General features: G+C 48.3%; 2 protein-coding genes across 2 annotated transcripts; both read left to right on the plus strand.

Annotated features, from left to right (window-relative positions):
* The first annotated feature begins 20,622 nt into the window (after positions 1–20,622).
* On the plus strand, positions 20,623–75,204 carry Cmtm8 (CKLF like MARVEL transmembrane domain containing 8). The gene is made up of 4 exons (XM_075967688.1): positions 20,623–20,991; positions 66,632–66,805; positions 73,651–73,767; positions 74,850–75,204. The coding sequence occupies exons 1-4, from the start codon at positions 20,845–20,847 to the stop codon at positions 74,931–74,933; spliced, it is 522 nt and encodes a 173-aa protein (XP_075823803.1). The 5' UTR covers positions 20,623–20,844; the 3' UTR covers positions 74,934–75,204.
* A 6,917-nt stretch (positions 75,205–82,121) lies between these two features.
* Positions 82,122–110,957, plus strand: Cmtm7 (CKLF like MARVEL transmembrane domain containing 7). The gene is made up of 5 exons (XM_075964250.1): positions 82,122–82,385; positions 103,344–103,520; positions 105,615–105,713; positions 108,685–108,766; positions 110,451–110,957. The coding sequence occupies exons 1-5, from the start codon at positions 82,251–82,253 to the stop codon at positions 110,462–110,464; spliced, it is 507 nt and encodes a 168-aa protein (XP_075820365.1). The 5' UTR covers positions 82,122–82,250; the 3' UTR covers positions 110,465–110,957.
* Positions 110,958–117,411: the final 6,454 nt, after the last annotated feature.

Raw genomic sequence — 117,411 nt, forward strand, 5'->3', positions numbered from 1 at the left:
TTTGACCAGGGGAAACTTCCTGAAAATCTTGGCTGCAGACATGCAGGAAGAAATCAAGAAAAACTACATGATAATTGATGTATATGCTGACCCCTCTACATGGGAGCAGCTCAAAGACTGGATGAGATGGTTAGATCTTGTTGGTTACAGAGTCCTTGTGACAGTTTCATGATGCAGTCCAAATGGACTTACAAAGTTAACAGATGTCTGTTGAAATAGGAGTGGCGGTGCTGCATCCCCGGCACCCCCGCCGCCTGCATGGCTAGCTTTAGCTTATGCCCTGAAATAATTACACAGAAACTGTATTCTTTTAAACACTGCTTGGCCCCTTAGTTTCAGCCTCTTAACCCATTTCTATTAATCTATGTAGCACCACGAGGTGCGCTTACCAGGGAGATTCTAGCCTACGTCTGTTTGGAGTGCGAGAATCATGGCGACTCCTGACTCAGCTTCTTTCTCTCAGCCTTCTGTTCTGTTTACTCCACCCACTTAAGGGTGGGCCTATCAAATGGGCCTAGCAGTTTCTTTATTGCTTAACCAATGAAATCAACAGATTGATATATGACACTCCCACATCAGATGTCTTTCACCTGACCAAACATAGAACAGAAAAATCACCTTTAGCTGACTGTACACACTGCACACTCCATATTTGTGTTAATACACATACATATGTTACCTTTAAAAGTTTGTTTTCAGAACAAGCGGACCAGACACTAACGAAGACAAGACAAGTAGCCCAGGTGACCTAGTCTCTCAGAATGCCTCAGTTACACTTTCCTCAAAAATCTGCATCCAGGACAACCTCAAAGCTAGCTAAGGTGGTTTGGCCTCCCAGACTACTCCAGCCAGGACTTCAGTTAAGCCCTGCACTTTTCCATCACATACACAATGGACAACAAAGGATACAGCCAGCTCTCCCAGGACTTGATCAGGGTCCTCTAAAAATGCTGTCACCCCCAGAAACTAGGAAGCAATTGTAAGATCAAGACGCCCACATTCCCAAGAGATGGGTGAGTGATTTTTGGTCATTGGGTGGGTTATGGATGTTTGTTGTCATTTGGGGGGAGGTTGATTGTAAGTTATTATTGGTCATTGAAGGGGAAAAACTAAGCAAAGGAGGTTAGATTCAGAGATCTCTTTCTTCTTTCCTCTGTCATTCTTTCTCTCTTATCTATGTGGAAAAAAAGAGGGGAATAGGGATGAAAAAAGGGAATATATAGGAATGATAGGATAAAAGGGTAGATTATTAAATCTACTTTTAAACTAAAAAGCAACTACTCATCTCAAATATTTTACATTGGTATGGACTTTTGTATATGATACAAATTTAAGGTTTTTTTTATAATGTGCTGTACATTGGTATAGATTTTTATATATTGACACAAATTTAAGGTCATTTTTGTTACAACATACTGTATATATGCTTCTACCTTTGTTTAAGGTATTGTACCTATGCCACTTATTTTGAAATGTAATATAAAGTTCTAGTCCTTGAAAGCTACTATAAACTGTTTAGGATAATGAAAAAAATGCAAGTTAGTAGTTAGACACCTATAACAAACTTATAGTCATGTTAGGTATGTTTTCAAAGTTAGATAGATAAGTGGTCTTCAAACACTTCAGAGAGCTACAGAATGAATATGACATTTAAAATGCTTCAATAATATAAGGCTTTCCATAACAGTGAGACAAGTCTGTTCCTGGAAGCACCAATATACTTCAAAGAAGATGATGGGCATCTAAGAACCTCCATATGGAATTTGCTTTCATTGTGACAAGTTTAGCCACTGGGCAAGAAACTGCCCTTGCCTCAACTGCTGACAGTATGTTGTCCAAATTGAACAGGCAGGACACAAAGGAAGTTGACTGCTAAACTTTGCCGAGACAGGGTAGGCAAGTCCTTCAAAATTTCTGTTTCACAGAAAGGTCTGTCAGATATTCTGGGCTACTAGGCCAAAGATGGATGTCCCAACATTGCAGAGGAACCTTGGGTGACTGTCCAGGCAGCCAGTTGTTTCTGTCATGTCTATAGTTTTGAAATTTGTTTGCTCTGAACTTTCTGTTTACTCAGGTAATTTTATCCTTCTCAGGTCTCTGATGGGGTTGAAGACTAGATAATTATAATGTTACAGTTTTCCTTGTTACCAATTCAGAAAAGACATTCACAAAAGAGATATAAAGTTTATAAAGGTTGAGAGACATAAAAGCTTAAGTTGTTTATATAAGAAAATGTTTTAATGCTTTAACCTAAAATGATAGTTTTAAGTTGGTAATACAAGTTATGACAGAAAGTGATTTAGATACAAAACTTTGGTTTGTTTTTTTGTTTTTTTTTTTTTTTTTTTGGTTTTTTGAGACAGGGTTTCTCTGTGGCTTTGGAGCCTGTCCTAGAACTAGCTCTGTAGACCAGGCTGGTCTCGAACTCATAGAGATCCACCTGCCTCTGCCTCCCGAGTGCTGGGATTAAAGGCGTGCGCCACCATTGCCCGGCCGATACAAAACTTTGGATTCACCAAGATAGGATAGATAATAGTGTAGTTTCTCCAAAATTGCCATATACAAATGGACTGGATATTGTGAATGTAATTCTTTTTTTTTCTTTTCTTTTTCTTTTTTTTTTCTTTTTTTTTTTTTTTTTTTTTTTGGTTTTTCGAGACAGGGTTTCTCTGTGGTTTTGGAGCCTGTCCTGGAACTAGCTCTTGTAGACCAGGCTGGTCTCGAACTCACAGAGATTCGCCTGCCTCTGCATCCCGAGTGCTGGGATTAAAGGCGTGCGCCACCACCACCTGGCCGTGAATGTAATTCTTATCTAATAATTGTTCTTATTGTATTGATGTTAGAGAAAAAGCCTTTTATTGGACTAAAAGGGGGAGACATTAGGATAATCTTTTTGTACACTTGTGAGTGAAGATTTCTTTTTTACCTCAACTGCCTAAAACACCTTCTGATTGGTTTAATAAAGAACTGAACAGTCAATAGCTAAGCAGGAAAGGATAGGTGGGACTTCTGAGCAGAGATAGGAATGTTGGGGAAAAAATCTGAGGTGAGAGGTTCATCAGCCAGATGTAGAGAAAGTTGGACTATGGTACAGAGGAGAGGTAATGAGCCATGTGGCAAATATAGATTAATATAAACAAGTTAATTTAAATTTCAACAGCTAGTTGGGAACTAACTTACTAACTAACTTAACTGACCAAGCTTTCATACTTAATAAGAAATCTCTGTCTCATAATTTGAGAACTGGTGGTCCAAAGAAAGACCCGTTACATGAGACCCTGTCTCAACAAAACAAAATTCAGGAAGATTTAGTGAACTGAATTAAATATCATAGCACATCTCTACCTCGTGGATAGCTGCTAGTGTGAACAGAAAATTCCTATAAAGAAGCTGTGTGTGCTGAGGCTGATGGCCTGATAAAACGTCAAGGAATGGAGAGAGCTTGGAATGTTGCAGGGTCTGGGAACCTAGTCACTTCTGCCACGCTATCATTGGCCTCCTCCCCCAGCCAAAGAGCCAGCCCTTGCCTATCTATGTGACAGACCCAACATCTTGGTAAACAGATTAAAAGCCTTTGGAATGTATTACCAAAACCCTTTTCTTCGCCATTAAAGGAGCCAAGAATGGAATCTTACAGCATCTGAAGCCATCTGCCTGGATGTACCCTGCTTCTCTGATGTACCCACCAATGGATTTTTTCTCTCTTTTTTTTTCTGGTTTTTTGAGACAGAGTTTCTTTGTGTAGCCTTGGCTGTCCTGAAACTTGCCCTGTAGACCAAACTGGCCTTGAACTCACAGAGATTCACCTGCCTCTGCCTCCCAAGTGTTGGGATTAAAGGTGTGTGCCACCACTGCCTGCCTACCTATCTATTTTCAAATGATTTATGATTTTCTTTGTTCTACTACTAAAACTCCATGAAACTCCTTTGGGGGAACCACACACAAACACACACGCAGAGTTGGTACCCTTTAAACCATCATCATACCATGTACAACACTCTACTTTTGAAGTGATCTCAGTAGAATTGGGCTTTGGTGATCTTTCTTATACACCAAATGCTTGAGGACAGAGACCTCCATTCCCTCAGGGACTAGGGAAGGGCTTCATACACACACAGCTGGGCTCCAGTACGTGGGCATGAGTGGGCGTGTTCCCCAGTAGCAGTGGGTGAGAGGGTGTGTGAATGTTTTAACCAGTGTCCAGGAAAAAAACAACACAGTTCTCATCTCAAAGGGGATAAAGGATGGTTTATCCTGGAAACAAATCTGAGTGACCAAGGCCCAGGATCACAAAGCTGAGGTTACAGATGCCCAGGCTATGCCTGCTTTCTCCTGGGTGATGGGGATCTGAACTCGGGTCCCAATGCTTGCACGGTAAGCACTCATACATACCCAGGTAAGTTTTATTAGATAGGGGGCTGGAGAGATGGCTCAGAGGTTAAGAGCATTGCCTGCTCTTCCAAAGATCCTGAGTTCAATTCCCAGCAACCACATAGTGGCTCACAACCATCTGTAATGGGGTCAGGTGCCCTCTTCTGGCCTGCAGGCATGCACAGAGACAGAATATTATATACATAATAAATAAATAAATATTTTAAAAAGTTTTATTAGGTAGGACTCACAGAGAATCAGGCTTAATTGGGCCCAACAGCATGAATAAGAGGTTTTGCAAAGACCAAGGAGGAAGGGTGGTCCAGGTGACAAGCACCAAGGCATCAACGAAGGGAAATGTACATATTTGGCCTAAACATTTTTCTTTGGCTAAAATGTATATCATTTATGTTGAGATGGATTTCCATTCCTATCCATCGGGATGGCAATGAGAGGCAAGCTTCCAAACACTGCCCTGAACCTATCTGGACCCAGAAGTGGAATAAGAGATAGGCTCAAACTTATCCTCCCATGATGGCCCTCTGTGGTGAAAATGGCACCCTCGGTGTCCACCAAACCATTCCTCTACACGTTCATTCTTCCCTCAGCTTCAGGCCACAGTCCAGCAGGAGCTGAGGAGCTGTGGATGAGTGTTGCTGTTCAGGGAGGGGGAAAGGATGGCAAGTCCTGTTCCGTTCTGTCTTGTCTCATTGGCACAACCACAGCTTCCCAGTCCCTGGTGGCTGGAAACCGCCTGACTCCTACAAAAGAAATGCTCCACTTTTTTCCCTTTCAACATCTGTGAGAAGTCATGCTTGGGAGATGGGATTCTTTCTCTAGAAAAGAAAAGGGAGGGGTGGGAGGAGTGGGTGACTGAAAAGCCAGACCTCTTATGATAACAGACGGGGGAGAGCACTGAACCCTTTCCTAGAAAACTAATTTTGAGGGGTCTCCTCCCCCCAGCAAGGGCTGCCTGCCCCCCCTCCAAAGGACAACTGTTCACAGTATCTGTCTATCATTGCCTCAGATGCTGTCCAGGAAGACAACGGGAGTGCAGTCTGGATGGCTACAAAACAGAGAGCTCCTGTCAACTTAGCAACTCACAAGGCAGGGCAGAGAAAAGCTGAGCAGCCTAGAGGCTGAGACTTAAGTAAAATCGAAAAACCTCTATGGGCTGAGACATCAAATCAATAACAAATGGACACTAGGCCAGCATCACAACCCCTGGTAATTTCTTCTTTCATCTGCTTGGAAGAGTGGCTGGGGAGAGAGAAAGTGCAATCCCACATCTAGAAGTAGGGCTCTGGAGGGGTAGAGAAAGAGGCATATTCATGCTGGTAAAGATGCAAGGAGGTTCTTTTGGTTGATTTTTGCCTGGAGCTATTTACCTTCCTTAAGCTTAAATCAAATTGTGCAGTAGTATAATTGCTTTCTTGGAATTCACTAGCCGAACAGAATTGGGATTTTTCAGTATTGACTCTTCTGGTTTAGGAGAAAGGGCGGGAGGTGGGAAATAGAGGCACTGGGGGGAATTGACAGGAGCGGTAGACCCTCCACGCCAGGGCTGGCACTGGGGGGAATTGGTGGGAGCGGTAGACCCTCCACGCCAGGGCTGGCACTGGGGGGAATTGACAGGAGTGGCAGAGCCCCCATGCCTGGGCTGGCACTGGGGGGAATTGGCAGGAGCGGTAGACCCTCCACGCCAGGGCTGGCACTGGGGGGAATTGACAGGAGTGGCAGAGCCCCCATGCCTGGGCTGGCACTGGGGGGAATTGGCAGGAGCGGTAGACCCTCCACGCCAGGGCTGGCACTGGGGGGAATTGACAGGAGTGGCAGAGCCCCCATGCCTGGGCTGGCACTGGGGGGAATTGACAGGAGCGGTAGACCCTCCACGCCAGGGCTGGCACTGGGGGGAATTGACATGAGCGGCAGAGCCCCCATGCCTGGGCTGGCACTGGGGGGAATTGGCAGGAGCGGTAGACCCTCCACGCCAGGGCTCTCAAATACTTCTGTTACATTCCTCTATTACAGTCACCGTGGGAGCGGCTCCAAAGCGCCTCCCAATATACTCCACCCCAGCTAAGAGAGCAAGAGAGCAGTGCTGCCTGCATACTAGAGAAAAGTCTCCTGGGGCTGGAGAGATGGCACAGAGCATGAAGGGCTTGCCATGCAAGCCCAGTGACCCAAGTTTGATCCCTGAAACCAACAGACGGTGGAAATAGAGAACACTATTCCCCAAAGTTGTCCTCCGACCTCCACATGCCTGCTGTGGCATCTCCCAGATACCTCGCTGTCTGTCTGTCTGTCTTTCTCTTCCTTACACACACACACACACACACACGTACACACACACACACACACACACGTACACACACACACATACACACACACAAACAAACAATACTTGTTCGAGATATGGCTTCTCTGTGTAACAGCCCTGGCTGTCCTGGAACTCACTTTGTAAACCAGGCTGGCCTTGAACTCACAGAGAATCACCTACTTCTTCCTCCTGAGTTCTGGGATTAAAGGTGTGCACCACCACAGCCTAGCACAACACATTTAGAAAGAAAGAAAGAAAGAAAGAAAGAAAGAAAGAAAGAAAGAAAGAAAGAAAGGAAGGAAGGAAGAAAGAAAGGTTGCTTCCTGATGCTCGTTTGGTAAAGTGCTTGCCTTGCAAGCATGAGATGCAAGCATGAAGACTCAAGTTTGATTCCTAGAGCCCACATGAAAAGACAGGCATGGTGTCGGGAGCCTGGAATCCCTGTGCTAGGGAGGTCCTAGGGGCTCACTGGCCAACCACCCTAGCACACTTGGTGAGCTCTGGGCCCATGAGAGAAGACAAGGCAGAGGGTGCCTAATGAAAAACAGCCAAAATTATTCTCTGGCCTCCACATGCACACACATGCATGCACACCAAACGTACAAGTATACTGGAACACACACACACACACACACTTCTAGGTATCTCTAGTGTATAATCTATGTTGAGAATAAAGATTTTATAATCAAACTCTTTTTTCATTATTTTTTAAAATTTTGGGGTGGATGAGTGTTTTGCCTGCATGTGTGTATGTTTTCTGGCTGCTGCAGAACTCACTATGTAGACCAGGTTAACCTTGAACTCACAAACATCTGCCTGCCTCTGCCTCCTGAGTGCTGGGATTAAAGGCTTGTGCTACCCCACTGAGATACAATAAATAAAAGTTTAAAAGAAACAAGTCCCTGGGGCTGGAGAGATGGCTCAGTGGTTAAGAGCATTGCCTGCTCTTGCAAAGGTCCTGAGTTCAATTCCCAGCAACCACATGGTGGCTCGCAACCATCTGTGATGAGGTCTGGTGCCCTCTTCTGGCCTGCAGACATACACACAGACAGAACACTGTATACATAATAAGTAAATAAATAAATATTTAAAAAAAAAAGAAACAAGTCCCTGGAGTTGACTTGGACTTGGATAGTTTGGGGGGGGGGGTTTGAGACAGGGTTTCTCTGTAGCTTTTGGTGCCTGTCCCGGAACTAGCTCATGTAGACCAGGCTGGCCTCGAACTCACAGAGATCCGCCCACCTCTGCCTCCCGAGTGCTGGGATTAAAGACGTGCGCCACCACCACCCAGCTGACTTGGATAGTTTTGAAGCTCCTCAGGTGATGCTCGCTCGCAGCGAGGGGTGAGGAGCCCAGTCCTGAGATGTCTGTTCTTGCTGTTCTCTCACTGACAGGGTTACAGAACACCAGCCATTGACAGGCAAGGGACAGGCGCAAGACCGAAACCTTCTCTCAGAAAAAAGGGGCCTAATTCGATGTAAATTCTAGCTCAGTCTAGCTATCTTCATCAACCCGGGAAAAGAGCTGACCATCTTCCTGTGAGACCAGAAGCAGAGAAAGCTGGTCTCCTGTGGAAAGCAGGTAAAGAGAGGACTTCTGACTGGGAGCACTCCAGTCTCCCCCTTGAGTGACAGACTGAAGAGAACTTGGTCTTTTTTTTTTTTTTATTTATTATGTATACAATATTCTGTGTGTATGCCTGCAGGCCAGAAGAGGGCACCAGACCTCATTACAGATGGTTGTGAGCCACCATGTGGTTGCTGGGAATTGAACTCAGGACCTTTGGAAGAACAAGCAGTGCTCTTAACCTCTGAGCCATCTCTCCAGCCCGAGAACTTGGTCTTTGTTTCTACAAGAAGGCCAGAAATTTACAGGCTGGGGCCCTCATGTGACTGTCACCTGCAACCTGGAATGTCTGCTTACCTTTAAAAAGTCAACCCAGGAGCTAGAGACGTAGCTCACTTGGCAGAGTATTTGCCTGGCACAGACAAGGCCCTGGGTTTGTTCCTCCGCCCGGCACAAACCAAGCATTGTGGCACACACTGTGATCCCAGGACTTGTGAGGTGGGGAGAGGAGGATCAGGAGTTCAAGGTCATCATGAGCTATATCATCTGAGCTACAGAAAAGACTTTAGAGTCAAGCTGCTGGGGGAGAAAAAAAACCTCTAAAAGTCAGGTCCCACAAAGCATTCTGTGTCCCCAGCAACACACAGCCCCCCCTCCCCATTCTCCTCTACAATTCATGGAGAGAGGTCTTTTTTTTTTTTTTAAGAATGTGGCTGACCCATTCTTTTTGCACTGAAATCAGCAGCCTCGAGTTTCTGCAACTCCTAGGTCTAGGCTGGGTGCTGACTTTGGGAGCCCAATTGCTTGTTTTCTTGTCTATGAAACGGAACAAGGAGTACCAAGTCTCCAGACTGTCAGGAGAGTAATTAAAAGGCTATGAATCATGACACAGATGTTGTAGAAATTCCTCTCGTGAATGAGTCACCCTCTACGGGAGGTGTCGCTGAAAAAGAAACCTCCTGAGAAGTGCTGAAATCCAGTCCGTCCACCACATTGCCGGTGACGCAATCCCAGGACTACCACTCCGAGCCTCAGATTCCTCACTGCAGACGTGGGTTGACCACACCTACTTTGCAGAATGTCTCTGAGGGTTAGATAAAAGTATGTGTAAAGATCTGTTTCCTTTCGCTCCGGTCCTGTCTCAGCACTCAAGAGACCGTGCAGCAGGATTAAAAGTTCAAGGTCATCCTCTCAAAAATGTCCATTCTTGAAGGAAGGAGAGGTGGACCAGGAGGAAACTAGATCTTTGCTGCACACAGGGAATGCAGTAACCCAAAAGATCCCCTGTGCTGTGCCTCACACAGTGTACCCATGCTCCTGTGTTCTGGAGCAAACCATTTCTAGATAAATAAAACAGTTGAGAGTGAAGCTCTGTCTCAGTCATTTAGCGAACCGTTCAGAGCCTCCACCGCCCTCTGGTTTTGTAAAAGGCACTGTTTCTCTCCATCCTGGCCTCTCCTCAGGTCTTGCTGAACAATTACCATCTGCCAATCACAGTGGGCACAGTCTCACTAGCTCTTCTCTCTGCCAGTCCCACCATTCGCCCCAGGAATGGGATACTAGTATACCACTTTGAAAAGCACTGCCATCAAGGGGTGCCCCTCATCTCTGTCTGCACCCTGACTGCCAGGATCTAACTGGTTCCTCTGGTTACACATACTCCAGGTAAAAGAAAGGGATGACCTCAAGCTGCCTGTCACCCAGTAATTAGCCTAATGCTATCATTTCAGCCCAGGCAGTCAGAGCAGGACCTTAGGAGTCAGACCCAGAGCCTCTCCCACCTCCCAAAACAGCCATATGGATGGAGACCAGGAACTAAAGGAAAAGTTAGTTGCCTCTAAGCAAAAGGGTTTGTTTTTTGTTTTTGTTTTTGGTGAGGGGCTGGGGAGATGGTTCAGTCAGTACAGTGTTTGTCAGGCAAATGTGAAGTCCTGAGTTCAGAGCCTCAGAACTCAGGTAAAAAGCCAGATGTGGCAGCATGCACCTGTCATCTCAAGATGGGAAGCAGATTCCTGAAGCTCACTGGCTAGCTGACCAGCTTAGCTTAACCAGCTTGGCAAAGTTCCAATAAGAAGACTATCTCAAACAGAAGGCATCTGAGACAAAGGACCCAAGGTAGTCCTTTACCCTTCCCACGCATGTACATAACAAGCACACACACACACACGGAGGAGGGGAGTGATTCTTAGTTTTACAAACACACAGAAGACAGAAATTCTGAAACAATCCCATAATGCAGTTCACCTCCTGTTGGGACTTCTTCAAGAATGCGCAAATGTACCTTCACACACCTCTGGTGTTTTGTTTGTTTCTTGCTGGTGGTGAGTCTGGAAAAGGCCCCTAACGGACTTTAAATCCCTGGGGTCCATCACCTCTTTGCAAACAGTTCATTGTCTATAAACAAACATCTAAATAATGTTTTGTGCCCAGGGCACAAAAGAACCCTCCAATTAATTCTTCCCAAAGCAGAAGTCCTTGGTAAGAAAAACCACTCTGGAAATTGCTTGTTTTGAAAATTCCTTTGGCTAGAGCATTCAGGTTAGGTTCGTGACGGGTATAATTGTTGCTTCTAATTCTCCTGTCCAACGAATGGTGAGCTTCTGATTGCAGTGTAGATGCAGCTCGGCTCTTCCTTGGGTGTGGTCAGCATTGGGAGGGCGGCACTATTCACCCAGCACCTCAGACAGGAATTCAAACGTGGGCGCATAATGAACACTAATGAGTGAAAGGTGTTGACATCAGGGCTGCCAGGTGAGCTCGGTTTCAAGTCCTCCCTTCTGGCAGAACTGGGAATTATCACCGCCACTAACCGAACTTTCAAGACTGGTCCACAGACGTTCAGCAAGCCGCTAGCAAACAGCGCATAGTGTTTTAAGTAGCTACAGCCTTTCAACTTAATTCAATAGGGATTCCGGTTTTGTTCTGAGACTTCCGGTTTTGTTGTGCGAGACTTCCGGCTGCATGCTGAGGCATTGGGGTGGGGGGGGGGGAGGAGGGGGGAATCAGGGATGTTCTGTGGAACTCCCGGCTGCATTCTGGACGCTCTTACTTGGTTCCATAGTGCTTCCTTCACATTCAGTTCTTTGAACTTTCGGCTGTGTTCTCTTAGCATTCTGAGAAACTTCCGGTTGCGATCTGGCGAACTTCCGACTGCGCGCTATGTGCTTCTACCGTGGCAGTTGCCAAGTTAACGTGGCCTCTTTCTGGAAACCAGGGTCTTTCTCACTTGTACCTCATTGGGAAACACGGTTGACCCATGGGTCACCCTCTGCTTGTTGCTTTCCTGCTTCCTTGTTAGATTGGTAGGCCCTTGCAAGACGTGTGCCAGCAAAACTGGCCTTCCTTCAATACACCTCCATTATTATTTGCTCTGCAACCTGGCATGAGGGTGTTCTAAGCCTCCAGGTGGGGAAAAGCAGCCAGTACCCTCCCTTCACTTGCTGGAAATGCATATATCATATATGTGCATATCTAGTTCAATTTTCTGCTAGCCTGTGTAAATAACGGCTGAACAAATGGAGCACGTGTGCAGAACAAGAGAAACTTAAGCATTTTACTCCCTAAAAACATTGTACTCTGCGACTATCCTGTGTGGTGCATACAGAGTCTTTTTTTGTATAGCTAAGGATGGCTCCTCTGTCCTGCCTCTGCCGCCTCCTAAGGGATGGGATTGCAATACTATGACACTATGCCCAGGGCTAGGAATTGAACCTAGAATTTCCACCTGCTAGGCAGGTGCTCTGCCATTGAATCTCATTCCAAATCCCCTCTCTTCTCCATATGAAACAGTAGAGTGTTCACCAATGGGATGTGGCCAAACCCTCCTCTTAGCTAAAGAGTTCAATTAGTGTTTATTGAAGAGGAGGAACAGGGAGGAAGGACTCACGATTTCCACATGGAAGAAATTTCCCTTGAGCTGTGTGAGCAGAAATGCTTTGTCTAGAGCTTTCTGCATGAAGGGCTGTGTTCCTTCTGTAATTTCCTCCTCCATCCTGTCATTCTTTGCTTAGCTGAATCTGAACAACTCTTGAAAACCAGTGTAAATATTTGCTCCCTGAAGAATTTGTGCCCTAACCCAGGCTGATCTTGCCACCCTCCTCCTGGGCAAAGTTGGTCCTGGCTCATTTGTAGCCTAGTGGGGTACCTACCACTCATCCCTGCTGAATCTCATTCTCTTGATGTTGTATTCCTTCAGGGAAGAGACTGGGTCTTCCTTCGCAAACTGTGTATTCTAATAGTGAACAGCACACAAGAGATAAATAAAATTTGAGCCTCTGAATGCAGATAAGAACTTTAAGGAAAACTGGGCATGGTTGTCACATTTTTAGTCTTTGCCATCCAGAGGTAGAAGCAGCCAGATCTCTATGAGTTCAAGATCAGTCTGGTTTTCATAATGAGTTCTGGACTAGCCAGGGCTACTTAGTGAGACCCTGTTTTTTAAAAACAAAACAAAGCCCTGCGATGGTGGCACATGCCTTTAATCCCAGCACTCAGGAAGCAGAGGTCAGCCTGGTCTACAGAGCGAGTTCCAGGAGAGCCACAGCTACACATTAATACCCATAATGAAAAACAAAAATGAAACAAACAAACAAAAAATGCACAAATTTTGGGGAATCCATCTTCTTGAGATCAAGACTTTAAAGAGATTAATTTTTTTATTTGTTGGTTTGTTTGTTTTTGAGGTGCTGAGGACTGAACCCCAGGCCTTAAGCCATATTTACAAGCTCAGGAAAATCTTTAAACTATATTTTTATTTTAACCAACACATAGTCATAGTAAATATTTATGGATTGCAGTATAACATTTCAATATATATATGATGTTTGATGACCACATCAGGGTGACTACCTTTTATTACCTTGGACGTTTGTTACTTCTTTGTCGGGAAAACCAAAACATCTTCTCCCATAGATCCTTGAATATATTCAATTAATTGTTGTCAATCACAATTCCTGTGCTACAGAACCAGATGTTATTCCTCCTAGCCAGCTGTGCTACACAGCCATCTCTCCGCCCCTCTCCGACACCCTTCGCCAGCTTTAGTAACAACTGTGACTTTCTCTGCTTCCCTGAGATCCGCTGTTTAGCTTCCACACCGAGTGAGAAGATGAAGTATTTGTCTTTCTGTGTCTGATTTATTTCTCTTATTGCACTCCTAGTGCCACCTATGCTACTGCAAATGATAGAATTTCACTCCTTTCTGGCAAAGAATATCCCATTGTGCATCTATGACACACTTCCCATCTATCTGTTGATAGGCACTTAGGTTGTTTTTAGCTCTTAACTGCTGTGAATGGTGCTGCAATAAACGTACAAGGACAGGTGTTTCTCTGATAGACTAACCTCATTTCTTTTGCAGATATATGCATAGTGTGTGATATGCATGTGGAGGCCAAAAGTCAACCTTGGATGATGTTCCTTATGTGTCACACACACACACACACACACACCTTTTAAAAGTTTTATTTATTTTGGGGACTGGAGAGATGGGTCAGCATTTAAAGCTCTGGTTGCTGCTCTTCCAGAGGACCCAGGTTCAGTTCCCGGCACCCACACAGCAGCACACAACTGTCTGTAAATCCAATTCCAGAGGATCCAACACCCTCATACAGATATACATGCAGGCAAAACACCAATGCACATAAGATTTAAAAAAGCATTTTAAAAAGACTCATTTGTTTCATTTATGTATTTTTCCAGAATGAGTTTACATGCACACCATATGCACGACAGTCTCTGAAGGCCATAAGAGGGAGTTGGATCCCCTGGGACTAGATTTCCAGGTGGATGTGAGCCTTCATGTGAATGCTGAGAATCAAACCTGTGTCCTCTGCAAGAGCAAAAGAGCAGTGTGTTCTCTTACCCGCTGAGCCACCTCTCCAGCCCCAATCCATCCCACCTGCCATCACCATGCATAAAACAGTGTGAGACTCTCTCTATCCTGGAATTCACCAAGTAGGTGAGACTGGCTGACCAGCAAGCTCTAGGGCCTGCCTCTACCTGTCACTCCTGGGACTACAAGCACGTGTGCCCGCACTTCCAGCTTTGCTCTGATCTTTCCTCGTGATTAAATCCAGTACACACTTAGATGGGAATACCACAGGTGTGAGTGACAGTCTGCTCAGTCCATGACATCAAGAGGTACACGATGCCCACCGACTTCATGGGCGTTCCTCCTGCAAAGTTATGGAATTCCAGTGGAGCACGGCATTTCCTGGAAAGTCTCTGAAATGACGTAAATGATCTTTTTCTTATCCTACTTGCACCCACTGATCCTAAATCCATTGATGATTCTTTCCTAAAATAGCCATACTTAATTTAAAAGTAATAGAATAATTAAAAGAAATAAATGATAGGTAAACCTATGAAGATAATCTTATTAAAAAAAAAAGATGGGGCTGGAGAGATGGTTCAGTGGTTAAGAGCATTGCCTGCTCTTCCGAAGGTCCTGAGTTCAATTCCCAGCGACCACATGGTGGCTCACAACCATCTGAAATGAGATCTGATGCCCTCTTCTGTCCTGCAAGCAGACACACAGATAGAATATTATACACATAATAAATAAATATTTTAAAAAAAAGACGGTGTCATGGCCTTTTCTTAAGTAGCAGGAGAAAGCCACAAAATGTCCACTAAATTATTTAAATTTCTGTTGACTTCTAGGCACTCTGCACCCACGAGAGGCTGCGACTTATTTGCTTATCAGATAATATGGCCTTGTGGCCACTCCATTGCTCTATGTTCCATGTGAACAAACCCTCTGGGATCCCTTGGCACGTTGCTGCTCTTGACCAGTTCACCCTGGCCCTTGTGCCAATAAGGATGTACCTATCTGGAGGCTGGTGTGAAAGCTCATCTTTGTTTCAAAAGTTTTTATTTATAATTTTAAATTTCTAAAATCTGTTTTAGCCGGGTGGTAGTGGCGCACGCCTTTAATCCCAGCACTAGGGAGGCAGAGGCAGGCGGATCTCTGTGAGTTCGAGACCAGCCTGGTCTACAAGAGCTAGTTCCAGGTCAGGCTCCAAAACCACAGAGAAACCCTGTCTCGAAAAACAAAAAACAAACAAAAAAAAAATAAAATAAGATAAAATCTTTTTTAATTTTTAGTCATGTATGTGTGTGTTGGGGGTGTGAGTGTTGGAGCCTTGGAGGCCCGAGGCATCAGATCCCTGGGATCTGAAGTTACTGGCCATTGTGAGTCATCTGATATGGATGCTGTGAGCCAAACTTGAGAGTTCTTTGTAAGAGAAGCAAGCATTTTTGACTACTGAGCTATCTCTCCAGCCGCAGATGAAGGTAGAATTGTTTCGTTTTGAGGCAGGCACTTACTGTGTAGTTCTGGCTGGCCTGGAATTCACTTCGTCGCTATGTAAACCACGGTAGCCTGGAAGGTTTGTCAATCTGCCTGCCTGTTTCCTGAGTGGGATTAAAGATGTAAACCATCACACTTGGCTGTTTTAATTTTTTTTGTTTTGTTTTTCGAGACAGGATTTCGCTGTGGCTTTGGAGCCTGTCCTGGAACTAGCTCTGTAGACCAGGCTGATCTCGAACTCACAGAGATCCGCCTGCCTCTGCCTCCCGAGTGCTGGGATTAAAGGCGTGCACCACCATCGCCCAGTTTGCTGTTTTAATTTTGTATTCATATTTGGGGTAGGGCTGTCCCACAGCATCTGTTTAAACGTCAGAGGAAAACCCACAGGGGCCAGTTCTCTACTTCTACTATATGGGTTCCAGGCTTGGTGACAAATGCCTTAACCTAGCAACCACCTAGACGGCTCCATGATGTCCCTCCCATCTTTCTGATTTCTTCAGTTTTCTATCCCTTCGGATCTCAACTCTAAGTTCTGTTTGACACAAGGTCCTCAGGGAAGAGTTTCTTATATTTGTAGAAAATGTAGTTGGCAGGAAATCTAATTGAAATTGATTGAAACTATTTATCACCTTCATTATCTCATTAGTAGATTAGGAGATGACCATAACTCTGAGGCGCCTTCCATGCAAAGATGACCTTTGTTTTTTCCTGTGGGAAGCTGGGCTGGCCTTTGCCAGTAGAACATGTTGTCTGTGTTGATGTGGGATTCCCCTCTGTATGCTGTGAATATGTTTTATTACCATTGGCTAATAAAGATGCTGATTTGGCTTATGGCAGGGCAGAATATAGCTAGGCAGGAAATCCAAAGAGACAGGGGGGAAAAATGCAGAGTCTGGAAGTTGCAAGCAGTCACTAGAGAAGCAAGATGTGAGATAACAAGCCATGAGCCGGTGGTAAAATATAAACTAGTAGAAATGGGTTAAGTTGTAAGAGCTAGTTAATAATAAGCCCGAGCTAATAGGCCAAACAGCATGTAATTAATATTAAACCTCTGAATGATTAAAGTGCCTTCAGGACGAGGGGGGACAAGAAATCTCCAGTTACACTGTGTGTTTGGTTTTGTTTTGAAGATGGTATGTATCCTGATGTTCTGGGCCTGAAGGTCCTGCTTGTGATTGTTCATCTTCAGGTTTTTTTTTTTTACTGGATTTAGAATCACCTAGGAGACACACCTCTGGGTGTATCTGCAGAAAGAGTCTGCAGGAAGGTTTAACCAAGTGGAGAAGACTCACCCTGGACGTAGGTGGCATAAGAATAAAAAGGAGAAAAATCAACTGCATACAACCACTTCTCTCTGCTCCCTGCCTGTGGACAGCATGTGGCCAGCCGCCTCATATTCCTGCCACCGTACCTCCCCTGTCATGGCGACTGTATCCCTTCTCAAACTCTGTGCCAGTGAGCCCTCCCCTTGTCACGTTCTTTTGAAGCAACAAGAAAAATAACTAACACACAGCTTTTGCCCCTCTTGGTAGCCAGAGCCCACCATGCTGTGAGAGAGTCCAGCTTCATGGAAATGCAGGCCAAGTGTGAATGCTGTAATGTGTATAGGAGGGGCACCTTCTGTACCACCTATGTCAGGCAGTTCCCAGCTGAACATGCTTCCAAACCCACACAGAACTGAAGCTCCTCCATGCCTAGCCTTGCTGCAATTCATGGCTGACTGTTTCCTGAGCAAATAAAATGGTGATTTTTAAGCTACTGATGTTTGGAATATCTGCGACACTGTAATAGATAGCCCAAACATGTATATATCTCCACTATAGAAAATCAGTACAATTGATTGGGACCTAGGTCAGGGTATTTGTGTCATAGGCTGTATGTGTGCATTCACTGGGCCTGGGAAGATGGTTGGTAGAGAAGAAAACTTGCTGCATAAGCCTAAGGACCTGAGTTCAAATCCCCAGCACTCATATACAAAGCTGGATCCGGCCACAAACTCATCTCTAACTCTAGTGCTGCCAGAGGTGGCACAGGGGGTCACTGTGGTTTGCTGGATGCCAGCCTAGCTCCAGGATCAGGGGAGACACTGTCTCAGGGAAATAATGCAGACAATGACAGTACAACACTGAACATCTCTTCTGGCTTCATACACATGCACACCCCCACACACCACGTAACATTCATATATGCCAGACACATTTACACACCCATGTATATGCACACACACCAAGAAAATGGCATATATTTTTATTTTACTTTTTTTGATTTTTTTCAAGACAGGGTTTCTCTGTGTAACAGTCCTAGCTGACCTGGAACTAGCTCTTATAGACCAGGCTGGCCTCAAACTCACAAGGATCCATCCGCCTGCCTCTGCCTCCTGAATGCTGGGATTAAAGGCATGCACCTGCACCACCACCACCCAGCTTATTTTACTTTTTATAAGGTTTATTTTTGGGTTTTGTTTTGTTTTTCGAGACAGGCTTTCTCTGTGTAACCTTGACTGTCCTGGAACTCACACTTATAGACCAGGCTGGCCTTGATCTTAGAGATCCACCTACCTCTGTTTCCTGAGTGCTGGGATTAAAGGTGTGCACCACCACTGCCTGGTTTAAGATTATTTTTATGGTGCTGGGTGGTGGTGGCAGCACACACCTTTATTACCAACCCTCAGGAGGCAGAGACAGGGCAGATCTCTGAGTTCAAGGCCAGCATGGTCTACAAAAACAAGTTCCAGGACAGCCAAGGCTACACAGAGAAACCTTGTCTAAGGAAAAAAAAAACAATAAAGATTTATTTATGTGTGACTGTGTCTATGTGAGTGCAACCACAGAGATGCAGGTGCCCAAGGAATCCAGATGAGGACATTGGATCCCCTGGAGCTGGAGTTACAGACAGTTATGGGCTGCTTGACATCAGTGCTGGGAACGCAGCTCTGGTTCTCTCTAAGAAAAGTACTTGGTCTTGGTGGCTGAACCATCTCTTCAGCCACTTATTTCACTTTCCTAAAGAAAAGCCAGGATTCTGAGCCATCTGGCCCACGTGTCTCTGAAAGGGAGTCTCTTTGGTATTATAGAAATGAAACTGTTGCCGGGCGGTGGTGGCTCACGCCTTTAATCCCAGCACTTGGGAGGCAGAGGCAGGTGGATCTCTGTGAGTTCGAGACCAGCCTGGTCTACAAGAGCTAGTTCCAGGACAGGCTCCAAAACCACATAGAAACCCTGCCTCGAAAAACCAAAAAAAAAAAAAAAAAAAGAAAGAAATGAAACTGTCAAGACTTCCTGTATCGGCTATATTGCACACATTACCTTAGACTCCTCCAGGTACTCACGTCTCTCAATCCCCAGCAGCAATAGCAGTTGTTGCTGCACGCCTTTAATCCCAGCACTCAGGAAGCAGAGGCAGGTGGATCTGAGTTCGAGGCCAGCCTGGTCTACAGAGTGAGTTCTAGGACAGCTTGGGCTACACAGTGAAACCTTGGAGAGAGAGAGAGAGACAGAGACAGAGACAGAGACAGAGAGACAGAGAGAGTGAGAGAGAGGTGGAAGGGGCTGGGAGGGGAGACTGGATCTCACTCTGTAGCCCAGCCTGGCCTGAACTGTTTCTGGAGGGGCTCAGATGACCTCCGACTATTTTTTAAAGCTATTATGCCTTCACTTTGTTTGTTTGTTTTTTCGAGATAGGGTTTCTTGGGCTGGAAAGATGGCTCAGTGGTTAAGAGCACTGGCTGCTCTTCCAGAGGTCCTGAGTTCAATTCCCAGCAACCACATGGTGGCTCACACCATCTTTCGTTGAATCTGATGCCCTCTTCTGGCCTGCCAGCATACACGTAGAGCATTCATACATAAAATAGAAAGAAAGAAAGAAAGAAAGAAAGAAAGAAAGAAAGAAAGAAAGAAAGAAAGAAAGAAAGAAAGAAAGAAAGAAAAGAGACAGGGTTTCTCTGTAGCTTTGGGGCCTATCCTGGAACTCACTTGGTAGACCAGGCTGGTCTTGAACTCATGGAGACCCGCTTGTCTCTGCCTCCTGAGTACTGGGATTAAAGGTGTGCACCACCACTGGGTGCCTTCGCTTTGAATACCAAACTGTATTTTGATCAGATTATTTCCTTCCCACTTGGTGGGTTCAGAAAAAATGTCTGTTGTTACTCTTTTGGGCCAGTGGTCCATTATCCATCAAAGCTCTTACCTTGTTTTGTTTTGAAACACAGGTGGCACCACTGAGGCCCTGCAAAGTAGAGCCAAAACTTCTTGGTAATTACACAAGCACCCAGGCTTCAGTTCAGCTTTCACCTGACGGTCACAGCGCTGCCACACAGTGCGATGCCCACCTCCTCCTCCGTTACCCCAGGCAAGCACTGTTAGCTTGTCATAAACAGACGGTCCCTTTGTAACTTGTTTGAAACATTTTTTTCCCTCTCCAAGGCTAATGAAGACGGTCACAATGACACATACATCTTGACCAGGGATCCTGACCGTCTCCCCACCTTCCATCTTGCGCTCTATGCTCCAGCTAGTCCCGGACAGAGTTGTGAAGGGCGCCTGGAAGCGTTTGGTTCTCACAGCCCCGCAATTTAAGTTGGTTCCTCAAATTGTTCCCGACAGGAGGGACAGGAAACAGCACCCGGCTTTGGTGGCGGCTGCAGCGAAGCGGGTGATAACTGTCCACTGTCCAGGCGGCCTCGCATCGATCCCGGGTCTAAGGTCCGGCTGGATCACAATTACAATCTCCCTCCGCCATCCGCCTGGTTGTCTGAGTCCCAGAGTCGCCACGTCCCTGGAGGCCCGGGTTTCCTTAAGAGGCCCTGCTGCTAGTCCGGCCAGGTGGGAGGAAGCAGGTCCGAGTCTGGTGGCCCTAGGTGGGCGGAGTCTGGTTGCGGCTGGAGCTAGGAGGTGCCGCTTCCCTGGCGCGTCCCTGCACCCCTGCGAGCTCTCAGTCCCCGGGCGACAGGTGCAGTGGCCGCGCGGCGGCGCCCCCGAGGGGAGGTCCCCGAGTGCCCGCCCCCACCCGCCCCGTCTACGCCCCTCCTCTCTCTTCCCCTCCCCCGCCTCCCTCAGCCACCGGTTGCCAGCGATCCTGCTGCTGGGTCCCCGCAGAGCTCCGGAGCGCGCGCGCCGACAAGTGGGGACACTCGCGGGCCTGACCCCGGAGGCCACCCCCGGCGCGCCCGCCACCCACCAGTCTCGATTCCCTATCCCTGGCCGGCGACCCTGGGCCCAGGGAGCTCGCTGAGTGGGGGTAGGGTCCTCGGGGACCCGGACCAGCTCCGGGCGCGACGATGGAGGAATCGCAGCGCCCGCGCTCGCACACGGTCACCACCACTGCCAGCTCCTTCGCAGAGAACTTCTCCACCACCAGCAGCAGCTTCGCCTACGACCGAGAGTTCCTCCGCACCCTGCCGGGGCTCCTGATTGTAGCCGAGATCGTGAGTGTCGGGCCAGGCCGGGCGGTGGGAGGCAGGTGGACCCGGCTAGCTCACGCGTCTCCAGCTCCGCCCACCGAGCTGGCTCCGGTCTTCCCGCGGGCTCCGGGAACGCTCTTGAGCTCAGCCTCGACTTCTTTGTAAAGTGCAAAACTCACATCCAGGTTCTTTCGCCTTGGGCTCTCTTGGGGACTGACGGTCGTGACCCTCATGATGTCTGTTGCGGGCTGCTTCCTAGCTTGCTGTTTTCTTTCGAGGATGGTGGCCTATCCCGGGAGCCGGATACCCGGTGGGCGTTTATTGATCTTGAGTGTCTGGAACACCTAGGGCCTCCCTCACCTGATCTCCACGTGCATGGGTCCCTGAAAACAAAGCTTTTCTCAAACTGACTCCTCCACAGTGCTGGGCTGGAACGCAGAGCCTCACGTGCTAGGCAGATAGATGCACTACCACTGAGCCGCTCCCCCAGCTCTAAAAAAATTCCCTAATGTTAGTTATAAAGGGGAGAAAATTTTCATTTTCGCAGTTATCTTCCTGTTTGAGATAAATCAAGAACATTTGCCTCAATAAATCCTGGGAATCTCAGCCTCTTTGAGAACCTAAGTGATTCTGTACCGTTCTGGAGTACATCCTGGTGGGGGCTGGGCACGTGCCTGGGAGGGGGCAGGGCTTGCGCCTTCTCTCCCTTGGAAGCCAGGCCTTCCGCCTGGAGTTCTGTTGACAACTAGTGGCGGCCACTGTCTATTGTCTTAGCCCTCTGCCAGGGTGTCAAGTCCTGAAGAAGTTTCTGAGCTCGTGTAGTCCCTGCAACGCTCCCCTGTGAAGGTGGTTGCAAGTAAGCTCCTTCTACACTTGAGGAAACTGGGGTCCAGAGAACGGGAGGGGTAAAGCTTACTCGTGGTGGTGGAGCTGAGATTCAAACCCATGCCTGCCTGCTTTATTCTTGGTCTCTATTCTTATCTAAGGAGATTCGAGTTACACTGTCTAATGGGGGTTCACCTTCTGTTGCATCTCCGGACCCAAGAAAGCATTTGTAGAATTGAAAACTAGCCCATATAAAGGCAGGGGAGGGGGGGCGGGGGCGGGGCGATCGTGGTTTAGAGCGAGTCGGGACTTGGGTGGACTCTCTGAGAAACCTTTAGCAGCACCTGTATGGATCCTGAGAGCCTGCTGGCTTCACAGCCTCAGATCCCAAACCCACCGAGTCAGCTTCCAAGTGGTTCCCTTGCACAGAAAGCCAGGAAAGTGTTGGCTTAGTTCAGTTCCCAAGAAGTTGGCATAGCCAGCCCTGAGGGTATCTGCAGCCCCAATAAATGGCCGAAAGTATTGGAGTTACCGTGCAAGGCCTGGCGTTAAAGAGCTCCACAAATATTTGCTGTGTGAGTGAAGGAGTTGGCGAGCTCTCCTGCTTCAGCTAAGCAAACAGACGCGCAAGAGACGGAGCTGGGCTTCGGCGGGGCAGGCCTGGACCACCACCACTTCTTGTTTTCGGATTTATACCCACATGCTCTCTGTTGCATCCTTTTTAGAAAATATAAGAGCAAAAGAAGAACCGTAAGGACTGGTCATCCCAACGCTAGAAATAGCTACTGTTGACGGGTTGCCGTGGGTCTCTAGATTGCAGCAAACTTTTTGAGAGATGGGAAACCTTGCAGATAAAACCATCCTCAGTATGAGTGTGCTTGGGCGTGTGTGAGTATGTTCGCTCACCCAGGCACTTGTGGAGGCCGCGGAGCGACCTGGAGATGTCTTCCTCTATTCCCCTCCTTCTTTATTTGGGAGGGGGAAGTGGCATGTGGAGGTCAAAAGACAGCTTAGGGCAGCCAATTCTCTCTACCATGTGGGTCCTTGGGACTGAAAGGAAGTTGTCAGGCTTGATGGCAGACACCTTTGTCCACTGAGCCATCTTACCAGCCCTCCACCTTATTAATGTCACTGAACCTGGACATTTGGTGAGCCTTTGGGATCTACCTGTCTCAAACCCTGAACACTGGCATTATAGGTGGGTACCACCGCACCCAGATTTTTCATGGGTGCTGGGTATCCAAACTCAGGTCCTTATGTTTGTGCAGCAAGCTCTTTATACACTGAGCCATCTCCCCAGTCTGTACCCACCTTTGCTGGACAGAGCTAACTGTGCCTGTTTTAAAAAGTCAAATAACCCCTGAGTAGGGTGATGGTGGTGCACGCCTTTGATCCCAGCACTCAGTGTGCAGAAACAGGTGGATCTCCGAGTTTGAGGCCAGCCTGGTCTACAGAAGGAGGTCCAGGACAGCTGGGACTACACAGAGAAACCCTGTCTTGAAAAACCAAATAAAGTGAAATAATAGAGAACAAACCCCATTTCACAGTATCTGTCATTCAAGTTGCTTGCCTGGTCTTCTGTTGGGGTGGGGAGAGGAGTGGCTGCCACTCAACGCAATGCTGTGCCACAGCAACTCTTATGTTGAAACCAAATTATAGGGGCTCCTTTTCTTTTACAGTTTTATTACAAGCTAGTAACAGCCCCATACTTGACCTGTGAATTGTAGGATGCTGCAATCTTTGTAATGATTACAAGCACTTGAAACAGAATCAAAGGGATTGCAACAATCTCAGTTAATTGAACCCTTCCTGTTATTGGTGACTTTCAAATGAATTGTGGCATCCATGTAATAACGTTTGGTCCCCTTTTTATTTACTTAACTGTCACAAGCAAACATGCCTGAGGAAGCACAGATTGGGTGAAGGGGGGGGGGGGGCGAGGTCTAAATCAGCACCTTGTCAGCTCCTTCTCAAAAGAGTGAGCGGTTTTCACTTCGCTGAAGTCTTTGCAGGAAACTCAGAAAAGGCCAGTGAGGAAGAAGAAACTTTAAAAGGATGAACTATTGCCCCCCCCCCACCAGGTGGTTCTTCCAAGACATGGTGCCCTGCCACATCGAGAAGTGGAGAGCGTCTTGAAGTCGTGATTGTCATAGTGCAGGAGATTGTACTGCTTGGTTAGTGCCCCACGCAGGCTAGGGATGCGAAACGTCTTGAAATGTGTGGGATGGTTCCAGGACAGAGGTATGCCGTGTGCCTACTCGTCGTGGGTGGGCTCTGTTGGTGTACCATTATCGTTCTTTACCCCTCGGGGTCCGTCGTTCTGGAATGTCTTAAGAGTTATATGCTACTATGCATACTTTTTAGAAAACACAGCCCCATCAACGGCTTTGCTTGTTTCTTGCTGTGGCTCTGGTGGTTCATGGCTTGTGCACTTGACAGGATGTCATGACCTGGGAGACAGGCCTCTGCTCGTCTGCGAGGGAGTTTCTAGATTGGGTGGATGGTGATGACCGAACTCAGCCTGAGTGTAGCAGCAGCATCCCAGGGCTGGGATCATAAGCTGAGTGAGATGGAGCCCGAGAGCTGAGCACCCGTGTTTGTTCTCTCACCCCCTTCCTGGCTGTGGGTGCAGTGAGGCCGGCTGCACCATGCTTCCCTCCCCACGATGCTCTGTACCCTAGAACTGTGAGCCGAGCCAAACTCTTCCTCCCTTGGTTGTGCTTCTCTCTGTCTCAGCAATGAAAAAGGCAATCGATACAATGACCATCCAGACTCGTACTGTTACTGTCTCCCAGATTCAGCCCCTTCTGCTCTGACCCAATAGGCTGACCACTGTGCACGATCTCATCTGCTGTTGTTTTATCCAGTGAGGCAGAGGGAGAAGAGACTGGGCCCAGGCTTCCTGTCTGTCCAGCGGAATGGCTGGCGGCTCTGTTCATCTGCTCCTTCATCTGGCTTTCATACTGTCCATTGCCCCTGATTCTCACCAATGGTCCCTTCCCCGTCTCCGCGGGTTTCTCGCACCCAGCTCCTTTCAATTACTTAATCCAAGCAGGCCCCTCCCTCCCAGTGTGGAGCGCTTCACAGATTTGCCTCTGCATCTGTGCACTGGAGCCATGCTGTCCTCTCTGTATCATTCCAGTTTTAGATTCCAGTTTTAGTGTACGAGCTGCCGACGTGAGCACCTGGCGTTTCTTGCTCTCACTGGATACCTTTTCTCATTAGCCCCATTCTCTTTTGTTTTCTGAGGATTATTTTATTTTCAATCATGTGTGTTCACCTGTGTTTGTGAATGGGTTGGTGCACATGAGTGTAGGTGCTCTCAGAAGCCAGAGGCATCAGATCTTCTGGAGCTGAAGTTTACTGGCAGTTATGAGGTAGCCAGTGTGGGTGCTGGGACCTGAGCTATGGTCTGCAAGAACAGCAAGTGCTCTTAACCACTGAGCCATCTTCCCAACCTGCTGTCATGTACTTTAATCTGTCAATTACTTTAATCATATTTGCTCCCCTTTATCCCTTCTTTCTTTTTTTCTTCATTCACTTATTCCCCTCCCCCCCTTTTCTTTCCTTGTTTTGTGAGACAGGGTCTCACCATGTGGCCCTGGCTACGCTGAAACTCACTTGTGCCTCTTGAGGTTGGAGATTGGGTTTAAAGGCGTTGTTCGCCATTACTCTATTCCTTTTTTTTGTTTGTTTGTTTTTTGTTTGTTTGTTTTAAGACGTAGTTTCTCTCTGTAACAGCCCTGGCTGTCCTGGAACTCACTTTGTAGGTCAAGACCTGCTTCTGCCCCTACCCCAGTGCTGGGTTTAAGGTGAGAGCCACTACTACCGGGCTCTTTATTCCACTTTTTTTGTTTTGAAGCATCCTTTATTACATAATTTCTACCTCCCTGACCAACTTGTTTTTGTCTTTTTTAAGAAGTATTTATTTATTTTTTTGTGCAAGAGTATCCTGCCTGCATGGGTATTTGTGCCTGGTGTCTAAGGAAGCCAAAAGAGGGAGTTAGATCCCCTGGAACTGGAGTTATAGATAGTTGTGAGTGGCCACGTGCATGCAAGAAGAGCAGCCATTTCTTAACCCCTTAAACATCTCTCTAGCCCCGCCCCTTTACTCCATTCTTTATGATCACGTGTATCCCAGAAACATCCAGACTCCTGCTGTTGTTTCCTTCTTTGAACAATATTTTTATAAAGATTTATTTTTTGTGTATACAGTATTCTGTCTACATGCATGCCTGAAGGCCAGAAGAGGACACAGATCTCATTACAGATGGTTGTGAGCCACCATGTGGTTGCTGGGAATTGAACTCAGGATCTTTAGACGATCAGGTGGTGCTCTTAACCACTGATCCATCTCTGTAGCCCTTGAACATTTTTGTTTGTTTTTCGAGACAACGCTTCTCCTAGCCTCCCTGGCTGTCCTTGAACTCACAGAGATCCTCCTGCCTCTTCCTCCCAAGTGCTGGGATCAAAGGTGTTTCCCACCACCTGGCTTCGAGCAACATTTAGCAAACATCTTTGAAACATCCTTAAGGCTAAATGAGTTGGGCTTGCCTTTGACCCAGCACTTGAGGCTGCAGGAGGATCTTTGAGAGTTCAAGGGCAGCCTGATCTACAGAGTGAGATTCAGGAAGCTCTGGCTCATTTTACTCTTAGAATACTTAGAATCACTTCTAAAGGATGAGGGCACAGTGGTACACGCACTTTGCAAAGGATGCCTGTGTGAGTGTGGGTAAGGGGTTATTTACTTGAGTAAGGACAACTTACCAGGGACCACACCACTAAGGAATAGGACTCCCCTCCCCAGTTAAATATTAGTTACCTATGGCTCTTTAGGGAGGGATGGGGTTTTGGGAAGGTCTCAAGCAAGTAGCCACAGCGGCTGTAAGTCTGGGAGTCCAGCAGTCATGTCCTCCAGGAGACAGACAGCATTTCATCCCTCTCCACCCATCCTCCAGCTCTTCCTTCCTGCCCCTACTCCTGCTGTCCCCTGAGCCTGAGCAGGGGAGATACAGATGTCCCATGTAGTGCAAAACATTCGTTTAACTGGTCATTTAGTGACAACACCTCGACCAGTTACTAGTCTCTGCATTCACCGTCACAAGCTGCAATAGAAGGCTCCAGACCCAGGCTGAGGGCAGCGCCAGTCTATGGGTATAAACAGAAGTATTTAGAAAGTTTGATACAGGATTGAGAATTTAGCTCAGTGGTAGAGCACTTGCCTAGCAAGCGCAAGACCCTGAGTTTAGTTCTCAGTTCCAAAAACAGTAAAAATAGAAAGCATGATACCATGTCCATCTATCAAAGAAACATTAGTGCCCCCCTGGGGTGGAGGCCGTGTCCTCCCTGGCCATGATTTCATGACCAGGGTTGGTTTTACTGAGATCTGACTCATTTGTAAAGTTGACCTTTTATAAGGTGTACAGTTCCAGGGATCATAGATGATTATAAGTTTGGACAAATTGTCCCCATTAGCTAATTAGAACGTCACCTCATTAAAGAGCATGGTACCTGCTAGCAGGCACTCGCCCTTCTTCCCGTTTGTCTGCCTGGGGGAAATCATTAACCTCCTTTCTGTCTTTGTGCATTTGCCTGCTTTGCACATTACATGTAAATGGAGTTCTGCACCACACGGTCCTTACGCTTCGAAGGCTGTCATCGTGTTTCCAATAATTATCCGTGCAGTCCATTAAATGCTTGCTGCACGGGCATGAGGACCTGAGTTTGGATCCCTGGCACCCATGTAAAAAGCTGAGTGAGGTGTCAGGCACCTGTAACCCCAGTGCAAGGGAATAGAGACAAATGGATTGACAAGCTTACCGGCCCGTGATGACCCCCAGGTCTAATGAGAGACCCTGTCTCAAAAAAAAAAAAAAGTGTGTAGAGCAATGGAGGAAGACATCTGAAATCAACCTCTGGCTGCTACATGTGTACTCATGGGCAAGTGTATGTGCACATACATGCATACTACACACACACAAGCATATATATACACACACACACGAACAGACGTCAAAACACCCGTTCTGTAGAGTGTGTGAGTGTTTTATTATTTCTGTAGTCAAATGCTACCCCATCCCATTAATGAGTGCATGACTTGGTTTTTGCATTCACTAGGGGGAAAACATTTGAGTTGTTTCCATATTTGACTATTATGAGCACTACTACCATGCACCTTAATGGACAGACTTCTGCAAAAGATGTGGATTTTGTTTGTTTGTTTGTTTTGCTTATTCTTTGGGGCATTTAGCTAAAGAAATGGAATCACATAAGGTTGTTAGGAATAATCTTAAGATGAGCCTCTCTGCCGACGGAAATGATTCCAATCAGACCAAATTAGACTGAAGAAAAGATGCCCACGTGTGATGCAGCGCTCCTGGGTGGGGGGACGGACAGCAAGCAAAACCCGAAGACCGCGTGTTTCTTCTCTGGGTGTGTGGGAGTGGTCCTGACCCTCCCTGGGGAGGGGCCAATGCTTAGCAGGCTTTTTGGAGGTGGAGTCTGCACCAAGGCAACTCCCAGGGAGAGGGGGCTTCCAAAGATGGATACCGGGCGACTCAGGTTGATGTCTTGAGGCTTCAGTAGACTGTTTCCAAGGCAACTGGATTGCTTGCTATCCCATCAAGGATACGAGGCCTTCATTTCTCACCAGGATGGACTTGTCATACTGTCGGGTGTGAAGCGATTCACCATTCTGGGTTTGCTTTGGTTTTCCATGCTGACCAAAATCCCTGAGCAATCTTCCTGTGTCTTTTTGCTTTGTGTGTGAGTGTGTGTGTGTATGTGTGTATACATATCTATATATGTATATCTATTTTTTGAGAAATGTTTATTTAAATCCTTTGCCAATTTGAAGATTAATTTGCATGTGGACGTGCATGTTGTTGGGGTGAACATGCCCTGAGTATGTGTGCAACTTCTAATGTCCACCTTATTTTGAGACAGGGTCTCTCTTTGGCCTGGAGTGTACAGCTAGCCTGGTGGCCAGTGATCCCCTGGAATCCTCCGATCTCTGCCTCCCCAGCTTTGGGATTTACAAACAAGCATTACCACAGTAGGCTTTTACCCCCCTAAATATAAATCCTTGTAGCCAGGAGTGGTGGCACAAGCCTTTAATCCCAGCAGTGGCAGGCAGATCTCTATGAGTTCGAGGCTAGCTTGGTCTACAAAGCGAGTTCTGGGACAGCCAGGGCTACAAAGAAAAACCGTGTCTGAGTGTCTGTAAAGCAAGCATTTTACTGACTGAGCTATTTCCCCAGACCTGGTTTGCTTTTTGTCCAGAGTTCTCTGTAGAACCAGCTATAAAGTCTTCAGCAGATCCACCCATGCCTTGAAAACTTTTCTCCCATGCTAGGAGTTGATTTTTTTCCCACTTTTCTTGATAGTTTTCTTTGACTTGCATTATGATAAAGTCCAGTTTTTCATTTTTTCTTCTTACAGGTTTATTTCTTCTTGTTTTATGTGTGTGGGTGTTTTGCCTGCATGCATGTATGTGTACCATGTGTATGCATGGTGCCTGCAGAGGTCAGAAGAAGGTGCCCCTGGAACTGGAGTTACAGATGGTTTGAACCACCATGTGGGTGCTGGGAACTGAACCTGGGTCCTCAGATAACCACTGAGTCTTATCTCTAGCCCCCAGTTTTTTCCTTTTGTATGTGCATCTTGTCATTTCCGGGAAATCTTTGTCTAATTAGGTCATAGACATTCGCTCCTGTGCTTACTCTCCTTCAGTTTTATATAGTACGTGGTAAAGATTCCACTTCGGTCTTCTGCACACGGTTTCCAGTTGTCCCAGCACTGTTGACAAGCCGCCTGCCTCAGCACAGATCAGCGGCTCTCATAGGAGCTGTGCTTAGTGGCGGGACAAATATTTGTTTGTTCCCTTGTTTATTGGTGATAGTGCCTCTTGTACTGCAGGCCTCAGCTCACTATGTAGCCAACAGTGATCCGCCTCCTGATTGCTGGGATTACAGGCCTGTTCCACAACACCTGTTCACATGACGCTGTAGACTGAACCTCAGCATGCTGGGCAAGCTCTACCAACAGAGCAACACCTCTGGTTTTGGAGATGAGGTCTCCTTGTGTAGCCCAGGCCTCAACCTCTGAGGGCCAGGATTCAACACCATGGGATCGTAACATTAAAGAATCTTTTTTTTTTCCTGAGATAGGGTTTCTCTATCTAACAACTCTAAGTCTCCTAGAACTCATTCTGTAGACCAGGCTGGCCTCGAACTCACAGAGATCCGCCTGCCTCTGCCTCCCGAGTGCAGGGCTTAAAGGCGTGCACCACCGCTCCCGCTAAGAATCTTAAAGGTTAAAAACCACTGTAGGAAACTGAGAGATCTGCTTATTTTACGGAGCTGAGTTTATTTAGACTTTGTAAAAGATTAATAGAATGATCTAGCTACGGTTGTGAATGGTTTGGCTTTGCAGCTGCAGTGGAAAGATTACATCAACTTCAGTCCTGTCAGGTTTGAGCCAAAGAAACCCTGAAAAACCTCGGGGGAATTGATTTTCCAGAGGTCCGAGTTTAATGACCTGAAACTCCAACCTTGTTTCTTATCTCACCTGCCCTTTCCTTCCCATATCCCAAATCTAATTATAAGAGGTTCCGTCTTGGGGGGAAAGAATTCAGAGGAAAGATAGTTGTATGTATTTAAAATCTGCCTTGTTTCTAGAGACAGCTGGAGGCAGCACAGAATTTTTGAAATGAAAGCTTTAGAGGCTGCGACATGAAATCTCTATCAGCATCTGAGATCATGAGGAGAATATTCACCTTGAGCAGGCTCACAGGGGCTTCTAGAAGCAGATGCTTCAGAGCTGCTCCTGGGTGGCCGTCACTGTGACTGTAGTCAAGATGGGGAGATGCTGTACAGCTCTCGACTCCAGGTTACCTTCACAAAAGAGGGGGAGAGCCTGTGTGCTGTGTTTTCAGTATCACAGGCAAGGCGTTTCCTTAGAGTTGGAGATGTTTGAAGATGTCTACCATAGCTATATCTGCATTGATAGCTATATAGTCTATGTTGAATCGTCTGCTGGGGTATGGGGGCATGGGTCACTAGCTCAGAGAGTTTGCCCTGCAAGCATGAGGATCAGAGTTCAAATCCCCAGAACTGTCACCTGTAATCCCAGGCTGTAGGGCTGTTGTGGGGCAGAGACAGGACACCTGTTCTCCGGCCTCAGTTCCCATCCCTGGATGCATATGCACATTTGCACCCCCCAAACTTATGTCAAAGGGCCTTTAGCTCTGATAGAACTTTCCAGGGGTTTCCTTTTCTTTCATATTCCACGTCATGACTTAATGTTTATACGGCCTGGGAAGCTAATGCCGGGCTTTGTTTTGTGTTTTGGTTTTTCAAGAAAGGGTTTCTCTGTAGCTTTGGAGCCAGTCCTGGAACTCCCTCTGTAGACCAGGCTGGCTTCAAACTCAAGGAGATCCGTCTGTCTCTGCCTCCCGAGTGCTGGGATTAAAGACGTCTGTCGCCACCACCCTGTGGATTTTTGTTTTTTAACTTTCTATTATGTAATTACGTTGACCTAACAAAAGGTGGGAGGCCAGGGCTAGGTTAAATGGTCACGGTAAGACTGATTGACACAACTGGGAGTCTCGGTAACAGCTCAGGTGAGAGTTGCGACTTGAGTTCTCTGTTCCCTGTCTTCCACAGCACTTGGAAACGGGCTGCTGTGGTTAATTTGCTGACTCGGGCAAGTGAGAAGCAGAGTGGTGTCTTTTCCCCGGCTCTCAGAACAAGGTTCCTCCCACCTTTCTGCTTTTTGAGACAGATCTCAGGTAGCATACATAGGCTGGCCTTGAACACATGATCTTTCTTCCTTCACCTCCCAAGTTCCGGGATTATACCACATCTGGCTCCATGTTTCCTCTGTTGACTGAGGTTTCTGTCCCGTCCTGTCCTGCAGCCTTTCAGTCCCAAAGAAACACACAGAGGTCTACATAATTATAACTGGTTGGCCTATTAGCTCAGGCTTCTTATTAACTCTTATATCTTAACCCATAATTTTTGTCTGTGTTAGCCATGTGGTTTGGTACCTTTTATCATCAAGGCATTCTCATCTTGCTTCCTCTGTGTCTGGACTGAAAACTGTGTCTTTCCTCTTCCCAGAATTCTCCTGTTTTGCCTTGTTGCCCCGCCTATACTTCCTGTCTGACTCCTAGCCAATCAGCGTTTTATTAAAATAATACAAATGGCGGGATTAAAGACCATTGTCCCATGGTATTTCTCCTTTTATCTGTTTAATAACTGGAATATTGTTAAGCATCAAAACGTGTGTATGTGTACCCGTGGGATGGCTCATCAGGGAAAGGTACTTGCTGTCTGTCTTAAGGTTACTGTTGCTGTGATAGCAATTTGGGGAGGAAAGGGTTTATTTGGCTTACACTTCCACATCATAGTTCATCACTGAAGGAAGTCAGGATAGGAACTCACGCAGGGCAGGAACCTGGATGGGCCAACGCAGAGGCCATGGCGGGGTGCTGCTTACTGGTTTGCTCCACATGGCTTGCTCAGCCTGTTTTCTTGTAAAACCCAGGACAGCCAGCCCAGGGATGACAGCCACAATGGGCCGTTCCCTTCCTCATCAATTACTATTAAGAAAATGTCTTACAGGTGTGCCTATCTTATGGAGGCATTTTCTTAATTGAGGCTCTGTCCTCTCCAGTGACTGTAGCATGTGTCAAGTTGATATTAAACTAGCCAGCACATTGCCCAAGTCTGTTGACCTTGTTCAGCCTCATGAAGCCACTAACAAGTGGAAGGAGGGTTGTGGAGAGATGGAGAGAGATGGAGGTGGCTGTCAGTTAAAAGAGTTCAGTGTTCTTCTAGAGGACTCATTCCCAGCACCCACATCTGGTGGTTCACGACCATCTGTAACCTCAACTCCCGAGAATCAGATCTCGTTTCTGGACTCCACAGGCATCCTCACGCAGAGGATACATACTTATAAATAAACAAACAAATCTTAAATGTTTTTAAGTTGAAGAGAAGTGACCACAAAATTGCCCTCTGACGTCTGTAAGTGCTGAGGCATATGTGTGCACACACGTTATACAAACCACATACATAAACATAACCCTTTTAAAATTATTTAATTATTTTGGCCTTGTCCAGATGGCCCTGAGCTAACTGTAGTCAAGGATGACTTTGAACTCCTGACTTTCCTGCCCCAGTCTCCAGGTGCGGGGCCCAGTTCAGCCAGCTTCACCTGGCATGTTGGTCATGCTGTCCTTCCTGTTTGTTTGCTCACTGCACACCAGGTCTTCCATGCCATCATCCGGCCTTGATCCTCCTCTCCTGAGAATTTTCCCCCCTGTCCTGCTCCTTTTTTTCCCTTTTTTTTTAAAAGATTTATTTATTTATTATGTATACAGTGTTCTGTCTGTATATATGCTTGCTGGCCATATGAGGGCGCCAGATCTCATTACAGATGGCTCTGAGCCACCATGTGGTTGCTGGGAATTGAACTCAGGACCTCTGGAAGAGCAGCAAGTGCTCTTAACCTCTGAGCCATCTCTCCAGAGCCTTTTGTTTGGGCAGGTGATGCTATCTAAGTGGCATGTATCTTGCTGCCCCTCAATGGCTAGAAATCTGTGTCCCAGGAGCATCCTGCACACCTGTGAACTTGAAAGAGCCCATGCTTTCTTCACCAATCTCTGCCCTCTTGTGGCTATTGTCTAGTCCTAACATTTACAAGAAGCTACTGTATTTCATGATTTATGTTTTATGTATGTATGCCACATGTGTTTCATGCCCATGAAGGCCAAAAGATAGTGTCAGGTCTTTGGAGTTGAAGTGACAGGCAGTTGTGAGCCATCTGATTTGGGTGCCTTTCTCCTCAAAGAGCCCTCTCTCTGCCCCTGCGGGCTGGATTCCAGTGCTCGCCTCACCATTCCCACATAGTGAGCCCTAGAGGTTGGCTCTTCCTGTGTCTTCTCCTCTTCCCTACCATCCCTCTTCAGAGGAGATACTGGTCAGGGTGAACTCATTTTGTGCGGCTCCCAGGAAAACTTCCTTAAGAAACCGAGGGTAACCTTTTCACCTGCTGGCATTATTTATTTATTTACTCATGAGCTGAATAAGTAGCTGGCGTTTCCATGGTGCCGTTTTCCAGTCCCGTGGTTAGAGAGAATTGTTCAGTCTTGAAAAGAAGGCAGCTCGGTTGGCAGAGCGCTTACCTGGCGAGCACATAGCGCTGGGCTCCTCAGCCTGGCATAAACCTAGCAGAGTGGGACACAGCAGTAGTTCGGAGCTGGAGGCGGAGGGACTCAGAGTCCCTTGTGATCTGTTGTTACGTAAAGATATTCCTTTAGTAATAATAATTTCTTAAGAACTGGGCAAGGGGGTAGAAAGGAACAGAATTCACCTGCTGAGTCTGTTCTCTGGGATATGGACTGGACTCTGGGGGCTGGTTGGCCTTTGGGAAGCTGCCTCGTGTCTACTAGAGTGGACAGAAGCTGTGTTCTTTGTCCCAAACACATGACTCTGACCCTATTGAATTCATTGCCACTCAAGAAAAGCCAGCTATCAGAAGACTTAGATTTCCTGTAGGAAACTGAACAAATCTACCATGCCGAGCCTGTACCATGCTGAGCCTGTGGTAATTATTTTGGATCCAGGAAGGACCTGCCCCCTGCACTTTTAACAGGGAGTTAGGCAAGCCTCTTGCCTGAGTGTCGAAGGGAGGCTGGGCAAGTAGCCTAGACCAGTTTGAAACCTGTTTTTCTCTTTTGACAGTCAAATGGCTTGGGGCCTGGGGCAGGTGGATGGCTACTGTGTAGGGTGCTGGGGATCAAACTCAGGGCTTTGCACACGTGCACACTGCCAGCAACTGCTTGTCAAACTTGTCCTTTCTCCCCGTCGCAGGCACTGTGTCTGGCACAGCACTTTGTACCTGGTGCACTAAGGATCAGTTTGCTGAGAGACACACTTCCTGAAACTGTTGCCAACATTCTTTTTAATTCTCCACAGTGATAGTTGGAGATGATGGAAATTTGACCAAACTGGCTTAAATAAAATCAAAAAGGAGGCTGACATCGTACAAGTTGCATGGGGCTGGGTTCACCATGGTAGGGCCTGCTTCCCTGTGGATTTCTCAGGAAGTTCTCTTTGCGGTCCAGATACTGCACACTGTCTCAATTATCCCTATAGTTAGATCTTGGGTTGCGGGGCGGAGGGTTGTTTGTTTGAGATAGAATCTCGTTGTATATTCCTGATTGGCCTGAGACTCACTATGTAGACCGGACTGGCTTTGAACTCACAGAGATCCACCTGCCTCTGCCTCCCAAGTGCTGGGATTAAAGTTGTGTGCCCCCATACCTGGCAGATGAATTTATTTCTTCTTGGTGGTAACCAAGTACAGAAGGGGGTCCCTGACTGACCTGGTTTGGTCACACGGCTGTTTCCTCTGCTGTGGAAGACTCCCCGTGCCTAGGTCATCTCTTAATGGACGTGGGTAAACTCCCCATGGTCGTTGAAGGGGAGGTGAAACAGGCAAAGATACGTGGGCAGTTCCTGTTGGAGATAGCCTAGTCCCATCTCCCAGAGACTCTGTGAGGCTTAAAGGGAGGGGCTTCTGGTGAGGAAGAGGCAGGAAAGGTTCAAACCAGGCCTGTATCGCCGCAGGTGGAGTCTTAATTCTTGATTCACTGCTCTCAGCTGTTTCTGGGGTGTGCGGGGGGAGGGGGGAGGCAGGGGGAATACATCATACACACACACACACACACACACACACACACACACACACACACACACACACACGAGGACAAGAGGAAACCCCTTGCTTTTGTGCTTGGCCGTCAGAGCACAGAGATTTCCTGTAACCCTATCGTGGCAGGGTGTGGAGTTCAAGTTGAACCTTGGCTCTAAGCTCTGTTCCCCTGAATCTCCCCCGGTGACTGCCCTTGAAAAGAGCTCCCTTAGTGGCTGGAGGAGGGCTCAGCTGCTCTTGTGGAGGACCCAGGTTAAGTCCTAGAACCCATACAGTAGCTGACAACCAGCTGTAATTCCAGTTCCAAAGGATCTAATGCCCTCTTCTGGCCTTCAAGGGTGCTCAGCACACACGTGATGCACAAATATATGTGCAGGCAAAACAGTCATACATGTTAACTCGTGTGTGTGTGTGTGTGTGTGTGTGTGTGTGTGTGTGTGTTTCCTTTAAGCTGGGTGGGTAGGGTTGTAGAGTCCTGTAATCCCAACACTTGGCAGGTAGAGGGTCAAGACTTTGTTGTCATCCTTGGGTACATAGAGGCCATCCTGGGCTACATGAAACCCTGGTTTGAATTGTTTTTTTTTTTTTTTTGTTTTGTTTTAAAGAAAAGAGAGTAAGAAAGGGGCATTGAGTAGAGTTGTCATAACATGGGTGAGAGAGGGGAGAGGCAGACAGATTGGCATAGAAACCTAGGATGGTCAAATGAAATCAAATGACGGAAGGGTTTCCCTGTCTGTCTGTCTGTCTGTCTGTCTGTCTGTCTGTCTGTCTGTCTATCTATCTATCTATCCATCCATCCTCTCTCTCCTTCCTTTCCCTCTTTCTGTCTCTCTGTCTCTGCCCCTTCCCTGCCCCCCCCCCCACATACCCACACACCAGTTTGAGCATCGCGGTATCAGGGAGACTGTACTGGAGTAAAAAAGACATAAAGGCAGGAAGCTGCTGGATTTTAACTGTTCCGTTTGGCTGTCTCTGCTCATTGGTTTTTTTGAGGCAGGGTCTCCTTGTATAGCCCAAGCTGCCCTCAATCTTGCAGGCTTCCTGCCTCATCAGGAGTAAGCACGCACACCATACATGGCTCTCCTATTTTTTCCTGGCCAGAAAGTACTAGTTAGAGTGAGGTGGTCCTTGTGTCTTCTCTGTGAAACTTCATTTGTTTCATGTGTGGACTGGGAGCACAGTCCCAGAGGACATAACTATTCGTGTTTATTTGTCTTCATTCTACAGGACCTGGAAGTAAAAATATTTGGCTGAATGAATTCTCCATGCCAGAAAGGAAAAGGCCTGTCAATTGTTTGAGGGGAAAGTTTTGTTTTTTCCTGTAACTATTCTGGGAGCTCTCCGGTGTCTGGGCAGTTAGAGCAGGGAGATTCAGTCTTGCCTTGTGCCTTGTTCTCAAGAAAGCAGGGATGGATGTGGCCTTAGAGTTTTTGTTTGCTTGGTTTTCAGACACGGTCACACTGTGTAGCCCTGGCTGTCCTGAAACTATATAGACCAGGCTGACCTCATATTCACAGAGATCTGCCTGCCTCTACCTCCCAAGCACTGGGATCAAAGGCCTAGGCCACCATGCCTGAACCAGGTGCAGATTTAATGTGGCTTCTTCTTGTGAGAGAACTGTTGAAACTGATCCAGGCTAGTGTGGGCTGACCCTTTGCCCTCTGACCCAACGGAAGAACAAACACAGGTCTGGTGAGGAGTGAGAACAGTCCTTGAATCTTGCTCCCAGTGAAGCATTGGTTAACACCGGAGATGGCTTAGTTGGCCATATACTAAAGGCAACATGCAAGGACCTGACATACATGAAGATCTGGCACACACAGAAATAATAAGTATACAGATGAGGCCATGCTCTCAGCAGTAGGTAGGCTGAGGCAGAAGGACTGAGAGATTGAGGCCAGCCTGTGATATATTAATTAATAATAATAATAGGCAATAATAAGTATGTGCAAAAATAGTGAGATCTACTTAAGCTTAAGAATGTCCTGCCCAGGCCGGGCGGTGATGGCACACACCTTTTATCCCAGCATTCGGGAGGCAGAGGCTATAAGTCTCTAATTTTTAAACAGGGAGGTTTGGGACTGGAGAGATGGCTCAGTGGTTAGTAGCATCTACTGCTCTTGCAAAGGATCTGAGTTTAGCTCCCAACACCCATTCGAGGTGGTTCGGAACTGTCAGTGACTCCAGAAGATCTGACGCCTCTGTCCTCCTCAGACACCTGCCCTCATGTGTACCTAAACCCCGCCCCCCCCAACTAAAACTGAATTAAAAGGGCCAGGTATAAGGATGGGTTCCGAGCTAGAGTCGATCCCAGTCATTGTGCTGAATGGTGATTGTTTTTTTTCACCTCAATACTTAACCATGATTGCAGCTATGTGCAGATACACATCACCTCCGGTCAGGGATGCTGTGTTTTGAGAAATGCATCATTAAACAGGTTTTGTCTTGTCAATAGATGTTGCTACAGAAACCTAGAGAACTCAGGCCGCTAGGATTGTCAAGTCCAGTGAAACCGGTCCAATCAAGAGATGTGATGGACGTAAGGTATTTGATGCTACCGCCAGCATAACACAGAATACTCTTTACTTTTGGGGGGTATTATATGTGTGTGTATCTGAGTGTGAACATGTGTGTGCTCCTGCACACATAAAACTCCAGTCCTGAGTGACTTATTGCATAGCAGTGGCTCTTAACTGATAAGCTGTCCCTCTAGCCCCAACATACTGTCTTACAGTAAACTTTATAAGTAGAAGTATTGTATAATATGATACTGATGAAAAAGACAGCATAGAGAATGCATAAACCACCTAGTTTATATACCAAGGACATACGCTGCGCCATCCTGTGTACAGTGACAGGCAGGGCGGTAGGTTGATTTACATAATCGTTACCATGCATTTCACTTAGACATCACGCCGGCCACGATGTCCTAGGCAAGCAGAATCTCTTTGCTGCAGTGTGACCCGGACCCCGTCACACATGCCCTTTGTAGGCTGAGCTTGTCACTAGCACATGATTGGATTTCCACTTTGCCTCACTCCCTGTGAGCACATGGATTCCTTGAAAGTAGAAGCCGTGTCTGTTTTTATTCCTCATTAATTCCCCACCGCTGGCATGGTGTCTGACGCCCATGTTTTATAGTCACGTGTTTGAGCGCTGCAGTAATGGGGTCATAGGTGATGTAACCCCTCTGGGGCCGTCCTGTCTTGCTGCGGTGGGAACAATGACATTTCCTTGACACATGAGTATATTCATCTGAGTCAGTAACATTCAAGGCCTGCTAGAGAACAAGAGCCCCAGCTCAGAAGTTGACAGACTTTTCCTGAAAAGCGAGGGCCAGGCGACACCATTTCTGACTTTGCAAGCCATGTGGTCTCTATCAGCTCATGACCCACGTCTGCTGCTGTGGCTTAAAAACTTTGGTTACAATGTGGGCCACTTAATTATGAGAATTTTAAATACATAAAATTAAAACCGAGCCAGGCATGGTGACACACATATCTTTAACCCCAGCGTGTGAGAGGTAGAGGCAGGGGGATCAGCAATTCAGGGTCCTCTGCAGCAACACGTTGAGTTTGAAGCCAGCTAGTGCTCCATAGTGAGACCCCGTGCCAAAAACAAACAAATCAATAAAATTTCATTTAACAGCAACAACAAAGACAAATGATGAAATGGCAGCCAGAAGTGGCCTTAAGGGCCACCAGTGGTTCATTGCAACAGGCAGTACTGTTTGGGACATGCGTGTTGGGACTGCTGGCCATGGGTACACACAGCCACTTTGGAAGCCGGACACAGTGGTCCCCTCCCCCTTTGTCCTCAGTTTCCCTTCGTTTCTTTCAGCTACTTGAAGTCCACTATGGTCAGCACAGTGCAATGACATTTTGAGAGGCGCTTGAATACCTTTATTGGACTCCGACATTGTAGATGTTCAGTTCTGTAACTGATTATTGTTACTGTTTCAATGTCGTGTTCCCTCACAGGCTCTGTAAGCACTTGGTCCCCAGTAGGGGGCAGTGTTTTGGAGGTTGTAGACCTTGAAGAGGTGAGTCGGAAGTAGGCCACTGTACCTGGAGTTTTTCTGTCCTGACTACCTGCTCCCAAATAACCAACACAAAGGCTTAATATTACTTATAAATGCACGGCCAATAGCTCAGGCTTGTTACTAGCTAACTCTTACATTTAAATTAACCCATATTCCTTATCCATGCTTTGCCACGTGGCTCATGGCTTGTTGCCTCCTTTTCTATTGTTCTTCCTTTGCGACTGGCTGGCATCTCCTTGGCATCTCCCTGACTCTGCCCTTCTTCATCCCAGTGCTCAGTTTAATTATCCTGGCTTGCTATAGGCCAATCCACTTCTTCTTTATTAACCAATGTGAGTCATACATATTCACAGTATACAGACGGATTAGTCCACAACAGGCCACTGTGAGGCTTGAGACATAGAGCCCAGCCTACTTCCTTTCTACTTTCTGCTTCTCATCCATCTCAGTGATGCGCCAAGCTGCAGTCTCCCACACCCAGGTCAGAGCCGCAGCAACAGCCCCACTCCATCGCGAAGCTGTGAGCTACAATAAGGCCTTCCCTCTCACCATGAGTTGGTTTAGTCCAGAGATGAACACATAACTAGCACAGTGTTAATCTCTAACTGACCTAGTCTATATATTGCGTTGCCCACTGACCCATGGTTCCAGCAGATCACTGGGGGGCTCTGGAACACATCATAAATAAAGGGGGTCCCTGGTGGACATGTCAGTTCTTAACACACATGGCTCTGCACACCTCACTGGGCTGGGTAGCCACCCCTTAGGGCTAATTTTCTTGATTTTTCTTTTAAAGCCAAAATTTTAATTACTTTTATTATCCGTGTGTGTGCACACGAGCATGTGAGGAACAGAGGACAACTTAAAGGAGTTAGTTTATGGATCTCAGGGATCAAACTCGGGTGCCTTTACCTGTTGGGTCATCTCAGTGGCCACCGTGTCTGTATTTACTGTCAAGCCTTGTGATTCAGACACTATTTCCAGCAGGGATTGTCACTGTTGGTCCTATCTGCCAACTTGATTGAATGGAGAAGCTGCTAGGAGAGAGAGCACCTGTGAGGGTGTCTCCAGAGAGGGTTAGCCAAGGGGAAGGGGCTTCCCTGAGTGTGCACAGCAATATCCCTAGGCCTGGGCCTAGCTGGAAAAAGGGGGAAAGGAGGAAGTTGGTGAGTGTGGGTGCTCTCTTGACTCCCAGGCCACCATGATACAAACACCACCTCTCACATCCTCCCCATCGTGGTGGATGGAAACCTTAGGAAGGCTGAGCCCAGCTGATCTTCCTTCTACATCCCTTCAGTTATCACAGCATGAACTGCCTGACGAACAAGGGATATGACAAAATATTCTCAGCCGGACTCCTTGCTAGAGACTGTTCTCCAGGTGAACATGTCTAGATCTAGGCTCAAAACCTCTGAGCCCGGCAGGGTCTTGGGCCCTGAAACGCCTCTCTTCCAGCTAGAAGTGGAGTACTGTGCAGCAGGATCGCGTTAAGATGTCATTTGCCTATTGTGGGGTAGCAGGTGTACTGTACACTCCATTTCTGAGTCATCAGTACCAACCCCGCTCTGTAGGAGGATGCTTTCGGGACCAAAATGAAGTCAAGATATAAGTGTATGTGACACCAGCTAGCGTGTGTGCGTGTGTGTGTGTGTGTGTGTGTGTGTGTGTGTGTGTGTGTTGTAGTATGAGCAGCAGGGCTGAGTCCCCGGCATCTGGCTGCCCCCACGGCTAGCTTTACTTGAAATAATTACATGGAAACTGTATTCTTTTAAACACCGCTTGGCCCATTTCTGTCTAGCCTCTTCTAGGCTAGCTCTCGCACCTGGACTAGCCCATTTCTAATAATCTGCTGTAGCCCACGAGCTGGCTTACCAGGAATGATCTTAACCTGCATCTGCCTGGAGTGGGAGAACCATGGCGACTCTCTGACTCAGCTTCTTTCTCCCAGCCTTCTGTTCTGTTTACTCCACCCACCTAAGGGTGGGCCTATCAAATGGGCCTAGCAGTTTCTTTATTGCTTAACCAATGAAATCAACAGATTGATATATGACACTCCCACATCATGTGTGTGTGCATGCACACGTGCGTGCTTGCAGGTCTGCATTGCATGTATGTGTGCGGGTTTGCATGTGTGTGCGTGTGCGTATACCTACAGGTCTGCATGCGTGTATGTGTGCACATGTGCAGGTCTGCATGCGTGTATGTGTGCACATGTGCAGGTCTGCATGAACATGCGTGCACTTGGATACTAATTCAGAATATGGTGAAATTATAACATTGAGGTCCTAGAAATAACGATCTGGTAAATATAAAACATCTCAAAGTTGATAAGATGAAATGGAATTAAAATACGCATTTAGAAATCTATTCTTTCAATTAAAATGTGCACTGCTTGCGTATTCCCCAACCTATGGGCACAATCAGTCAAAACCGTGGTAAGGATGAGGCTAGAGAGATGATGCAAAGGTAAGAGAATTGGCTGTTCTTGCAGAGGATCCAGCTTTGGTTCCCAGCACCCATGAAGGGTTCACAGTCACTGGCAACTCCAGTTCCACAGCGAGCCAGGGCCTCTGGTCTCAACATGCATCTGCACGAACACACACACCCACAGAATTAGTAGGAGTCTTTTTTAGAAAGTGGTAGGAGAGACGTTGGTTCTGGCTCCGTTTGTTTGTGGAAAAGGTATGCTAATTGTCTGGAATGGTGGGGAGATGGTTCAGTCGACTAATGGCTTCCCGTGAGCATGAAGACCTGGGTTCAGTCCCCCAGAATTTACCTACACAAACCCAGAGCCGCATTGCCTGTGTGTGATCCCAGCAGTAAGATGGAGAAGAGACTACATTGGGATGCTTCAGATTCAGTGAGGGATCTTGTCTCAACAACCGGGCAGTAGTGGCGCACGTTTTTAATCCCAGCACTCAAGAAGCTGAGGGAGGCGGATCTCTGTGAGTTCGAGGACAGTCAGGGCTACACAGAGAAACTCTGTCTCTAAAAACAAAGCAAAACAGGGGAGGAGACCACCAGGAACCTGAGATCATGCATTTACCAGCTGACCTCTCTCCAAAATGGAATTTTGAGTTTAACTTTTAACACGGAATGAATGATTCATCTATGACTTTAAAACAAATAATAAAGTCTGAATTCATGTGATCTATACTATTTACTTGCAATATTATATTGTGGACCATAAAACTAAGGTTCCAGATTGTTGAATCAATTGACAGATGGTACATACCCATAGCTAGACTGGAGTCTAACCCCAGGTCACCTGACTGTGCATTCCACGGTGATTACAGCATCACTGTTTCTGTGTCCAGAACTCTGCGAACACACGACAGGCTTGCCCCTGAGCTTGCAATGTCGTGGAGGAACTGACAACATACATGAGGGGAACCAGATGCAAACACAGCTAGCATTTTCTTAAGACACTTTAGTTACCAGCGGTTTATTGATTTGAATCTGCGACACTACGAACTAGCCCAGATGCGTGCCCTTGGCTCATTTTCATAGTGAAAGAAGCAAGCCTCAGCTCAGGGACACTCCCAAGGCAAAGCCAGGAGTGAGAACAGCCAAAGTCTCTTAAAGTCTCTTTACAGCAGCAATCACGAGATCACCCAGGTAGCACAAAGTGAGTGGAGGTGTCCGTGAATGGTGACGCCACTGTCACTGATTGCGACAGTCGGGTAAGGATGGCCCGCGGGCAGTCGTTCTGATGTTTTTCAGGGAAACACTAAATCTAAATTTGATTTTTTAAAAAAAAAAAGTTAAGGCTGGGTGTTGGTGACATATGCCTTTAATCCCAGCACTTGGGAGGCAAAGGCAGGTGGGTCTCTGTGAGATCGAGGCTAGCCTAGTCTACAGAGAAAGTTCCAGGATAGGTGGCTCTAAAGCTACCCAGAGAAACCTTGTCTCAAAAAACAAATCAACAATAAAAAAGTTTTCTAAAGACTATGTGTGCTTAATGCTGTATGTACTAAACAGAACTGGCCATTGGACCGCAAGTTTGAGACTTAGCTGGTTCTTGTATTTGAAAGCCACAAAGAAAAACTGATAGCCTTTCCCCTGGGTGAGCAGCAAGCGGGAGGAGGTTTTAAAAACCTCCTCCTGAAAAGAGATGTAAGGTAGACAGAGGGCCTGAAGAGAGTCTGGGTGCTGTGTCAGGCAGCTGTCCAGCCGTTCCAACCACTGGATCCTCCAGCTCCAGGGGATCCAATGCCTTCTGACTTCCATGGGGTCTTGGTTACTTTTCTGTTGTTCTGAAGAGACACTAAGTTATAGAAGAAAGACAACTTATAGAAGATAGCATTGACTGGGGCTCACAGTTAGAGAGAACTGGAGGCCAGGGCCCTTATGGTAGGGAGCCTGACGGCAGACAGGCATGGCATTGGGGCAGCAGCTGAGAGTTTACATCTGACCACAACTGGGAGGCAGAGAGAGGAGACACTGGGAATGGCTTTGGCTCCTGAAACCTCAAATCCCATCCCCAGGGACACATGTGCCCCAGTAAGGCCACACCTCCCAGTCCTTCCCAAACAGTTCCACCAACTGCAGACCAAAGCACTCAAATATATAACCCTATGGGGGCTGTTCTTATTTAAGCTACCACACATGGGTATGTGCATGCACCGCACGCGCACACACATGCCCCTTCAAAAAACAAACCATTTCTGTACATAAGTAATAAACAATTTCAAAATATAAATTTTAGAAATCTGTACTATCCATGACCTTTATGGAACAAGATCACAAAACTTCACTGAAATCCAACAATCTAAGTGAGCAGAATCCTGAACTCTGGGCCTAGGTGGAGCATGATGAAGGAGAGGAGAGTCTAGCGAGTCGTCCCCTGGACTCCATAGGAGTAATGTGACTCGTGCATCCCTACCCCACACCGCTAACTGAGCAGATCATGTAATACCAGATGTCAATTCTCTGCCAAACACATTTAAATAATTAGAGTCCATGTTGTAATAGTTTTACATGGGGAAGCGTGATGTGGGGAGGGTGGCGATGGGTTGCTTTTGAGCATGTTAAAATGTGGAGCAGACTGTCTGAAACCAGGTGTGGAGGATGACTTCCAGGCGGCTGGAAGGTGGAGTTCAGAACAATCCACCTTGCTGGCGTCTCCCACTCTATGGCCCGTGTTTGCATTTTTTCAGGAGTTATTAACAACATTCTTGTGTTAGTTTAATGTTATAAGCCGATTTTGGAATTGCGAATTTGCCCGAAGCCTGCCATTATTTCAGAACAGACACCTGTGTTTGTGTTTACGGTCACCTTGGTGGTAAACTGTGGTGCCTTGCCACGGCTCATGACATTGAACAAAGGCTGCTTGTGTAAGCACCCAGCGAGGCCCACGGTAGGTCAGTAATGCCACAGCCCAGAGAGGGCTGGCAGCAGCTGTGGTTGCCGCTGGAGAACGATTGGAGCCACATCATTGTCCAGCGGATATATTAGCTGGCATGGGAACTATTTGGATAAACCCAGAAGAATCTGCCCTGCTGTTGTCTGTACCGTATTTGAGTTGTAAATAACGGTTAAGCTTCATAAAAATAAGTAGATGTTGATTTGAATTTTATCGGCTTGAGGGTTTTATGTCTAATTTGAAAATTTAATGAGATTTTTCTGTCCCATGCAATGTACTTTTAGGTGTGTGTGTGAGGGGGGTGTATTTGTGGGGGTCAAAAATTGACGTTGGGAAATCTTCCTCAACTGCTTTTCTGCCTTGTGTTTTTCCCATTTTTAAAAATTGTGAGTTTCATACATTTGCTTAGTAGATGTTAGCCCTTTTCACCCTATTCTTTCCCTCACTGCTCCCTTCTTCTTAACAAGCCCCCCTACTGTTTTTTATGTCTTCCTTTTGTTTGTGACCTGCTGACCCACCTTATTTTTTGAGACAGGGTCTCCTCACTGAACCTGAAGCTCGACATTTTGTTTCAGTTGACTGGTCAGGGAGCTCTGCCCCCAGGGTCCCCATCTCTGCACCCTGATGCTGGGGTTGCTGACACCTGCACCCTGATTTTTTTCCCATGGGTGCTAGGGGTCCCACCAGGCCTTCCTCTGCTTACACAATGAGCGTTTGACTCTCTGAGTCCCCTCCGTGTCCCCTGCTATAGACTCTTTTTCTTCCTGATGTTCCAAGACTCAGCCAAACTGTGTGTTGCTGTAAGAACTGTTTTGAACCAAGTGTGGTGGCACACACCTTTAATCCCAGTACTTCAGAGGCAGAGGCAGGAGGACCTCTGAGTTTGAGGCTAACCTGGGCTACAGAGTAAGTTCCAGGCTAGCCAAGGCTACGTAAATAAAAATGAAACAAAATTGTTTTGACTTTAACTGTTCGTAAAGTAATCGTGACTGAGCAGTACTGAACTATACTGTCAAGGTGTGTCCTCATCCTTGCCTCAGGCTCTTCCTGTCTAGAGATGTCAAGGGGGAGGGTGTTGGTGGGGAAGAAGCCCAGAGAGGCACAGGATGAGTATCTGACCTGGTTAGATTCTAAACCCAGGTTTCCGAACCCTAAAGAGACCGCCCCCGCCCGTTTCCCACAGCACGGATGTACATTTTTCTTCTCCAAATTAAACTCAGTCTTCAAATAGGCATTGGCTAGGTGATGTCATGTGATTCAAGCAACCAAAGTGTGACAAGAACTCTTGATGTCCGCCTGCCGCTTCCTTTGACCCTGCATTGACAGAAGACGTAAGACTGCTTTTTGATCCTTCTACACGCGGGGCTGGGCATGCTCCGGGGAGGCCTTCATGTGCATTGTGGGGTACTCAACAGTGTTCCTGGACTCTGCCTACCAGATGTCAGTAGCCCATCACCAGTTTGAGTCATGACAATAAGAAGTTTGTCCAGGCATTGCCAAAGGCCCCAAAGGGGGCAAAGTCACCTCTGGTTGAGAAATTGCTTTATGCAAACAGAAGCAAATGTGACCTTCTGTTTTCATTTTCAGCCCTTTCTATATTTGAAAGGCAGCTGTCTATACACACGTTGTCACCTATGTAATATGCAGAGTATGTATATTGTTCACAAAATATATTAATGCATGAAAATCGTATGTCAGGGCTGGAGAAATGGCTCAGTGGTTAAGAGCATTGCCTGCTCTTCCAAAGGTCCTGAGTTCAATTCCCAGCAACCACATGGTGGCTTACAACCATCTCTAATGAGGTCTGGTGTCCTCTTCTGGACTACAGGCATACATGCAGACATAATATTGTATACATAATAAATAAATATTGCCGGGCGATGGTGGTGCATGCCTTTAATCCCAGCACTCGGGAGGCAGACGCAGGCGGATCTCTGTGAGTTCGAGACCAGCCTGGTCTACAGAGCTAGTTCCAGGACAGGTTCCAAAGCCACAGAGAAACCCTGTCTCGAAAAACCAAAAAAAAAAAAAAATCGTATGTTGGGGCTTATGTTTTGCTTTTATGTGGGTGGGTATCCCGTTCTCTTTGGACCATAGATCCTTTCTTTGTGCTTCAGGTGACAGGTGGAGTCTCCTTCCCATCAGACTTCCCCAACAGTGCAATTCCCTTCCCTGAGTTTGCTGACTGCCCAGCCCTTCTGAGAGTAGAGTGGTCTCTCTGACCTGTCCTTCACCTGGGGCAGCACTGGCAAGACAGATGATGGATTGCATATAGGCAGTCAATGTATAGAACGAGCCACGGATATATGACACAGTAATTTAAAGCTTGGCTTTTTGTTTTTTCATGTTTTATTTATCTTGTTATCTTCTGTGTTTGGGTGTTTCCCCTGCATGTATGTCTGGTTCCCCAGAGAGTATTGGGTCTCCTGTGACTGGAAATACAGGTAGCTGTGAGCCGCCATGTGGGTGCTGGGAATCAAACCCAGGTCCTCTACAAAAACAACGTCTTTTTTTAACTTTTTAAAATTTTTTTTAATTTTAAGTACATTGCTGTTTTGCCTGCACATATGTCTGTGTGAGGGTGTCAATCCCCTGGAACTGGAGTTACAGGCAGTTGTGAGCTGCCATATAGATGCTTGGGATTGGACCCAGGTCCCCTGGAAGAGCAGCCCGGGCTTCTAATCACTGATCCATCTCTCCAGGCCCTGTCATTTAGATATTAAGTGTCCCCTATAGGTCCATGTAATAAAGGCATAGTCCCCAGATTGGCCTCATTGGGAGGAGGGGGTCAAGCTTTTAGGAGATAGGGCCTTGCAGGAAGACATTAAGTCACTGGACTGTGGAAGCTGCTCTCTCTTCTCTGTTTTTACTCCCATCTGTAAGGCAAATGAATGGTTTACTCCCCGTGTGTATATCTGTCCCGATGTCCTGCCTCACCACAGTCCCGTGGTCTCAGCGTGTTGTCACTGAAACAGAAAGCTGGCTGACCAGCATGTCTGATCTGGCTGTGTTCACAGGAGCAAAATAATCTGGGACCTGTTTCCGTATGTCGGGTTCCAGCTTCTCTTTTCCAGTCCCTTGAGATAGCCTCGGCTTCTGGCCCATGAACTAACCTGCCAGACCTCATATGCTGTATGATGCTGACCTCTGGGGTTCTCCTGGTGCCCCTTAGGGTTGTGTGATGTGCCTGGGTTGATGTAGGCATTCCTACCAGATCCAAGGCCAGGGGTGACCTGATAGAACCACAGAGGAAGCAAGAGCAAGGTCAGGAGTGTCAGAGGGTGACAATGCTCATTCTGGACAACAGAGGGCACCAGAGCCATCCTCCCCAATGTCCACTGAGTAATTTGTTTAATAAGTGGATCTAAACACACATTTCCTTCACAGCTCCCGCCTCCTGTGTTTTTTCTGGAAGATTTGTGATCAAAACACTGAACGAGGAGGACAAATCTCCCTAAGACATGAAAAGATGATTGGAGGAAAACTGCCCCCCCCCATTAGAAGGAAAATCATTCAGTTTCCTTAGTGTGTGTGTATATGTGTGTGTGTCCATGTCCATGGAGGCCAGAGAGGGTGACAGTGTCCTTGCTCTCCCACTGCCCTATTCATTCTTTTGAGCCGCTAAGCAAGGGTCTCACTGAAACTGGTAGCCAGGGCATCCCAGTGAGCCTCCCGTCTCTGTCCCCATTCCCCAGCCTCAGTGTTGGAGTTGCACATTGCCACAGCCACATTTTTGAATCAATTTTTGTGACCTTGTAGATACAGTGGGAGCCCCCCACTTCAGCCCCCTTCACCTCTGGTGTGAGCATCTTGGGTGCCTTGCCTGTTGGAATCACAGCCGTGACCTCATGGCACAAACTTTGAAGGGGGGGGGCTTCTTCTACTGTTCCCTCATCTTCCTGGAGGACTTCATTACTAGTTTATAGTAGTTGGGAGAGGCTTACAACTCAGGGGCACTGGGTAGTTTAAAAAATAAAAGCTTGTGTGTAGGAAAGAGTTGTAAAACACTTTGGGACGCCGGGCGGTGGTGACGCACGCCTTTAATCCCAGCACTCGGGAGGCAGAGGCAGGCGGATCTCTGGGAGTTTGAGGCCAGCCTGGTCTACAAGAGCTAGTTCCGGGACAGGCACCAAAGCTACAGAGAAACCCTGTCTCGAAAAACCAAAAAGAAAAAAAGAAAAAAGAAAACACTTTGGGGATTAATGTAAGGACCTAAAGTGTTCACGAGGGAGCCCAAAATTCGAGCTGTGTTTTAATGATCAAAGGTGACAACAGCCAGGTGTGATGGTGCTCGCGGCTGTAACTCCAGCACTGCAACCACAGAGATGTGAGTTCATTCGCATGAGCCTCGGCTCCCCTTGTAGGGTGACCTTACCTAAGCACCCCTTCCATTGGACTTCTGTTAGTTAAATTAAAGGTGTCTGAGCCAAGTGCTTGGGGAGTCCAGACAAGAGAAGCAAGAGCTGGGGTCAACCTGAGCCTCATATCAGCATGGTGGCTCACACCTTTAATCTCAGCACTAAGGAGACCAGGCTGACCTTGAACTCACAGACCTTCCCGCCTTGTTCTACCTGGCTGGTGTAGACAGCCTCTTGGGGAGTGGAGACCTCTCCTGGCAAGGTTTTTCAGTATGCTCCTAAGAGCCCTAGTGCTAATAAGTTGCAAAATTTACGTTAATGTGTGCTTAGGGTTCACTTGGTGTGTGTCTAACTCTTCAAGCTCATTGCATCAATGAGAATTTTCTAGAAAGTTTGAAATATCCAAATGCTGTCCGCATAGTATGACAAGAGCTTCTGCACGTGTTTGGGTGGGCTCGGGTGTTCCAGGTATATTCCCGTCTCGGGCCTCCACACACAGCATAGCTAAGGACATACCTTCAGAGTTGACAGAGAATGGTGTCCGGGTCTTATTCTTTCTTCCCCCTAAGTGAGACGTTTCTGAAACCTCCCAGTTTGATGAGATTTCCATGGCGGCACACCCATAGCTGACTTCTCTGCCTCCACTTCAGTTTTGGTTGATGGTATTTCTGCCTTGCGACACTGGGGCTAACCAGGGTCTGGCACCTGTGAGACAAGTCTTCTACCACTGAGCTGTGCCCCCAGATCGCCGATTTTAATTTTGAAAACCTAATCAACTTTTGAGAAAATACAATGCAAGACTGAGGAGCCTTGTATAGTCTGGGCTGGCATGGACCTTCCTATGACGGGGCAGGCCTGATCGCCTTCCTCCATTCCTGATTGTTAGGATCAAAGGCATCCTCCGTCACACCTGGCTGTCTTTTACAGTTACCGGTTTTAATATGCTCGTTATCCTTTTTCTGTGAAAATGGGTTATATTAAAATTTTACGGATCTTTATTATACTCTGTGTAATGTGTGAATTCTGTGTTTGTGTGTGTGTAGCCTAGGCATGACTGTAGAAGTGAGTAGACGACATGAGGAAGTGAATTCTCTCCTACCATGTAAATCCCAAGGGTCAAACTTAGGTCTTCAGGCATGACGACAAGCACTTTTGCCCGCCGAGCCATCTTACCGACCCTTGTTTCATTTTTCTCTTCAAGCAATGAGAGTTGCAGACCAGTCTGCATCTCCCAGAACAGTGATGCTCTGGTAAGCAATTGCAATGCCTTCAGCGCACTGAAGGAGGTACCATCAGTTCAGGTACCCACAATGCAGCTCAGGCTACACTCTACCTTTTTTAAAAATATATATAAACCTTCTTTTCTGAGGATCCAGTTAAGGATTGTCTGGGTCAATCCTGATGTCTTGTGTCTTGAATCGTCTCTATCATTACAAAGTACTTTTCCAGCTAGAGATGATTCAAGGTATTTCAAGCATCTATGTCACTTCTCTTCTAGAATCTTCTATAACTCGGTTTGTCTATGGTGAGGCTTATATTATCAATCTGAGGAAAAAATATAGCACATCCTACACTGTGTGTCTGGTGGAGTCACATTCTGTGGCATGTGATAATAGATTGTCCCAAATTGGTATTGCAAACTCAGTCACTTAGAGTATCTTCCAGGTCTTATGACAAGGACTTGTGACAGTCCATGGGTTTCTGTGAGATCATATGAAATGTGTTTGTGTTCAGATGCATGTATGTATGCATGTGTATGGAAGCCAGAGGACAATCAAAAGCTGTTCCTCTGCAGCCATTGCCTCACCAGACCGGGTGGCCAGTGAGCACCGCCTCTCTCCACCACCCAGCGAGCCCGACCACATCCCACATTCTTCTGTGGGTGCTGGGGATCAAACTCAGGTCTTTGTGCTTTTGAGGGAACGCTCTTCCCATGGATGACATTTTCTTTACAGCGTTTCCCCCACGGACAGTGCATCCATTGGTGGCCTCCGGGCTTCCTGTTGCTGTCTTGGTGGAGGGCGGCTTGGGGAGAGAGGAAGCATGAAGGAAACGGTCGGGTCAGATCTTTGTGGGACTGTCACCGTTGCTTCTTTACACATTTGCAAGAAATGAATGATGGGCGTGTTCTGTGTCTTCTATGTGGTTGTTATCTGTCTATAGGAACAAAGGGAGCCAGTATGCTTCTGTCTCTTCATACCAAAGCCTCCAAGGCAAATATTTGTCTGGAACCAGTAGCCCGAAACAATTGCTGAAGGGCTGTGTGGGGTTATTAAGGTGCCTGGTGTTTGCCCCTGTGACACACGTGGGCTGAAGAGGAAGGATTCCTTTGGCCTGGTTATGGGTTGGCTTCCATGCCGCAGCTGACAGCACAGAGCGGGAGTCGGCTTCCGCAGTCCGCTAGATAAAAGTCTGCAGAATAGCAGAGAAAAATCAGCAGCTCACACCATTGACTCCAGGAGACAGATTGAAACTTGGTAAATAACAGGCTTCAAGGAAGCTTAGGAGAAAAAAATCGTTCTGCTTGCCTACAAAAACTGAAGTGAATCTTGTTTAATCTTTGCCTACAAAGCAAAGAATCAACACGTTGGTTTTGGACTAGTGGGGAAGAACCGTCACCCTGAGGAGGATAAATGTTGACACTCTAAACCCCCTGACAGAAGTGAGGAGGGAAGATGGTATTTCGTAATCTCAGATGTTATTTATTTATAACATTTATTTATTATTATTAAATGTTTCCACAAAGCTGTCTTTGGAAGGTAGCTTTGTGTAGTACCAGTTTTTTTTTATTTTCTATCTGTCTGTCTATCTATCTATCTACCTACCTACCTACCTACCTACCTACCTACCTACCTACCTACCTATCTATCTATCTATCTATCTATCTATCTATCTATCTATCTATCTATCTATCTATCTATCTATCTATCTGAGACAGGGTCTCCCTGTGTAGCCTAGGCTGACTTGAAACTCACACAAATGTGACCGCTGCCACCTCCCGAGTCCTGGGATTAAAGACACGCACTACCATGTTTTGTTTTAAAGATTTGCTTGTTTTTATTTTATGTATGAGTGCGTGCGTGTGTCCTAGAGGAGCATATTGGATCCCCTAGGAACTGGAGTTACAGACAGTTGTGAACAGCCCAAAGTGGGTACTGGGAACTGACTTAGTTATGGCTTCTATTGCTGTGAAGAGACACCATGAGCTTAGCAACTCTTACAAAGGAAAACATTTTTCTGGCTTGCTGGTCGTCTCTTCAGCTAGCATTCTTTACAGTTCAGGGTGCAGACTATAAAATGCCATCCAGTCTGGGTGGGTCTTCCTGGACCTCAACAATCAAGACAGTTCCCCACAGACATGCCCACAGGCCAACCTGATCTGAAAATTTCCTCATTAGGACTCTTTTTCCTGAGTTCAGCAGTTAAGAGCACTGGCTGCGCTTCCTGAGGACCCGGGTTCAATTCCCAGCACCCACATGGCAGTTCACACCTGTCTGTAACTCCAGCTCCAGCTGTTCTGACACACTCACATAGATATACATGCAGTCAAAACACCAATGCACATAAAATTATAAATAATAAATTAATTTTTTAAAAAATGACTCTCTACGCAGGTGATTTTAGGTTGCATCAAGTTGATATTCAGAACCAAGAGGCAGAGGCCACTTTCTTCCCAGGTTATTTCCCTGCCGCTCTAGGGTGGAAATAACCTGGCCCGTGGCTGTGCAGCCTCCCAGCTGCGGACACTACTTCCTCCCAGGAGCTCCGCCCGACTCTGGAGCATCCTTTCTGTCAGAGTTGGCAAGCCTTCCCTGGCTGGTGCCAGGCTGACCTCTGAACACAACTGGAAAAGTACTCGGGACACACGGACACTGCTTTTATGGTATCGTAGCGTTAACAAATTGTAGGTGGGACAGGGATTGCAGCTGTAGTGACGTAGTGACGTGTGCCTGCAGGCCCTGCCATCAGGAAGCTGAGGCAAGAGGATAAAGGGTTTCAAGAGCAGCCTGGGCTATAAAGACCCTGTCTGACAGAAAAAGACAAACAACAAAGGGAGTTCAAGGGGACCTAGGAGTTGGTCGAGGAGGTTCCCATAATTAGAATTACTTTTGCTGTTTGTGGTTGTTTTGAAAGAGGGTCTCGTGTAGCCCAGGCTGCCCTGAAATTTCGGTCCCATCCTCCTGCCTCCACCTCCTGAGCACTGAAATTTCAGGCTTCTACTACTATTCCTTGTGCTGGGGAATTGACCCCAGGGCTTCATGTGTGCCAGCAAGCACTCTGCCAACTGGCCTCCTAACCTGTTTACTTTTTCTTAAATTTATTTAATTTTATATGTATAACTGTTTTGCTTATGTGTGTGCAAGTCTTCTGGAAGAGTAGCCAGTGCTCTTAACCACTAAGCCATCTCTCTAGCCCACCCTCTCAATCTGGCCTTGAATCCATTTTGCAGCCCAGACAGGCTCCAGACTTGTGTTTCTCCTGTTTGCACCTCTGGAGTGACTTGGATTGCAGGCTGGCGCTACCAGACCCAGCTAGGCCTGTTTACTCTCATAGCAATCAAGATTAGGACGAAGAAATGTAACAGCCGGGCTTATCTAGGAATAAGCTGAGGAGTGAACAGAGGTGGCTCAGCTGTTGAATGGGCTGTTGCAGAGTCAGGAAAATGGCTGAGCCTGTGCCTCAGACTATACTACCAGCTGTCAGAAGAGCCAAATCCAAGAGCACGCCTACTAAGTCAGGCCTGCATCAGAGGCCCCTCAGGCCCCCTGCTGACACCAATGGCAGGCCTGCTGACCAGCCCGCTCGCCACACAATGGCTTTTGTGGGACTAGGGGTGCAGACCAGTTGGTAGGATACTTGCTTAGCATGCCCAAAGTCCTGGACTCAGTTACCCAGATGTGGTAGGACACCCCTGTATTCCCAGGACTTGGAAGATAGTGGAAGAGAATAAGAGCTCAAGGTCATGTTTGGCAAGATAGAAAACAGAAGACCAGCCTGGACTATGTCTTACAAGCGCATGTGTGCATAAACACACACGTCAAATCTCTCGCTTTTTAATGTTTTTAATGAATGAGCTCCATTTTAAAAGATTTAATTTACGCCGGGCGATGGTGGCGCACGCCTTTAATCCCAGCACTCGGGAGGCAGAGGTAGGCGGATCTCTGTGAGTTCGAGACCAGCCTGGTCTACAGAGCTAGTTCCAGGACAGGCTCCAAAACCACAGAGAAACCCTGTCTCGAAAAACCAAAAAAAAAAAAAAAAGATTTAATTTACCCTGCTGTAACCTGATAACCTCTGGGGAACTGCAGAAGAAACTGACTAGCCTCTAGCCTCGTTCACCGTTTCTGTGAGGCCACATTGCTTGGTCATCCACCGCCTCGGTCTTTCCCAAATGCCCTGTGTCTGACGGTGCCCCAACCTTGGCAGGTGGTCAGAGGCGCGCAAGAATTAGAACTCCAGGGCCACTCACTCTATGTCAAGCACTAGACTACCGGAATAGGAACCCAGAAAACTCAATAGGAAGCTTTCTCAGCAGCCTGAAGCAAGAGGATCGCTGAGAGTCTGAGGCTATGTAGTCAGACTGTCTAAAATAAATAGATAAGAGCAGTAATATGTGGTGGTGCAGAATCCAAAATAAATCCTTCCTCCCTTTCTTTTTAATTTTGTGTGTGTGTGTGTGTGTGTGTTTGTGTGTGTACTCCATGACACATTTGTGGGTGTTAAGACAGCCTCAGGTTGCCAGGCCTATGTTTCAGAATACTGGTCTTGGGCTCCCAACTTTTTTACACGGGTTCTGGGGATTCGAACTCAGTTCATCATCAGACTTGCATGACAGGGATTTTAGCAAAGGAACAATCTCCTGAAACTTTAAGTTGCTTCTTGTCAGGTAATTGGTCACAGCAACCAGAAACGTAAAATACCGTCATGATGATCTGCTGGTCATGTCTGTGTAAACTGATCCCAAGGGGAACCTGGATCCAGCCAAGAGGGCTTAGCCCTGCATGGTGGCACTTTGCATTGGAACCCGGTCACCAACAGGGAACCAGGAGAGACAGACGCTGGCCTAGCAGGAATGCTGCAGAGCTGTTAGAAGGAGGTGAGGGGGAGTTTCTGACATCCTTAGGAAAGGTTTCCACATTGGGCTGGTGAGATGGCTCTGTAAGGAAAGCTGCTTGCCACTAAGCCAGACAAGACCCCTCTCCTCGTTCCCCCAGGCCCTCAGAAGAAGTCACTACGCTTTCCCACTTGAACCTTGAACTTGAAAGGTTGCCACTTCCTCCCTTACTTTGCCCTGCTCTCTCTAGTGCCAACTCTGTTCTTAACTGAAAGTCAAGTGACTTCGTCCTGTGAATTTGTAGCTAACGATTTTATCTCTAGCTTCCAGGTCCATGTTATATTTGAAAGGCTAATGAGGTTTTTTTAAAAAGGCAATGAAACAGATCATTTTGCCAGCTCGTGCTACTGTGAAGGGGCTGTCAGCTGTCGCAACAGCTCTTGGTTGGTTGTCAGCGGATGGCGGGATACTTAGCATAAAAAGCACTGGGGGGTTATAACCAGTAAAAATTAACCTTGAAAACCAAGTCCTTGTGGGGTTCATCGGGAAGTGAGCACCAGAAGTCCCTCTACCCTCTGAGACTGGGGGCCAGCACTGGGGTGGAGACGGGTGGATCCTGGAAGCTTGCTGGTCTGCCAGCCAAGCTCAAAAGGTGGGCTTCAGATTCAGTGAGAGACCCTCTCTCCAAGGAATAAATCGGAGATTGGTCGAGGGACACACCAGAGTCCTCCTGGCCACTGCGCTGTGTGTACACCCAGTGAATCAAATATTAATGCATGCCACGACACGGCTAAACCTTGGTGACAAAGATCCAAACACAAAAGGTCACACGTTGCATGGTTCTGATTATATGGAATGATGTGATTACATTGTGCTGTTCAGCGGTCAGGTGTTGCTCGAGATCCCTGAAAAGCTGGCCTGCCACCCTGTTGCAGACTCCGGCACCTTTGTCTTAAAAGTATTCTCTGAGGTCTGGAGGCGACCTTCCCCCCAACTCTGCAAGAGGGAAAGAAGAACAGCAAAACAGTGGGAGAGTACAAACATCATGTCCTTGAGAACAGGTGGGAAGGAAGAAAGGAAGGCATTTCCAACAGACTGTTTATCCCATGATATAAAAGTATCTGGTTCTGTGATATAAAGTAGAAGCTGGAAAGCTCAGCTACAGCGAGAAGCCCAACTGGGAGCTCCAGCTGATGCCTCAACTCCCCCATGAGCCTCTAAATGGATACAGTGAGCACCTAATTTAATGATGGCATCTCTCTACTAATGTCTGTTCTCTCTCTCTCTCTCTCTCTCTCTCTCTCTCTCTCTTTCTCTCTGCCGTCTGTCCTCCATCTCTCTCTGCTGCTGGTTGTTCTTTTACTTGAATCTTAACCCAAAGGGACACTGCTCTGCCCAGGCTTCTTCTTTAAAAATAATAATAATCATAATTAATTTACTTTTATTTTATGTGCATTGATGTTTTGCCTGCATGGTGTGTGTCTGTGTGAGGGTGTCGGATCTTAGACTTACAGACAGTTGTGAGCTGCCATGTGGGTGCTGGGAATTGAACCCGGGTCCTCCGGAAGGACGGTCAGTGCTCCTACAGCTGAGCCATCTCCAGCCCCTGCCCAGGCTTCAAACAGGAACTTCAATTGGTTGTTTAGCCCAGAAACTTTTTTTTGGTTTCTGTGTTGGCCAGGCTGGCCTCGAATTCACAAAGATTCGCTTGCCTCTGCCTCCCAAGTGCTGGGATTAAAGGCCTACACCACCATGCCTGGCAGAAAAACCCTTTTAAAAGGAGTTTTTAAAAATTTTTTACCTTTATGAGTGTTTTGCCTGCATGTATATCTTGCACCATGTATGCAGTGTCCCCAGAGGCCAGAAGAGAGCATCAGATCCCTCAGAACCAGAAGTACAGATGGTTGTTAGCTACCAGGTAGGCACTGAGACTCAAGCCTAGGTCCTCTGTAACAGCAGCGAGCTTCTCCACAGCCAAGCCATCTCGCTAGCCCCCAGGAGAACTTTTAGGTAGGATTTGATTTATAGATGATGCCTCAAAATTCAGTCATATCTTCATTGGCATGTCCTTTTAGTTTTATTCCCGGTGGCCTAACATGAACGTTGTCTCTCCAATCCCCCCATGGCCTGGCTGGGACTATTGCTGACGCTGTAATCTGCTTCCAGTCCCTCATTTGGGGTGACAGCTGTACTGCAGTGGATAGTGGCTGCCCCACCCCACCCCTTGTTTGACATGTACTGTAAAGCAGCTGTGTACTTGGCCCAGTGCCAAGGGCTCTGCTTCCCTGGCGTTTTCCCACGTGGGTGATGGCTTCACTCTTTACAGACGGTACTGGACTCAGCTAATGACACCCTTTTATTGACATGACTCAACAAGGAGGGTTTAAAAATAACCCCGAGTCGTGGTTATTTCATGCCACTGAAACAGCTGGACTAGCATAGTTCCCAGGGAAACGGGAGGCAATGTTCAAACAACCTCAGGACCTGGAAGGGGGTCACTCGCCAGCTTATGCTGAATAGAGAAAACTATAGGAAGACTAGGAGAGGCAGGAACGCACAATCACAGAGAGTGAATGCACGGGCGCATGTGTGTATGTGTGTGCGTGTGTGTGTGTGTGCATGCATGTGAGTATATGGTGTATATACATGTGTTGGGAATTGATTCCAACTCCTTAGAGCCTTGTGTATGGGAAGGAGGAGAGCCCAGAGGCATGTTCTCCTAGAAGGAATGTTCCCTGTAGCAGGATTGCCATCTCTCGAATGATGACAGAGACTTCTTGTTCATTATGAAAGTTTGACTTTAGCTTAGGCTTGTCCCCAACTGGTTCTTATAACTTAAATTAACCCATTTCTATTCATCTATGTTCTGCCATAAGGTTTGTTTCCTCTCCTCAATACCACATGTCTGACTTCATCTGAGTCTCGCTGGCCAGCCTCCCACCTCAGATTCTTTCCCAGAGTTCCTTTCTCTTCCCCAGAAGTTCCGCCTATCCTCTCCTGGCTAGCTATTGGCCGTGCAGATCTTTATGAACTCAATCAGACGGTACCTCAGGCAGGTGAGGTCAAACAGAGACACATCTTTACATAGTGTGATCAAATACCCCGCAACAGCTTCCTCCCTGGTGGAGAGTCCCCCTCACGTGATGTCCCCAAATCCCATTTGATATGAAGGAAACCTGGCATGCTGCCTGCTGCCTGTTTGGGGAAATTTTGCTACACCCAGTGCTTTGTACTTGGGCTAATTTCAAGTCTCAGTGGCAGAGAAGAGCTCATGCCACTGACTCTTCTGTTTGCTGTGGATCTTGTCTGAGAAAGAACATACTGATTTCAGTGTTGTTGTAGGTTGGCTTGAGTTTCCCTTTGCCTGTTTGTCGAAGGCTTGGTCCCACAGTGGTGCTTGTGAGACTCTGTAGAAGTGGGTGGGGCCTGCTGCTACGTCCTTAGGCAACTGAAGGTTTAAATTCTTTTTCTTTTTACACTTGTTTGTTTATTGGGTGTGTCTGCACGTGTGTGTGTGTGTGTGTGTGTGTGTGTGTGTGTGTGTGTGTGTGTGTGTGTGTGTGGACACACATGGAGGTCAGGGGACAGGAATCGGATTCCTCCTTCCACCCCGAGAACTCGGGTCCCAATTCCAGAACCCACAGGGTAGGAGAGAACTGGTTCCCATAAGCTGTAGTCTGATCTTCACAAACACACGTGCACACACACACATGCACATGAAATAAATAAGCAGATGTCTTAAAAGTTAAGAAAGGACAGAGATACCAAGGGAGACCAAGGGAAGAAATCTTTTAACTAGTTTCACTTTTGCTAACTCTAGGCCTCAACTCCCCACCTCTCGCCATAAAAATGTTACTGTCCTTGCCACTCAGGGAAGGTATCTCCCCTAGACAGGGTTTTTGTACCCCATTTTCAGGACAAAAAGGCAGACGTAGGGTCGCCTTTCTTGTGTCTGCTACTGTTCAAGAGCCCTTGAGACTCAGAATAATCTATGGGCCAGAAAGGCATGTTGGGGGTTGCGGAGCCTGCCTGCTTCTGTGAACTGTGCACATATTTAGCTCAGTTAGCTGCAGTGTCTTCTCTCAGCCCTTGTGGGGACGCTGATGTGCGACTGTCCAGGTGGGCCATTACAGACCTGTTTAAATGGTGGAACAGGCCAAAGTGTACCTTGGGGATGTCAAACCTAAAGGAAAGAAATACAAAATTCTAAATGGTGCATGCATTGTTATTGGCTGGCTTTGAAATCCCCTACGATCCTCTGTTCTTCAGACAAAACCCACCTCACTTGTTCCTAGAATAGAGGAGAGGATTTCTTAAAAACCACTTAACGGAAGGCAAATGTCCCCGCAGATATCTGTATTAACAAGGCTGTGTCTGCACCTGGTTTCCAGCGCTTTTCATCTGAAATATCACAGACCTCCTAGAGAACTCATCGTCTCACTAGTCTGAGGAGGCCAGAAGCTGCCCGCGTTAAAATGGTTTTTTGAAGTTTATTTTTTACATCCCTATGAACTGTCGTCCCCCCTGTAGTATTTCTGGTTTGACTTTTTTCTTTTCTAGGCAGGGCGCACTGTGTACGGGTTTGATTTTCACTATAGAGGTACCTCGTCATTTCTCCACGTCAGCACTTAACTTCCTCCTCAGCTCATCACCGAATCTGTGAGTCAGGCTGTTCCATTGCCCGTTGTCACACGCTGTGCCCCAGAGATACTCCTTGTCACTGAGGGAGTCCTGAGGAGTCGTTGGCTGACTGAAATGCCCGGTTGTCTTTGTTAGAGTTACTCTTGCTGGGACCATGACCAAAAGCAGCTCAGAAGGGGTTTTGCTTCCTTCCTTCCTTCCTTCCTTCCTTCCTTCCTTCCTTCCTTTATTCCTGTTTTTTTTTTGTTTGTTTTGTTTTGGCTTACGTATCTTGAATCATGGTCCACTGAGGGACGCCAGGGCAGGAACTCAAACCAGGCAGGAACCTGGAGGCAGGAGCTGATGCGGAGGCCATGGAGGAGTGCTGCTTACTGGCTTACTCCTCATGGCTTACTCAGCCTGCTTTCTTCTCAGCTGGGGTGCTCTCCTCTGAGGTGGCTCCAGTTTGTGTAGAGTTGACATAGAGTTGACATAAAACAAACCGGCTCACCCAACAAGCAGGTGGATGTGGAAGCTCTCCTTGTAGCCAAGGCAGTCAGTGATTTCAGTCAGCACGAGTTACCTAATGAGGCTGTGGCGTGGCCAGCTCAGAATGACTGGCTTGGAGCCCTCCCTCAGGAGTGCAGGCAAGCGCAGCCAGGAACGGTGTGAAAGCCAGGTTAACAGGGCCCATCCTCTGGCCTCTGAGACCATGCCGTATGGAAACACATCCTTCCGTGGACCACCTCTGATCTCCTAAGTGGATGCTCCTCCCCAGATAAACAATTCCAAGGGGTGGTTTCTGTTGTTCTTATTTTATTGTTTTTTTTTGTGGAGATTTTTTAAAATTTGTTTGTTTGTTTGTTGTTTTGCTTGTTTGTCTTTGAGGCAAGGTCTGACTTCGTAGCCCTCGCTGTCCTGGAATTCATTGCATAGATCAGGCTAGCCTCAAACTCTGAGTTCTGTCTGCCATGGTCTCTTGAGACCTGGCCTAAAAAGGTGCACACCACAATGCCCGACTTGCCAAGGAGATTTTGAAGATGTGCCCATATGGCATGCAGCAACCACAATCCATTTCAAAAAAACCACCTCTAGCCCATCTCTGTCTGCTCGGTGCATAACCTGAATCTGCCACAGTCGTCCCAACCACTCTCTTCCATGGTTGTCTCAAACTGCCAGCCCGGCTGTTGCCAGCATCCTCAGCGTGGGTGCCTGGAATGCAGACACCCCTCACAGAATCACCCGAGGCTCCCTTGTGGGAATATCAGCCTGTCTTGCCGTGAATGCACTGCCTTGACCCTCGCAGGCTGCATGACTACATTAGTTTTCTATTTGCCTTATTTCCCAAGCGATGCTGCACACTGTCAAGGAAAGGAGACTATTGTATTCCATGTATGTCTTGGCCCGCTGCGAGGCTACTGGTTGTCTTGGTGTCCGCTAATCTTCCTGACCCTCACTCGGCAGCTAGAAAGAACCAATAGAGCTCTCCCCAGATGTGCTGAGGGTAGCCGGCACCCAGGAAAGGATGCTGAAGCTCACGTGGAGGGAATTCAGGCAGAATTCTGTGTATTCTCTTGTGAATATCTCCCTTCCCTCTGGTCTTGAAGTAAGTTTTGATTCGAAGAGGTCGATAAGGAGGGAGAAAGGGTTTCCTTCGAGTGCTAAGGCTCACCTGGAGTTAGAAGCCCCCATGGCTGATGTGCTTTCAAACATATTATACTAGAAGGACAGTATCCATACATTCAGTGCAGTTCAGCCCCTAGCACGGTCTCGATGGCACATCTTGCAAAAATAGACGAAAAAAATGCTGAAATTCCTATGTAGCCAAGAAAGACCCTGTATGTTGGAGATGTGGACCTGTGGATCCTTCCAGAAGGTTCTGGAGCAGAAAGAATCCTCAGACTTGTTCTTAGAGCCCCTCCTACTCTCATTCTTTCTTTTCCTTTATGAATCTACGATTATTCTGCTCACTTCCTGCCTGGCTTTCCTTGTTCTTCTTGGACATGAGACAGTGAACTTGGAAGCCACTGGCCCTGGGTGACTTTGGAGAGCACCGGTGGTCCAGCATTGTGTCTACTCTTGCCCCGCCCCTTCCCCAGTTAAGCTCCCCCAGAGTCAAGAAAGAGACCACATAATTGTGAGTGGAGCACCTCATGCATGGGTAATGGAGCAAGGGACTCTCCACACAGTGGCGGAGAGGCTAGTTTGCGGTATTTTACTAAGGTTTTTTTTCTCCTTAAAATTATGTGTATGTGACTATGTATGTAGGCATATGTGTATTAGTATGTGTCTATATGTATGAGCATATACATGTGTTTGTTTTTTTTTTTTTCGAGACAGGGTTTCTCTGTGGCTTTTTGGAGCCTGTCCTGGAACTCACTCTGTAGACCAGGCTGGTCTCGAACTCACAGAGATCTGCCTGCCTCTGCCTCCCGAGTGCTGGGATTAAAGGCGTGCGCCATCATCGCCCAGCCGAGCATATACATGTGTGTGTATGTGGTGGATATGTGTCTATGTGTGTGAGCATACGTATATGTGGATATGTGGGTATATGCATATGTGTGTCTGTGTGTGGGTATATGTATTGTGTGTATGTGTCTGTGTGTGTAGGCATATGTGTGTCTGTGGGGGGGTATATGTACACGAATATGTGTGTCTGTGTACTTGAAGTCAGAGGTACCAGATTCCCCTGGAGTTACAGGCTGTTGTGAGCCATTCAACGTGGGTGCTGGGAATTGAACCCAGGTCCTCTCTACAAGAGCAAAACACACTCTTAACCCATAAGCCATCTCTTCAGCCCCAAGCTCTTGAGGGTTTCTCATCCTCCTGCCTCTGCCATCTGTGTGCTATAATTACAGATGTCACCACTACATTGGTTTTGTGTGGCGTGAGCTCTCTGATGAAGGCTTCACACATTGGCTGGGGTTGCACTCCAGTCCTCAGCCCTCCCCATGTCCTTACAAGAGCCTGTAGCTCTCTTTTATTCCTTTAACCCTTTCCTCGTCTTCTCCTTTTACACTCTGCTTCACCAAAACAGAAGAAAACACCTGTGCCAACTAGAGCCAAGAGTCGGGTTGACGTCACAGCCCTCCATCCAGGTCTTACATTCGGACCACCCGAGAACATCAGGAAACACAGAGCCTTCGCTCAGCGATAGAGCCGTCACCACAGGGGCCTCTGCCCTGGCAGATTCATTGCCTTTCTGGCTTGCCTGATGTTTGCCCTTGGTGACTCATGTGGACAGAGCATTCTTGACTGATTGACAGGATTGTTGTGATGGTTTGTGTCCTTTGGGAGGTCTGAGAGCTTAGAACTGTGTGATTTGCTTCCATGTCCGCTTGACACAGGGTAGCGTCACCTGCGTCTCCGTTGAGAAAATGCCTCCAGAAGATCAGGCTGTAGGCAGGCCTGAAGAGTTTTTTTTTAAATTAGTGATTGGTGGGGGGAATGCCCAGCCCACGGTAGGTGATGCTACCCCTGGGCTGGTGGTACTGGGTGCTATGAGAAAGCAGACTGAGCAAGCCAGTGAGCGGCACCCCTCCCCGGCCTCTGCGTCAGGTTTCTGCCCTGTTTGAGCCCCTGTGCTGTCTTCCACTAGTGATGAGCTACAGTGTATCCCCAGCCAACCCTTTCCTCCCCAAGCTGCTTTTGGTGATGGTGCTTCACCGCAGTTGTCACCCTAAGACAGCATCCTAAGATCGCACTTCAACCCCTGGTTCAGGGAACACTCAGGGCGAGACGGGGAGGGTATACAGGGCTAGTCCCTGGACCTGCCTGAGGATGGGGACTGTGACCCCTTGCCCTGCCTCTTCCCAGCACTGCTGAGCCGCAGGTCTAGATGGAGCCTGCACGTCTGTTCGAGCTGGCCCTGGAGCTCGCTGTCTGGGACCACACACTTGGAGAGCCTGGCTAATTGCAGCCTGCTAGCCAGGTCCAGCCTGCCTTGTTTGTAAACAAAGTCCCCTTGAAACTGGCCACGCCCCCTCCTCCAGCTCATTCTACACTGCTTTGGGCTGGCTAAAGCCACACTATGGTGGCAAAATGAATGTCTGGGACAGAGACTGTATGGCACTCAAAGCCTGAGACGTTCACCATGCTGCCATGATGAAAAAAGAAGTGTGCCAACTTCGGCCGCGGTGCTTCATTCTCTTGAGCACTGCGGTTGTAATTACGGGCATGGGGCCTCCACTTTCACTGCCAAGGACTCCAAGAGCCCTCACTGCAAACTGCACAAAGCATTTGGTCCTGCTTGCCAGAGGGAATAGATGCGAGACCACTAGTCTCTGCGAGTTAGGTGGAACTCGGTGTCCTGGTGACATTGTTTTCTGCTGTGTCACTACTCACCCGAGACTGGGCAAAGACAACAGACCACATGCAAATCTGCTGTCGTGAGACCGCTGATTCCACTGGGGTTACTTTCAGGGCTTCAGATGACTCAAAGGCAACCGTGTCTGTGGGTGACATTTTAACACCCACCCTGCCTGCAGGTTCCCATTGCACTGCCGACCGGAAAGGAATAAATAACAGGGTCCTGTGACCTGGCCTCCATGTAGGTCGATCTTAAAATGTGAGATTAACCTGAGTCCCAAGCTCCTAACAGCACCCTGGCTGGAAGCTTCATTCTACTCCGATCACCCTAAGGACTCCACAGTGGTGGTGCTGAGGAAGGGCTGGAGGGTGTGAAGGGGGACACACCTTCAGAACGTCCTTCAGAATAGAAACAAGAGCTTGCGGTTTGAAATCTGCCTCATCAGGCACCTTGTATACTCTCCACCTGGGCGCAAGTCCTATACCTCTAGCCCCCCATTTCCAGGGGCAGGAAAGGAGAGGCCAGCTGCCCTGTCAGGGACCACCCCAAGGCCCGAGGTCTTGGGGTGCATTTTCTGGTGGGTATGTTGCAAGGTTCTGCAGCAGCTCATGAAGATACCTCAGCCAAATCTCTACATGAACATCACATAGAGGCCAAGGACACGGGGATTAAATCCGCCTTCCAGGTCTTCGCATTGATTCATCCTTATCTCCTGCCGGACGTGGTGATGTCTGGTACTAACAATGAGAGTCAAGCTCCTTCTAGCGTTTCTGCTCCCTACTCCTTCCTCAAGCCACAGTCTGCAGAGAGCCAACGCTGGGCTGGCCTGGCCACTCATCAGCAGTGTTTTGGTGCCCCCTAGTGGATAAATGAAGATGGTAGCCATGCTTGCTGGACAGACTTGGGAGGCCTTAGACGGGAGAGTGGGTCCCTGGCTCTGAAGCAAAAATCTCAGCAGATGTAGGACACTCACAGGCTGGAGTCAATGTGGTCCCAGGAGGGAGGTGCCCTTTTCTCTTACAGTCCCTAGCGCTATGTATTAATAACCTGATTTATTTGAAAAAAAATTGTAGGAGACAAAACCGTGTGCATGTACGCATGCACGCTCACATATTTCCTGTTGCATAGCATGTGGGGTGTCGAGCAGGGGCTGGCAGACTTGTGTGAAGGCAACCATTTTAGGCTTCAGGCAGGAGGCCACAGCCTCCTCCTGTTAGGCATGAAATTACAGGCAATAGAAAAGGGAAAACATGGCTGTGTTCGTTGGCTACATAGAACAGGTCATGTGAGCTGGGGCCATGGCTCGATGAGTAAAGTACTTGCCACGCAAGCATGAGGACCCGAGTTCAATCCCTGGTACCCACCTGAAAAGCCTGGTGCAGTGGTGCAGGCTTCCAGTCCTTGTGCTGAGAGGGCAGAAGCGCCAGGCAGAAGGGACAATCCCAGGTCCCGGCAAGAGACTCTGCCTCAACAAATAGGTGGATGGCGCCTGAGAAACAACACCTGGGATTGACCTGCCCACCCATCACACACACACATTATCATTATCATCACCACCGTCATCATCGATCCATACAGGCCATGAACTGCGCGTAGCCATGACCAATGTTTGTCAGCTGTGTTGAAACAGGCTAATGTGTCTAACACATGACACAGTAAATTCCTCTGGTTCGGTGGCACTGTGCCTCTCTCTCTCACACATTTGTGACTGAACAAGACCAGCACCGTGCCTGGCTAAGAGCAGGTGCTCGGGGAGCGTATTGCTAAACCCAGAAGGGCTAAACCTCTGTACCATAGCAACTTCATCCCAGAATTTCCCAGGATGCACTGAGTGACAAAAGGCGTGCTCTCCAAATTGGCCATTTAGACTATCAGAGCAGACGGGGATTCGCTGCCACCCGTGATTTCTTTCCTAATTTGTCTCTGTCTAAAATGAGCCAGGCTGTGATGTGAGAGGCCAATAGGCCAAACTGCTTTGTTTAGCACAAAGAAGGACACCACAGAAGAGAGCCTGGCCTGCGTGACACGGCCCTATAGCCAAAGCCCCATGAACTCCGGGGCTGCCTCCTAGGATGTGGTCTATACGCTGACTGCCGTATGGCTCGGGAATTGTAGTTGTTACTTGTTGCTATAACAGAGAATCTGAGACGTGGTATAAGGGAGGGATTTGTTTTAAAGGGTTTATTTTTAATTATGTAAACGAGGGTGTGCACATGAGTGTGTGCATTTGTGGGTGTATATTCATGTGTGTGGGTGTATGTTCAACGTATACAGGTTGTAATGGGCACTGTGACTAACGGCCTTCCTTTCTGTTCCGCTCTTTCTCTTTACTTCCGCCTCTCTCTGCATCACCGCTGCCACTTCGCAGGTCTTCGGACTGCTAGTATGGACGCTTATCGCGGGCACTGAGTATTTCCGCGTCCCTGCTTTTGGCTGGGTCATGTTTGTAGCTGTCTTTTACTGGGTCCTCACTGTCTTCTTCCTCATCGTCTACATCACCATGACCTACACCAGGATTCCCCAGGTGCCCTGGACCACAGTGGTAAGTCTCCCTCAGGGACTACACCAATTCGGGGCTATGAGGTGGGACCGCAAGTGTCTTCTTGTGGATTCAAGGTCACCTCTGCTCACACAGGACAAGTCATGCTGGAGAAGCCAGGGGCAGCAAATGATCCCTCATTTCCTGATGGCCTGAGCCCAGGAGAACAGTGCATGCATGGCCTCTGACATCCTCAGACAAAAGGAATCAAGGAAAACTGGGTTCTATCATTATAAACAGTGTCACCTACAAAACAGGGGTGTCAGGACACCACTGTCTCCAGATCTTCCTTCCTTCAAACTCTAATCACAGCTGTCTGTGCATGACTAAAAAAGGGAGGGCTGTAAAACATGTGGAGTTTGGGAGGAACTGGAGTGTGGGGAGTCTTGCTTTCTATAACCAATAGCAAGGGAAAAGGGAAAGGCACACGCGCACACACACACACAAGTAGTAGTGTGGTAGTTGACTCTAGAGTTCAGCACAGGGGTAAAGCACTGGCCTGGCAGGTCCAAGGTCACGTGTTTAAACCCCAGCACCACAGAAACACTAACTAAATTGGTGTCTTTCTATTTGGAAGCAAGAATAGTTAAAGGGTTTGGGTTTTTGTCCTGGCTCCAGGCAGCGTGCCGTGCCGTATACAGGATAACAGTGGTGATCACACAATCTTCAGGCCAAAGGGAGTGCCTTGTAGCGTGGGAAGTCTTGACAGGGAATTGGAAGGGGTCATTATCAGTGGGAAGAGTCCTTGCCTGTCATGCCCAAAGCCCTGGGTTCAATCCTCAGCACCACCTAAATAGGCGTGGTGTGTCACACCTCTAGTCTTATCTGGGAGGCGGATGCAGGAGGATCAGAAGTTCATTTTCATTGCATGTGGAATTCGAGGCTCGCCTGCTGTACATGAGACCCTGTCACAGACAGATAGATGTGGGGGTACATGCCTAAATAATCCTAGCAGCTCCAGCACTTGGGAAACGAGGCAAGGAGATCTTAAGTTTGAATCCAAGCTGGCCAAATAGTGAGTTTAAGGTTATCTTGGTCTATGTATAGAAAGACCCTGTTTCATTTAAAATAATAATATATTTCTTTTAAAGTGGTACCACATGTATGCATATATAAAATAGAACTCTAACAATATGTTGGTTTACTTTGTTTCCGAATAATACGCACACGTACACACACACTTCTGACTTGATGACTTGAAAGCCAGCCTCCTTGGGACTTGTGACCTGAGGTTACACTGGCAGACTTTCACACACCGCTGTCATTCTTCAAAGTAAGCCTGCGCCTCTTCTTTCTGAGCTGCCTTCAGAGTCCAAGTAAACCCAAGCAGACGCAAGGCTCCTTTTGCTTTACAGAACGGATTAACTGTTTTCCCACATCCCAAAGTGAAGATTCTCCACTGGCATTTTCAAGCACTTGTATCTCATTCTGAAAGTGATCCCGTGAAAGGTGCTTATCACCATCCAGGCCCAGACAGGTGGCCCTGGGAGTCAGTGTCCCCTTTCCCCATGGACACCGGGCAGGACAAAGTCATTTGGATGTTGGATTCAGAAGTTGCTGGTACTGTGGTGTAACAGTAACCGTGACAACGGAGCAGGAGAGCACAGTAGAGTGAGGTGGGGCTGGGCGTGGAGCTCAGTGGGTGGAGCGTTTGCCTAGGGTGCATGAAGCCCTGGGTTCAATCCCCAGCACCACATAAACTGAGCGTGGTGCATGCCTGTGACCCCAGTCCTCAGGGGGTGGAGGCTGGAGGCTTCTCAGATAGAAATAATGAGTCGGAGACCAGCCTGGGCTACAGGAACCTTAATCTCAAGATGACAATTAGTCAATATATAAAAAGGAAAGAAAAGAGATTGTCTCTTCCAGCAGCTGAGGTAGGTTTGTGCTTGCTGGCAATTGCTGGTGTCAATGCTGTAGGAGACAAAGTTGTTTCCCAACTGCTTTCTTAAATACGTGCAGGTTTGGTGAATGCCTGCAGGTGAGCCGGATCAGCCAGCTCTGTCCTTCTGGCTCAGCACCACGCTGGGGACTGCCTCTTCTCCCTCGCTTACCATTTTCTTCTCTAGTCTAAAGGTTTCTGTCCAACTAGACATTTCCCAGTCACCTGCCATCAGGGGAGCCTGAATGTAGCTACTATAACAGAAGAGGACATGTTATGTCCGGCCTCTGGGCCATGCCTTTGAGATGGGCGTGTTCTTGGAGTTGATCTGTGTTTCTGGGCTGGAAGGAGAAAGCCAGACTGCTCTGACTGCTCGGCTTGTTCCATGAAAGAACAAACTCTCTCAAGTTTCTCGTTTTGGGTCACATGTCCCAAAGAGACCTATCCATCATCTCTTTTTCCCACCGTCTGTAGACCCAGTGTTCCTACTGATGATACCCGAAGGTCTTGTCTTAGGTGACCTCTAAGCACCTTTTTGTCTTCAAAATTGGAAAGGAGTTAGAGAATCAGTTCACATCTATGATCCCCACGTCCAGGAGGCTGAGGCGGAAGGGTGACGTCCAATTCCAGGCTAGCCTGGGCTACAGAGGCAGACTCCAGTACCAAACCCCAAGGCTGACTAGATGACTCAGCATGTGAGGTCCTTGTCTCCAAGACCAATGTCCTGAGTGTGATCTCTGGGGCCCACAGGGTAGAATGGGTGAACCAGTTCCCAGACGTTGTCCTCTGACCTTACACACACATGGCCTGATAAGTGTGAATTTTAAAAAAAATTAACCCTAGAAAGTACTGTGCATAACTGAGTATAATCAAAACTTAAATCTGGGGGCTGCAGGGATGGCTCAGTGATTAAAAGCGTTTGCTGCTCTTTGCAGAGGACCTAGGTTCACTTCCCAGAACCCACACAGCTCAGAACCGTCTCTAACTCCAGGTCTAGGGGATCTGACACCCTCTTCTGGCCTCCATGGGAACTGTACATACACAATGCACATATATATTTGCAAGCAAACACTCATACACATTAAATAAATAAATATTTTTTTTTTTTTAGAAAAGCAAGCTGGGGGGCGGTAGCGCATACCTTTAATTTGAGTACTCTGGGGGCAGAGGCATGCAGATCTCTGAGTTCAAGACCAGCCTGGACTACAGAGTTCCAGGACAGCCAGGGCTACACAGAAACCCTGGCGGGGGCATGGGAAAAAGAAAGGAGCTTAAGTCATGGGCTAAGATGGTTCAGTTGACAAAGGGCTTGCCATATAAGCCTGAGGATCTGAGTTCAGATCTCCTGAACTCGGGTACAGAGCTGCAGTGGGCATCGAGATGGCTCAGCAGGTGAAAGGTGTTTGCCACCAAACCTGCCACCTGGCTTTAACCTCTGGTTTGCACATGGTGGATAAAGAGAACCATCTGAGAGTCTGACTCTATCACTTGGTCTTTGATTAGAGTCCTCCTTGTTGATTTAGTACCTCAGCTATAAGAAACATTTTTGTTTTTTGAGACAGGGTTTCTTTATGTATTTTTTTTTTTCGAGACAGGGTTTCTCTGTGGATTTCGAGCCTGTCCTGGAACTAGCTCTGTAGACCAGGCTGGTCTCGAACTCACAGAGATCCGCCTGCCTCTGCCTCCCGAGTGCTGGGATTAAAGGCGTGCGCCACCACTGCCCTGCTCTTTATGTATTTTTTAAAATATATGCTTATTTTATTTTATTTGTGTGTGCAGGAGCTCAGGGAGACCAGAGGAGGCATCGAGTCCTCTGGGACTGGAGTTATAGGTGGTTGTGAGCTGTCAGGTGGATGCTGGGAACCAAACCCTAGTTCTCCCTGCGTGCTCTTAACCGATGAGCCGTCTCCAGCCCCTGACATGGGACTTCTCAAACACTCCATCTGGTAGTGTGGGTCCACAGGTAGCGTGACCTGCCTGGCTGGACCTCGAATTCTCCCCCAGCATGGGAAGGCGGCTCAGTCACTTCTTACAAGCCCTCGTCTGAAGCTGGTGTCTAGTTCTGGCCTGCAGGAGCCTGCCCGGACACTGATCGCTCTTTCTCTCTCCTGTGATGGGATAGATGTCCTTGGCAGTTTAGCATCTTAAACTGAGGACCCCAGGTACACGGGCTGGAGGCTAAACAAAGAGCGCCAGGCCAGCCAAGCTTTTATCTGTGTGCGCCTTTATCCCAGAGAAGACAGACTGCTTTCAGAGCAAAGCAGGATGGAATTTCAGGAGGGAACCCGGCCTCCCTCCTCTCCCCTCCTCAAAGAGCAGCTGACCACCTTTGTAAAGTTCCACGCTCTCTGGAGCTCACTCCCACGGCACAGGGATGTTTGAGACCAGCAGGAGCTTGGAGGGTCTAGTACGTCTGAGCTACACCTGGCCCAGCAGACAAGCAGGGCAGCCTGATGCTTTGAGCCCCCTCACCCCCCATTCTCCTCTGGAGCCATCGGAGGAGCTAGTTTCTTTGTTTTGTTGGTTGGTTTTGGTTTTGAGACCAGGAAAGTCTCTGTCGCCAAGAATGACCTTGACCCTTCATCTCCCTGCCCTCAGCTCCAGAGTGCGCCTTGACGTCCAGGTTACCCAGGACTAGGGATGGAGGCCATGGCTGTACACATTCTACCAACTGAGCTACATCCTGGTTGGGACACCATCTCTTTACTTAACATTACTCTGTCCAAACTGGATGCATGCAGTTTAGTTACCATTGCAGAGATTTGATTTTTAAAAAAAATTTTTTGGTTTTTTTTTTTTTTTTTTTTAGATAGGGTTTCTCTGTGTAGCCCCAGTGTCCTGGAACTCACTCTGTAGACCAGGCTGGCCTCGAACTCACAGAGATCCACTTACCTCTGCCCCCTGAGTGCTGGAATTAAAGGCGTTCACCAACATACCTGGCCTCAAGGTGGGAGGGAAGTCTGTCATTTGACAAGTGCTGAATGTGTGTCCCTGGACACACAACCAACCGTCACAAGGACCCATCCAGAGAAACAGGACTTGTTCCCTCTAATCTTTCTCTCTAGGCTTAAATGGCTAAAGGCAATTTATTAAGCAGCATATATACTAATTTTTTTCTGAACGAATAAGATACATAAGATAGTGTTGATTTTTGCTTGTAGCTTTTAAAATTGACCGATTTTTGTCCATGTGAACGATCAGTAGCTCACGTGAGGACCATGTCACCTCCGCAAATGCCATATACCTACTTCTTCCAAGTGTTCAAGTTCCCAGACTTGTTCAGGGCAAAAAGTGGGTGTCAGCTCTTAACTACCCTCCTAGCAGCACTGGCCTTGTTGGAAAGAACCCCGGAGTGAGGCTGCACAACAAGAGGAGATTTTACTCACAGATGAAGTGTCTACCTGGCCTTGGGTGTGCATGACATTGGACACTCGTCATCTTTGTCCCTGATCCTCTAGCTCACTGTCCTTAAAGGGCTGACTCAAACTGACTCGTTGAAGCCTGCCCATTATCCAATAAATCACAAGAAAATTCCTGTGGTTACTCATAAACTTGGATCTGCAAACACGATGGGCGAAGAAGGTACTGAGGAAGTCGGTAGAGACTTTGTTTGGATGGAGGGCATATCAGCTTTCTTGTATACCTGGAAGGCTTTGTCAGTGGCGTTGACACACAGACCGCTGTTCTCGGGTGAAAGCCCAGGTTAGACACTGTGGATGTCGTATGGACTGAGCTGGAGTGCAGGGTGTCTCTCTCTCTGGTGCCCAGTATCCTGTCCTGGGTACCGCAGAACAGCTCCAGCATGCTCCCCAGTTTTTCTTTGTGAATTCTTTTGAACTCTCTCATAGCTGATGTGACTGAGATTATCCCATCGCAGGTGACTCTCAGGTAGCCAGGACTCTGGTTCTATCTCTAACGCAGCTGTAGTCTCCGTGGGCACATCACCCTGGACCAGGGCCAGCATGCACAGAAGGCGGGGATGGAAACAGGTTGCAGCTCACCTCAGGGTGCTGGCATCTGTGTCTGGAAAATTCTGTGTACCCTTTCTTCCAGCCAGTTCCAGGACAGGGTCCAAAGCTATAGAGAAACCCTCTTGAAAAGCCAAAAAAAAAAAAATTACATTTACAATTTTGCCCACTTGACTTTTCAAATCTCCATTATTAAAGAGGAAAGAAAAGATGGGGAGGTTTGAGAGATGGCTCAGCATTTAAGAGCACTGGCTGCTCTTCCAGAGGACCCTGGTTCAATTCCCAGCACCCACACGGCAGTGCACAGCTGTCTGTAACTCCAGTTCCAGGGGATCCAACATCCTCACACAGGCATACATGCAGGCAAAACACCAGTGTACATAAAATAAAAATAAATTATTTTAAAAAAAATAAAGAGAACCGACTGAGGTCTCTTCCAGAAAAATAGGGAAGCCAAAGTGACCACAGCTCCCAGTGGGCTCTGATGTTAATTGCTCCCCTCCCCCACTTCCTCTCTCATTTTAAAAAGTATCTGTGAGCTGCTGTGTGTGTGTGTGTGTGTGTTGGTGATGCATACCTGGCGTCACAGCACTCAGGAGAAAAGGGTAGAAAGATCAGAAGTTCAAGGCCAGCCATGCTACATGCCTATCCCCCAAACATGCATAAAACATACATACATACATACAACTGCTTGGGCTAACTTCCCTCCCAGGCCTAGGAGCACGGGAGAAAGTCTCTGCCCAAGGACATGTGCTCCACGACCACAGCTGAGGTGAGGGCTGGGGTGGGGCAGTTGGCATTGCATGGCCCCTCCGGCTGCCCACCTCCCTCCACCAGGGTCTCCACGCTGAGGTTCTCAGGAGTGGGGAACCAGGAACCAAAGAGTGAAGTCTGGGGGCCTTTGGGGACATGTGGCACCCTGGACTGGAGCGGCAGTGACATGGTCTCCTCAGCTGCCTCCTTTTGGCCTTCTCTAGCTAACAGTTTGCCCCTCTTCGCAGGGCCTGTGCTTTAACGGCAGTGCCTTCCTCTTGTACCTCTCGGCCGCCATAGTGGACGCGTCTTCCGTCTCCCCAGAGAAGGAGGGTCACAACTTCAACAGCTGGGCAGCCTCCTCGGTGAGTCCTCCCAAAAACTCTCCCCCCAGGCCTGTTTGGAAAGAGGGAGGGGGTCAAAGTCAGCTGCAGAGAAAAAGGGCCATGCGCAATAGTGACAGAACACAGCAGTTGACTGGTTGATAGCCTACAAGACGGGGCTTGGGTTAACACACAGCAAGAAGGAGCCAGAAGGACGTAGCTGCCCTTCTAAGAAGACTCCGAGTTTCTCCTGGAGAAGGCAGGGCAAGGGCCAGCTCAGAAGAGTGATGGCTGAAGACACAGCATCCAGTTGGGAGCTTTGCAGGACAGGGTGCATCTTGAAGCAACAGTGACAGCCTCCTTTTCAGCAGCTGCCACAAGCTCACCCTCCCCAAGCTGTCCCCTTGAAATTTTGAAATGTGTGCCCTGGCAGCGCTGACGTGTGCATGGGCAGCCCGTATGTGGCGGTTCTGTTGAACTGGTCCATATTGGGCTTCATGATCTAAGTTGATGAGGACAACTGACCAGGTCTCTCCCTCAAGAGGGCACCAGATCTCATTACAGATGGTTGTGAGCCACCATGTGGTTGCTGGGAATTGAACTCAGGACATTTGGAAGAGCAGGCAATGCTCTTAACCACTGAGCCATCTCTCCAGCCCCGAGTGGTCCCCTTGGTCCCTCCTAACTCTAAACAGAGATTAGCAAATTGAGACTTGAGATTCATAGACACTCTGGCTGGATGTATATTGTGGGGGCTGCCTCACCTCACTTCTTCGAGGAGATGGCAGACGCTGGAGGCTGAGCCCTGTCTAAGGGTACCTGTCTAGATTAGACATACATAGCTCCCTCATCATCCCTAAAGAAAAGGGTTATTGATGCAATAAAGTAGATTTAGAGAAGGAAGCCTAGGGTCTGGGGCAGTTTGAGCACCTGACACAGTGCAGGGGAAGCCATCACTCTCTAATCTGGAAGTGTCTGCCATGCTTCATTCACTTCCTGTCCGCCATGCTTCACTCACTTCCTGTCCACCATGCTTTGTTCACTTCCTGTCCGCCATGCTTTGTTCACTTCCTGTCCCCCAAACTTCATTCACTTCTCTGTCTCCCATGCTTCCGTCCCCACAGTTCTTCGCCTTCCTGGTCACCCTCTGCTACGCTGGAAACACATACTTCAGTTTCATAGCCTGGAGATCCAGGACCGCACAATGACTTCCTCTTCGGAAAATGGAGAAGAAAACGCACCAGGATGCATCTGGCTGTGAAAGCAGTTGTAGCTATAATGTATATTGCCCCCAGAACTGTATTTAACTAATGTTTTTATATTTTAGTTAAATTACCTCCTAGTGGCTTGTTACATTTAAGCTCGATACTTACTTGCAGAGTGTCGTGACTTCTGATGAACTCTGAGGTCTCTTGACTTCCTCATAGTCTTTATTTTCTTACATAATATATAAATAAATGACTAAATGTTAAGAAGGTGTCAAGTTTGTAAAACTCACTTTTAATTATACCTTTGTTTAGTGTGTGTGTTTGTGTATGGGTGTGGTGTACAAGTGTGTCACATGTTCAGGTCCCAGGACAACTTGGAGTGACTTCTCTCCTTCCACCCCTCAGGTCCCAGGATAAAATTTAGGGCTTTGAGCCTGGCAAGAGGAGCCTTTCTTTGCCCCACTGATCCATCTCACTGACAAAATTTTCTTTTTAAAGATTTATTTTTGTTTATTTGGTCTTTTGAGACAGGGTTTCTCTGTGTAGCTTTGGAGCCTGTCCTGGAACTTGCTCCAGGCTGGCCTCAAACTCAGAGATTCACCTGCCTCTGCCTCCCAGGTACTGGGTTTAAAGGCGTGCCACTAATACCTGGCTTATTTTTATTTTTAATTATGTGTGTGTGTGTGTATTTGTGTCTGTATAGTATAAGGACATCAAACCCCCTATAGCTGGTGTTTAGGCAGTTGTGAATTTGGATCCCCTGCGAGAGCTATGTGTGGCTCTTACCTGCTGCTATATATCTCCAAAGCCAGTGTTGAAGATAATAGATTAAATTGTGCAACACCCCAGCTGACGTTGAATACCACTGATAGGGACACACCCAGAGCCTCCGAGCTGGGAAAGCTCTCCTGCCCGCAGGGCTGCTCAGGCAGCCATATTTGTCAGAAAATGGTCTCCAGGATGGGGTGGCAAGACAGACCCATCTCTTCAGACCTGGGAACCACAGTGCCCATGACTCTCACATGCTAGCCCACATGCTAGAGCAATCAAATGAGACAAGGCCTCAAGCTTAGTAACGAGCTCTTGGCAAAAAGAGGTGCCGCCAGGACAGGCTTCTTTATTGTAGAACACATTAAAATAACTACGTAGCCATTGAAAGGATCAATGGGTACACACACCTTTAACTCATGTTGAGGGCTGGGAGATTGCTCGGTTGCCATGCAAGCAGGGGACCTGGCTTTGGTCTCCAGAACCCACATAAATAAATGAGTAAATGCTGAGGCTGTGACTTGACTGGCAGAGAACTTTAGAAGCCCCAAGTTCAACCCCTGGCATAGTAGTCCACACATGTAACCCCAACACTCAAGAGAAGCTGGGGGAAGTTCAAGGTCTGCCTGAGGTTACATCCGATCCTGCCCCGCCCCCCACACACACACTCCAAAAAACCAAATCAAGCCTGGCAGTGCATCTTTGTGGTTGTGGGCCCGGCCTTTGATGACTGAGCCGTCTCTCCATCCCTGGTCGTGCATTTACAATCCCAGCACTCGTGAAGCAAAGCCAGGTGGGCCCTGCAGTTTTCTAGTCAGCTGGAGAAACACACTTGTGGAGTCCCGAGCCAGCCAGTGAGAGACCCTGTCTTGAAAAGGGGGGACAGTACCCGAGGAACCATATCTAAGGTTGTTCTCTGGCATGGGTGCACACACACACATCTTGCGGACCCCAAAGATGTCTGTGCCAATTTTGAGCAGAACTCCAGTACCCCAGATCTTTATCTCAACCCTGTGAGGACAGCTGTTATCGTAGTGGGAACACTCAGATGAGCCCGGCACACGCACCGAGAGGAAGTGTTTTTGGGTGGCACAGTTCCTGCTGCCACAGCAAGTGTCTTGGGGTGACTTTTCAACTTGAGTTTTTTTAAAAAACAAGAAAAACCACAGAAACGTTAGTGAGGTTAATGTCGTATGCAGGTCTGAAGCAAATGTTCTTTCAATATGATGTCCCACTGGCTTCTAGGACTTTTTGTGGTCCCTATTCAGTGGTGTTTCTTCCACCTGTATGTTAGCGTTTGTCCTGTTTACTTGGTTCTCCATGGCATCCCTGGGACAGCCTACGACTTGGTGACTTTGTACACAATAAAGCTGCCAGCAGTTCTCATGTTCCTTGCAATACACTGGAGAGACTTTGCTAGCTATGCTGGTTGAAAGTGTGAACGCACTCGCTGCCCACATGGTCTATGAGACAATGGTTCTCAACCTGTGTGTGGGTCACGATCCCTTTGTGAGCCAATGACCCTTTCAAAGGGGTTGCCTAGGACCATCAGAAAACACAGATATTTACATTACAGTTCATAAGAAGAGCAACATTACAGTAGTCACGAAAATTGTCTTTCCTGTTCAAGGTCAGCCTGGTCTGCATAAGAGTTCCTAGCCAGTCACCCAGGAACTACAAAACAAGACTGTATCAACAAGAAAAAAGTAATGTTTGGGTAATCTCATTGTATTTTATCCCCCAAGTCATCAAAAAAATGAATAATGGAGCATGATTAATAAAAGCTCAGATAAAAAAAATTGGGGTTCAACCTGAAGGTCAGAAAAGCAAAACAGCCAGCCACTGGCCCTTACCTCTTCTTCAGTCTGAAATGGCGATCCTGCCTCCAGGAATCTCAGAATGAGACTGTGTGAGAGAGCTGTCTCCTCTAGTCTTACAGTCCTTTCTAGTTATGGGATTAAAGGCGTGCACTACTACCGCCTGGCTTCCATGGCAAGCTAGTGTGGCTGCTGGGATTAAATGTGTGTGTTAACCACTGCCTGGTCTGTAAGGCTGACCAATGGGACTGTTTTCCCTTTTTGATCTTCAGGCAAACTTTATTTATTAAAATACACACAAAATGCCACTACAATGAACTAATTAAAACAGTCTTATGTGTTATTTCTCTGTCCTCTCTCTCACCAAAGCAAGGACACGTGTGTACCCAGTGGATTTTATCAAGTCCTTTATACTACAGTCAAGGCTCCTTAAAAGGGCAATGAAGGAGAGGCCTAAAGGCATGTTTCTGGGAAGCTTCCAAGGGAGGCCCTTCCAAGTGCGAGGGAGTAGTCCCCTGGGATGAGCATGGCTCTTTGTAGGCTGGAAATCTCAAAGATCTTGAACAAAGTCTTACCTTCTGCCTTTCTCTGTGGTTTCTCGGAAGCAGGCCCATAAGCTCCCATGAAAACTCATCAAAACAATAAACATAGGTTCAACCGAAAGAAAACTTTGTTTCTTAAAAAAAAAAAAAAGTCATGAGAACTTTTTGGTGAATCTGCATTTTCGGATGACAAAATGATTCCAGGCAGCTGATGTCAACAAGCATTCCTGGAAAGAAGCTGTGTCTGCCGTAACTGATTGGCCTATAGATCTACAGTGACGTGGAGAGGTTGGAATGTCCTCAGACAACCTTATCTCTGGCTAACCACCCCTTCCCGCCCCTCTTGAACCCCTGGCATCTGTCACTTAGCAGAACACAGGCTTCCTCACTCCCAAAGCTAGGAGTGTCAGCATACAGAATGGAGGCCCATAGAGACACGCCTCCCATCTTGCTGTAACCACCTCTCTCTGACGCACCCCAGTGTATTTTAAACGCACTCTTTGTTCTGTCAAGCTATAGAAATGTTCCACAGGGGAACAATGGAGTTTTGGGTTCACCGAAATCTGTGTTCCAGGGCCATGGTGACTCAAAGTTGGCTCCAGAATTACCCGTCTCTTACTCTTTTTAAGGTGATAGTGCCATGGGGGGGGGGGGGGAGTGTTTTTGTTTTGTCTTCTTTTTCTGCCAATAGTTGAAGCATTTAAACTGGATTTGATTTTGATTGTTTGCTTTTTGTTTTTCTGAGACAGGGTTTCTCTGTTACTTTGGAATCTGTCCTGGAATTCGCTCTGTAGACCAGGCTGGCCTCAAACTCACAGAGATCCGCCTGCCTCTGCCTCCCGAGTGCTGGGATTAAAGGCATGCGTCACCACCGCCTAGCTGTGGGTTTGATTTTTGTTATTGTTTAAAACACACACAGCATAGTGTTGCGTACTTTTTCCCCCCTTTGAGACAGGGTTTCTCCACCTGCTTGCTCTGCCTCCTGAGTGCTGGGTTTAAAGGTGTACACCACCATCATCCAGCATGCTGCATCCAGGACCTAAGAGAGACAGGTAGATTTGAGTTAATCCCGGTCGAGGCAGTAACTGCCAAATCAGCCAGGACTACTTAGTGAGACCTGTTGGTGGGGGGGGGGGGGAATGGGGGAAGGAACAAGGAAAACAAAGTATAATGACATTTACATAGGAAGGTTCCAAGGTAGGGCTGGCGAGATGGCTCTGCCGGTAAAGATGCTTGCCACTGCGCCTGATGAGTTCAGCCCCTCCCTCTTCCCACCCCACCCCCCTTCCCGGACTCGCTTAGTGGGTACCACCGGACTCGTATAAACTGCCCTCTGATCTCACTGTGGGTCGCACATACACACATAGACACACACACACACACACACAAATAAGTGTAATTAAAATACTTTGAAGAAGCCATGGTGAAAGTTGTTACTTTGTATACTCACCTAACAACCGCTCAGCAGCTGAGTTCACTTTCCAGCATTTCCTGGCCTCAGATGGAACTGGGCAGTTTTTAACTTAATGTGTTTACCTACTCCGGGCAAATCAATACAAAAATGCTTGAGGCATTTCATCTTTCGCCATTGCTTTTCCAATCCATCCTCCTAATGAGAAATATTTGGCTAGCATCTGAAAACTATAAGAAAACCAAGAGAGGGTACGCTTAATTGCAATAGTTCATTTTCAGATTTTTAAATTGCTCTGTTCACTGGAGATATCCCTTCAGGGTATTAGCACCTGAAGAGTTCAAATGCAAAATGTATCTCTGTAGGAAGCACTAAAGACACACCAATTTCAATGGGTGAAAACCAATTCAAAGTCTGTACCTCTACCCCCAAGACAGCGTTTGAATTGAAAAGATGGCATATTGTGGGGGAAATGGACTTTATTGAAATGTACCGGAAAAGCTAGGTTTTCAGAGAAAATAACATGGATGTGCAATGCTAGAATGTAAGTATATGAGAATACACAATGCCCACACGTCCGCAGCTGGGGGATGGCTCGGAGGGGAAAGGTGTTTGCCGCACAAGTCTGAGAACCTCGATTTGGATCCTTTGCACCCATGCACCCACAATTCTAGGACTGGGAAGGCAGAGACAGGAGAATCTCTGAGACTTACTGGCCAGTCTAGGCTGCTTGACAGACCCTGTTAAAAATCTAACAGATCATTTTTAAAGGTGCCTGAAGCCAGCTTAGGTCCTGGTACAAATGAGCAAAAAACACCAGCCCCCTGCTAAAGCCTGCTGGCCTTGCTATTTCCCTCCCCACTCCACCCAAACTCAATTTAGTTACCCACCCACCCTCCCTTGCCCAAACTACTTTAGAGTGGAAAATTACTCACAGCCAAGTTTTGCAAGATCACATGAGTCTGATAACTTTAAAATAAACCACATACGCCTATCACACACCTTTAACCCCAGCTTCTGTTCAGGAGACAGAAGCATGTTGATCTCTGTGAGTTGGAGGCCAGCTTGGTCTCCCTAGAGAGTTCCAGACCAGCCAGAGCTACAAAGTGAGTCCCTGTCTCCAGAGAACTCAAAAATAGATGGGACGCAACCTGTAAGCAGGAAACTGAAAGGCAAGGGGAGACTTCTGCCCAGTGTGGCTGATGTGGGATACAGGGAGGTGATGTATGATGCTGTGGGCTGGAGAGGATGTAAGGAAGGTACTGGACCATGTGAGGGAAGACTGGATGGGGCAGGGCTTCTGGCATCACAGGGGTAACAGTTTCTGCTGAGTGTATCAGCAAAAGGTGTAGTCTGGCCTCCAGCCATTATCACTTTAAGTGAGGCCTCAACCTTGTGTATCAGAGAAAAGCAGTTTTCCATGGGCTGGAGAGATGGCTCATTGGTTAAGAGAAACAGCTGCCCTTCCAGAGGTCCTGAGTTCAATTCCCAGCATTCATATGGCAGCTCACAACTGTAACTCCAGATCCAGGGGATCCAGCACCCTCTTCTGGTCTCCTCAGGCACCAAGCACAGACATGGATGTAGGCAGTATACTCATAGACAGAAAGTAAATAAATAAATTTAAAAATCAAAGAGTCTTTTTTTTAAACGTCTTAAATCAGGCAGTAACAGTGGCACACCCTTTTAATCCCAGCTTTAATCCTGGTTAGCTTTAACTGCCACTTTTATTTATATATATATATATATATATATATATATATATATATATATATATATATATATATATTTTAGTTTTTCGAAACAGGGTTTCTCTGTGGCTTTGGAGCCTGTCCTGGAACTAGCTCTGTAGACCAGGACCAGGCTGGTCTCGAACTCACAGAGATCCACCTGCCTCTGCCTCCCGAGTGCTGGGATTAAAGGCGTGAGCCACCATCGCCCGGCTAAATGCCACTTTTACACAGCCTAGAGCATCTAAAAGGAGCAACTCCTTGGGATGTGGTGCACACCTTTTCGGTCCAGCACTGGGGAGGCAGAAGCAGGAGGATCTCTGTGAGTTTGAGGCTAGCAGGGTTTATAGAGATTCTAACTTGTTTGTTTATTTATTTGTTTGTTTGTTTGTTTTTGAGACAAAGTCTCTCTAAATAGTCCTGGGGGGTCCTGGAGCTCACTGTGTAGACCAGGTTGACCTCGAACTCATAGAGATCCTCCTGCCTCTTCTTCCCAGGGCTGGAAGTGAAGTGCTACAGCCAGCAAGAGAGAGACTGCCTTAAAACAAAACAAAAACAAAGAAAAAAAGCAGAATAGAGGGAGGACGGGGGGGGGGGGGCGGGGAGCGTGGAAGGTGTGAACACGCACCTGTGCACACACACAAGCACACGCAGAAATGAACAGCGCAGCACGATATGCCTGGGGCATTTCGCCCTACTGGTGTCAGCACCCAGAGGCAGCCGCGCGCGCGCACACACACACACACACACACACACACTTAAAAAAAAAATCCCTGGAGGCTCGTCACCAGCTGTGACCTGGGCGGTGCACTTCTGGGAGAGGCCAGGGCCCCAGGCGTCCGGTTTCCTGCCCAGGCCAGTCCAACTTCCGCGCGTCTGGTGGGCAGAAGCTTGCGGGGCATCTGCTCCCGGGTCCCCTCTGGGTCCCGCCACAGTTGGGAAGAGGGACCCGAGCGCCCCGCCCCTGAGGCCCCGCCCCGTCCCGTCCCAGCTTTACCAGCCAGAGGTCTCGGGGGCCCGTAGGCCGCCGGCCGGTCTGGGCCCCCGCGATGTCGCATGGATCGGGGCTCATCCGGACCACGTGCAGCAGCGGCGGCGCGCCGGGGCCAGGCCAGCCCTCGGAGGGACTGCTGGACCGGGTGTACCCGCGCACCCAGGGCGCCTTGCTCAAAGTGGTACAGATGGTAAGAAGGGTGGAGTGGCCTGGGGACGCGTACACGGGCTGCACCTGGCCGGGACCGTGGGATCATTGCGCACCGCTTTAGTGTCCTCCTAAAAAGTTCCCGGAGCAGCCCGCAAGGTCTCCCGTCTCCTCGCATCTCCAACCGCCGCCCAGCGGGGCCGGCCCGCTTCTCCACTGAAACCTGGGGTGCGAGTTCCTCCTCGTCTTCCTCTTCTCCAGGCCGCGCGTCTCGCACCCGGGCAGGGAAGGGAGAGTCCCCTGCTGTCCCTACCATCCCCAGGCCGTGCCCGGCCGCTGGAGAGCTGAGGGCTCGGCTTGGGGTTCGATATCTGCTGGGGACGGGGAGAATCGCCGCCTTTAAGATCATCGCTGTGCCCCCTGTGTTCCCCCAGGCCTCAGAGGCTCCTCGGAAGGCCGATGGTTAACTGCGAAGGCCTGTGGCTGAGGGACTTCTGATGGTCACTTGGAGCCAAGCAGGGTGAGGGGGCCTGTTGTTAGTGTGAGCAGGGCTGCACAGAAGCCTCTGGCCAGGCCAGAAGTTGCCAGGCAGGCCTGTTCCAGTTCGCTCTTTACCCACCCTTATTTTCTCCCTCCTGTTTGCTTTTTTCAACTTCTTTGAAATGTCTCATCTTCAACGCCTTTTCTGTTTGTGTGGTTTATTTTGGAACTGGGTTGGACGGTTTGATGCTCCAGTCACTATGGCTGGAGAGGGGAGTGGTAGTTTTGTAGAAAGCTGTGGGGACAGAAGTTTGGGGAACCTGGTGCAAAGTCACAGACCCGGAAGCGGGGTCCTGCCTGCTAAGCGGGAGCAGCACCCCCCCCCCCGCCCCAGCTGGGGTACTGGGCCAGAGTTTTCTACCATCCGTAACCATTATTTTGGTTACCTAGCGGAAAGGGAGGAAGGAGAAGTACTCGCCTCCCTTAAGAAGGGAACCTGGAGGGACCAAAATTGGGACACAGGGGCGTTTTAAAAAGGAACTAAAAAGATAGTTCTAAGCAGTTTTGGTTTGAGCAGAGTGGTGTGTGGGACCCAAGCTACCGGCCTAGATCAGCCAAACAAAAGCAAGAGGCTACTTACCTCTTTGATCTTTAAAAGCTGGTCGGAGTCAGAGAGACTCCAGGCACAGGTGGAGATGAGATCCGAGGATCAGAGGCCTCTGCTTCCATCCACAAGTGAAGAAGCAGTTGAAAAATGTCCCTGCTAGCCTGTGATTTTGGTGCACAAAATTATGAAGGGGAGAAGCGTTAATGCCGGTCCTTGAATTTGAGGAACAGGGATATTGTGCCAGCTTGTGGGTGACAGTGAAACCAGCCTTTTCCAAACCAGAGAGCAAAGATTTTAACAGTGACTTCACCTGCCTGCTGCCTCTCTTAAAACCAGGCCAGGAGTCTCCCACCTTCGCTGCAGCTGATCAAACCACGGGAGGGAGGCTGTCTGCTTGGGCCTCCCATCTGGCTCTTGCCTTTGCCCCACTCTTCTGGGACTCTGTTCTGACATGGAATCTTCATTGTTAGAAACCTTTCATTTATCAGTTTTGGATGACCAACAGAAGCAGCTGTGCAGACAGCGCCCAGAGGGCCGCTATCTCAGTGGGCTACAGACCTGCTTCTCAGCTTTGTGTTAAGCTTTCAGTGTTCCGATCAAGAAATTTTTTCATGTTACCTTAAGAACCACAGAGGCTGGGGTTGGAAAGATGGCTCCGTGGTTAAGAACTGGTACTTCCATTCCAGAGGACCCAAGTTGATTTCCACATCCTATTCAGGCAGCTCTATAACTCCAGGGAGATCTGATTGATGCCTCTGGCTTCCCCGGGCACCCCCACTTTCCTGCACCCGCCGCCACATAGACACACATACATACCTTAAAAACTAAAACCTGCAAAGGCCAGGCCTTAGCTCAGTTGATTAGAGTACTTGATTAGAACGTATGAAGCCCTGTGACCAATTGCCAGCACCCCATAAGTTTGGGTATGTTGGGTCGTGCCTTTAATCTCAGCACTCAGACCTCAGGTAGAGGCAAGGGAACCAGGGGGTTCATTGTTGTTCTCAGCTATTCAGTGAGTTCCAGGCTAGCCTGGACTACCTGGGACCTGACAAGGGGTGGGGAGAGAATGCCTTGGGCTCTTCTGGGCTTGTCGCTTCTAGAAAAGAAGAGGCCAGAGGTCAGGAAGGAAACGAGTCTCCAGTGAGCCCTGGTATTCGTGTGTCGTTTAGTCAGGTGTGATTCTTGCAATCCTGTGGTCGGTTTCTTTCATCTTCCTCAATGGGCAGTGATGTGATCACTGTTCTTAACTTGGAGGAATTCGTTTAAAAGCATCGTTTTGCTTGTTTTGTTTGTTCCAGACAGGGTTTCTCTGTGTAGCCCCGGCTGTTTTGGAACTCCTCTGTAGACCAGACTAGCTGTGAACTCAGAGCTCTGCCTGCCCCTACCTCCTGAGTGCTGGCGCTTTTCTTTTTTTTTAAGCCAGCTTTGAATAATGTGCAAGTTGCATTCTGTACGCCATGGCTGCATCATCGTACAGATGCTTTTAAGGAACGGAGTGAGTCATGTCACTGACTAGTGAGGAAACTGCCGGAAAGGCTGCGAGCACCTAAAGCCACACGGCGGGAGCAGCCGAAGACTGGCTGGCATAGGTGTCACCTTGCATCCCCAGAACACACAATTCCGGCAGAGTCTGAACTTCCTAACAACCCAGAGCAATCAAAACCATGGTGAGACAGTGTCACACGCATGAAGTGGATGATAATGAAGGATCGGTGACGAGTGGCTAAGGTGTGGAAGGTGTGAAGAGGCTGGGACTCTGGGCCACCGCTGACGGCGTGTAAACTGACACAGCCACTGTAAGGACGCAGATGCAGTAGCTCAGGAGTTCTGCCGCAGAAGCATGAAAGGTGAATTTGCTCCACACACGCACCCACGTGCACACCCATACACACACGCAGGTATACACACAGGCACACACACATGCGCACACCCACACCCATACACACCCACATGCATGTATACACACCCACGTACACACACCAGACACACACAGGTACATTAAATAGGTGCCTGTGACCACTACTCCTGCTAGCCTAGGAGAAGTGAGGATGTACATTCATATATATTCATTTTCATAGCAGCGCTATTCACAATGGCCAGAAGCTAGAAACCACAGAGAACCCATAAATGGTAGATGAATTTAAAAAAAAAAAGCACTACACTTAAGTATTGTACAACCAAAGAAAAGGGAGGTGGGGTTGTGAGATACGCAACTCTGTTGGAACTCTCAAAACATTGTGCTAAGAGGAAGCAGGAAAGCCACCCACCAAAAGATGACATTCTGTGGTTCTGATCAGACAAAATGTTGAAAATAGGCAAATTTATAGGCACAGATGAAAATCAGGGGCTGCTCAGGGCCCGGCCGGGGCCGTGTGGAAGGAAGTCAGGAGTGACTGTTGGTGGTAGAGGTTTGAGGTGGTGTCTGAAACGGTTAAACGTTGTGGTTGGTTAGACAGCCGCTGAGACGGTAGTAACGGCTGCCGGACTTCACAGGTCAGCCATTTTAAAAAATAGCCTTAGAGAAGCAGTTTCGGGGTGGGGGAGGGCAGACAGCATTTGGGCAGCTTCCAGGTCTGGGAAGTGGGACTGTATTTCAGGGACACCCACAGTCTGCCCAGCCTGACAGAGTGTAGGCTGATGAAGTCTTCTGGCATCACCTAGGGGCCCAAGAGGCCACAGCCGGAAGGGAAAGAATGGGTGTGGAAGTCAGAGGAAAGCTTTGTGGAATCTTCTAGAAGTGCTGGTGCACACCTGTAATCCAGCCACTCAGAAGGTGGAGGCAGGAGGATCAGAAGTTTAGGATCATCCTAGGCTATATAGAGTCTAAAACCAACTTGAACTACAACAGACTCTGCCTTGGGTGGGCATGGTGTCGCACACCCTGAACCCCAGAATTCCCAGCACGTGAATCTCTGTGAGTTCAAGGCCAGCCTGGTCTACATGCCAAACTCTGGGTCAGCCAAGGTTACACAGAGCATGAGGCTGCCTCAAAAAGAACTAACTAAATATGTTAGCATCCCTCAAATATTGTAATAATTAAAAGTGCACTCAGACCTCATCCAAGTGTGACCTGCACCCTCATTTTGTACCACCAGAAATATAGAGGCTAAAGGACAGCCATGAAACACACTGCTAAGATTCTGCCCATTCCTGACCTGAGAACAGGCAGCCACTTTCTGCTAAAGGCAAAAACAAATTAAAAATTGATAAGGCTGGAGAGATGGCTCAGCAGTTAAGAGCACTGGTTACTTACTCTTCCTGAGGTCCTGGGTTCGATTCTCAGCACCCACATGGCAGTTCACAACTGTCTGTAACTCCAGTTTCAGAGGATGGGGTTTTACATGCTCTTCAGGCCTCTGTGGGCACCAGGCACACATGCAGACATACATACAGGAGAAACACTCATCACATGGAAGAAAAATAAATCTTTTTTTAAGTTGATAATAAAACTATGGGTTTTATCCATCCTAATCAAAGTGATTTGTTCATTGTACATAACATCCAGAGGACAAAGAAGAACACCTGCTCTCCTCCAACAGGAGCAATAAGTAAGACTTCTCAGGACCTCGTAGACGATACATATAGTTTTAATGTTGTTTACAACAAAATTAGAATAACCATGTACATATGAGATGCTCGCTTTGGGTTTATTGACTATAACTTACTGTTTACCTGATGTTTGGCTTTTCAATTTTTGTGCTTGTCTGTGGGTGTGTTTGTTTCTATGTTTGTTTGTTTTTTTTTTTTATTTTTCGAGACAGGGTTTCTCCATAGTTTTTGGTTCCTGTCCTGGAACTAGCTCTTGTAGACCAGGCTGGCCTCGAACTCCCAGAGATCCGCCTGTCTCTGCCTCCCCAGTGCTGGGATTAAAGGCGTGCGCCACCACCGCCCGGCTTGTTTCTATGCATTTAAGTGTGCGGGAGCGGGTTGTGTGTACGTGTGTGCACACACTTGTGTCTGGAGGCCGGAAGTTAACTTCCAGTGTTGCTCCTTAGGAGCTGCCAGTCTGGTTTTCTGAGCCAGGGTCCCACCCTGGGACCTGGAGCTTGCCGACACATCTAGATGACTGGCCTGCCCCGCCTCCCCAGTGCTGGGGTTGCAGGTGCTTGTCGCTACGCCTGGCCTTTTACATCAGTCTGGGGGTTTAAATCAACTCCACGATGGAGCATGTGGCAAGTACCGTACCAGGCTGTGTCATGGCGCCCCACCCCTTGGTCCCTCCCCCTATTTGAGACAACCTCTCAAGCCGAGCAGACTAGCCTCAGACTTACTGAGAACAACTTTGAACCATGACCCTCTTGCCTCCACCTCCAGAGTACTGAAATGACAGCACACCCCAGCAGGCCTAGCTGCAATGCGTTTTTCCTAGTATGTTTTGTAGCCAGGCATAGAGGCACCAATTCATGTTACAGCCTCCTCAACCCCTTCCCCCCTCCCCCCGTTTGCCCCACACACACACTTTCAAGCTCACAGACTTCCAGTCCGGTCCGTGTAAATGCGGTCACATGCCCCTCCTTGTAGGGAAATCATGTTGAACAAACGTGCCAATTGTTTCTCGGAATAGATGCCACCTGCCTTCTGCAGTGAGACGGTGCCCCTCGGAGGTGAATGGCATTGAACGCTTTTCCAGGCGGGCCTCAAATTCCCGGCGATCCTCCTGTCCTTGCCTCCTGTCCTGGCACTAAAGGCAGCACCACCATGGCCCAGAATTTTCTAGACCTTTAAAAATATTTTTATTGTACTTACTTTGTGTGTGTGTTTGTGTGTGTGTATGTGTGTGCACCCACAAGAACTCACACGCACACACCTGACTGCACATGTAGCTTTTCGTGTGGGTTCTGGAGACGGAACTTGAGTCTTCCGGTGTGCACAGCTAGTGCCTCTCTCCCAGGCTGCATTTATCTCCCTCCCAGGCCCAGGTTTTAGACTCCGATGTCTGTAAATTCATAGCTGTCCCTTTATTGTCCACAAATTTTAAGGTGCCAAGTAGAATAGTAATCATAATTGTAATAGTGGATTTGGTGCCTGGCTCTTTGGAAAAGGAGCAATGACAGGCTAATCAGTCATGCTTTGAACTGTGCCTGTACTTAATTAATGGCGACAACTGACTGTAGACAGTTCTAGAAGGTGGAGCCCCACAAGTAGGAGACTTTATATCCTCAAGCTGCAAAGCCAAAGGATTTTGTAGGCACAGCCAAGTATACCATCGTCTGCCCTGCTAGGCACCCTGAAGAGCCAACCACTGCTATGCTGAGAACACTGGCCAAAGGTGAGGTAACACTGCCTGGAAACAGGAGGAGGGTGCACCAGGCCGCAGGGCCGCAGAGGGGAAAGGGTGTGTGGTCCCCTAGTGTGCCAACACTCCAACAGGTTGTTTGTTTAACTGTTCAGTGGGTCGGGACCCTCCAGGGCCCTCCTGACTGCGCTGGGGGTGGCACCCGAGGACAGTAGTTCTTCAAATTCTGGTTGTAGACAAGGCCTCCCCTTCTTCCCCCGACCCGGTTTCCTGCATGGCCCATGGGCAGCGCATCTGTTTCCTGCCTGCCATATGCCTACCGCCTGTGCTGCTGGCCAGCCTTGGCCCTGGAAGCCCCCTCTGACCTGCCAGCTGCTGCTTCCCTTGTTACCAGACTGGCTCTGCAGCTTCCTCATTGGCTGGCTGGCCACACTCCCTGTATTTCTCACAGGCCAGTAAAGGCATCCTGGTCTGGCAGGGTCGACCCAGGTGGGAGGGAGCCCCACGGACTCCAAGACAAAACAGCATCCCTGCTGACTCCACTCCACTCCCTGTGGGCCATCCGCAGCTGCAGAGGGGCAGCCTCCACCAGACAGCAGGCAGGTTCCCCTGATCATGCCGGCAGTCAGCAAGGCTGAGACCTGTGTCCTGAGGCAGCTCACCCACCCATGGTTAGGACAAACGGCTGGACGGAGCAAGAGAAAAGCTGCTCTTGAGAGCTTTCCAGGCACTCTGAGAGGAAGCCCCTTCCTCTCCAAGGGGATGGTTTGGAAGATGGAAGCCGGGAAATGAGAACCTCAGCAGGACTCCCGACTTTCCTTCCCACAGCCTCCCCCCCCAGCAGCTGTCAGCAACTCCCCTCCTTGCTTAAGAAGAAGCAAAATTAAACAAAAAACCTTTCTCCCTTTACAGTAGAAAAGTGTCAGTTAACTAAATAGCGAGGGGCTGAGCACCCGGCAGGTAAGAGCTGCTGAGGTGGGTGTTTTCTTGTCTTTCCTGGCTAAACTCTGGCTGTCTTAGGAAGTTGGGTCCTATGCCCTTGTTTGCAGATGAGCATTGAGGAATAAGAGCTATGTCGTTTGTCTTCAGGCCTGAAAACCATGACTAGTGACAGTTGGGTTCCAACCAAATCAGAGCCCAGAACCTAAGTTTTTTTGGTTTTTGTTTTGTTTTGTTTTGGGACGGGGTTTCATGTATCCCAGCCTCGGTTCACTGTGTACCTGAACATAAGTTTGCACTTCTGACCCTCATGCCTCCCCTGCAGAGTGCCAGGAATACAAACATGGGTGCTGTGGTTCCTGCTCGGTTAGTAGATGCTTTACCAGTCAGCCATCCTCCCCACGCCCATGTTGTGTCAGGCTGTTTTAGATTTATTTTAATATTCTTATTTATGTGTATGTGTGTGTGCCTGCATGAGTTTCTGTGCACCACAGGACCTGACAGTCTCTGGGACAGGAGTTACAGACTATAGGAAGTTGTGATCTGCCGTGTGAGTGTTGGGAACTGAACCCAAGTCCTCCGGAAGAGCAATAAGTTAACCACTGAGCTATTTCTCTATTTCCCTGGCTGTAGTTTTCTTTCCCCTTTTTGGATAAACAAGCATTGAGAAAATTACAACCTTCCCCATGTTAAAACACACACACACACAACTCTATTGAATTCCACCTCTGCACTTGAACCTGGCCAGGGCCAACCAAGCCACTTTTTCTCACCAAACCTGCAGCTTTTGTGTGTGGTGAGCAGGCTCTCCCAGATTGGCTCAACATGACAGGCACATCCTTGGGGGACCCCAGGGAGACACACTCTTATGTAAGTCCGTCCTGAGTGAGGGTGGAATTCAGTCAGGGGATGCTGACTGATGGCATAGGAAACAGGGATGGAGCATCATCCCATGGGTACATCACACTGTCACAGAGGTGAGGGGCTGCCGAGGATGCAGTTAAGGGCTTTAGAGGCAGCTACTTCTGCTTATCCCTTAGGAGGGCCTAACACGTGCAGTAAAAAGCCTTTAGAAGGAACACTGCATCTTCCTAAAGGGGAGATTCTCCCCAGTTCCTCTCAAATGCTGGGATTGTAGGTGCAGGGGTGCACATTACCATCCAGTTTTAGGTGGAAGTGGGGATCAAACCCAGAGATTCCTGCATGCTGGGCAAGCCCTCTACCAACCAAACCACATTCCCAGCCCTGGGTAGAATTTTGTTTTGGTTTTTCAAGGTGGGGTTTCTCAATGTAGCCGTGGCTGTCCTGGAAATCACTGTGTTCCGAGTTGGCCTTGAATATATAGAGATCTGCCTACCTCTGCCTCCCAAGTGCTGGGATTAAAGCCAGCCGGCTTCCTGAGTGGAATTTTGTAAAGTAAGAATTTTTTTGTTGGGCTAGAGAGACGATTCAGCAGTTAAGAGCATGTACTGCCATTGCAGAGGACCCTACTTTGGATCCCAGCACCCACATCGAGGGCTCAAAACTACTTATGTCCCTGGTCTCCCCATGCACACATACACACACATACATAGAATTAAAGATTCTTTTTAAGAGCTCATATCATTACTGCATCGCGGTCGGGTGTGAATAAGTATTCCTATTTTACGGATGAGGCAGTGATACAGGCGACCTGAGGGTCTCGTTTGTAAACACTTGGCTTGTAGAATCTGTTTCCCCACCTCTGCTGTCCACCCATCTCTTCTCCATGGTCCCTTCCCAAAGCTATTCTGAAGAAATTAAAATCCTGTCAGCTGTGGTGGCATACATCTGTAATTCCAGTTCTCAGAACGTAGGCTGAGTGCAGCCTAGGCCGTGTAGTAAGACCCTAAAAGGACAGAAGGCAGTGCCTTTTGTTTGTTTGCTTGGTTGGTTGGTTTTTGGTTTTTCAAGACAAGGTTTCTCTGTGTGACAGTCCTACCTGTACTGGAACTAGCTCTTGTAGACCAGGCTGGCCTCAAACTTACAGAGATCCTCCTGCCTCTGCTTCCCTAGTGCTGGGATTAAAGGTGTGCACCACCACTGCCCGGCCAGGCAATGTCCTTTTGAACAGCGTTGGGTTCCAGGGAATGGACTTGCCGTGGTTAGTGTGAGCAGTCACCATCAGCAGGCACAGAGTCCTTCCCCACTCGTGTTAGCTCTGGGTCCTTAGTGGGTGCCTTTGTAGATGGACCTTAGTTTTTCATATGCAAGAATATGGGAACAGTTGAGTGTGGTACTTTGTCGGGGACCAGCCTCAACAAAAATACCATTTGCCAAGATAGGGGTGTGGGGATCAGAAAAGTAAGTAAAGAGAACAAAGATGTGAATAAAATAATAAAACAGAGCCATAGGTTAGTACTGAGAGGGAGTTCCAGTGAATACTGAAATTGCCCACAGTTAATTTTCCATACACTTTTTTATACCCAACACAAAAGGGGGAAGAAGGAAACAAAAGACTTCTTTAACATGATCCAAAGGACAACTGGACGGTTCATTGCTTCAACAATTTGAGACATCTAGTCATCAACGTTCTGTTGTTTAGGCAGTGAAGCCACACTAGACCAAGTATCCTAAAGGGGCAGCCACTCCCCAGGTTAAGCCTCCAATTACAAAAGAAGGTGCAAAAGTATGTTTGCATATCCCAACCATCTGTCAGGGTGGAGTGGATCTACCTGTATGGGCCCATACCAAGTAACCACATCCTGGGTCAGGATGGGTAGCCCTGGCTGTTGTCAACAATTTTTAGCACCCTCCAAACTCTCTGACCATCAGACAAGGTGGAAAAAGGCTCACATTTTTGGGCCTCCACAGTACTTTACCCCTATAATCCTGGCACTTGGGTGACTGAGGCAGGAGGATTACCTCAACTAGGGGCCAACCTAGACTAGAGGGAGATCTTGTAGAATAGACAGGGAGGGAGGAAGAGAAGGAAAGAAAGAGATTGGCAGACACTCCTAATAGTAGCATTTGTGGACCTAATATTTGCTCTTAGAAGCCTGACCTGTCCTGAGCCTGAGTTCTCCAACCTTTCGCTGAAGTCTCCGGCACCCACTGTAGTCTGACGTCACCCACTGTAGTCTGACGTCACCCACTGAAGTCTCCGTCACCCACTGTCATAGAGAAGGGCACTACTTAGTGTCCTCCTGGTACCCAGAGCACCACTGCTAGAGCACACATCTTGCCTTGGAGTTATCTGGAACCTGGAGAATAGGGAGAGCTGCAGCCAGTGGATCTGGAAGCAGAGCTGGGCCGATGCAGTTCTTCTGTGAGGTGGGAAGACATTTAGGGGAATGGAGCTAGACAAAAGCAAGTTTTCCTGGGCCCAGCCTCAGTCAACTTCATGGGGAATTTGTGGGGAAGCTCTGGAGGAGGAGGCCTGTCACATAGCTTGTCCTGGGGACTAGGGAGGGCGGTCCAGTCCTCATTGGCCACAGTTCAGAGAGAGGCCAGCTGTAGATGCCTAAGCGAGCAAGGACAGAGGACTGAGTTCACAGCAGCATCCCTAGCTGCACACACACATCTGACTATTTTAAGTGAGTTAACAGTTCATGTCAAGCCATGTTCATATTCAGAGCTATCCCAGGGTACATGCAGCCCACTGGCGGAATCTGATGTTCTGTGGGTTTGCACACCTGCTGCAGGCTGCATCTGCCTTGCCTGCTGTCTTCCCTAGTGTCCCTCTGGACCTGCAGCTCCAGGCACAGACGCCCTCAGGACTTCATGTCACATTTTGCTGTCCACTGAAAGACTTGTGTAGTTTTTGTTGTTTTTATCCGACTTTAATTGCAAATAAGAACAGGAGGAGTGAAAAATAAAGTGGATGGGGAAGAAAATTATTTCAGCAGCCTTTTCCTGATTCAACAATGTTGTGACCATAATAATAACTAAATCAGTGTGGGGTGTGGGTGTGTGTGCGCGTGTGCACGCATGTGCTTAGCCATGTGTGCTGGTGAGATGCATATGTGCGCATGTGCGTGTGGAAGCTAAGGATCAACCTCAAGAGTCCTCAGTCACTGATCCCCTTTTGAGATGGGTTCTCTCTCTGAACCTGGAGCTCATCCGCCTGGCCAAGCAAGCCCCAGGAACCTGCCCATCTTCACGTCCCCAACACTGGGGTGACAAGTGTGGGCCACATGACTCCTGACTTCACACAGGTGCTGAGGCTCACACTCAGGTCCCCCTGCTTACGCAGCAAGCACTTTACCCACTGAGCTCTTGCCCCGCCACTTCACTGGACCTTTTGCTTGTTTGTTTGTTTGTTTTTGTTTTTCAAGACAGGGTATCTCTGTGTAACAGAGCTGTAAGAGCTGTTCTGGAGCTCACTCTGTAGACCAGGCTGGCCTTGAACTCACAGAGATCCACCTACCTCTGCTTCCAGGGTGCAGGGATTAAAGGTGTGCACCACCACTGCCCAGCGCGCTGTCTCATTTTTAACTCCTTGTAACAACATAGGTCACAATCATGGACAGATGTGTCCTGGAGAACAGTACCTGACTGCTTGAGTGGGGACCTTCCCAATCCTTGCTGCGGTTTCGCTTGGAAAACCAGAAAACCACAGACACACACATCAATGGTGCAATGCTAGCTTTTGTTTCTGAGACAAGGTCTTGTTAGGTTGCCCCAGCTAGCCTGGAACTCACAATCCCCTGCCTCTCCACCTCTCTAGTGTCATTATCCCCAGCAGGGACACTAGTTTTCCAAGGCTTCTCAGGATTGGTCAGGGTGTCCTGTTCATTGTGTGACACTCCGGGTGGACGAAAGAACTCTAGGGCAAGGTACATGCGGGAGTCTGAATGAGAATGGCCCCCACAGGCCCATAGATTTAAAGGCTTCGTACCCAGTTGGCGGAATTGTTTGGCAAAGATTAGGAGGTGTGGCCTTATTAGTTATAGTGGTGTACAGTGTATACTGCACACTGTAATTGTACACTATACACCATATACTGCACACTGTAATTGTACACTATACACCATATACTGCACACTGTAATTACACACTGTACACTATATACTATACACTGTACACATACACTGTACACTATACACTGTACACATACACTGTACACTATACACTGTACACATACACTGTACACATACACTGTACACTATATACTATACACTGTACACATACACTGTACACATACACTGTACACTATATACTATACACTGTACACATACACTGTACACATACACTGTACACTATATACTATACACTGTACACATACACTGTACACTATACACTGTACACATACACTGTGCACTATATACTATACACTGTACACATACACTGTACACTATACACTGTACACATACACTGTACACATACACTGTGCACATACACTGTACACTATACACTGTACACATACACTGTACACATACACTGTGCACTATATACTATACACTGTACACATACACTGTGCACTATATACTATACACTGTACACATACACTGTACACTATACACTGTACACATACACTGTACACATACACTGTGCACATACACTGTACACTATACACTGTACACATACACTGTACACATACACTGTGCACTATATACTATACACCGTACACTGTACACCAGACATTACACACCACTATATACTGTACTCAGGTTAAGGCTGGTCCTTGCCTCCTGAGGGGTTTTTTGTTTTGTTCTCATCATGAATGGATGTTGAAATGCTTGCCTGCCATATGCTTTTTCTGCATCAGTTGACGGGACATATGGCTGCCTCTCGTGTCTGTCTCTCTAGTGTGGGTTCAAATCATCTGGAACTCTTAGACCAGCTGTGTATTTCTGAGGTGCCCTGTGCTCCCGTCTCGTCTGTGTTGCTGGCCTGACACACTAAGATGCAATTGAGGGGCAGAAACCACTCCTTCTGAGACGTTTGCATGTGAACAGTCCACTCCAAGTTTCTCAGAGTCCATACCTTTTGCCCCTTCTGTGACTGACTCTTGTGGGTTGTTGTTTGTTTTTGTTTTTCGAGACAGGTTTCTCTGTGTAGCCCTAGCTGTATTGGAACTTACTCCACCCACTAGGCTGGACTCAGATCCACTTATCTCTGCCTCCTGAGTGTTAGGATTAAAGGCGTGTGCCACCAATGCCCGGCTGATTTTTTTTTTTCCGAGACAGGGTTTCTCCGTAGCTTTTTTTTGGTTCCTGTCCTGGAACTAGCGCTTGTAGACTAGGCTGGCCTCGAACTCCCAGAGATCCGCCTGCCTCTCGAGTGCTGGGATTAAAGGCGTGCGCCACCACCGCCTGGCCTGGCTGATTTTTTTTTAGCTTTTTATTTTTTTAACCTCTTTTTCAGTTCCACCATGCTTTAGGAAAGGGAGCATTCTGTAAGCCAATCCTGAGACAGGGTTAGGAAGCCTTTGCTCTTAGGAGCAAGGGTCATGAAGATCTCAGCTGACTCCTGCTATGTAGCTCTCCCCAGCTGTCACCCTGAGGACTGCTGGCCTGTGTCTGGGTCACCTGAGCTCTGGATGTAGGTGGATGAGTGTAGCCACTATGGAGGACAGACATATAGTCAGATTTCGTGGGCCCCCACTTCGTCTCAGGGCTTCCAGGTCAGGGGTGAGGCCTTCTGTAGAGACTGAAAAGCCTGCTTTGTCTGACAGGCTTTGACGGTGGCCAACCCTGCAGGCTGGTGAAGGGAGCATGTGGGGCTAGCCAAGGTCAGCCATGCCAGGTTACTTTAATAAATGGAGGCTAAGGGGGCGGGGACCTCACTGAAGGGAGGCCTTTGTCTCCCAAACTCACCATGGACACAGTGAGGAGAACTCACTCACAGGCCAGGGAAGGCCACCTTCCACTCTGCACTGGACAGATGACAGCACTCAGACCTCTGGAGAACAAGGTATGCAGGCCTCAGACCCCAGAGGCATCTTTCCTTCCTCTAAGGTGGCGGCCCTCAACCTCGGGTCATGCTCCCTCGGGGTTGTTGAATGACCCTTTCACAGGGGTCGCCCAAGACCATCAGAAACCACAGAAATTCACATTACGATTCATAACAGTAGCAAAATTGCAGTTACAAAGCAGCAAGGGAATAAGTTTATGGTTGGGGTCACCACACCGTACGGAACTGTGTTAAAGGGTCGCAGCATTAGGAAGGTTGAGAACCGCTGCTAAGGGGTCTTCCAGGCTTCTTGCTCCTTAGCTGCCCCTCAGAGGACCAAGGCTGCCTGCTGGATTGAGGTGGGGAGGCCTGAGCTGGTTTCATTACTGCTTGGTTTGTGGGAGGATTTAGACTCAGTCTGAAATTGTTGTGAAAAAACTCTCAGGACTCCGTAGCAGTGAGGGAAGATTGGGAGGTGCATGGACCCTCTTGTTTGTGTACCCACGGGGCTCCCTGCATCACCAGGCAATGGAGTCCCCCCAAACCCCTGGAGGTCTGGAGGGGGGCTCTTGCTGCCTTCCCTGCCCTGTCTTTTCCCTCTCCTGGCATTCCCCTGGCTGTTACAGGAATTGGTTCTCTCATTCCACCCTGTGAAACCTGAGGCTCAGACTCAGCCCGCAGACCTGGCAGTAACAGCCTTTGCCCTCTAAAGTATGTCGCCAGCCTTCCCTTCGGCTTCCCGTGTTCTTACCGAAGGCCGGTCTTCAAGCAGCCTCAGGTCTATTGGGGTCCCCATGGGGGGTGATCCACATGCTAAACAATAGTGGCTGTGTGGCTGTGACCCAGGGCACAGGCCCGTCATGGTTCTTGTGTACTTGCTTGGTCGTTTTTCATTCCAGACTAATCCCTCTCCTCAGGCTGGCGCAGGCTTGGCTCCGGGCTGCTTCAGTTTTGAATCAAGGCATCCTGCAGCCTTGTTGAGGGACTCAGCGGGCACACACTTCTGGCACTTGCCCAAAGCTGCGTGCCAGGCCTCTTACAGGGTCTGACAAGCCTCGCTGATTCTCTAAGGATTGATTTCCCATGATACCGGCCAGAGTGCCAGCCCCATGTGCTCTTTGTCCGAGACTCCTGAGGGCTCCCCCTGGCAAAATGGAAGCTGGTGTGGCCTTTTTGGTGTTTGTTTGCTTTCAACTTTATCATTGTCGTGTGTATGTGTGTACACGGTGTGTGTCCCGCGGCTCACGTATATGTGTGTGCACGGCATGTGTCCTGCAGCTCGTGTTTGGATGGAGGGCAGAAAAAAAAAACCGTGTACAGTCAGTTCTTTCCACTTTTCACGCACGTTCTGGGATGGACTCCATCATGAGGCTTACACGGCAGGTGCATTTATCTGCTGGACCGTCTCACCAACCAGTTCATTTTCCTTTCTTTCTTTCTTTCTTTCTTTCTTTCTTTCTTTCTTTCTTCCTTTCTTTCTTTCTTTTTTTGTTTGTTTTCCAAGACAGGGTTTCTCATGTAACAACCCTGACTGTCCTGGAACTTACTCTGTAGACCAGGCTGGCCTTGAACTCAGATCCACCTACTTCCAGTGCTGGGATTAAAGGTGTGCACCACCACCCAGCATTTTTTGCTTTTTTTTAAGACAGGGTTTCTCTGCAACCCTGGGTATCCTGGAACTTGCTCTGTATACCAAGCTGGCCTCATAGTCTCAGAGATCTGTCTGTCTCTGCCTCCTGAGTGCTAAGATTAAAGTTGTTTTTTAAGATGGGGGTCTCAGGCTGGTTTTTAACTCACAAAGTAGAAGAAAATGACTTTGAACTTCTGACTTCTGATCCTCCCTCTGCCGTTGTTGGACTCTAGCATCCAAACACCGAGGAGGAGTCTCCCCCAGAGACCACCTCACATACCACAGCTGATGTAAAAGCATGAGGATTTTATTAATTCTGTCATGACAGGGTCCCTCAGCATTTGGGAAGCCGAGAGACCTTGAATAGCTGGCACAGGCTACTTTTATTTTTTTATTTATTTATTATATATACAGTATACAATATTCTGTCTGTGTGTATGTCTGCAGACCAGAAGAGGGCAGCAGACCTCATTACAGATGGTTGTGAGCCACCATGTGGTTGCCGGGAACCGAACTCGTGACCTTTGGAAGAGCAGGCAATGCTCCCAACCACTGAGCCATCTCTCCAGCCCCACAGGCTACTTTTAAAGGAGAAGGCCACAGAAGCAAGGGGGGTTGTTCTTTGACTATTATGATTGGCTTATTTGAAAGGGCTATTACCAATAATTGTCTGGAGAGCTGTTGCCAGATCAGATGAGGTAAGAGGTCATTTTGACCCTGTTTCCCAGGAGACTGAATCAAAACATACATATATGGGTAATTGTTCAGGAACTGAGTACATGTATATGTAGCTGTTAGGTCCTTGGTTCCCAGGGGAGGAGGGGAAGCACTATGGCACGGAGGCTGAGAGAATTCAGAATTGTCTTAAAGTCTTACACCACCTCCCAAATGCTGGAATTAGGTTTGTACCACCACGCCTGGTTTATGAGGTGTTAAGGATTGAACCTAGGGTTTTGTGAGCACTAGGCAAGCACTCTGCCAAACAAACTAGACCCCAGTCCCTACAGTGGTTTGTTTGGTTGGTTGGTTGGTTGTTTAGTTGATTGCTTTGGTTTAATTTTGATTTGAGACAATCTCACTCTGTAGCACTGACTGGCCTCGAACTTGAAGCAATCCTCTGCCTCTGCCTCTCCCTCTGCTGAGATTGAAGGCAAGGGCCACCATGCTTAGCTTTATTGTAAATGTATATACTGACAGACAAGGATTAGAACTGGGGATATGGTTGATATTCAATGAATAATTATCAAATAAATGGGTTCTTTTCTTTTTCTTTTTCTTTTTTTTTTTTTTTGGTTTTTTGAGACAGGGTTTCTCTGTGGTTTTGGAGCCTGTCCTGGAACTAGCTCTTGTAGACCAGGCTGGTCTCGAACTCACAGAGATCCTCCTGCCTCTGCCTCCCGAGTGCTGGGATTAAAGGCGTGCGCCACCACCGCCCAGCTAAATGGGTTCTTTTCAAGGCAGAGTTTCTCTGCATAGCTATAATTGTCCTAGAATTCTCTCTGTAGACCAGGCTGGCCTCAAATTCACAGAAATCCTCCTGCTTCTGCCTCCAGAGTGCTGGGATTAAGGTGTGAGCCACTACACTGGGCATAAATGTATTTTTGTTCCCTTACTAAAAGCAATGGAAGACTGAAGCTAAGCCAGTTCTGAAAACAGATGTATCAGTTAGCTCTGCTGTATAACAAATAGAAATCTTAGCCAGGCTATGGTAGCCCGCTCCTTTAAACCCAACACTCAGGAAGCACAGGCAGATCAAGGCCAGCTAGGTCTAACAAAGTGGGTTCCAGGACAGCTAGGGCCATTACACAGAGAAACCCTGTCTCGATGCCCTCCCCCCAAAAATTAATGACATCCAATGTAAAAATGCAATGTCTGCTCTACGGTACGTGAGCCAGGAACCAGGCTGGAGACTTAAAAACACATCAAGATACATGCACACTGACAGAGACACAGGGACACAGGTCATCCTTGAGACAAGAATGCCAAGAATGTCCACTTTATTGTGCTCAGGGGCAGTTTATATAGGACTCTGGCCACGCCCCAGCTCTCGGGATCTTTCAGCTGCAGACTCATAAGAATCCATTCCCCTGCCATCAGGGTCTCCTGTTCCAAGCAGCTGCAGGCTGCTCAGAGCAGAGGAAAACAAGTTGTTTACAAGAAATTCAGGGTCTGGTGGTTCCCAGTCCCCCAACAATCCAGTAAGTACTTACTGCTGGCTGGACAGGACTCTCAGGGGCCTGAGTCTGAGCTGCTGTGAGCCAGGGTTGGCAGATGTCACCTCCTCTGGGCAGCCTCCAGTGGGGTAATTGGGATGGCTTTGCACCATCCCAAAGTCTCTTGATCCAGCAGGACGGTAGCTTAGGGTAAAAGTGTAGGGGCAGCTGGGGATGTGATTCAGCTGTAGAGTGTTTATTTTTTATTTTTTTTTTAAAGATTTATTTATTTATTATGTATACAACATTCTGCCTCCATGTATGCTCGCACGCCAGAGGAGGGCGCCAGATCTCAGTACAGATGGCTGTGAGCCACCATGTGGTTGCTGGAAATTGAACTCAGGACCTCTGGAAGAGCAGCCAGTGCTCTCAACCTCTGAGCCATCTCTCCAGCCCTAGAGTGTTTATTTACCTCATATGCAAGAAGCCTTAAATTCAATCCCTCGCACTGCCTAAACCAGGCCTGGTAGAACAAACCTGTAATCCTAGCACTCTAGAAAGAGGATCAGAAGTTCAAGGTTATCCTTGGCTACTTAGTGAGTTCCAGGCCAGCCTGAGCTTCATGACACCCTTGTCTCCAAGGAAAAACAGAAAAGGGAGCTGAAATGCGCTGTTATGGCAAACCGGAACACCTGCCTTCCTCTGTGGCTCTTTGTTTATTCATTATTTATGTTATGTGCACGTGTGTGGGTACACCAGACACAGTGCGCATGTGGAGGTCAAAGGGCAGCCCACGGGGCTTGGTTCTCTCTACCATGAGGGTCCCAGGGATTGAACTGAGATCATCATGTTTGGCAGCAGCCACCGCTATCCACTGAGCCGTCTCCCCAGTCCCAGGAGAGGTTATATTTAGTGCTAAGAATGCAACGTGTGAGAGTGTTTGGTAGCAGATCCTGATCCTAGGGAAGCACACATGGGGGTCTAGAGAATGCTGGAGGCCCTGCATGTCACCAGCCAGCTGTCGCTTGTCCACAGCAGAGCTCGGGTCTGCAGGTCTCTCGGGTCTGCAGGTCTCTGGGGTCTGCAGGTCTCTTGGGTCTGCAGGTCTGGGCGCCTGCCTCCAGACAGCAGATGGGTCAGAACTCTCACCCACCAGACCTGTGGCTCAGAGGTGGGGATTTACCACACTGTTCTCCACTGGTACCTGACGTGGGGCTGTCAGGTCATCTTCAAGACAGGGCTCTTAGTGGCATCAGCTGTGGTGTCTCTGGCCAGGGGACATTGTCAGGCAGACCCTCAGGTGCAGGTGTCAAGTGTGTTCCTCACCTGTGCCCGTCATTCTTCTTTGGCAGAGTCCAGCTCTCCGAGCAAGAATCAAAACACAAAACTCATAACAACTCATATATCACTTTCAAAACATGCCAAGTGTTTTTGTGTGTGTGTGTGTGGTTTTTGTTTTTTGTTGTTGTTGTTTTCTATTGTTGTTTGTTTGTTTGTTTTGAGAAGGAGTCTCACTAAACATCTCTCTAGCTGGCTTAGAATTTGTCGCGTAGCCCAAGCTGGCCTTGAATTCTTAGAGATCTGTCTGCCCCTGCTAGCACCACCACAGACCAGGGCCTGTTTTAAAAGTGCTTATTCCAGGGCTGGACAGATGGCTCAGCAGTTAAGAGCCCTGGCTGTTAGAGGACCCAGGTTCAATTCCCAGCACCCACATGATAGCTCACAACTGTCTATAACTCCTGCTCCAGGGAATGCAACACCCTCACACAGACATACACGCAGGCAAGACACCAATATGCATAAAATACAAATTAATTAATTAATAAATAAGTCTCTTAAAAGTGGCTATTCCTGGGCTGGGGAGTAGGATTCGTTCCCCAGCACCACATAAAACTGGATATGATGGCACATGCCTGCAATCTTAGTCCAGGTGGTGGACAGAGGAGGACCAGATGTTCACAGTCAGCCTCTTCACAGGGAATTCGAGGCCAGCTGGGATAACGTGACTCTGTCTCAAAACTAAGCCAACAAAGCCGGGCGGTGGTGGCGCACGCCTTTAATCCCAGCACTCGGGAGGCAGAGGCAGGTGGATCTCTGGGAGTTCGAGGCCAGCCTGGTCTACAAGAGCTAGTTCCAGGACAGGCTCCAAAGCTACAGAGAAACCCTGTCTCGAAAAACCAAAATAAATAAATAAGCCAACAAGGCCAGTAAGATAGCTCAGCATGTAAAGGCTCTCACAGCCAAGCCTGATCCCCAGAACTCATCTGGTGCGGGGAGAGAAATGACCCCCGACACTTGTCCTCTGACCTCCACACTGGCACTGTTCCATGTGTCCACACCTGTATGCACACACACACTCACACATATGAAGTGGGAAGTTCTTCTGCTCAGTGCGGGAGGCGCCGTTCTCTGGTTGGATCCTGGACTGTAAGTAGAGGCAGGAGCTGGGACGATTCATCCCTCCGCTTCCTGATTGTGGATGAGTTGAGAGTAACTGCTTCAAGGCCGTGCTGCGGGTGGAGAGATGGTTCTGTGGTTAAGAGCACGGCCTGCTCTTCTAGAAGTCCACACATGTATATGTGTGCGTGTGTGTGTGTGCGCGCGCGTGCGCACGTACGCACACGCGTGCATGGACACTGACTCAAATACGTTACTGCCTACAAGCTGAGCTAGTTGGACTAATTACTAGTGACCCAGTGACCTCCATTTCTCTCTATGAAACAGGGATGATTTTTTCTACCTGGCAGAGTTCTTGAATGCTTCCATTGGATCATATATGCCACACGGCAATCAGTAATCACTTGTTGTCCACTGATAAGGACAACAGATGAGTTGCTATCTTTGCCATCTGAAACAGCTGTATATTAGTTTTCGCTAATGCATAAGCCCTGGCTCCCCCTGAATGTCTTTTTCAAGCCTGTGTTACATGAAAGCAAATTCTTTCAACCTCCCAGGCAGTTTGTGTGGGAATAACCTGGACTGTAGCAGTGTATAAGTTCCGGCTTGACACAGGGACAGCCCAGCTGGTTTCCTGTGTGTCCCCCTACTCCTGGGTGCCTGTCTTGGGCAGAAGTGTGCTAGCATTTCCATGTCTGCCACAGGTCACCCTGCTGATTGCCTTCATCTGTGTGCGAAGCTCCTCCTCTTGGATCGACTATGGTGCCTACAGCTTCTTTGAAGTCGTCACCATCTGTGACCTGATAATGATTCTCGTCTTTTACCTGGTCCACCTCTTCCGCTTCTACCGTGTGCTTACCTGCATCAGCTGGCCCCTGTCGGTAAGAGGGAGACCTGGCCCCAGTGTCAGCACACAGGAGTTGGGACACGGGTTGGGACACGGCTGCTTGGACCCTGACTCCTCAGTGCTTGGTGGACATCTCTGCTGGCCTCCTGAGGGTCCCTCAAACTCACATCCCAGCCTTAAAAGGCTGTGGCTCCTTTGGCATTTACCCGCTGTGTGTGTGGAGTGTAGGACAAGCCTTGAAGGAGAGAGCTGGTAAGGGTGTGCACACTGCCGAGAGAGCAGTGACACTTGGTGGCAGAGGCTGAGGAGGTAAACCAGAAGGATCTGCCTTGAAGACGGTGTCTCACTCTGTAGGCCAGGCTGGTCTGAAACTCACAGAGATCCTCCTGCCTCTGCCTCCTGAGTTAAAAGTATATGCTTGGAAGGCAGGTGTCATGACCTTTCCTGTGATCTCTGAAGGGAAGCATTGTATCTTTCATGTTGGCGTGAAGCTAGATATGAATTTTTATAGTTATCCGTCATCAGACAGAGACCCTAATCTGTTGAGTGTTTTTTTTTTGTTGTTGTTGTTGTTGTTGTTTTGTTTTTGGGTTTTGTGTTAGATGTTGTTGCTTTTTGTTTTTAGTTTTTTTGAGGGCATTTATTACTGTCATAGTTCCTTCTGTTTTGTTTCATTTTGCTTAATGCTGGATAAACCTAGCACCTTAGGAAAAGGCCTACAAAATGATCTCGGGAACTGGGCAGATCTTGGTGACTGGCTCTGCTCACCAGAGATTGTATCTCTTGCTTGCCCATCATCTACATCTCCAGTGTGGCTCTTCCTGGACCAGCCTGAGCGACATGCCCTTCTTCTGTTCTAAGTGTTCCAAGGGAGAGAACACAGCTCTCCCGTCTCCCCCTCCCTGCCCCGGAGTGAGCTCGCTCCCGTCTGTCTCCCTGCCCCAGAGTGTGCTCTCCCGTCTCCTTGCCCCGGAGTGAGCTCTCCCGTCTGTCTCTCTGCCCCGGAGTGAGCTCGCTCCCGTCTGTCTCCCTGTCCCAGAGTGAGCTCTCCCGTCTGTCTCTCTGCCCCAGAGTGAGCTCTCCTGTCTGTCTCTCTGCCCCAGAGTGAGCTCTCCTGTCTGTCTCTCTGCCCCAGAGTGAGCTCTCCCGTCTGTCTCCCTGTCCCAGAGTGAGCTCTCCCGTCTGTCTCTCTGCCCCAGAGTGTGCTCTCCCATCTCCTTGCCCCGGAGTGAGCTCTCCCGTCTGTCTCTCTGCCCCGGAGTGAGCTCGCTCCCGTCTGTCTCCCTGTCCCAGAGTGAGCTCTCCCGTCTGTCTCTCTGCCCCAGAGTGAGCTCTCCTGTCTGTCTCTCTGCCCCAGAGTGAGCTCTCCCGTCTGTCTCCCTGTCCCAGAGTGAGCTCTCCCGTCTGTCTCTCTGCCCCAGAGTGTGCTCTCCCATCTCCTTGCCCCGGAGTGAGCTCTCCCGTCTGTCTCTCTGCCCCAGAGTGAGCTCACTCCCGTCTGTCTCCCTGCCCCAGAGTGAGCTCTCTGTCTGTCTCTCTGCCCCAGAGTGAGCTCTCCCGTCTCCTTGCCCCGGAGTGAGCTCTCCCGTCTGTCTCTCTGCCCCAGAGTGTGCTCTCCCATCTCCTTGCCCCGGAGTGAGCTCTCCCGTCTGTCTCCCTGCCCCAGAGTGAGCTCTCCTGTCTGTCTCTCTGCCCCAGAGTGAGCTCTCCCGTCTGTCTCTCTGCCCCAGAGTGTGCTCTCCCGTCTCCTTGCCCCGGAGTGAGCTCGCTCCCGTCTGTCTCCCTGCCCCAGAGTGAGCTCTCTGTCTGTCTCTCTGCCCCAGAGTGAGCTCTCCCGTCTCCTTGCCCCAGAGTGAGCTCTCCCGTCTGTCTCTCTGCCCCAGAGTGAGCTCTCTGTCTGTCTCTCTGCCCCAGAGTGAGCTCTCCCGTCTCCTTGCCCCGGAGTGAGCTCTCCTGTCCATCTCCCTGCCCCAGAGTGAGCTCTCCCGTCTCCTTGCCCCGGAGTGAGCTCTCCCGTCTGTCTCTCTGCCCCAGAGTGAGCTCTCTGTCTGTCTCTCTGCCCCAGAGTGTGCTCTCCCGTCTCCTTGCCCCGGAGTGAGCTCACCACTCATACCTTTCTGGCTTCCAGGAGCTCCTGCACTATGTCATCGGCACCCTGCTTCTTCTCATCGCCTCCATCGTGGCAGCCTCCAAGAGCTACAACCAGAGTGGCCTGGTAGCGGGAGCGGTGAGATGCTTTCTACAACCAGTTCAGACTTTAGCACCTTTCTTCCTAATAGTGGCCAGGGAAGGGGCTGATTTGGGGGCCTTCCTTCTTCAAACCCACACCTACCTCAATCCAGCCAGCTACCCTCTCCAAAGAGCCTGACATTCGTTTCAGAGGGTCTGGGAAGTAGACTGAAGGACTGTTGACAAACTTATACAGCTTCAGGAGTAGCGGCCCATTCTTTACACCCTATCTCTGGGTCTGTCTCCCTTACAGCCACTGCTTACATCAGAGCAAAAGGGTTTCAATCCCCATGCCAACTCTGAGCATATGCTCACGGCAGAGTATTTGGGCATCTCTTTTGCTTCAAGAGGGAAGGGCACTGCAATGAACTAGTGATGTCTGCCATGAGTCTTTTGTCTCTTTTCTTTTGGGTCTCACTGGGTAGTCCAGGCTGGCCTGGAATGAGCTGTTTAGCCAAGACTGACCTAAAATGCATTGCTTAGCCCAGGGTGGCCCTAGACTTACAGAGATCCTCCTGCACCTGCATCCCCAGTCTCCTCCTGAGTACTGGGATTGTAGGCATGCACCACCCTGCTCAGATCCTTAAAAGAGGAGATATATATATATATATATATATATATATATATATATATATTAGCCAAAGCTGCTGAACTTAAATTCAATATGTAGCTGAGGATAACCCTAAACTTCTGATCCTGCTGCCTCTACCTCCCCCCGTTCTGGGATTATAGGGGTGCTCCACCCATACCCTAGACTGAGCTTCTTCCCAGTCCCCATTTTAGTTTCAACAGTATTCAGTCCCAGAAGGGGCTCCTTATCCCTTGCAGAGATTAAAATGATCTGTCCAATAGCCATGTCCAGCCAGCTAGACTGTACAGAAGCCCAGCCCTGTGGGACATACACGAGCAGACGAATGTGTAGACACACATGGGAGCCTGGTTGAAACGTCCATAGACTCTTGTGATCTGATTGTGATTTCGCCAGCTTCATATCTGAGTGGCCTTTAGTCCAGTACCAAGGCAAGAACATTTTTTGTGTTTGTTTTAAGACTTGGTCTCTTGTAGCCCAGGCTGACCTCTAACTTAAGAAGCAGCCAAGGATGACCTTCAACTTGAGATTCTCCTGACTCCAGCCCCCGAGTGCTAGGATCTAAGGCATGCAACACCACACCTGGTGTGTGTGTGGTGCTGAGGATGGAGCCGAGGGCTTGGTGCCTGCTGGCAAGCACTCTACCAACTGAGCTAAGACTTTTAAAATGAGTTTCAGGGTCTGTGCAAGTTTCTCTTACAAATATCACCAGCCTTCTCCCGACCATGGCCTGTCGGTCTGTTTGCTGCTGGTTTGCCTCAGATAGCCTGTCTGCTCAGGGTCACACAGTGGGGACACATGACTGCAGAGGGGTAGCCAAGTCTGTAAACAGTGCTGCCCCAGTGCACCTCATGTTCCATGTGACCTCTGAGCAGACAGGTGGCTGCCACCTGCAGGTTGGTACATGCCGTGGGAAGAGTCCAGGAATACACCCCGCCCCAACCATCACCGCACACGTTGTGTTTCAGGGCACACACGAAGGGATTCCCACTGGGCTGTATAATCAGGTCGCACGTAAACTGTGTCAACCCCATGGTCTCTCAGCCCCAGTAGCTAACATTTACCACACCACAGGGAAGCCAGGAAAAAATAAATAAATAAAACAAAATGAGGTCCCTGCTCTGCTCATGAGAAAGTAGCCCTCTAGCGCAGGCGGGGAGGACAGGGCCCATGTGACAGCCAACAAACAAGGCACTGTGGTGTAGACGGGCATTCTGCAGGGATGGGATAATAGACTGTTCGATTATACAGTGCAGACAGTTGGGGACTGGATGTCATGTGCTAACTGCACAATAGACAATGGGAGGCAAGGGCTGGCTCTAGTCGATCAATTATGTGGCTCGGACAATCCGTACAGAGAGAGCCAAGGAGATGGCTTCTGGGCATGGGCTGCTGGGGACAACCTGGTACCTGAACCAGTGAGATGGGCCCGGAAAGAACACCAACATTTTTGGAAATCTACTTTGTCTGGCTGCTCCTGGAGCACACCTGTCCAATGTCAGCAGCTGACCAGCGTCAGCACTAGTGGGAACATGGTGACCCAAGGCCTTTGTGTGGGTCTGCGGACACCTGGGCCACAGGCAAGCAGAATGTGAGTTCTGGAGCCTACTGCCCCGGGGTCAGACCCTCCACCCGGCATGCTCTGAGGCCTTAAGCAATGGAGCTATGAAACAGGAAGGGCAGGGGTGGAGCGCCAGTCTCGCCTTGGGGGATTGTAGGTTCAGAGTCAGCTACCTGAAGGCTAAGAAACCTGGCAGATGTGGAGATACTCCTTGGTGGCTACAAGGAGTGGACCTGGCCACCAGCCTCATGGCTCCCGAGACACCAGGGCCATGATTATTCTCCCTCAATCATCTTTGAGAAGCCTACTAGATCAAGTTCAACCCTCCTCAAACCCAGCACTAGATGGACCCCTGAAAGGGTAGGAGCCCGGCCCTACCTTATTTTTTCTGATAATGTTTAAATGTGTGTAGACATAAAGCCTCAGCTTAAGCTGACTGAGACCAGAGGCCAGTACCAATGAAACTCAATGATGCTATATAATCTTCTGAACCCTTTCAATTTTTAAATCTAAATTAAAATCAACAATACCACTTCTCTCGATTTTACTGGTTCTGGATCATCAGGGTCCTAGTTGGCCCAAACTAGGTTGTGAATATAAACCCAAATCAGGGCCTTAGACTTACCTAACGTAATAAGGACAAGGCCAGTGGCCAGGGGACCAGGAGCCTGAGGCTGGATCTTTTTGAACTTCCCCTCAGCAACTGAGTAGGGACTAAGTGACTAGGTCAGCTGGCTCCTCAGCTTCCTTCCTGGCACACAGAGGAAAATCGGAGCGATGGCCCCGTGACTGTGAGCTTCTTTCCCTCTCCCACTGTAGATCTTTGGGTTCCTGGCCAGCTTCCTCTGCCTGGCGAGCTTGTGGCTGTCGTACAAGATCACCTGCATAACCCAGTCAACAGGTAAGCTCCCGTCTTCAGGACGCAGGGCACACAGGGAGGGAGGTTTGTCCTTGGCTCAGCAATAGGGAATGTCTTGGTACCAAGGGCCAAAGGAGAGTTAGAGGGCAGGGCACAAAAGGAGGAAGGAACCTGAGGACCCTGCCTGCTTTCCTACCCTTCTCTACGTGCCCAGGGAGAAGACATCCTAGGATGCTCTGGGTATGACCAAGTATGTCCTTGAACTCCTGATTCTTTTGCCTCTGCCTCCCAAGCCCTGGGATTATCCAAGCATTTCTTACAATAAGCTTCCTGGAACAATAACAAGACTCTGAACTCTTACAAAATATAGGTGTAGTTTTCATTGTTTTTTTTTTTCTTAAACAAATCTCATGATGAAGCCCAGGGTAGGTTTGAACTTGCAACCTTCCTGTCTCAGCCTCTAAAGCAATGGGATTGCAGGTGTGTGACACCAAGCCCAGCACTCAGAAGCAGTGCCTGGTCTCTTCCCAACATCTCCTCTCTGAAAAAAACTTGCAAATGTGCTTAGATAAAGAGAACCAGGGAAGGGCACGGTGGTACACAAGTTGAATCCCAACATTGGGAAGCAGGGACCGTGGGTGGCTGTGAGTTCAAGGCCACCATGCAGCCTGGTCTACCTGGCTTGTGCCGGGCCAAGGCCACATAGTAAGACCATATCTCAAACACAAAACCACACCTGCCCTTTCTCCCCACTACTTCATCTGGTGCCAGACATTGTCCTGGTGTCATTAGGAATCGTATTTTATTTTTTTCATTGATGGGGTCACTCGCCCTTTTTCCTACTCAGTTTTAGGTTTTGGTTTTAATTTTTTTGTTACTAAACGCTACTATAATGAATGCCCTCACAAATTAACCTGATACACATCCTTGATGGTTTTTATCCTTAAATTCTTTGGAGGCTTAGTGAGGATTAGCCAGTGTCTACCCGTGTAGCCTAGGCTGGTTTTGAACTTTTGGCAGTCCTCTTGCCTCAGTTTCTCCAGTGCTAGGTTACAGACAGTTGTGAGCCCCCTGGCATGGGTCTTCTGCAGGAGCCGCAAATGCTCTTCACTGGCAAGTCACCTCTCCGCTCCCCTCTTTTCTTCCTTTTTAAAACCATACTTAGAGAGCTGGGGTTCCAGCAATAAGATGCTTGCTATCCAGCTCCTCAGTGCTCATTTAAAAAGGTGAACATGGTGGCATCCATGTGTAAGCCCAGCACCGAGATGGAGGCCGGCAAATGCCGGTGCTTACGGGACAGACACCCTAACCCTAGACAGTGAGTGCTAGGTTCAACAAGACACCGGGTTTCAAAAAATAAGGCGGAGGGCTGGAGAGATGGCTCAGCAGTTAAGAGCATTGCCTGGTCTTCCGAAGGTCCTGAGTTCAATTCCCAGCAACCACATGGTGGCTCACAACCATCTGTAATGAGGTCTGGTGCCCTCTTCAGGCATACATGCAGACAGAATATTGTATACATAATAAATAAATATTTTAAAAAAAATAAGGCGGAGAGCGAGAGGAAGCCGCCTGACCTCGATCTTCCTCTCTTCCCCCTCCCCTGCACACACGCACATATGCACACACACATTCTATCTGGAATTCAGACATGTGGAACTGAAGCACATGGTTTCAGGATGAGTTCTGTTCCTAGCAAGGTGACCTAACTTTCTATTTCTTTCTCAAGATGCATCTGCCTGACAAGGCCATCACCTCTGGTCCCCTCAAAAGGACCTGCAGGATGTAGGCTCGCCCCAGGAGGAACCCAAGAATGGCTACGGACTGCTCAGATGACAAGGCCAGTACCTTCCCTGGCTTTGCCAGGACACTGGGCTCCTGAACATCAAGCAGCTACAGCCTCCTTCGAGTCTGCCACAGAGAACATTTCTCCACTCTGGGCTCTCAGCACCACTCAGGTACCAAGGAAGGACTGCACTGAGCCTAGCAGAGACTTCTGGATCCGCCTGCATAGACATGCCTTTTTTCATAGTCCTCAGGACCAAGACCTCCCAGAGTCCTCAGAGAAGCGTCGGACCCTAATTTATCTGGCCTGTCAATTTGGTCTTCAAGAGCCTCTGTTCTAAGTGAGGAGCCAGCAGAAACACTATGTGGCCGCTCCGTTTCTCCGGTCCCTATTTCTGCCTTTGTCACCGTGTGTGTGTGGGGGGGGTTAATAAAGCATCAGTCAATCGCAGCAGGATCTGTTATTGAATGAGATGCCTATAACACCAGGCAAGTCTGTGTCTATTAACATTCCGCCCCTGTGCTCGGTATGAGCTCCATGATAAATGCCCTATCTCCCCCTGCCTCCTTCCAAGGCTGGCTTCAAACTAAACCAAACTAAACCAAAGTAAACCGTAGCTGAGGATGACCTTGAACACCTGATCCTCTTGCTGCTACCTCCCCAGTGCTGAGATTACAGCTGTGTGCCAGGATACCCAGCTTTATGTGGTGCTGGGGATGGAACCCAGGGCTCCATGCACATTCAGCAACCACATTACTAACTGAGTTACATGCTCAGCCACACACACCCTGCCCATTTTTGGCAGAATTTTATGTGTAGTCTTGGCCTTGAACTTGCTTTGTAGGCAGAGGTGACCTTTGAACTCCTGAGTCTCCAGTTTCCGCCTCCCTAGCACTGGGATCCTCACTGTGCACCACCATGTCCAGCTTTGACTTTCGCTTCCTGCACCTTAAATTCTCTTCTAGTTACGATGTGGGGTCTGATGTCACTTCCAGTACACTGGGACAGCGCGAACAAGGGAAAGAATCCTTATATGGTGATGCCGGGCAGTGGTGGCGCACGCCTTTAATCCCAACACTCAGGAGGCAGAGGTAGTCGGACCTCTGTGAGTTTGAGTCCAGCCTACAGAGTGAGTTCTAGGACAGCCAGGTTACGCAAAGAACCCCTTTGTCAAAAAGTGATGAGTTATTGGGAAGCATCCATTGCATGTGGCAGGGACACCGGTGGAAGCTGAGAGGAGTGGGTAGTGACAGGGTAGGTTGTAGTGACCATTGTGCTGTGGGCTGGCAGGCTAATGCAAAGCCCAGCCCTTGATCCACCAAGGTGCTCTGGGTGTGCTGACCAAGTCCATCCAAGAAAGCAGAGATGTGTCGCAAGGGAAGAATCTCCTAAAGCCTTGTCCACAAGGTGACATGGCTGTGCAGCCACAGGGGCTGCTCAGAATGGTGGGAACCCACGCCCTGGGAACCCCGACACCAAGCTGTTCTCTTCTGCATCTAGGAAGCCCTGTTGGACTGGAAGAGCCCTTTCTGCGTACGAGTCTAAGGAGGCCCTCACCAGGGGAGAAGGAGCTGAGGGTGTGGTCAAGCAGCAGCTTTCTGAAGTGGCCTATTGGTCATCACAGGATCCCAGGCTACCTCCCCACATCCGCAGCCCACACCTGTAATCCCAGCACTGTGGAGGGAAGGGGCAGGAGGATCACAATCAAGGTTATCATCAGCTACACATCTGCGGCGCACAACGCCTGTCTGTGCTCTATGAGCTACCAAACAGTTCGCGAGCTTCAGGCAAGGGGCTGGATGAAACACACAAAGACTCACACAGACAGAGAGACAGAGACACAGAACTCTAGTCACTGGTAAGAAGCCCTTTCTTTATTCAATAGCACCACGGAGGCTTAAGTACCCAACAGTCAGGTAGGCCAACAGGTGAAAACCTTATCCTCTGATCCTCAAGGCCAAGGCAACACGTGCTCCTGAAGCAGAGCTGGTAAACAACTTTGACACAGCTTTCAGTAACTCAGATCAGAAGGAAAGTAAAGATCTCTAGCGGGGAAGAGCAGCTGGAGGCCAGGACTTCAAGTGGTCCCAACACATATCAAGTGAGCTGTCTCAATTTTAAAAATAAACAAAATACAAAAATAACACAGAACAACAGCAACAAAACAAGAGGCAGGAGAGGTGGCTTTAATCTCAGAACTGTGAGGTAGAGGCGGGGCTCTCTGAGTTCAAGGCCAGCAGAACCAGGGCTACAAAACAATAAACAAAGAAAGAATTCTCCTGTCTCCTATTGGTTCACTGTCAAACTACTGCCTAGCCACATCTGGGTAGGGCCAAGTGTTCATATAAGAGGGGAAAGAAAAGAAAGTGGGGTTCACAGGGGCGAGCAGGGAAGCTGCAGCCTGCCCAGTCTTTCCCAGCAGCCCCAGGTTCAGGAGATGAAGTCATGGCTGGGTTGCCTCTATCAACCACGGTACTCAGCAGCTTTTGGGCCTGACTGGGCCCTGGAGGGGGAAATAAAGTAGAGAGAGGCTGTCAATGACAAGTCTCTGCTACAGATAAGAGTTCTGTGCTGCTCAGAAAGTTCTGGAAACTGGCTGTCTTTGAGACCCTTCAAGGAAGGCGCGAACCCTGGACAGACTAGCAGTAAGGCCTGCAGAGCCCAGGAAGGAAGCCAGGATATGGGATTAACAACAGTGCTGGAGCTTGGCTGTGTCCCGAGCTCAGACAGGACAGCAGAGTCTATCTGCTTCTTCATGAGCAGTTGGCCAAAGGTGGGAAACAGAGACCCGGAGACTGCCCACACTGGAGACCCAAGGCAGGTCATTAGGGCCCTGCTCAACACTACCAGCCCCCTCTTTTGGTGGCTGAGTCATGTCCTGCTAACCTGAAGGGGCACTGCAGGGCTGTAGACATGCGGGGCATGGATGAAGTATGTGTTACCTAGGACTATAGAGACCACTCAGTGCAGCCCTGGTTCCATTCCCAGCATGCTCGTGGTGGCTCCAGTTTCTTCCAGGGAATCCGATGCCTCCCTCTGGCCTCTTCAGACACTGCATGAATGTGGTACAGACAAACATGCAGGCAAACACTCACACATAAAATAAAAGTAAATTTAACAAAAGAGAAAGGTGGTATTATCATCTTACAGTTCACATAGGCAAGTCACTGGTAGCAAACATCAATGGTGCAAACCTCTTCTTGGGTACCTCTCCCTGTCCAGGCTTTAAGGGATGCTGGCCTCCATGCACCATGGTGACACAAAACTGTGGAAATCCTCCGCTCTTTCCCAGGTGCCTACAGACCAACCCAGCACAGACGCACATCTGCAGCCCCTCCCTGCACAAGGCAGCTCTTTAGGCAGAGCCCTGCGTTGTTTTCCTCTTCTCTTTTTCTTTTTGTATTATGAGATTTCTTTTTGTATTCTATAGCCCAGGCTAGCCTTGAACTCCGTATATACCCAAGGATGCCCTTGAACTGCTGATCTTCCCGCCTCCTTGTTCCAGATGCTGGGGTTACAAGTGTGAACCACAGCTCCCTCTGTTGTCATCAACCAGCAAAAAACCCTCTGCATGAACGGGACATGGTGGTGCAAGCCTATAATCCTAGTAAGGAGGAAGTGGAGGCAGGAGGATCAGAAGTTCAATCAATGTCAGGTGGGGGGATAGGTGCACCCTTAGCAAAACCAAAAACCAAGGCAGGCAGATGTGCTGTAACTCCTGCACTCAAGATGCTGAGGCAGGAAGACGAGAAGTTTGAGGCCAACATGAGCTACATAGTGAGAAAATAAAGAACGAAAAGGTAAAAAAAAAAAAAATTAACAGTTTTTCAAGCTTAAAAGCCTACAGGATGAAAGATTGTTGCTAGACTTACACTGAGAACCAGGTGGACGGCAAGGATGGCCACCAGAAAATACTCAGTGCTTCCTGGGAAGCTGGGACAACCGGTGGGCTCCTTCCTATAGGTCTAGAAAAACTGCAAAAAATAAAAATACTCTCCACATACACTTGCACAAAAAAAGGAACCAGCTACTACCAGAGGAGGAGTGCTGCCGGAATTAGTCACGGTTCTCTAAGCCCCGGCAGACCCTGCCTGCTGGACGCTTTGCTCCGGGGGTGGCAGCTGGCCCAGGGCTGCCACCTGCCAGTTGCTCACTGCTGCCAGCTGCCCCAGTGACCCAGAAAATTGGAAATCTGGGCTTTCTAGCTAAGCATCTCCTGATTTGGAAACATTGCCAAAGAAACCGTCTAGAAATACAGCTGAGACCAAACAAAACTTGTCTGGGGACAGATGCCACGGGCTAGTCCACGGGCAAGTGACTGCGCAAGAATCCTGGTAGTTCAGGGGTAAAGTAGGGGAAGACAGGTCAAGGCCCGCAGGGCTGCCAGCTGTTTCCTCTCGCAGCCGCGCAGGGTGGAGGCCTCTCGTGGGACCCCGTGTCCCCTGCTGCCGCAGCTGTGCATGCTTGCAGCAGCCTCTCCTCCCAGCAGCACTCTGCATCCCAGTTGCAGAAACGAAACTCCACAGGGGTGGTGGAGGCCAAGGCCTTGCGCCCACTCGTGCAGCGCGCGGCTCCTGGCGGCCAGTGGGACGCACTGCCGCCCTGGCACCACCCGAGCAGTAGCCGAGGTTCAGAAGCATTCTTATGATTAGTCTTTGTCCTCAACTCCAGACACAGGCTAACCCCCGGCCCACCCGGTCCTTCCACTCTTCCCTCCCTCCCCTTTCCTTCACATTAGTTTTTACTATGTAGAATCAAGGAAACAGTCAACTATAACTACTTTGTATTAGGGTTCAGAACACACACACACACACACGGGATTTATTTGAGTGGCTTACAGGCTGGGGCACAGGCTTGCCCAGGTACTGGGGCTTTAGATGACTCCGGATATAGCGGAGCTGACAACCACAATTAGCCATCACATTCTACCTTACACCCATCTTTCCCTTCCCTCCATCTCATCCAGAACCAATTACCACACAGCTGCTTTTCGTTTGTTTTTTATTTATTGTTTTTATTGCGCTATACATTCTTCTCCGCTCCACAGTTGTTTTTCTTACACTGTGGCTGTATTGCACTCTGAAGGTGCATGAGCCGTGAGTTCATTTGTCAGTGGGGACACCACTGTGCAACCCTTGGTGACCCTATTCAGCTGTCATTACACAACATACATTTTTTTCATCCTACTAGCCTGACACCACACACCTTCTCTCCCACACACTTAACGTTTCTTTTTAAAAAATAGCATCTCAGCCAGCAGGTGGATCTCTGTGAGTTTGAGACCAGCCCGGTCTACATAGTGATTCCCAGTACAGCCAGAGCTACAGAAACCCTGTCTCGAGAAAAAAGATAGGGTCTCACTACAAAGTGAGGCTGTTCTGGAACTCTATGTCTCACAGGATGCTGGCCTTGAACTCTTTTTTTTTAAATGTAATCAAGGATTTTTTTATTTGTTTATTTATTATGTATACAATATTTTGTCTGTGTGTATGTCTGCAGGCCAGAAGAGGGCACCAGACCTCATTCCAGAGGGTTGTGAGCCACCATTTGGTTGCCGAGAATTGAACTCAGGACCTTTGGAAGAGCAGGCAATGCTCTTAGCCACTGAACCATCTCTCCAGCCCCCAGGCCTTGAACTCTTAATGATCCCCCTGTCTCAGCCTCTCAGATCCTGGGATTTTAAGTGTACAGCACCAGCTGGGGGCTCCTTCTCCTATCTCTTAGTTTTAAAAGATTTTTTATTTTATGTATATGAGTGTTTTGTTTGCATATATGTGTTGGACATGCATGCATGGTGCCTGCATGGTGCCTGCAGGGGCCAGAACAGGAAGTTAAATGGCCTGGAACTAGAGTGACAGGCAATTGTGAACATAGGTGACGGCATGTGTGTCACCCCATCACTGGGGAGGTGGAGGCAGGAGAATGAGAAGTTCAAGTTAATTCTGCTACTTAATGTGCTCACTCCAGGCTAGCCTGGGATACATGAGACCCTGCTTCAAAAAAAGAAAGGGAGAGATGGTTTAATGGTTAAGAGCACTAGCTGCTCCTCCAGAAGTCCTGAGTTCAATTCCCAGCACCTACATGCTGGTTCACAACCATCTATAGTAGGATCTGTTGCCTTCTTCTGGCATAAAGTCAATAGAACACTCATATGCACATTACTGGTAGAATTATAATTTAGCCTAAAAAAATAATGGACCTCTTAGAGCAGTCAGTACTACAAATGTTTGCTCACACACATGCATAAGTGTGCAGTTCACATGTGTGAGCATGCATGCACACGGGTGTGGGTGTATAGACCAGAGGACACCAGTGTTCCTTAGGACCCGTCCACCTTTTCTCTTTGCCCTGGAGATCACCGAGCAGGCTACACTGGCTGGTCAGAAACCCCAACCCTTAACAAGTGCTTCATAAACTGGGGGTCCGGTTTCTCATCAGTGCACCCCCCAACTCTAACATGTTCTTCCCTCCGCTAGCAGGACCGATTTTGGCAGCTAAGCTTTGAAGGCAGTATTTTCACACTATGCTGGGGGGGGTATGTTAATGCAGTCACAATGCATTCGTCATGGCCACCATAACCTTGATTCATCAGTGAGATGACTCAACCAACTAAGGGCTCAAGGGAAAGGAACAGCTAGAGGCAGGAGCATCAACAACCCCTTCTCACCTTTGGACAGTTCTTACACAGGTGGTGTCTAGGTTGTCACACAAAGACTCAACTCTGAGGACAGAACTCACAGCAGAAAATGGATGGACAGAAAACCCAGGACACAAGTTAAGCTGGGATATTATGAAGCCACTGCATTTCCCAGGGTGGCCTCTGACCCCTGGGCCCAAGTGATCCCCCTGCCTCAGCCTCACACATGTAGGGACTACAGACACAGGCCACCGGGCATGGTACCTT

The sequence above is a fragment of the Microtus pennsylvanicus genome, chromosome 3 (genome assembly GCF_037038515.1).
Source record: "Microtus pennsylvanicus isolate mMicPen1 chromosome 3, mMicPen1.hap1, whole genome shotgun sequence".
Taxonomy (NCBI): Eukaryota; Metazoa; Chordata; class Mammalia; order Rodentia; family Cricetidae; genus Microtus; species Microtus pennsylvanicus.

Excerpts from the sequence above, each read along its gene's own strand:
- Cmtm8 (XM_075967688.1), top strand. The coding sequence starts at position 20,845 with ATGGAGGAATCGCAGCGCCCGCGCTCGCACACGGTCACCACCACTGCC. Across the intron at positions 20,992-66,631 it reads TCCTGATTGTAGCCGAGATC|GTCTTCGGACTGCTAGTATG; the intron begins GTGAGTGTCGGG and ends GCCACTTCGCAG. Across the intron at positions 73,768-74,849 it reads ACAGCTGGGCAGCCTCCTCG|TTCTTCGCCTTCCTGGTCAC; the intron begins GTGAGTCCTCCC and ends CCGTCCCCACAG.
- Cmtm7 (XM_075964250.1), top strand. The coding sequence starts at position 82,251 with ATGTCGCATGGATCGGGGCTCATCCGGACCACGTGCAGCAGCGGCGGC. Across the intron at positions 82,386-103,343 it reads TGCTCAAAGTGGTACAGATG|GTCACCCTGCTGATTGCCTT; the intron begins GTAAGAAGGGTG and ends TGTCTGCCACAG. Across the intron at positions 103,521-105,614 it reads GCATCAGCTGGCCCCTGTCG|GAGCTCCTGCACTATGTCAT; the intron begins GTAAGAGGGAGA and ends TCTGGCTTCCAG.